Here is a 144,179-nt window from a genome sequence, read left to right on the forward strand (position 1 = left end):
ACTTTTGGACTAAAACGAAAGCTAAAAGGCGCTTTCCTGAGTGCGGTCGCATAGATGTTTCTACTTAAGCTTTTGCTTGTCCTCAAGAAAATAAGGTAATTCTCACCTCGACAAGATAAGAGCTATTCCAGCTAATCTAAGGTGAATCAAACACACATCAATTGGGATCAACAATTACCCACAACACTTATGAATTATCAACAATGCAATGATTTGAAGTTTTAAGCACAAATAGTTCTAATGTAACACTAGAGCATCAAGAGTTGATTTTACTCATCAAGGAAGTTCGCTCTTTCATATAGGTCATTGTGGATCAGAAACTACTCCTCCTCTACTCTCCGTTAGCATATCTCACTTAAGAATGTAGCACTCACTTCAAGGAATTGTAAAAAGTTCGCTCATCTCTCTCAAAAGAATGTCACAAGTACGGCTCGAATAAGTACCATATGCTTGCCCCTCATGTAAATTACCACTAAAGTAAGTTCACTCGGCTAGAAATCACATAGGGCTTTTTCGAAATGTAATCAAGGCCATTGGACTAAGGTAGGAAATGTTGAAATTGAACGAGTTCATCTTTCCTTAAGCACTCCATTTTCTCTTTTTGGCTCATGCTTTGCCGACTCTTTGAGTCATTTTCTTTTTCCTTACGGGAACTAGAGAGATTTAACATCAATCTTTCTTGGTCATGATATTCATTTTCTCCTTCTTTGTTTTCTCTATACTTTGCAATTTTGCTTTTCTTTGAATCCCTTCAACTTTTCAACTTATTCACTTTCTTTTTGCATTTTTTTTTCTTTCTTTATTTTTCTTTGCCTTTCCTTTTATTTATTTCTTTTCTCTTTTTGTACCTTGATACCACTTTCAAATTTCTCGTCTCTCCCCCAAACTTATGTTGTAGCCAATTGTTTCTCAAGAGTGTTAAGAAAAGCTCAGGTGCCAAGAGAGTATCACTATAAAACAGGTAAAGGCTTGTAACATAGTTATCAAATAAGAAAGGTTTTAGGCTTAAAAGGGTTGACTAGGGATAACAAAATTGGTGGGTCGTGGAAAAATTGAAAACGGGTTGAGAGCCTACAATCACTTCTCAAGCCAAGCAAAACATAGAATATCGCCTAGAAACACATTCGGGACAAGTTCTAGACCATTCGCACGGGTACTTGAACTTACAACAAAATATCTCACCTCTCACACAACTGGATTGTTCAAGAGGATAGAGACGAGGGCCCACAACAACCATATTCAATATTGAAAATTACTAATGGTTCAACTAAACCACTCGATGATTGCTTAAGTCAACACAAGAGTCAAAATGTCACTAACTACAGCTATTTCTTTCCAAGAACTTGTTTTTAATCATAAGCATGTAGTTAAGTATGTTGGTACCAAGTGAAGCATGCTTGACTCTTCTAGTTCGACTCAATTAGGTCCTCTTATTCATTATTATTATTGTTCTTACCTAAACATCAAAAGCGGACTCAATCCCTTAAGAAGGTTGTCACGACATCCATTGTTGGAAAGAGTCACCCAGTTCACACAAAAACCACCTTTGGAAAGAATCGTGGCATTAAGAAAACCAAAGGCTTATTGATCACTTAAACATGAAAAGAAAGTACGAAATTAAAAAGAAGCTATTAAAGTAAATAAGAAGCTATTAGACTAAATATTGACTACTAAGAAAACAAAATAAAGAAGCTATGAAGTAAACTGCTGAAAGCATAAATGAATATAAAAACTGAGAAAGGGAAAGAGAATATATACATCAATAGTGAGAGAAGAATATGTACATAATGAAAGTAAAAATAAAAAGAGAATGTTATCAGTTATTACAGGCTAATGTCAAATGCCAAATCAAAATAGACTCCACCCCCTAAATAAAAATAAGCATTGTCCTCAATGCTTAACAAAATAAAAACAAGGAAGGGAAAGAGTAGAGAGGACTCCCTATGTGGTCTCAGTGTCCATAACAACATCACCTCCCTCAGGCTCCTCCAACTGGATCTCATCATCCCGTGCTCGGGGAATAGCTGGGTTGGTGAACATCTCTAGCACCGCCTTAGCAGTGTGGGCAGCAAGGTCTGGCTCCTCAGACTGGCCAGTTGGTGCCACTGGTGCTGTTGGGTCTGTTGGTACTGATGAATCTGTCTCCATCAGTAAGTTAAATGGAAGTTCTCCAGCGGCTACAATCATGGTCACCTCTCATCTCAATTTGTCAACTGATTTCTTCGAACCCTGAGATTTCCTCATCTTCTTCACCTGCTTCCCAAGCTCCTCAATTGCTCCCACGTGTGCCACCAAGGTGTCCATGATGGTCTTCTGATTCTCCAATATTTTCTTCAAAGTTTCCTCCACTAACGGAGGAATCTGGGGTGCTGGGGTAGAAATCTGAGATGCAACAACACTAGATAGGTCAGTTAGATTTGTAGTAGTTGTCTGCATCTAATTGTTGAGACTCGCCAGTATCTGGGAGACTCGCAGCGCAAAGAGTAAATAAGTAGAGGAGGAAGGCATTGATACTGATGGCCCTAAAGATAGAGGTGGAGGTATGGCAGTTGTATCGGTGGAAGGCCCGGCTGTTGTGGAAGGCATGGCTATTGTAGAAGGCATGGCAGCTGAATCTGCAACTACCACCGATGGCTCATCAGACTGGCCTACGGTAGTAGTCGACTTACCCTTATTCTTCGGGTTCCTTGGGTCCTTCAAAGAGTACCAGGAAAAGAGCTTCTTAGCCCTAACCTTCGTATCGAAGGTCTTGGGCTCCACCCCCGCATCTGTAAGATACTTCGTGATAGTGTTGGGATACGGATAGGAGCTTTTACCCTGCTTTACAACCAGAGACATGTTGGCCGATATGATGGCACCCATATTGATTGGGTACCCGGCCATGATGGAAGCAACTAGGACTGCCCGAGGGATTGGGAGATTGTTTTCATTCCGACTTGGGTCTATGCGACTGCACACAAATGTTTGCCACCCTTTTGCTTCAAAGTTGAGGGTGTTCCGCTGAATGGGAACCCCTGCTGTGATCCATGGTGCTGGTGGTCCCGGAGCTACCTGAAGCTCAGCTAGCCATGGGCGAGCTGCATCGCCCATAGCCAGCTTTTCCAAGTATTGCACCTGCTCCACATCCTTGAGCCCCAAATAAGTGTTCAGGGTGCTTTGATCAAATCGTACTTTCAAGTTCCTCAACTTAGTCACCTTAGTCACCTTCTTAATGTGCATCACATTGGCGTAGAACTCTCGGGCTAGGTGCTCTTTGGCATCCAATACGCTTTTCGTGAACCATTTCCACAATTTTCTTTCCCGAAATTATCTTAACACATTTGGGTTATATCTATTCAGATCTTTCAACACAAGCTGCCGCTCAAGAGTGAGCGATCTCTGTGGCCACCACTCTCAGAACCTGTTAAATGCAGTCAGGCTCACAAACCTATCTTCCCAAACTTCCTTCTTCTTTGACCTCTTCTGGCCTGCAACTCTGGTATCACCCCCCGACCATCATACAGAATATCATCATCATCATCAACTATGATTGATGTGGCGGGGGCATGAGTAGATGAGGGTTCTGAAGCCCGACTGTTCCATTCCGACCCCTCAAAAGTACTCTCAGAAGAGGTAGGCTCATCTCTCAGTCGGTATCTATCTTGGGGCAGCTGTGGCTGTGATATCACAGCAGGCTGCCTTTGCACTGAGTCGCCCTCCGATGCTTCCCTAGACGGGGGATATGAACTTGATTCGGAGGGCTCCGGCTGTTTACCTCGGCCTATTGTTGCCTTCTTACTGATCACTTTTTGGAGGGCGAGGGGTAAGGTGATTTTGCCTCTGCCTCTGGAAGGTTCACCCATCCCTTTTAATGTATCACCACGACCACGTGATCTAATAATATTCTGCATAAAATAGCAGTAAGAGTCAGTTCTAGTTAAGTGCAGGTAAGCATAAAATTTGCAGAACAAAACATGTTGCAATTTGGGGAAGTGCGAACCGCACATTTTTGAGTGCGGCCGCAGATGGGGTTGTACGGATCGCACTATTTGAAAGCGAGGCCGCGGTGATGATTCTACGGTCCGCACAATTTTGGATGCGGCCGCACATTGAAACTTCAAAAATGACAACTCTCTGAAGATAGAGAATTGCTTGATCTACGGCCGCACACACTTTTCTGCGGTCACGGTTGAATTTTTGCGGACCGCACAATCATTCTACACCAAATACCCTAGCCTACTGATCTACGAACCGCACAATTCCTTGTGCGGCCGCACAATTCAAATATTTATCGGGCAGATTCTTAGGGTTTCTAATTCACGCACAATTTAGATATGGTAGTAGCAATTTAGACATGATACCCAGTTTACCCATCCCCCAAATAGCAAATAGGAAGTTACACATACAAAGTTAAGCTCACATGATGATGAATTTGATGTTAGGCTTAAAAGTAACTAAACTAATTATGAAAAATTAGTTTAGTGATACTAAGGAAGAATCAAAGATGATTAAATGAGTGTTAGATGCGTGAATCAGTTGAGTGCATTGTGTTTGCCTTTGTGTTAATTGTTTAGAGTTCGTAAAGTCTTAACAGTAGTGAGAAGGCTACTATTTATACTTGTCCGGTTAGGGCAAGAACTCAAGAGCTGAGTGCGGCCGCACAATTTTGTGTGTGGTCCGCACTCCTTTACCTATTACACATTACGCTTTTGATGATCAGCGGTCTGTACATTTTTGAGTGCAGCCGCAGATTTTTGTGCGGCCGCACTTTGGCCATTTCTCTAACATGCACAACTTCAGAGAGTTTGCAATTTCTGATCTCCAGTTGTGCGACTACAACAAGAATTGTGCGGGCGTAGATCCCTTTTTGATGTGGCCTTCAAAATTGTGCGGTCCGCACTTTTTTCACACTTAGCCACTTTTCCTGAGCACAGTTCCTGCAAAGCAAAATCATTCCTACAACACACTTCAAAACCAGTTAGCACAAAATAAGACCTATCTAAAGAAGAAGAAAAAGGAAAAGAAAAAGAAACATGGGTTGCCTCCCAAGAAGCGCCTGATTTAAAGTCGCGGCACGACGCAGATTACCATCAATCATTTGAAATGAATCACTGCCACTATGTGGCCATCACCAACTTTTTACTAAATAGTGCTTCACCCGGTGACCATTGACTCTAAACACCCCATCATTTTTATTCTTCAAGTCCAATGCACCAAAAGGTGTCACACTCACAACTTCAAACGGGCCACTCCATTTAGACTTCAACTTTCCCGAAAACATCCGTAACCGAGAATTGAATAATAACTCAAGATCACCTTCTTTAAACTCCTTGTTCCGAATATACTTGTCATGGAGGTGCTTCATCTTCTCCTTGTATAAGGATGAACCTATATATGCATGGTACCGAAATTCATCTAGCTCATTCAATTGTGCCACCCTTAAGTTGGAGGCGACATCCCACTCAAGATTTAGCTTCTTCAAAGCCCACACGGCCTTATGCTCAAGTTCCACCGGAAGGTGACAAGTTTTCCCAAACACTAACCAGTATGGAGACATCCCAATCGGTGTTTTGTAAGATCCTATAAGCCCATAAAACATCATCAAGTTTCTTTGACCAATCCGTCCGGTTGGCATTCACTGTTTTTGACAAAATACTCTTGATCTTCCGGTTGGAGACTTCCACTTGTCCGCTTGCTTGAGGGTTATAGGGGGGTCGTGACTTTGTGAGTGACACCATACTTGCTAAGCAAGGTATCAAAAGCTTTATTGCAAAAATGCAATCCCCCCCCCCGCTTATAATGGCCCGCGGAGTACCAAACCTTGTGAAGATGTTCTTTTTCAAAAATGCCACCACACTTCTAGCTTCGTTGTTGGGTAGAGCAACGACCTCAACCCATTTGACACATAATCCACAGCTACCAAAATGTAGGTGTTCCCACAAGATCTTACAAACGGTCCCATGAAATCAATACCCCACACATCAAAAATATCAATTTTCAAAATGGTGGTGAGGGGCATCTCATTTTTCTTTGAAATCTCACCGGCCCTTTGAAAATTAATCACAATGCTTGACTAGATCACTTGCGTCCTTGTATAGAGTAGGCCAATAGAATCCACAACTCAACACTTTAGCCGCCGTTCTTGCTCCCCCATGGTGACCACCATAGGGTGAAGAATGACAAGCTCCAAGAATTTCAACTTGTTCCTGTGCCCGGCACACATCTTCTAATCACGCCATCGGTACAAATCCGGAAGAGGTACGGTTCATCCAAATAATAGTCTAGGAAATCCCGATTGAGCTTCTTCCTTTGGTTTGAAGAGAACTCATCCAGTACAATACCACTCACAAGATAATTTGCTAAATCAGCAAACCATGGCATCTCGGTAATTGAAATAGCTAGAAGTTTCTCGTCGGGGAAGGAGTCATTGATTTCAAGGCCGTCATGTGGCCTCCCCTCCTCCTCCAAGCGAGATAAGTGGTCCGCCACTTGGTTTTCACTGCCTTTGCGGTCTTGGATGTCTAGATTGAACTCTTGCAATAGAAGCACCCATCTCATTAACCGAGACTTTGAATCTTTATTGCTCATAAGGTACCGAAGTGCCGCATGATCCGTATGGACAATCACCTTTGTACTCATCAAGTACGGGCGAAAATTCTCCATAGCAAACACAATAGCAAGGAGCTCTTTTTTGGTCATAGTGTAATTGATTTGGGAATCACTCATGGTCTTACTAGCATAGTAGACCGGAAGAAAGATCTTGTTGACACGTTTCCCCAAAACTGCTCTTACCGCTACATCAATAGCGTCACACATGAGCTCAAAAGGCAAGCTCCAATTTAGGGCGGTGATAATAGGAGTAGTTGTCAATTTGAACTTGAGCAATTCAAATGCCTTCATGCGATCCTCATTGAAATGGAATTTGGCATCTTTCTCCAAAAGCTTACACAAGGGGTTCACCACTTTGTAAAAATCCTTGATGAAACGCCGGTAGAACCCCGCATGACCCAAGAAACTCCTCACTCCCTTCACGGATATTGGAGGTGGAAGTTTAGAAATCACCTCTATTTTCGCCTTGTCGACCTCAATGTCATTCTTTGAAATTTTTTGGCCAAGGACAATGCCTTCCTCAACCATGAAATGACATTTCTCCTAATTCAACACCAAGTTCGTCTCTTCACATCTTGCCAAGACCTTATCCAACTTTTTCAAGCAATCATCAAAAGAATTCCCGACCACCGAAAAGTCATCCATGAAGACTTCAAGGAAATCCTCCACCATGTCCGTGAAGATAGCCATCATATACCTTTGAAAAGTCGCTAGTGCATTGCATAACCCAAATGGCATCCGCGAGAATGCGAAAGTACCATAAGGACATGTGAAAGTAGTCTTCTCTTGATCCTACTAAGCAATAAGAATTTGATTGTAGCTGGAATACCCATCAAGGAAACAATAGAAAGCACGGCCGGCCAACCTATCAAGCATTTGATCTAGGAAGTGAAGTAGGAAATGATCCTTCCTTGTGACTTTATTATGCTTGCAATAGTCCATACACACTCTCCACTCGGTCACCGTTCTTGTAGGAATCAACTCGTTCTTGTCATTGGTAACCACCGTCATTCCCCCTTTCTTTGGGACACATTGCACCGGAGAGGTCCACGAACTATCGAAAATGGGGTAAACAACCCCTGCATCTAACCACTTGATGATCTCCTTTTTGACCACCTCTTGCATTGCTTTAATTAGCCTCCTTTGATGTTCAATGGGGGGTTTGGAATCTTCCTCCAAATTAATCTTATGCATGCAAAATGAGGGGCTTATTCCCCGAATATCCGCCAATGTCCATCCAATAGCTTTCTTCCTCTTTTGTAGCACCGCCAATGTGGAGTCTACCTGCTCGTTAGTCAAACAAGAGGAAAGAATAACTGGTAAAGTGGAACAAGGGCCAAGAAATTTATACCTGAGATGTGGAGGCAACCTCTTCAACTCCAAGATAGGAGGCTCTTCAATTGAAGGCTTAGTAGGAGGAGTTTTCCTATTTTCGAGATCCAAGGAAAGTTTCCGAGGTGCATAATTGTATGACCCCATCCCTTGAAAAGAATTTACACATTCCATGAAGCCATACATTTCCTCATCATCAAAATTTAGCAAAACGGCCTTCAACATGTCACCCACATTAATCGTGGCACTTGTATCGTGAATAATAACATTGATCACCAAGTCCACGAATGAACATACTTCATTGCTATTCGGTTGCCTCATAGATTTACACACGTGGAACACCGTCTTTTCATCACCTACCCGGAAAGTGAGTTCACCAGCTTCCACATCAATAAGAGCCTTCCCCGTAGCAAGGAAAGGTCTACCCAGAATAATCGGCACCTCATAGTCCACTTCACAATCAAGAATCACAAAATCCGCCGGGAGAATAAATTTATCAACACGAACCAACACATCATCAATGATACCCAATGGTCTCTTCATGATATGATCCGCCATTTGTAATCTCATAGATGTGGGTCTTGGTTTCCCAATTCCCAAAGTCTTAAAAACTAAATAGGCCATCAAATTGATACTTGCCCCAAGATCACAAAGAGCTTTAGCAAAGTCGGCACTTCCAATGGTACAAGGGATTGTGAAAGCGCCGGAATCTTCCAATTTAGGATCCATTGAGTGCACAATTGCACTCACTTGATAAGTCATCTTTATAGTTTCACAATTCATCGACCGCTTCTTTGTCACCAAGTCCTTCATGAATTATGCATAACCGGGCATTTGCTCCAAAGCCTCAATCAATGGCACATTAATAGATAGACTTTTCATCATGTCAATGAACGTTTTGAATTGATTCTCGCCATTTTGCTTGGACAGCCTTTGAGGATATGGAGGAGGAGGCCTTGGCATTGGTGCCTTAGCCTTTGGCACTACTAGTTCCGGTATGTCAACAATGTGCTCCCTAGACGGGTTTACTTCCTCTTAAGTCTCCTCCACATTGTCATCAATATCAATTCTTACTTCATCATTTGCTTGTACCACATTGTTCAGGATCTCATCTTCTTGTACCACTTGCTCATCATCCATAATTTTCCTTTGACTTGAGAGCATCCCCGCCTTTTCCACTCCTTGTAGTAACAACCATATCATGTCCCGTGTTGTTCCCACCCTTTGGGTTCACCACTGTGTCACTTGGTAGTGCCCCCTTAGGACGAGTGTTTAAAGCTTGCGAGATTTGCCCCAATTAAACTTTCAAATTGCGAATTGAAGTGTTGTGAAGGGCTAGTTGGGCATTAGAGTTGGCATTTTTCTCCATCATTTGTTTGAACATGATCTCAATTCGTCTCATCTCACTCTTGGAAGAGCTTGGACTATTGGAAGGATAAGGAGACGGGTTGTTCGGTTGTTGATACATCGAGAGCCTTTGAAAGCCCGACCCTCGATTTCCTTGGTTATTGTTCCATCCCCCTTAGTTGTTGCCTTCCCAATATCTTTGACTATTGCCACTCTAATTGCCTTGGTTATTTTGACCATTCCAATTTCCTTGATTGTTTTGATTATTCCAATTCCCTTGGTTATTTTGATTGTTCCAATTCCCTTGATTTCCATGAGGTCTCCATTGTTGTTGATTCGGGCCTTGAGAGTTGTTTCTTTGCCCTTGGAAGTTGTTCACATATTGTACTTCCTCCTCTTGGTCATTATAAGATTCATCTTGATCAAACCCATTATCTTCTTGCATATAATGCTCCGCACGGTTTTGCACTTGAGAGCATTTTGCCTTCTCTTGTTTACCATCATATTAACTCCCTCCATTGCATTGACTTGCTTAGGACCTTGCACTTGTTGAAGTTGAGCCTTGGCTAATTGATTTATTGTGGTGGCTATCTCGACAATTGCTTGCCCATGATCATGCAATTCTTTATGTAGGTAAATCACATTTGGATCACCTTGAGGAACATTTGCTCTACTTTGCCATGCCGATGAAGTATCCGCCATTTCATCTAAGATCTCACAAGCTTCCCCATATGGCGTTGTCATGAAATTTCCACCAGCAAGTTGGTTGACCACGCATTGATTGGTAGTATTGATCCCCCTGTAGAAAGTTTGTTGAATCATAGCATCCGTCATGTCATTGTTTGGGCACTCTTTCACCATAGTTCGGTCCTCTCCCATATTTCATGCAACGGCTCATTGGGTTCTTATTTGAATGCTAGAAGCTCGTCTCTAAGAGTAGCCATATGCCTTGGAGAAAAGAACTTGGAAATAAATTTCTCCGCCAATTCATCCCATGTATGGATGGAATGGTTTGGCAACCTTTCTAACCAATCCAAGGCTTTCCCCCGTAGAGAGAAAGGAAATAGCCTCAACCTTAAAGTATCATTGGAGACGTTTGTCTGTTTACTCCCCCAACAAATGTACACAAATCCTTTCAAGTATTTGTACGCATTTTGATTCGGAGCCCCGGTGAAGAATCCTCGTTGCTCTAGAAATGTGAGCATAACATTTGTGATTTGAAAGTTGCCTGCCCTAATGCGGGGCGGGACTATGGCACTTGCATACCCTTCATTCGGAAACACCAGGTGTTGAGCCGCTCTTGGTGGAGGTGGGGGTGGAACGGGAACGTTGTCTTGAGGCGTCAGGCCTCGTCTATTTGCTTGAGGTTCAGGAGGAACATCTTCAACTTGGTCATCTTCCACGTCCACATCCCCCAAAGGCATGTTTCCGAGAGGATCATTGTTGTTGAGAGCCATTGTTTCACCTTCAATTGTTTCACCAAAAAGATTAGTTACACGAAAAGAAAAGAAGACAATTCACACAAAAAACCAAATATATAGCTAAATCCGTTTTTATGCTCCCCGACAATGACGCCAATAATTGATCTCGTCCAAGTCACACCTCTATTCGGGGTTGTGAAACAATCGATTGCAATAATAATACCCAACAAGGAGTCGGGATCGAATCCACAAGGAACTGAGATGAGATTTGTGGTATATATTTGGATAGAGCACGTGAAATATCTTGGTTGCACTTCCACAAATATGGTTTTGTTTTTACTTATAAAATTACGTTAAGGATTACAATTATAAAGATATAAAACTAAAGAATATTATTTTTGGATGGTTTTCAAATATATAAAAAGTCCTAGGGGTATGACCTTCACCTAGGTATTTGCCTAACGGGTTGTAAACTTTAAAGCTTGTTTTGTTTGTCGGGGTGTATTATAGCAATCAATACTCATTCAATACCTCTCGGTAAAAGAGTGATTTTTCCCAATTTGGCTTTCTTAAGCCCAAATGGGTATTGAACAAAACAGTTGATAAAATGCTCAAGTCGGGTTTTAATATCTCTAGGTTCAACACTTTAATTGGGACTATCAATCTCTTGATTTTATCCCAAATGCCTGTTAGCCAAGTTTTCCTAGACTAAGTCTCCCTTTCTCAAGTAGAGACCAAGTCATATAGGCATAAACTAATGTTTGCAACCATTAATTCTATAATTAAAGGCAAGAACAAGGATAAAATAGTAAACACTCAACCATAAATAAGCCATAAATCAAACACCCATTAGGTTCACACATTAGGGTTGAGTCACAACCCTAGCTAAAATCAAGCTACTCATAATGGTCATAGAGGGGAAAAAAAAAAGAAAAGATGATAAAACTCATGATGCAAGATTAAAAGATAAAAATCCAATGTTAAATCACCAAAGGAAGCTAAAGTTGCCAAAAGGGGTAAAGAAACTTGACCTAATTTCGTGAAAGTAGTCTATTTATGCAAAGCTGGAACTTTTGGACAAAATTGCCCTTTCGGAGGTTGTGCGGCCGCATAATTATATGTGCGGTCCGCACTTCTCTTCAGATCATGACATGAGTTGACTATGCGGCTGCACAATTCAGGATTGCGGCCGCATCTCTCATTTCTATGGTTCGCACAATTTTGGGGTGCGACCGCACTGGGCTCTTTTGCGGACCGCACATTTCCTAAGTGCGGTCGCATAGCTTTTTCTGCGGCCGCACAATTATTGTGCGGTCCGCATTTCTTCTTGATCCTGAAATGAAACTCTCTGAACTTTGGCTCTTACGTAGCTTATGCGACTACACAATAATTATGCGGTTCGCACTTTGCAATTTTGCGACCTCAGATAGAAATCTGCGGTCCGCACTTGAGCTTCTGTGCCTGATTTTTGTCCTTGTTCAGATCACTCTTCCTTGAGTTGGATTTCATCGTAGTGGCTCATTCTCCAATACTCATGCAGGTAAGCATATTGCATGAGTTTTCGGGAAAATAATTAGACACTTTTGGGCTAAAACGAAAGCTAAAAGGCATTAATAAGTAGTCAAAATTCCCACTTATCAGCTATACGTGGGATTTGGGAGTATAAATTGCAGTGTGTGAGTATGAACTATCTCAAATTACGCCTCCACAAATTGATGCTTGTTCTATGTCTATTCCAATTTAAGATTGCAAGATTAAGTAATGAAACTAAGAAATTATTTTGTTGTTTTTCAAATGATAAAAAGACATAGGGCTATGACCTTCACCTAGGTGTTTGCCTAACGGGTTATAAACTTTAAAGCTTGTTTTATTAGTTGGGGTGTATTATAGCCATCAACACTTGAGTACCCACTCAATAACTCTCAGTTAGAGAGTGACTTTGCCCAATTTGGTTTTCTCAAGTCCAAATAGGTGTAGAATAAAATGGTTGATAACAAGCTCAAGTCGGGTTTTACTATCTCTAGATTCAACCCTTTAATTGGGACTATCAATCTCTTGATTTTATCCCAAATTCCTGTTAGCTAAGTTTTTCTAGACTAAGTCTCTCGTTCTCAAGTAGAGACCAAGTCAAATAGGCATGAACTAATATTTACAACCATTAATTCTACAATTAAAAGCAAGAACAAGGCTAAATAATAAATACCCAACCATAAACAAGCCATAATTCAAACATCCATTAAGTTTACACTCTAGGGTTGGATCACAACCCTAGTAAAAATCTAGCTACTCATGCTTAAGACAGAAGAAATAGAAGAAGAAATGATAATTAAAATCATATTGATAATTAGAATAAAGAAATTTATGTTCAAAAAGCTCAAAATGGCAAAAACTACTAAAGAGAGTAAAGAAAAACGGCTATTGTATCTGCTGATGTCAAAACTTGACCTAAAAAAGTGAAACTCTTCTATTTATATAGAGCTGGAATTTTCAGACAAAAATGCACTTTCGGAGGTTTTGCGGCCGCACAATTCCATGTGTGGTCCACACCTTTGCTTCAACCTGAGAGGATTGGAATCTTGCAACCGCACAATTCTGAACCACGACCGCATCTCTTTATTTCTGCAGTCCGCACATTACTGAGTGCGGCCGCACACGGCTCTTTTGCGGACCGCACAAATGTAATTGCGGCCGCGTAGCTGATCTTCTGCGGCCGCACAATAATTGTGCGGTCCGCACTTCCATTGATAGGTTCTCTAAACTTTTGCTCTTGCCTAGCTTCTGCGGCCGCACTTCTCACAGATCTCTGATGAGTTCTTCTGCACAATCTGCGACCGCAGGTGATATTCTGCGGTCCGCACTTTAAGCTTCTGTGTCTGTTTTTGTCCTTGAATTCAGATCACTCCTTCTTGAGAAGGATTTCATATTGGAGGCTTATTTTTCAATATTCTTGCAATTAAGCATATTTCATCAGTTTTTGGGAACACAATTAAACACTTTTGGACTAAAACGAAAGCTAAAAGGTGCTAATAAGTAGTCAAAATCTCCACTTATCAACCAACAACCACTACATCATCTCCACCGACTGCAGTTGTCTGAGAGGAGGATATTCCTTCTTCCCATTCCCCAGTTCATGGAAATTTGGGGCATAATTATTCTGCCCCCTCTGAAGATCCCCAAAGGAGGAGGAGAGTCACCCTCTCGATTTCTACAGGATGCCATCTATTATCCTGGCCGGTGGAACTTGCTAACTATCTAAAACCTTTGGCCTGAGAAAAAAATAGGAACAAAATACAAACTCTCTCAGGAGAGTGTTTGTTAAACAATGCCATGCACAACGCAGCAACGGTATAGTCTTTGTTTCCTCCGTTGTTTCTTTTATCTTTGTTATGACAGGGTTTTGAGTTTGCATTTTTATTTTGCATACCAACTTCCTTGCTTCTGAGGGCCTTCAAAGGCTAATTCTTGATAAGGAACTTGCCTCCGAGCATGATCAACTTTTGGCCGAGCGAGACCAGACTGTTGCTCGCCTCTTATAACTGGAAGCACGAGCTGTTGAGGCCGTGAAATTGGAGGCACAGTATCATCAAAGTAAGCAAGAAGTAGTGACCCTTAGCCAGGAGACTTCCTAGTTAAGGGCGTATTTTGAAGAAGCTAGGGCCAAATGGGTTGAAGTCCATAATGTCATTCTTGCTGCATCCGGTCGTGAGGCTGCCTCTGCAAAAAGATTGAATAATTAGGGGGCAGCCTTAAACTCCAAAACTAAATAAGTTACTGCTGCCGAGAAGAAGTATGCATGGTTGGAGGAGAGCCATAAAATGACCATAGAGCACAATAGAGTTTTCAGTTCCACTGTCTGTGACCTTGATGTCAGCCTCCGGGTGTAACGACCCGGCCGGTCGTTTTAAGTATTATAACCATGTTCTCCCATTTACTGCTCAATTTATGTTTTATAGTTATTTTATGACTTACCGGGTTAGTTGGTTCGGCTCAGGAAGGAATTCGGAATGAAATGAGACACTTAGTCTCATAATTAAAAATTTAAGTTAGAAAAGTTGACCGGATGTGGACCTATGTGTAAACGACCTCGGATCTGAATTCTGATAATACCAACAGCTCTGTATGGTGATTTTGGACTTAGGAGCGTGTCCGAAAAATTATTTGGAGTTCCATAGTGGAATTAGGCTTGAAATGCCGAAAGTTTAATTTTTGGGAAGTTTGACCGTGGGTTGACTTTTTGATAACAGGGTCGGAATCCGATTCTGAAAAATTGAATACCTCTATTATGTCATTTATAATTTGTGTGCAATATTTGAGGTCAATCGAACGTGATTTAATAGGTTCCGGAGTCATTTGTAGAAATTAGAAATTTCAAAATTCATTAAGCTTGAATTGGGGTGTAATTCATGGTTTTAGCATTGTTTGAGGTGATTTGAGGGTTCTACTAAGTACGTATAATATTTTAGGACTTGGTGGTATATTTGGTTGAGGTCCCAAGGGGCTCGGGTGAGGTTTGGAGGGTTAACAGATCAAAAATTTAGACTTGAACAACTGCTGGAATTTTCTGATATCTGATGTTATTTTCCTTCTACGCAATCGCGTGAATGTGTCTGCGATCGCGTAGGCTTAGTTGGTCAGTAGAGGTTTTTGTTCTACGTGATCGTGTGGGGATATCTGCGACCGCGTAGGGTTAATTTAAGGCAGTAATATTTTGTGCTTCGCGATCGCGTGAAGCGGGACGCGATCACGTAACGATGTGAGTTTGTTATTCGCGAACGCGCGAAGAAGGTCGCGTTTGCGTAGAGGGAATGGGGCAGAAATGGAAATCACGCATTTGTGCTTCGCGATCGCATGGTTAGGTCCGCGATCGCGTAGGTCTGTGATGTTGTGCATCTCGATCGCGGGGGAAAGTCCGCGATCGCGTAGAATTAAATCTGGGCGATGGAAAATTGTTCTTCGCGATCGCGTGGGAATGTTTGCGATCGCGTAGAGCAAATGTCTGGGCAGAAAGTTTAAGTTCTGAAAATGGAACTTCATCCCATTTTTAGTTTTTGACGGATTGGAGCTCGGGAAGAGGCGATGTTCGGGAGTTTTTCAAGAAAAACAATGGGGTAAGTGTTCTTTACTCAATATAGGTTAAATTACCCGAATCCATGGTTGTTTTTATCATTTAATTGGTGAATTAAGTTGGAAAAGTTTGAAAACCCTCTTGGTTTAAATTGAAGATTTGAGGGTCGAGTTGGGGTCGGATTTTGGTAAAATTAGTATGGTTAGACTCGTGGTTGAATGGGCTTCCGGATTTTGTAACTTTTGTCGAGTTCCGAAACGTGGGTCCCACGGGCGATTTTTGAGTTAAATTTCTAATTTTTATGGAAAATTAGCATTTTCTTATGGAATTAATTCCAATGAATTTTATTGACTGAAACGAATTATTTATGGCTAGATTCGAGGCGTTTGGAGGCCAATTCATGAGGAAAGGACATTGCAGAATAAGAATTTCACGGCTTGAGGTAAGTAACAGTTTTAAATCTGGTCCTGAGGGTATGAAACCCCAAAATTTTTGTCATGTGATTATTTTGGAGGTGACGCACATGCTAGGTGACGGGCGTGTGGGCGTGCACCGAGGAGATTGTGACTTGGTCCATCCCGTGGAAACTGTATAGTTGAATAATTTATTGTTAGCTATATGCTCTCTATGTGTTGAAGAAATTTGACTGTAAATCATGTTAGAAATCATACTTAGGCTATGTTATAGTACTTTTGGGACCCGCATAGGTCGCGTACTTGTTGAATTATTTGCTAATTGTTGTCTTGTACTCAGTCATGATTTTCTTGCGTATTATACCTCAGTCTTTCTGGATATTTATTGATACACTATGTTATCTTTGTTTGGGTTGATCTTTGTGATTTCTGAGAGCCCGAGAGACTAGAGAGGTTGAGGACTGAGTAAGGTCGAGGGCATGTCGGTGAGGTAAGGATATTATGGCACGTGAGTTGTCCGCGCAGGATATTATAGCACGTGAGTTATCCGTGCAGATTATGGCGCTTGGACTGTAGGAGCCCCTCCGGAGTCTGTACACCCCCAGTGAGCACGGGTACCCATTGAGTGCGAGTGCTGAGGGCTGAGAGCCGAGTGGTTGAGCTGTTGTGATGAGTTGAGTGACTGTTGCCTAGGAGGCTGTACTTGCTTTTAATTTGTTGTTGCACTTAGTTGCTATTTGTCATTGTTGTGAAATTCTCTGAAAGATTTTACATCCGGATTACATGAACTTGAATTGTATAAATTGATTTGACTTAAACTGCTAGATTTGAAAGCTTGTCTATTCTCTGTTGGAATTACTGAAAATGAACTACAACTGTGTAGCTCGTCACTATCTTCAATTCCTTATTTATTATTATTACTTGCTGAGTTAGTTGTACTAATACTACACCATGTACTTCGTTTGCAGATCCAGGTGCTTCTGGACATAGCGAGTGTTGATTTTCTGGCACAGTTGATTTTTCGGAGATTCAGAGGTAGATGTCGTGTTTCGCAGACCTTGTCTCTCCTTCCCTATCTACTTGTTTACTGTATTTGCTCTTAGACTATTATAAATCATTTTCTTTTGATTTGTATCCATATTAGATGCTCATGTACTGAGTGACACCAGGTTTTGGGGAGTGTTCGTATCAGTATTTGTGGGATTTTGTATTGTATTTAAATATTATATTTTCAAACTTAAGAGAAATTATGGTTTATTGAGATTATCGTCTTGCCTAGTATCGAGATAGGCGCCATCACGACAGGTTGGGATTTTGAGTCGTAACACCAAGCCACTAGATCTGTGCGGGATAACCTTTCTGCCGAGGTTGACCGACTTAAAGAAGAACTCCAGCACTGAGCGGCTTCCCTCATTGTCGAAAAAACATATTCTATATATATCATGAGGAGAAAAACCTTGGAAGAGGCCAAAACGGGTGTCATTGACTTTGATGCCAAAATTGCTAAGGCCCGTGAGCTGGAGTCAACTGCCCAAAGAAGTCTTCCGGTTCGGCTTGATGCTACAGACTCTTCTGGTTTCGATTCCGAGTTCTCGAGAACTGAAGAAGAACCGAGGTGATGATGCTAAAGGACAAAATGGTGAAGGCCAAGATATTGAGATGGCGAAGGATCCACCCACTTCTCCTGGGGGCGCAAATGCTTCTCTTCCTCCTGGTTCTGGCGATGCAGTAGCTTAGTTTTTACTTTCTTTTCTTTTCTGTACTTTTGTATTTTTGCTACTTGGCACATTTGCTGTGAATAGAAGTACTTTTTTGTTTAAGTATTGTGCAAGTTTTTATCTCTGTGTACTTTTCGTTTAAGTATTTGCGCAAATTTTACTCTTTGCATCCTTTTCGTTTAAGTATTTGCGCAAGTTTTACTGTTTGCGTCAAATTGTGAAAGGCTTCAGCTGTATTTTTCTTCGAGAGAATTTGGATTCAAGGCATACGTTCTTTCTGAATCAACCCTTTACCATGAGGGTTTCATAAGAGAGGGACCTCTTATGTTTACGGTGCTCTTGAAGAGGACGTCTCCTGTTCATTACGTCACTAGCATTTGAAGTACTTATTTAACTTTCAAATGATAAAATTAATTCATTGATAGGACAAGAAACAAGATATAAATAAAAGAACTTTACTTTATTCCTTCCATTTTCAAAAGTACATAAGCATTCGTTGTGCAAAAAGAAACTGACCATTACTTGTGGCTAACTTGTACAATTTGTTTCTACGGGGCTGGCCGCACATTCCCCGGTCCCATTGATACAACTTTGTTTCTTGGTTTCATATTCCGGTCAATGTGGTAGTCATTGTTGTTGTATCCTCATATCATTCCCCCAAGTGTTCGAATGTGAAAAATGCGAATTGGAATACTAGAAGTCATGATCCTTTGGAGATTCCACTAGTGGATGGTTAGATAATCTTTTGTTCGGTAACAAGCTTCACTTCCCCTTAGGAACTTTGTTATTGAGCCAAAGACTATCTAACAACCCCCAGTAGCTTGCACTCGTGAACGGTCGGGTAATCCTTGACTGATAGCAAAGTTTACTTCCTGGTAGCAATTTTTGCTACCGAGCCAAAGATTATCTAACCTCTACATAGTGATCCGTTGTTTGCGTGCCTTGTCGTTTTAAGGTCTTATTTCTGCTGACGAAGCTTCCTTCGTAGTATGCTTTCCATTGCTACCTCATTAAAAACATTACCAGAAAAACTCAATTGGGACAAAAACTACACTAAGGGAAAAAAGTGCAGCATATACTTTCAGTGTAGGCAAGGCTCATCGCAATAATATCTTTTGAGATGTGTCATGTTTCAGTTGCCTGACAACTTTACTCTGTCTTGATTTTCCAATTCGTATGACCCTTTTCCGGTGACAGTCGGAACCCGGTAGTGTCCTTCCTACGTAGGACCCATCTTCCCTACGTTGAGCTCCCGGGTGTTCTGAGTTACTTTCCTTAAAATCAAGTCTCATACTTTGAAATAATGGAGGTTGGCTCTTCGATTGTAATATCTTTCCATTCTCTGCTTTTAGGCTGCCATCCTTATATGCGCCAAGTCATTGCCCTCGTTGAGCAACTCCAATTTGACCAACATTGCTTCATTGTTTGTTTTTTCGTCCGTCCAGAAATATCTCAAGGTAAGTTCCCCTACTTCTACCGGGATCAGGGCTTCTGCTCCGTACATAAGAGAGAAAGGAGTTTCTCCTGTGCTTGATTTGGTTGTTGTCCGCTACGCCCATAGTACTCCTGGCAGCTCTTCGGGCCATTTGCCTTTGGCTGCTTCCAATCTCTTTTTGAGATTGTGGATAATCATCTTGTTTATTGATTCTGCTTGACCGTTTGCGCTCAGATGATAGGGTGACGATGTGATCCTTTTGATTTTCAAGTCTTCAAGGAATTTTATGACCTTTGCACCTATAAATTGCGGCCCGTTATTGTAGGCTATCTCTTTTGGTATCCCAAATCTCCAAATTATATTCTTCCACAAGAAATCTACCACTTCGCATTCACCGATCTTCTGATAAGGACCTTTTTCAACCCACTTAGAAAAATAGTTAGTTAAAATCAAACGAAACCTTACCTTACCAAGGGCCACCGGCGGCGGACCAACTATGTCCATCCCCCACTTCATGAACGACCATGGCGATAAATTCGAGTCTAGTGGCTCTACTGGTTGATGCACTTGCAGTGCGTAGCATTGACATTTATCATATTTTTGAACATAAGCCTTGGCATATTGTTCCAACCGGTGCCAGTAGTAACCTGCCCTAATTAATTTTAACACCAAGGAATCCACTGCCTGAGTGATTTTCGCAGATCCCTTCGTGGACTTCTCGCATAACATAATTAGCTTCGGAAGCTCCCAAGCATTGGGCCAACGGGCCTTGGAAAGATCTTCTGTATAATTGACCTCCCTTGAAACTATATCGCACTACTTTAGTGTGTAGCGCCCGAGATGCCTTGGGATCTTCAGGCAATTTTCCATGGTCGAGATAGTCAATGATCTCATTTCTCCAATACCAGACCAAATTGGTCGCGTTTACCTCGTAATAGCTATCCGTATCTAATACCGAATGCATAAGTTGTATGACCATGCCGGAGTCCGATCCCTTCATTTGCGTGGACGATCCAAGATTGGCTAGTGTATTTTCTTTCGAAGACCGAGAAATGGCATTTCTTCAAAGATCGAGAAATGAACCTGCTCAAAGTGTCCAATCTCCCTGTCAACCTTTGAGCATCTTTCACACTTGATAGTTGGTCTGGGATGTCTTCGATGGCTTTAATTTTATCGGGGTTAACCTCGATCCCCCTTTGTGACACCAGGAATCCCAGGAACTTACTGGAGCTGACCCTGAACGCATACTTCTCGGGGTTAAGCTTCATGTTATGCTTCCCTCGATCCCCCTTCATGTTATGTTCGCGAGCCTCTGATAAGTGGTTCCGGCATTCTTAAGCCTGAAGGGCATCACATTGTAGCGATATATGCCAAAGTTTATTATGAACGAAGTTTTTTCCTGATCATCCAGGTTCATCTTGATTTGGCTGTACCCGGAGTAAGGATCGAGGAAACTCATTAACTCGTGCCCGGTCGTCACATCAATCATTTGATCGATATTTGGCAGTGGGAACGAGTCTTTTAGACACGATTTATTAAAATCCTAATAGTCCACGCACATGCGAAATTTATTATTCTTCTTTGGAACTACTACTACGTTAGCTAACAGGTCAGGATACTTTACCTTTCTGATTGAACCGATATCAAGCGAACGAGTTACCTCTTCTTTGACAAATTTATTTCTAACCTCGGCAATATGACGTTTTTTCTTTCTTACCGGAGGGATATTGGGATCCAGGCTGGGTTTATGCACGATCACTTATGGTGGAATACCTTTCATATCTGCATGCGACCACCCAAAACAGTCAACATTAATTTTAAGAAATTTGATAAATCCAGACCCGAGCTCGGGGTTTAGTCATGTCCCCAAGTGGAACTTCCTCTGCAAGAACTTCTCGAACAATGCGACTTGTTCAAGTTCCTCCACCGTGGATTTTGTTGCGTCCGTTTCTTCTGGTACCTTGAATTATCTTGGTACCTGATAGGATTCCGACTTCTCCTCCTCCTGGTTGACTTCACTCGGCTCGGGAGCAGGCGCCGACTCCTGTAATTGCTATGTTGCATGCTCCTTCCATTTACTGCTGGAAACTAAGATTGTATCCATCTCCCTTGCCGCCGGTTGGTCTCCTCTTATTTGTTTGATTCCCTTGGGAGTTGGGAATTTCAGCAACTGATGATATGTTGATGGTACTGCCTTCATCTCGTGCAACCATGGTTTCCCCACGATAATATTGTAACTCATATCACGTCCACTACCTCGAAAAAGGTCGTCTTCATTACCCCCATCGGCATTTGTGGACAGCAGGATATCTTCTCGGGTTGTAACGCTTGCCAGATTGAATCTAACAAGGAGTTTTGTGGTCGGAATGATGCTTTCGGTCAGCTTGTCTTGTTCCGGCACTCTCCATTGGATAATATTGGCCGAACTTCTTGGGTCCACCAAAAGCATTTAATTTTAAGATCTAAGACATTTAGAGAGATTAGCAGCAATCCATATGCATCTTCCTCCGTGAAAGTAATGTCGTCCTCAACGACTTCCCGGAGTCTATTACTGTGGGTCACCGACACCTTTGTCTTTTTTGCCGTCGAAAATGTCACACCATTAATCTCGTCCCCTCCCCCCTCCCCCCGAAAATTATGTTGATCATCAAACGTGGAGGATCATCTCCTTCTTTTGAAGGCTCCGCGTTATCATGATTACGACCGTAATTGTTTTTAGCCCAATCACTCAAGAATTCTCTAAGATGACCATTTTTGAGCAATGTCGCCATCTCTTCGTGGAGATGTCAGTAGTCCCCAGTCTGGTGATCGTTGGTCCCATGGTATTCGCACCACAAATTAGGATCCCATTTGGATGGGATCAGATCTCATCGACTTCGGGAACCGTACTTCTTTTATCTTCCTCATAGCCGACATCAGCTCCGTTATGCTGGGCGTTGAAGTTGTATTAGGAAAGCATGGGATAGGAAGAATATCGAGAACCCGATGTCTTCTTGTCCTGCAATGACCTGTGATTCTGGGCGCCATCATCTCTCCTATCAGTGGCGAATCTATCCACCGATCGGAAACCTCTGCCGCATTGTTCGACCCGCTCATAGGGCAAAAACTTACCACTTGAAGATCGCCGATCTGTGTCGAAATCATCTTTTGATTTATCTTTATTCTCCTTCCGGTCCCGACCCTTGACCGACATCGGGAAACTTCTCGGATTCAGACCTTTAGCGAATGCTTCAGCTGCCCATTCATCTGGTATAGCCAGTAGCAGCATCCTTTATTCCTGGAATCTGATCACGAACTCCTACAACAATTCAGACTCTCCTTGTGCAATCTTGAATATGTCGTCCTTTCAGGCATGTACCTTCATGGCCCCGGCATGGGCCTTGATGAAAGAGTTCGCGAGCATCTCAAAGGAGTCTACAAAGTGATCGGGCAAAAGCGAATACCATGTCATGGCTCCATTCGTAAGGGTCTCCCCAAATTTCTTCAGTAAGACAGACTCAATCTCGTGGGGAGCTAAATCGCTCCATTCACCGCTGTTGTATATGTGGTGATGTGCTCTTGAGGCTCTGAAGTCCCATCATACTTTGTCATGCCTGGCATTTTGAACCGCTTCGGGATCAATTCTGGTGCCGCGCTTGATTTGAACGACAACTGAGTATACTTATTTGAGTCCGGTCTTTTCAGCATTGGTGGTGCGCTCGTAATTTGATCCATTCGAGCGTTTATTTCCCTCATAAACCGTAGGAGTCCGATTTTAAAGGGTTCACTCTCGTTGTTGTGACCGGATCCGCTATCGTTCCCCCACCCCATCGAAGTCGACCTCGCCCCTCAGGGTGTGGTTGTCGACCCTCTGCGTTGTTTAATTTGCGGGAGCACTGGGAGGAACTGGACCTCGTCTATTTGCGTTATTGGAAGCACTGACAACGCCTGCTTCAACTCCGTCATGACCTGATCCTATCGTGTGAGATGGCATATAATGGCCTTTTGTTGATCTCTCAAAATCCTTTATGTTTCAATGACGTGCTAGTCTTTAACATCACCAGGAGTCGCCTCTCGAACATGTCGCGGGTATCACTGATTGAATCTTTGTCCTGAGGCTGATTTCCTTGGGCCTTAATGTTATGTGCGATGTTGACACTGTTATCTGTCATTTTCTATGATTCTAAGGACAAATAATCAAACGAGTTAGTAATAGATGCAATGATCAACTCAATTACACAATTGTCTAAGCCCCACGGTGGACAACTATTTAACCGTAAAATGGTATAATTGAATTTATACGTGGTTTATAGACAAGTGAATTGATTTGATCCCAAAATGATAAATAAATTAGATAAAAACGAAAGACTTAGCCTTGAAGTTGAGATAAACAATAGAAATCTTGATTCCGGGAGCAGAGCTTCCGGAGACAGTAATAACAATATAAATAAACAAGAAGGTAAAATTGTAATGAGCTTTGAACAGAGTATAGTATATGTTTTTCAGAAAATTCGTCTCCTCCACAATGACTGTAGCACTCACTATTTATAGTTTCACCTTGGGAACAAAGTACTAACATCAAACCCCTCTTAAATGACAATTATGAAGGCTATTGAAGAATGTGTAACTGTGAGCAGTGAATGTCATATTCTCTGTAACGGACCATGCACTTAATGCTACAGAATATTCCCCATTAAATCGTACTGGGTGACATGGATTTAATTCGCCTTTATGAATACCATTCTCTTCGAGATCGTTGCCTTCGGACCAGACTGTCTTCTGTCTTCGGCAACCCGTGTCGCTTCCTCATGTAATCATTTAATATGAACATACTTTACCCTATACAAATCTAAATAATCTCAAGATTGCTTATACAATAATAACAAATTTAATAAAATACAGAATAAAATAATTTCGTATTTAATTTTAAAATTATTATCCTCTCATCGATTATTTTGACGAAATTATTTATCAATAAAATTACAATACAGTCCACGAGAAAAAGCTAGGGTTACAGAAACAGCACGACCCTCGGACACAAAAGTCTCAGGCCACGAATCTCAATCTCTTACTTGCGCCTTATCACGGCACACGGATAAATCAGACATGAATTTTCCTCTTTGCATAGCAATAGCGTTATTTACACGACACCTATTCCATATATGCTGTTCATTTCATGATTACAAGAAGCGCGTGGAAGCTAGCTACTCTCGTCCTTAAGAATTCGTCCTTAGATTATCAAAAACTCGATAATGAGAGGCTATTTTGGAAAACAAAAAAGGACAAATCGTCCCCTATTGAAATTTTATTTTACTTAAGAAGCGAAAATAAGGAGGAGAAATATAAAAACATTAAAACTGATAGGACTCTCACTAACGTGACTTGAGCATGACACGTATTAAAAGAAGGCCACGGTTGTTTAGGGAACTCGCACAAAATTTATTACATTCCTACCATTTTATATAGGATAATATCTTAGTTTTAGGGTGTTAATGGTTCGGTTCGAACCATTATTTTATAAAAGTATATAAAAGGAAAGATATCAAATACTTTATAATTTATCATTTAAAATCACTTAAATAATTTGTAACTTACTGCTCAAGATTTAGAAATAATTTAGACTCAATAGAAGTAACAAAATAGATTTTGAGAGTAAGACTTTTGACTTTAATTAAGGCTTGTACCCATTTTCATCACCTCAATACCCGAGATGATAAATTTAATACTTTATTATCTTTAAACTCAATGTATAAAATACATTTCTCATAAATAAATATATTCGGTACGGTTTGATACTTTTTTGCTTTATTTTTATTAAATTAAAAATGTACCTTAACTATTCGGTGCAACTAAAAATTTAAATAAACACTTAGACTTTGTTAAATAAAAACCTAATAATCGATTCGGTACGATATAATTCGATAAATTCAGTCGGTTTATGAAGATCCGTTGACATTCCTACTTAGTTTGACTAACACAAAATTTAAAAATATAAAAAAGAATTTTTAAGTCTCATATTCTTAAATTAAAACTGTATATATTATGCTAAAAATATTTATTCTAAACATGTCATGTTACTTTTATATTTGAGCATCGTTGAAGGTAGGATGCAAATTTTAAAGTTAATACTTAATTTTATATTGCGACACTTTAACAAACTAAAAAGATAAGACAAGTAAAAAAGTTTTGTTGCACGCAGGAGTGTAATAGACTGATCAATGAAGTGTTGGAGAACTATGAAGTCTCGTGTTCAAATTCTAGCGTATACATCTATCCAAATTTTGACTGATAAAATTACATGGTACTTATGATAGTGAGAGTCGAGAGATAACAAGTACTAATGAATTAGCCTAAGTTGTGTGCAAGATGTTACATATACTACCATCATAAAAATATTTTCTAGGTTTAAAAAAAGAGAGATATCGCACCCAATGATATAACTTAATGGTCAATAAGAATAATATTTCGGTAGCAATTGGGGTTATAAGGTCTCACGTTGCGCAAGTTGAACATGACACCATCATTATCTATACTATATTAAAAGCATGAAGGCCTTTAACGAAATGTCGTTCGCCTTTTTTACCCTTTAAACATAAAGTACATACTATATAAAATTGTCATTTTAAATATTTTTCTAATATTTAAGAGATAAATATTTGTTGAGATTTGGTTATTAAATATTTCCTTCTTTAAACTAAATACCTAAAATTTAGGACTTTAAAATTGATTAAAATTTTACCTTGAATAATATTTAAAAAGTCAATTAATATTTACCTTAAATAAATGTTACTACAAAATTTATAAATTTGAAGTAGTTCTATATGGAATTGAAAAGTGACAGCGTAATGGTACTCCGTTTATTCATGATGAACAAAATAAATTTTATCAATGATGGGTAATATTTTTGAAGAATAATTTTACTTTACTTGGTATTTGCTATAAATTACGTTAATTTATTCTAATTACGTGGTAAATAATGTGAGACTATAAAAAAAAAAATAGTGTTTCACTTTTCTTTAAATTATGTCTTCTTCAATCAATATAGACTATAATAAAAGCCCGAAACTTCAACGAGAAATTGATCAACCTTTTTATCATTTAAATAAATTTCATATTGGAAAAAATCATTGTTTAATTATTATTTTTTAATATTTAGGGCATTAAGTTTACTAAAACGTTGACTCTTAAATTTTTTTTTATTTGAACCATATAGAAAATCATAATATTTAGGAATGTAATCCCAGTAAGATTATTTATATAAGTCGAGTAAGTTAATTTTCACAAGAATCATAATTTTAGGAATTGTTATCTCACCCGGAATCTATGTGACATTAAAAGTGTTCCATTTCAAGATACCAAGAGATAAAAACTTAAAGTAAATTGTACAAAAACCATACTCATGAGCTAACAACTATTTTCAGATCGCTAAAATTTTATAGATTTAAGGTTGGTAATGTATAAATATTAGCTATTTCACGCTATTCTTTTTTAAGAAAAAATTTAATAAAACACTTTCCAAAAGTGTTGTCATAGGGTTTCGTATCTTCTTGTAGTGTCGATAAATCTATATAGCGGGTAGATATTGCATATAATCCAAATATCAAATTAGGAATGTGATTAACTGACCACATTCATCATTTCTTTTTAGGAATTTGAATTTTTAAAATTTTGCAACACTTTTGAGAATAATATCTATGTAATTTTCTTAAAATTTATATTCATTGATTTGAAATACACATGCAATGCGTATTATTATGTTGGATTTGGATATTTGTTTGTTTTATGCATTTTCTTTGCTCAATTTTGTTGTTGTCGTTATGTTTTATTATTTGGTGGTGTATACATACGTTTGAATGTATGTAGCATATTAAGTTTATAAGGAATTTACTACAATTACATAAGGATAGAGGTCTAAAGCATATGCTGGAGTATTTATGCGCGTTTGTATCATAATAAGATATAGCCGAGATAATTAACTGAATTTTTTTACCTTTAAAAGTATATTTAATACTACTCAAATTACCGTAGGATATGTACGTCAATAAACATTCTTATCCTAAATTTAGGCTATCATGTATTTTGCAGTCAACTGCTTAAATGTTACCACTTGGCTTCAATTAATTCTTATTTTCTTTAAAAATAGGCAATAATTTAAAATTTTGATGGAAAAAAAAAGTATTATATCGAATATGCTTGCAATATAAACTTTGTTTATTATTGGATAAAAAGAATAGGTAGGATAACAATAGATAAGTGATTTATAACTCAAAAAAGGAGCTTAGAAAATGGGATCACCTAAAAATTTATATCTTTCTATACAAATTTCATATTAACTAGCATGGACAAATACAGACGTTAATACTAAATTGTTTATCTCACAAGTTCAAAAGATATTTAATTATTTTTTATTTAACTATTACGTAAACATAATAAATGAGTGTTGCATCTTCTTTAACGTACCATACTATTTCATATTAATCGTTTTCTTGTACATATTTTTTAATTAAGTGACACGGAATACACGTGCAACGCACGAATACCCTTAGCGAAATGTTGTTTGCCTTTTTTACCCTTTTAAAATGGATGATACACTGGATAATATAGTCATTTAATTATTTTCCTAATATTTAACACTTTTAAGTCAACTAAAATTTTGCTTATTAAAGTTTTCCTTATTTAAACTACTACATAGGAAATCATAATATTTAGGGAATTAAAATAAATCAATTGAACAAAATGTTTATAGATTTTTCTTTTTCTTATACGTGCATACAAACTAATTAGAAACGTACATATCAAATTTCATTAAGCATTTTATGGTTCCATTAAATGCGTACTTTTATCCCAAATTAAATGATAAAACTATCGTATATACATCAAAATCTATATAATTATTTTCTTGAAAAATATACTTATGCCATTAAAATGTAGTATATATTTTGACTACCCATAATCTTTAACCCATTCTGACCATCTAAAATTATGAATACTATGAAAAACTTAAAAACCAAATTTTAAAATAATGCGAACGAAATATATGAAAAAGTAATTAAAAAAACATAAATATATAGCTCACTATAGTCTGGAAACAACATAAACATAATCATAGTCACTGGAAACAATTACTGTTATTTTAAAATATGTAGAATTTTAAATCAGTTAAAATTTTGATTATTAAATTTTTTATTTGAATTATGTAGAAAAATCTAATAATTAAAAGTTTAAATCAATAAAGATTTTACCTTAAATAAATTCTTTCCTTATTTGGACTATGCAACATAACAATAACACATTGCATGTTAATCTTAATATTCAGAACTTCAAAATTAACATAAATTTTATTTATTGAATTTTTGTATAATATTTAAAAATTACGGTCAATAATTATTTCAACATGCAAAATCATAAAGAAAAATATATTCTAAATGAGTAGAATTTACTCAATAATGGCAGGATATCGTACGCGCAATAATTATTTTTCTATTAATATTGCAGACTTGAAGCAATAAGAATGAAATGGTAAAAGATAAAAATATATTCTAAATGAGATGTCATTAATTATTTCTTTTTTTCTCATAAATGTTCCAACAAATGACATCTCCATATATTATTATATATTATGTTATTGTTTTTTATAAATTATTGATTAAATATTAGTCATCTTTAAAGTTTATAATTCCACTTATCAATTTGTATTATTTGAAAATTTATCATAATAAAAGTATTCTTTTACTTGTTTGTTTATATATTAGGGAAAAAATTAACAATAATTTTTATAAGTTATCCTTATTATTCTTTGAAGACTTCCATTTACATGATTTCTCTACTAAATGGGATCAATATTTCTAATTTTATAAAATTATCCAATTTATTTTTATTTTATAATTCAATTATATTATTTAATAATATTTAATTTATATAATTTTTTAAAAAAACTTATTCATTGACATGAAAAACAGACTAGTTAAAAAAAAAAATATCGAAAAATGAAAATAATAGGGGGATATCGCTAAACTGCGCCGAAGGGTGACACGTCATTAAACGTAACCCAGTTTTTCGATTACCCTCTCACTACCCTTGCCCTATATTCACCCGCCTAAGCTTCTTCTTCCTATCTCTCGAGCAGTCAGTCAATCACAGCAGCAGAAAATTAGGGTTTTTTTGAGCGCTTCTTCTCTTTTTCTCCTTCCGATCAATCAGTCATGGGTGACAAAACTGAATTCGATTCTCCCCATAACCAGATCTCCAAAGGTAAAATTAAATTCTAATTTACTAATTGGCACTTCATCAGCTTCAAATTAAACTTTCATAGATAGCATTCATTTTCATTTCTCCCTGTGTAACGCTATGAATGTGTCGAAAGATTGTACCTTTATGTGTGTTCTACTGTTTCCCCACTGTGGGTTTAGGGTTTTTCTTATATTGCTTGAGTTTCGAGAACAGAGAATGCAGTTTTTTTGATTTTTTTTGCTATAGAAGATACAACAACAACAATTTTTTGCTATAGAAGATATCACTTGATTATAAAGTGATGATTTTTATTTGTTTGATAATACGAAAATTCTGTCTCTGTTTGTTTTGATAGTTTATGACTATCAAGTTTGATAAATTCCTTTTTCCCCTACACATTTGTTCCTTCCATTAATTTTATCCTCAAAGAAATTGACTTTATGTTGGTAGCTGTTAATGCTGCTTAGCAATCGGCAGACTGGTCTCATGTTTTGGTTGGTAGCTGTTAATGCTTCTTTGATGATGTTGTATGTTTTGGTTAGTTGCTTTGTAGTGTCCAGACTCATTACTTTTATGCTCCTGATACTTCTTTTAAACGTTCAGTAGATTTGTTAGGTGTCTCACCCGCTCCAGAGAAAGAAAGAAAGAGATGTGAGATTGGTTGTTGAGGTTCTTTTTTTTGGTTGGTTGTTGAGGTTGACCTTTTGGTATTTACACTCGTTAAACTAAATCTATCAATTACGCTTCAATACCGAATTCGTTGGGTAATCAATATGAATTAGTTGTTTCAATTCAACTCTATTCAGGTCTAATTAACTTCTGTAGTAAAAATACTTTTTAGATAACCTAGGGGTTCTCTAAAGCTAAAAGTCCTCTAAATCTCACACATAACACGGATATATGAGTCTCTACTAGAAATAAAAAGACTTTGGCAAATGCCGGATATAAAGCAAGAAGAACAAGGAAGCCTTAAACCCAACTAGCTAGATATCACGTATATGGGTCCGTTGCTTCAATTTAGTTTTGTTTTTAGTTAGGTCCTTCGTCAAATTCCTCTTTATGTTTTTTGGTCTGCCTCTTTCTCTTTTATCAACTTTAATCCTCATATTGCCGCATCTAAGAACAATGCACGTGAAGATCTACATAGAACTTTGTCAAACCATGTGAGACTACTTTCTCTAATCTTATTCTCTATGTGATACTTTCAACTTTTGTTGGACGTGATGACTCTAATCTTGTCCAATCTTGTGTCACCATATATCCATCTTAACATAAATTTTTTTACAATTATCTATCTTGTGGATATATTGGGCCTTAGACACCCAATAGTCACTTCCAACATTCCTGGTCTGCAACTGTTTGCAAACTAATGTTGTTGAAGGCTTGCGTAAAGCACGCTTAGAGCTTGAAGTTAAATGAAACCCAAGTTGTGTGCTTTGCATTTGCGTCGCTTAGTTGGCACTTTAGTGTAGCCTGTGTAGGCATCAAGGTGCCAAGTCATGCACATCTTCACCAATGGGTTCAATCTTTAAGAGCTCAATACTAGTCAATCTCTCTCTCTCTCTCTCTTTTTTTATATATGTGTGTGTGTGTGTGTGTATTGACAAAATGATACATCATATGTTAAGAAAATTTCATGATTGAATTAGTGATTAATGCTAAGAAATTTAAAGTTTAGTATAAGAAAGCTAGCCATTGAAAACCTAAAAATACATTTTTTCATCTAAAGCAGAAATTTTTGATGGTCTTTCAATTGATTGACATGTTTTAACTACATCTATATTGCTTAGTTATAGTTCGTTCATTCTCTTGTCCAAATAATGATTGTTTGTCTGTATAGTTATATTTCTTATATTACCTTTCCATTTTCTGGCGTTTCTTTATTGATACTTTTCTTTGCTAAGCCCATGCTTTAACTTGCGCTTTGTGCTTGAAGCCTCAATATACTTTGGCTCGTTTCACTTTTGACTACTCTGCTTGCCTGTCACGACCATTTGTCTGCACTTGTTTATTGACTAATTTATGTGGGTCAAAATTTCAATTTTTTATTCTCAGAGGAAGCTTAATGAAGTATTTGAAAAACTAACCTCTTAATTATGACAGACATTGGCCGTGGTTACAACCATGTTAGACATAGCTTCATGCCTTAGTGTCTTTTGCTAGCCAAGTGATGATAGTTTGAGTTGGAGATGAAAACTGGGGAATATCATTAGTGCAATGAGGGGAAAAATGAAGATAACTTATATGGCTAACAAGGAGGGTGGGTGGGTGGGGGGATTTAATTTTCTTATGGCACATGATGTGGCTTAATAAAGATAGCCAATTTATACTGGTACTACGTGTTTCTCAATTAAGTTGGACATTTGGATTTCATCTGGTTTCAATGTTGTTTCCATCATGACCACTGTTATCTTGATTCCAAGTGTACAGGTATATTGATGGTAATAATATGAAATAGTGTTGGATTACATTCTAATTGAAATGAAGAACAAATTTTGGGAAATGAATTTAGGCATGATTAAAGTGGCCTTACCAAAAAGGAGAACCAGAGCATGTGATTTGTAGTATCTTTTTATAGTTGTGAGAGATAAGAAGTGACTACTTCTGCGTGTAAGTTAGGTATCCTATGTTGCTGTTTGATTTAAATAAATCTACTGCATTTTTTGGTAAAGCTTCGAATTTTCGTTGAGCACTACGAAGTTGAAGGTGGGATGTTATCTCTTGAAGGTATCATTCTGTTTCTCTATTTTACACGCCTTTGATCAGTTACAAGACTTGCAAATTCGCTGCTCCTGTAAATAGTTTTTAATGTGGACCCTTGGAATTTCCATGAATGGTAGAGGTTTCATATAATTACTTCAAGGGTTTATGTGTAGCATCTTATATTTTCCTTATTAACATTAGTACAGAAATAATGAAAAGGGTGTTTTGATTCCAATTTGTATTTGTCGTCGTGCAAGATTCTATCTTTATTGCTAAGTTATTTTTGTTTTGATACATGTAGATGTGCAAGGACCCAACAATTCCATCCCACTTTCACCGCAGTGGCTCCTGCCAAAGCCAGGGGAGAGTAAGGCTGGGATAGTTACCGGGGTGTGTTCATTATTGCTTTGGATTTTCCTTGTTTAAACCCTGTACCATTTCCCCCTTTTTGAGAAATATTTTAGAGCTATGATATAAGCAGTTGAGGATTTCTGCTTAAATTGTGTAGCGGTTTATTGAATTATTAATTCATAAATGAGGCAAATCACAAATGTTTTGGTCATCTCTTGGTGTTTAAATGCAGGACAACCATCTCGGTACGCATCCCGGTTATGCTATTCATTCAGAGTTAGCGAAATTTCCAGGGATGGGTGACGATGCACATGATAATCAAAAGAAGAAAGATGTTTTTAGGCCATCTGTGCTCGATATGGAACCCGGTCGACGGGACCGCTGGCGTGATGAAGAAAGGGACACCAATTCTGCTGTTCGAAGGGACCGCTGGAGGGAGGGAGATAAGGAGCTTGGTGAGGGCCGCAAGGTGGAACGCTGGTCTGACTCTTCTGGCAGAAATCATGGAGAAGGACGACGTGTTCCAGGTGAAAGATGGACTGATTCTGGAAATAGGGAAAGCAATCACGATCAGCGTCGAGAGAGCAAGTGGAACACGCGCTGGGGGCCTGATGAGAAGGAAGGTGATGCTGTGCGTGAGAAATGGAGCAACCCTAGCAAAGATGCTGAGATGCATCTTGAAAAGGGGTCTCAAGGTCTTGCCTTTTCTGGAAAGGATGAGAGAGAGGATGACCACTATCGGCCATGGAGATCTACGTCTCACGGCCGAGGAAGGGCAGAATCTCTTCATCAGGGTTCAACGCCAAACAAACAGGTTCCTACATTTTCTCATGGCCGTGGACGTGAAGATGGGGCCACCACTACTTTTTCTCTTGGTAGAGGTCGTGCTCTCTCTGGAGTGAGCCCCGTGAATAAAGGCTCTCCTCATTTGCAGTCATTTGGATCATTCTCAGAGAAAGCTGAAAGTGTGTCCTCTCCTTTACAATATAGCCGGATAAAAATGCTTGATGTGTATAGAGTGATAGACATGCGGTCCTGTAGCAAGTTTTCAGATGGGATTGTGCAAGTTCCTTCACTTACACAAGACGAACCTCTGGAACCTCTCGCATTATGTGCACCCAGTCCTGAGGAATTGGTAACATGCAGAGAGATTTGAATATATTTACTTAGTATAAACGGATTTTAATCTGATGTCCAGTTTGTTTGGATGAAGTCTAACTGCTCAAATTTATTTATAGGGTATCTTGAAGGGAATTGATAAGGGGGATGTTCTGAGTAGTGGAGCTCCGCAGGTTACGAAAGATGGAACATTAGGTAGAAACTCAACTGATTATACGCAAGCAAGGCGTAACAAACTAGGTACTTATTATTGTTAGATCAGCTTTTGGGGATTTCTGAATCTAGATTAAGCTCTCAAATGAGTTGGTTTGTGCTACGGTTTTGATTGTCTTCATTGTTTTCTTCAAATGCTCAGGTAGCAGAGAAGATTTATCACTTGATGATTCAAGAGAAGAAAGTATTGATAATGCCAAAGGTGCTTATTTGAACCATCCGGAAGGCTTTTCCTTTGAAAAACTTCATTCATATGGGTCCAGAGATGTTGCTCGGACTCTCCAAAAGTGTTGCCGCACCCGTGTTGGATCCTTCAAAAATGCACTAAATTTGGAGGATCCGACACGCACTCACCAACATTTTTGAAGAGTCCGAGTAACATAGGGTCCAGTTCTAAATCTGAGAATAAGCAGAATTTTGAGAGATTTTCTGATCCCAAATTAGGTGTTGAAGGTATATTTGTGAATTTTTGTCCCTTGATGTACTATGCAGTTCATCGGGATGTAGTCAATTACAAATCTTAAATGTCACTAAGGTTTGGATGTCCTGTTGTTGAAATCTCGAGATACAAATACATAAGCTAGTCTGTTAGTTGTATATATCTTTCAGTAAACAGAGTTGTCTTCTGAGAGAGTTGCTTCTGAATTACGGTGTTACTTGCTAAAAAGATCTGTCTATAATGCTTGTTTATCTATAATTGGGTTTCAGTAGATTGTTTGAACTTATTATTTATGTTCATTTTCAGTAGAAGACAATATTCTTCATAGAGAAAGCGAGTCTGTCAATAGAGATCCAAGCACACCCGGACACACACCTGGTCTCCATGGTGGCATATGGCGGTCTCCTTCAATTGGTGCACGTTCACATATGGTGGCTAATGATGCTAGGGAAAGGCCATCTGATGTCAGGCCAAAAACATCTGACATTGGTTGGCTACAGAGCCAGAAGGATAAGAATACAGAATGGGAAAGAGATTTCACAGATCCCTCTTATGCCAAAGATGAAGGATCTAAATGGCAGTTTGGAGATCCTGTTCTCAAAAGGCAATTGTCTGCAGTCATGGACAAAGAGTTGGAAACGAGGAAACTTTCACAGTCATCTCCGGAGGACCTAGTTCTATTATACAAAGATCCACAAGGTGCAATTCAAGGTCCTTTCTCAGGTAGTGATATTATTGGATGGTTTGAGGCTGGATATTTTGGCATAGATTTGCAAGTTCGATTAGCTGCTGCACTGCCTGATTCACCATTTTCTCTGCTGGGGGATGTTATGCCCCACTTACGTGCTAAGGCTCGGCCACCACCTGGATTTGGAGCACCAAAGCCAAATGCAGATGCTCCAGGGGGGTTGAACCTGAGCAGCTTCACAAAACTTCATGCAGGTTCAACTGAGATTGATAAGTTAAAGACTGAACTGAATTGCAAGCATTCAGCAACGGAGGCTGAGAATAGATTCTTGGAATCGCTGATGTCTGGCAAAGTGAGCCATGCACCGCTTGACAAGTTTGCTCAGTCTGAAGGTTAGTTTGGATGTTATTTTTCAGTAGCATTCCTCTACAATTTTGCATGATTGTTGTCTATGCTCATATTTTGTTTCAATAATTGAAGCTTCAAAAATTGGAAAGATGTTCATTAATATGCTTTGTGATTGCTTTTCTTGCTCGGCAGGTATTCCGGCTTATGCTGCAAATAGTACTGGTGCCGTTCCTCCTATTGTAGCTGAAGGTGGAGATAATCTGTATCTCTTGGCTAAAAATATGTCTCTTGAGAGGCAGAGATCTCTACCAAAGCCTTTTCCTCTTTGGCCTGGGAGAGATGCACCATCTGTTGTTCCAAATGTGGATAATGTTCAGGATCCTTTGCCTCATTCAAAACTGCCTTTTATGGCTGAACATGTTCGTCAGCATCCCCATAATCAGAATGTTGATTTATTGTCTCTACTTCAGGGTGTACCAGACAGATCAGCTGGCATTAGTGGCGGTGTTAGTGGATGGTCTAATTTCCCCGTCCAAGGGGGATTAGAATCGCTTCAGGAAAGGATGGATATGCATCAAGGTCAGAGTATGCCCCCTCAATCTGCGTTTGGAATGCAACAACAAAGGCTACACCCGCAGAGTCCACCTATGACCAACTTACTAGGCCAAGCCATGGATAATACTTCCAACATTTTGGCTACTGAGAAGCTACTTTCATCTGGAGTTCAAGATCCACAGTTGCTAAATCTATTGCAACAACAGTACTTGATGCAGCTACAGTCTCAGGCAGCACTAGGAGGACCACAGCAATTGTCATTGTTAGACAAGTTGTTGATGCTCAAGCAGCAGCAGCAGCAGCAGCAGCAGCAGAAACAGGAGGAACAGCAACTAATGTTGCGCCAGCAGCAGCAGTTGCTCTCGCAGGTGCTGTCTGATCCGCATCCTCATCAGCGATTTGGCGAACAACCTTATGGCAAGTTGCCAACTCCTGGCATATCTGTGGGAATTGCTACTGTGGATCCTACTCGTTTCCAGCCTTCACCTAATTTGTTTTCAATGAATACACAAGTACAACATCCAGTCATGGAAGAAGCTCATGCATCAAACTTTGTCTTGCCCCCAAGCATTTCTCAGGATGTCACCCAAATAGGTAGTTCTGAGACCTCATCGTTGCACTTGCCACATCAAATGTTTGGAGATGCTTCCAGTCAGAGGAGTTGGGGTTTTGTGGAACAAAGTGATGATATTCAACAAAAGGTCCCAAGGATGGCAACAGCCATGATTGACCCATCATCACATGCCAGCAAACATCCCCTAGGCGCAGAAAACAACGAGCCTCTAGCCGTCACCACTTCTGAAATTGCCTCTCATTTTCCACTTGTTGAGCAAGTAGAAAAGTCTGTTATACCACCACCACCACCAGCTGTTGATAATGACTTGCATCAGAAAAACAAACTTGAATCACCGCCAGCTGCAATTCCCTCGGAGCCGCAGGTTGAAAGAGATCCAAACAATGGGCTGTCTGTCACAAAGGAACTGAAAAGTGTTGAAACACGGGAAGTAAAAAAATCATCTGAAAAGAAGTCGAAGAAGCAAAAGTCCACTAAGGGGCAAGCTTCTGACTTAACGAAGGGAGCTTCTAAGTCGCAGCCATCAAAGCCCTTGCAATCTGATGCCGTGATTGCTTCTGATGCCAAATCTGATGCACAATCTGTTTCAGGCAAAAAAACTACAGCTGTAGGCCCAGAAAAAAGAGATAGCAAAACTGAAGTAGCTTTTGCTGATGTTGTGGACGAATATCCAGGGCAAAAACCATTGTCTGCTCACGCAACTGTGGAGACAAAAGGTGAAACAGGGCAAATTCCACCAGTTTCACAGTTCAACACCCAAGTACAGTCTGGACAGCGAGCTTGGAAACCTGCTCCTGGTTTCAAGCCAAAGTCTTTGTTGGAAATTCAAGAGGAAGAGCAGAGGAGAGCACAAGCAGAAATAGCTATTACGGAGGTTGCCACATCCCTCAGTTCCTTGAGTGTGTCTACTGCATGGGCTGGGGTTGTTACTAATTCAGATCATAAATTAGTTAGAGATACTCAGCAAGATGCTGCCGACAATGATTTGAGTATGAACAATTCAGATGTTTCTCTCAACCAAAAGAGTAAGAACAATTCAGATGTTTCTCTCAACCAAAAGAGTAAGAACAATTCAGATGTTTCTCTCAACCAAAAGAGTAAGAAAAGTCATTTGCATGAAGTACTGGCTGACAACACTTCGGCCAAGTCAGGCGAAAGAGAGAGAGATTTTCCTGATATGACATTTGTTCCACCTTCTGTACCTGTAAACGACGATGACAACTTCATTGAAGCTAAAGACACTAAAAAGAGCCGCAAAAAATCTGCAAAATCTAAGGGTGCAGGAGCAAAGGTCTCAGTGCCCATTGCTGCTTCGGAAGTCTCTGTTGGATCAAGTCCTATTGACAAAGTCAAGAGCTCGCGCCAGGTACAACCAGACAAGGAAGTACTACCTGCTATACCATCTGGTCCTTCGCTAGGAGATTTTGTTGTTTGGAAAGGTGAGGCTACAAGTCCTGCTCCTATTCCTGCTCCAGCATGGTTTACTGACTCTGGGAAACTCTCAAAACCCACATCTTTAAGGGACATCCTAAAGGAACAAGAAAAAAAGGTCTCTTCTGGACAGCAGCATATACCAGTGCCAACTCAGAAATCTGTGCCAAATGCACCTGCCAGAGTGGGTGGTCCATCATGGTCTGCCACTGGTTCGTCGCCTGCCAAAACTGCAGCTCCTATTCAGATTCACTCACAAGCTGGCGCTAATTCAAAGAATAAAGTGGATGACGATCTGTTCTGGGGCCCAGTAGATCATCCTAAGCAAGAGACAAAACAGTATGGCCCCCCTCTTTCTCTCATTTCCCATCCCTTCTTTCTCCCTTCTCTTTGTTGGTAGGACTTTATATATTGTAATGCCTGCAGGTCTGAATTTCCTCAGCTTGGAAATCAAGGCAGTTGGGGAAGCAAGACCACACCAGTGAAAGGAAATCCTGGTGGTTCATTGAGCAGGCAAAAGTCTGTTAGCAGTAAGCCCGCAGAGCGTTTACTATCATCGTCTCCTGCATCAGCTCACTCGTCCCTGAAAGGGAAGAAGGATGCTCTAACAAAGCATTCAGGTAACCATATGGTGTTTTTTGGTGAAGACCTAATGAAAATCTGAAGTAATGCATTGATTCTCATTAGAAAAAAAATTGAAGAAAAAGGTTTTAATACACTTTGCTTCACTGTTTCAGAAGCAATGGATTTCAGAGAATGGTGTGAGAATGAATGTGATAGGCTCATTGGTACAAGAGGTATTTAATGGAGCTGCAGTTCTCTCACTTGATTTAGATATCTCTAGTTCTGGAATAAATTATCATCCCTTATATTTGAAGGGGAGCCTTGGTGTAACTGGTTAAGTTGTTGTCATGTGATCAAGAGGTCACGGGTTTGAGCCGTGGAAACAGTCTCTTGCAGAAATGCAGGGTAAAATTGCGTACGGTAGACCCTTGTGGTCCGGCCCTTCCTAGGATCCCGTGCATAGCGGGAGCTTTGTGCACCGGGCTGCCCATATTTTTAACTCGACGTCGTAGTACTGAAATTTCTTGAATCTTTCAGTTTATTCTTTCCTTGATATGGCTCCTAAATCTTACTCGTAGAACAACCTAAGATTATAACAGTACTTAGAACTATACTGACAGTCCTTTCTCAAAAAAGAACTATACTGACAGTTTGTTTGATGTGATACTGATACCAAATTCTTGTTCCTTCAGATACCAGCTTTCTGGAGTTCTGTTTCAAGCAATCCAAATCAGAGGCTGAAGTGCTTCTAATTGAGAATCTTGGCTCTTATGATCCTGATCATGAGTTCATTGACAAGTTCCTCAACTATAAAGACTTTTTGCCTGGGGATGTTTTTGAGATGGCCTTCCAGGGTCGGAATGTTCGGAAGGTCACTGGTGTAAATGCCAGAGATGTGACTTCTGACAGCGTTGGATTTGACCAGGGTAATTCAAGTGTGCAGGATGGGGCCACAAAAGGAGGAAAGAAGAAGGGTAAGAAGGGGAAGAAGGTTAACCTTTCAGAGTTGGGCTTCAATGTGGTTAGTAACCGGATAATGATGGGAGAGATTCAGACTGTGGAAGATTAGGTAGAATGAGGAACAGTACATACTTTGTGTTGAGAATGTAAATGCTTTAGGATTATGGAGCCACAGAAGCAGTACTATTTAATCTGCTCAAAAGCAATTTTTGTGATACAATTTCTGACTTTAGATCTTCTAAATCAGGAGTAAACCTAGAGATTTTTTTCGTGTTTGTCCTCCACCAGAAGTGTTTTGTAATATTGAACATTGTAATGCATCCTGAGAGTGATGCTTTAGCTGATGTGGGTTCATTAATCTCCCTGCATTATCATTTCCTTTTTATATTTCTGTTCTTGTTGAAAGTCATTGATTGTATTGCTCTCGAGTTTTTACATCCTTGTACGTATGAGCGATTTGAACTCCAGTTATTTTGCAGGACCTCTTGAAGGTTTATGCAAGAAAACTTATCTGCTTTTTTGTTTTCATTCTCTTGGTTCAAAAAACAAAGGTTGTCGAATCTGGAATTGTGTTATTGAAATAACTGAAAAGAGATTTGGCAAAGACGGAAGACTCAATACCTTTCCTTTGCTGGTATTGGTGAATAGTGTCTTGGACTCTGCCTACATATGTAATGTCTCTAATCCTTTGACTTGCAAAACTGAAACACTTGATTCTGTGAGACAGGAATCTTTTAATGAAGTGGTTACGGGGATTACAATAATAAAGAACAAGCATTTTGGAGGGAAGTGATCAACCACAAATATGGACAGCAGGGGCGATGGTGCGCTAATCCAGTAAGATCTGCTTTTGGGGTGGTCGTGGAGATCCATTGGAGCTCACTGGTTCATTTCTGCTACAAGTATTGGATATAAAGTGGGAGATGGTAGAAATTTTGGAATGATAGCCGGTTGGGACATGGGCCTCTTAAAGATCTCTTCTCAGATTTGTTTGGTTTGACTCTATCACCAGAAGCTACAGTTGAGGATGCAGGGAAACAACAGGGTTGTAAATCAACTACTAGAAGGCTATTCAATGATGAAGCTGCAAAGTTCTTTGAGGAATTTGAAGTGTTTCATGGCACAAGCACTGAAAACTCTTTAATATGGAGTGGCAACAACAGGGAAGTTTCCACTATTAAATCTGCTTCAAGTTGAACTAGCTCTAGGTTTGTTGAAACCTCTTTGCCTTCGACCGAGTACATGCTTTATAACTCATTCTCCAATAATGGACAACAGGGCGCAGGCAGGGGTGTATCTAGGGAGGGTTCCATGGGGCACGTAAACCCATGCTCCCCTCCCTAAATCATGTATAGTAATGTTATATTTTTTCAAAAATATTAAATATATGTGTGTCCACCCAAGCTCAAAGTATCATATGATGCGATAATTATTGGATGCACTAAACTGAGTGGATTATGAGTTCAAATCTCATGTCATTCTTTTTTTCAGAACTAGGCGCCCACGAGAGATGGATATGTCAGGTGTCACTTTTAGTATATTAATTAAGTGCTTTTTCTTTCTTTCTCTGTCTGATTTATTCTTTTAAAATTTTACGCATTGAAATTCTTATTATTCTTTTGTTACCATAAAATTTTATATGATTAAACGAAATGTGCATATTAAAACTAGTAGCAGTGAATGATGTAGCATATAGTCAATAGATTCAACTGATCCTAACATTTTCGATAAAGAGTAAAGAATACAGATATAGATGTAAGAAAGTTACTATATAAATATTAAATTTGAACTTATAATTCCAAAAGTATAATGGATGCAATAGTAGAACTAAAGGTGAATCCCTAAAATTTATGTTTTGGATCAACCGCTTCGTAATAGTGCACCCATCCTCCCAAATTCCTGGATTTGCCTCCGGCCTTGGATACATATCTGGAAAGTAAAAGCATCATTCAAAGTGATTTGTCTTTCCTAGTTAGTGTCCAAAAGGCATGTTTGGCTCGTGAGAATCTGCAGAGAAAGGGAATCCAATTTAACTCTTTTGTCCTGCAAGTAAAGAGAACAGTCATCTATTTCTACACTGGAGTTAACTCCAATTGTGACAGTTTTTTTTCTAACAATGATTGGTCCCAAATGGGCCAGTCTATACTGTGGGAGATAATGTAAGGCAAAATAAGGTGGACAACTATCCCAGCACGCATATGGACTGTTTGGAAGGAAAGAAACGCAAGGTGTTTTGAAGACAGAAGTAGCTCAATCCAAAGAATCAAGATGCATTGTATTTTGTCTTCCATTTTTTGTGTAAGGAAAACTATGCAGATGAAGCTGAGAGCTTATTAGAACTTTTGGAGTCCTTGTATGTTTGAACTGTAAATATGGCTGCCAGCCCAGCTATTGTACTGATGAATATATTGGTACCTCTCCTTAAAAAAAGAAAGAAATCCTCTCTGGCCTGCACTCCCTAATGGTGAAGCGGTAGTTAGCTACGATTGCATTATAAGGTCTCAATGGAACAGATCGAGCAAGTTCGAATAGACATAACATGAAATCTGTGAGAGCAACAAAAGTCCACAGACCCCCACTTGACACCAATGATAAAAGTTGATGCTTCAGGACCCCACTGTAACAACAATGAATGTGCTAACCTGTTGGTAGGAGTATAAAGAAATTACAGGCTTCCAAATAAAACTGGATTGATAGGTTATGATTGGTAAACTCATTCTTTCTCCCTTGATGTAGTCATCGTATTTTGTACTAGAGGACTCTAGCAGCCTGTTTGGCCAAGCTTCTACTAGTTAAAAAAAGAAGTGTTTTTTCTTCTAAATTTGAAATGTTTGGCCAAGGTTTTTTTTAGGAGAAAAAAAATACTTTTGAGGAGAAACATAATCAGTTTTGGAGAAACAGAAAAAGTGGCTTATTCCTAGAAGCACTTTTGAGAAAAATACACTTAAAAGTACTTTTTAAAAGCTTGGTCAAGCACTAATTACTGTTTAGAAGTAATTTTTAAATTAATTAGCCAAACACAAACCGCTTGCACTTTTGGAAAAAATACTTTTGGAAAAAGCACTTCTCAAAATAAGCTGATTTTTCTGCTTGGCTAAACGGGCTATAGGTCAAGTCTTCCGTATTTCCTAGTGTTTATTAAGTTTTGATACATAAAAATGAAAATGCAGGTATACAATCAATTACAAAATTTGTGATACATTTAGCTAAATCATTTTACTACGTATGGGTTTTGTGGCACACTAGTGAGTGAATATAGCACGAGTTAGCCAGTTTTCGGACTGATAATTAAAAAATACCCACCGTTTACTAAGTCAATGAAAAATAGCCACTATTTTGCTGTAACACGGAAAGTTCCAGCATAATATACTGTAGATTGGTGCACCTGTGTATGAACTTTCAACATATTATGCTGGAACTCCAACACACGGAAAGTTCCAGCATAATATACTGGAGATTGGGGCACCTGTGTATGAACTTGCAGAATATTATGGGGTTTATTGGGGTGAAATTCAAAAATAGCCAGATTTATAAGTGGTAAATGGTAATTGAAAAATAGCTACAGTTTCAAAATTAATCGAAATTTAGCCACTTTTCATGTAAAGATAAATCTGAACAAAAACACTGTTCAAAATCCGAAAAATATTCCAGCATAATATACCGGAGTTCGAATTTTTTACATGTGAACTTCCAACATAATATACTGGAGTTCCAGCATAATATACTTTCCGTGTGCTGAAGTTCTAACATAATATGCTGGAAGTTTATACACATGTGCTCCAATCTCCAATATATTATGCTAGAACTTTCTGTGTGCTGGAGTTCCAACATAATATACTTGAAGTTCATACACATGTGCTCTAATCTCCAGTATATTATGCTGGAACTTTCCGTGTGCTGGAGTTCCAACATAATATGCTAGAAGTTCATACACATGTGCTCCAATCTCTAGTATATTATACTGGAACTTTCCGCGTGTTTGAGTTCTAGCATAATATTGTTGCGGCCGCTGACTATTTTTCAATTATTATTTCGAAAACTGGCTAGCTCGTGCTATTTTTATAATTTATTACGGTAGAAAACTTGTAGTTAGATTGAATATTTGGCGATAGAAATTATTATTCTCTTATTTTTCATCAAATGAGCTTAATTAGTCAAGTGCGCATACATTATCGTATGTTTTAATTAATTCACGAACCATAAACGATCATTACTTCGAATTTACTTCAACTTGGGAAGTAAAGTTAGCGCATGTTAGTACCTATTACCTAACACCGTTATTTCCCAAAATAGGCGGGGGTTTGTCTCCGTACAACTTTCCTCTCCTTTCTGCCTTAGATCCTTCCAAAACCCTCCAAAGTACCCAAAATGCGATTGTCTTCTGCTCCATAAGTATTAACTTACTTTACTTTTTTTTGAGTCCAAAATGCGAGGCAGAAAGAGGTCGAAAGATTCTGCTGTGGAACAAGAGAGTAATGGGAGCAAAAAGCATAAGGAGGATAAGGGAGAAGAGAAAGTGAAAGGATCAGAAGAATGTGGAAGATATTCTAAGCGGTCATCAATTTCCCTGAACAGAAAGAGGAAGGATGAGAATGTACTAGAATCTTCTTAACCTTGTCAAAATGCTTGCTTTATTTGAAAATATGCATCATTTAATTTTAAAAAAATTGGCAGGAGTATGGGATTGAATCCAATATGTGTCATCAGTGCCAAAGGAATGACAAAAGAAGAGTTGTTCGCTGCACCAAAGGAATAGAACTAAGCGATTCTGTGTTCCTTGCATCACCAAATGGTGCCAAAAACTTTTACTCGATTATATGTGAAGTAACTTTCTTTGAGCTTTTAGTTGGTAAGTTGGACTTACGAGTGATAAGATGATAAGCATGAAGAACATTTAACAACATGAAGCTTTATATATCCAATATATTTTTTCCTAGTATTGTTATGTTTCCTATGCTTTTTAGGAGTGGTTTAGCCTTTCAGAGATTATATGTTTAGAAAATATACAAACTTCTAATACTTTTTATTTGGATTTGCATAATATTGGCATGCGATGAGCTTAAATGGAGCGACATGATTGGTTTGGATTCATGTAGCTGATTCGACTTGTTTGGGACTGAGGCATTGTGGTAGTAGTTGTTGTTGTTATATTGTTAGCTTCAACACCAATTATCAATCTTGTAGTTTTCTTTTCGATTTTTCTCATGAGTGCCTTTTCCCTTTATGATGTTTAATAAGGTACCCTAGGATGCCTGAGGAGGCTTTTGTAGAGTCTTGTCCTGTTTGTCTTCAAAACTGTAATTGCAAAGCTTGCTTGCGGTTGGATGGGCCGATAAGGATTGGTTTCTTTGGCTGTTCCACTTTATTAAGTTACAGTCCTATTTTGCAGGTTAACAGTATAGGCTATGCTCTTATCCAAATATTTCTTGCAGGCTTTGAAGAACTTACAATTTGGGATTAGCAATGAAGAAAAAGTTGAATACTCTAAATTTATCTTGCAAAAACTTTTGCCTTTCTTGAGAAGATTCAATGCAGAGCAAGTGATGGAGATGGAGATTGAAGCTAAGATTCAAGGTTCTATTATCTTGCTTAAAGATTAAATGCCGTGGCAATGCTATATATTTTTCATTTGATATGCCATATTCTTTTCATTTAGACGACCCTAGTGTGCATTTTGGATTCTGTTAGGTGATATGTATTGGCACTGCTAGAAAAGATAAAGATAGCTATTTGGACAGATTTGAGTTTGAAAGGAGTTGAAATGTTAAACAGGGAATGTTTCAACATAATTGTTGTATTCTAGATAAGAAAAAATACTTTCGTGTTGTAGGTAGAGAGATACTAATTTCTGCAAGAAAAATGGAGTGCATAACACATCTTCAGCTGCTCCCAATTGTAACTAGAATCTTTCTTGTTCATTTGGGCAGGATTACCAGTGTCAGAGTTAAAGCTGCAGAGGGCGAAGTGTCAGAAGAATGCGCGAATGTACTGGTAAGCATGAAGAAACTCTTCTTTCCATGTCAATCTTTTGGATGGTGTTCACATAAATTGAACTGAGCCATGTTTTTGTGCAGCAACAACTGCAAAACATCCATTGCTGATTTCCACAGAATTTGTTCCATCTGTTCCTATGATCTTTGCCTTACTTGCTGTCGGGAGCTTAGAGATGGTCGCCTTAAGGGAGGTGATGTAGAAGTCATCATGGAGTTCACTGACAAAGGGGTTGCTCATTTGCATGGTGATATGGAACATGATTCTGTACCAGATAGCGGAACAAGAATATCAAAAAGGACTAGACTTTCCAAGAAGATGGTTGAAAATGGTGATATGGAACATGATTCTGTACCAGATACCAATACTAGAACTTCAAGAAGGACTAGACTTTCCGAGAAGGAGATGGTTGAAAATCGTGATACGGAACATGGTTCTGTACCAGATAACAAAACTAGAACTTCAAGGACTAGACTTTCCAAGAAAGAGATGGTTGAAAATGGTGATACAGAACATGAGTCTGTACCAGATACCAATACTAGAACTTCAAGGACTAGACTTTCCAAGAAGCAGATGGTTGAAAATGGTGATACGAAACATGATTCTGTGCCAGATACCAATACTGGAACTTCAAGAAGGACTAGACTTTCCAAGAAGGAAACGGTTGAAAATGGTGATATGGAACATGATTCTGTACCAGATACCGATACTAGAACTTCAAGAAGGACCAGACTTTCCAAGAAGGAGATTGTTGAAAATGATTCCGCTGGAGATGCCAAGTTTGCATCTGAAATGAAACCTAGGGATAATGGAGGGCTTCTGCCAAAGAATTCTGGTGGTCCTGCTGGTGAATGAAGGTCCAATGAAGATGGTAGCATCCCTTGTCCGCCAGAGAATTTTGGTGGCTGTGGTAAGGGAATTTTAGAGCTGAAGCGCCTGCGGTCAAAGTCAAAATATTCGGTCTGAGTTGTTGACAAAGGCTGAAGATATTGTCAAAAGATGTGAATTGGAATACATGCCTGAAATACCTGAGGGGTCATGCTTATGTATAAATTTAGTTGCTGAAAATGATATGCAGAAAAGTAAATTGCGTAAAGCATCATCTCGTGATGATTCTGATGACAACTATTTATACTGTCCAGCAGCTAAAGATCTTCAGCAGGAGGATCTGAAGCATTTCCAGTGTCATTGGCTGAAAGGTGAGCCTGTCATTGTCGGTAATGTGCTTGAGACTGCGTCAGGGTTAAGCTGGGAGCCTATGGTTATGTGGCGAGCGTGTCGCCAGTTGAAGAACTTAAACCATCCCCTTCTTTTGGATGTCAGTGCTACCAAATGCTTGGATTGGTCTGAGGTCAGTTTAATACTCGGCAATGATACATGAAGCAAAGTTCGTTGTGGGGGGGGGGGGGGGGTTAATTCTATGCATCTTGGTAATCCCTGTATCTATCTACTGTTTCAGTGTACTTCCCGTGTCATCAGTTTATGGTTTTCCTTGCTCTAAGCTTATCTAGACAACAAAATCTCTAATTGTTTTACTTCTAGTTGCGTAACAATATTGAAGAATCTCTCCATCCCTGTTGTTTCAGCTCTGGTTCTCTTGGTGACAATATAATTGGATTGCAAACATAAATACTAACCAATTTACAGTTGAGATTAAAATTTAGGCACTTAATGCGTGATACAAAGTTTATTCCTATGATTGTAACCTTAATGCTATAGTCTTTAGCTCAATCAGTGTGGGATTCTCAAGAATCCTTTTCAACCATGGTACTACATTAGTTAAAAAAAAAGCACAAAAAGCAAAACGATCTATTTATCATAGAAGGAAGCACATCTTAACACGGGCTCTGGTCAAGTGATAAGAGCACAGTATATAATGTATGGGTTAGGAGCACATATTAATTGGAGAAGGGTAGAGGGACGAGCCCATTATCTATTGAGTTTTGAACCGTGGACCAATGGCACTCAGGGATTTCTCGGTTATCCCAAAAAAAAAGCACCACTAACCACTGGGTCTTTACTGAAATGTGCTAAAAAGTTAATTAACATTGCTTGCGGTGAAATAATAAAGTTCGACTCTATGAATATTAACTAGGTCAACTTAAATGGGATTGAGGTAGTATGGAGGGAAACATCTATTTGCATTTAGTATATTTTGCTAATGATCATTCTCAAAAATGTTTTGCTAATGAAGTACGCAGCTAGCAGCTAGCTCATCAATTTCAGACCAAGTAGCAGTGTGTGCTTAAGCTTTAATTGAGCCTGTGAAGAGCAGTGTTTCCATTTTAGCCTTCTCAAGTATAGTTTATCTGCTATTAAGTGATACTCCTATTACTCCAAAGTAAAGTTATTTCTTCAATTACTGCAGGTAGAAGTTAACATCTACCACTTTTTTAAGGGATACATGGAAGGTCAATTTGATAGTGCTGGCTGGCCACAGCTTGCAAGGCTGGCCTAATTTATTTGAAGAGTGGTCACCCCGCCATTGTGCTGAGTTCATTAGAAGCTTGCCTTTTAAGGAGTACACAAATCCTCAAAGTGGCTTCCTAAATCTTGCTGTCAAACTGCCACCACGGTCATTGAGACCTGACATTGGAGCAAAGACATATATCGGTTATGGAGTTCCCCAGGAGCTGGGGCGTGGAGACTCTGTGACTAAGCTGCACTGTTATATGTCTGATGCGGTATACTTGGTTGCCTTTTCTTTTGGGCATATTTTTCTTCTCTCTGGACTCTGGATTCTGCCAGGTTAAGATTTTTCTTGAGCACGTGGACATACTCATGTAAGCTTAAGCAAGTCAAGTTGGATTTATGCTAGAGACTTGCAGAATACACGGTCATTATATTATGTTGCGCTCCCCCAGAACGATCTTTGATCTCTGTTTGAAGGGTGCCTTTAAATATGCAAATCTACACAGAGTGATGTTAAACAGTGAACAATGTGTGTTCTTATCTGCTTCTCATAAATCTGTCTTTGTTCAAATTATTTCCAGGTGAATGTGCTGACACATACTCAAGGAATAAAGCTGACACCTGCACAGCTTTCAACGATAGAAATATTGAAAAGAACATATGCTGCCCAGGATAAAAGGGAACTTCAAATGGCTGAGGAGGAGCAAAAATGTTAAAATGGAGCATCATTTGAGTTCAACGAGGGCCAGTCCTTGCTAGGTGAGATATCTGATCTAATTACAGTTCAAGACTTCGTGAACTACTAATCAAGAAAGAAAAAAGAAACATGAATAGTGAACTAAATAGTGGTAATCAATCAATTGATGCATCTGCTTCCTGTGTGGAATTAGAGAGAGATACTGCTGCTGAGGGGATAACAAATGGTGCAATCCATTTTACTGGCACTTCTGAAGCAAGTGGAGGGATTAAAAATGATTGTAATATTGACGCGTGCAAAGGTCACCCAGTGTTTGGGAAAAGTGAAATATCTGAGGATAGAGGAGGTGCGATGTGGGACATCTTTAGAAGGCAAGATGTTCCGAAGTTAGAGGAATATCTCAGGAAGCACTTCAAGGAATTCAGGCACATTAATTGCTGCCCTGTACCACAGGTATATAGCAAAATTTCCAAGCTCTTGTACTTCGGAATGTGCAGGGTAGTCCTCCCCTATTTGGGGGGGGGGGGGGATTTCAAAATTGATTGGTTTTAGAATATCCTGTTTCTTTCATTGATGAGGTTTTGATGGTGTTATCTATAGTGGAGTCTGAAATACGAAACATATAGGCTAGAATCAAGCCAAAGCTAGTTTGTAGCAGAAGCAGTCAAGTAGAAAAGAGAAACCCAGATTATCTGCAGTTTCAGCAAGAAGGCTTCAAATTAAGTTCCTGCAATTACAACAACAACAAACCCAGTTTGATCCCATAAATGGGGTCTGGGGAGGGTAGTGTGTACGCAGACCTTATCCCTACCTCATAAAGATAGAGAGGCTGTTTCGGATAGACCCTCGGCTCAAGAAACAATGAAAATAAAGCACCAAGTAGCAAAGAATGTTAGCAACAATGTAACATGGTAACGTGTGCGAATGCCACAACATGCGTAATAAAGAACCGTAAATAGGAAATTACAAAAATAGTCCTGGTACTATTGAATGGCCTAGGAGGAACACACTACTATTTGTCAACCTACAACCCTAATCCTCGACCTCTATACCTTCCTATCGTGGGTCATGTCCTCGGTAAGCTGAAGCAATGATATGTCCTGCCTCTCCCCCAATACTTCTTAGGCCTACCCCTTCCCTTCCTCGGACCCGTCATGGACAACCTCTCACACCTCCTCACCGGCGCATCCATGTCTCTCCTTCTCACATGCCCGAACCACCTCAGCCTTGATTCCCGCAACTTGTCCTCCATAGATGCCACACCTACCTTGTCCCTAATAACTTCATTCCTAATCATGTCTTTCCTAGTATTCCCGCACATCCATCTCAACATCCTCATTTCAGCTACTTTCATCTTTTGGACATGGGACTTCTTGACGAGCCAACACTCAGCTCCATACAACATAGTCGGTCTAACCACCACTCTATAGAACTTGCCCTTAAGTCCAGGTGGCACATTCTTATCACACAAAACCCCCGATGCGAGCCTCCATCTCATCCACCCCGCTCCAATACGATGAGTAACATCCGCGTCAATCTCCCCGTTGCCTTGAATAATAGACCCAAGATATTTGAAATTGTCTCTTCTAGGGATGATCTGAGTACCAATCCTCACTTCCACTTCTTCTTCATGCATCCCCTCACTGAACTTGCACTTCAAGTACTCAGTTTTCGACCTACTCAACTTGAAACCTTTAAACTCCAGCGTTTGTCTCAAAACTTCCAATTTAGCATTAACTCCGCCTCGCGTCTCGTCAATCAGGACTATGTCATCAGCAAATAGCATACACCATGGCACCTCCCCTTGTATGTTACGCGTCAGCATATCTAACGCTAACGCAAATAAAAACGGGCTAAGAGCCGATCCCTGGTGTAACCCCATCTCCACTGGAAAATAATCTGAGTCTCCTCCCGCAGTGCTCACCCGAGTCTTCGCTCCCTCGTACATATCCTTAATCGCCCTAATGTACGCCACCGGGACACCACTAGCCTCCAAACATCTCCATAGGACCTCTCGCGGGACTTTATCATAGGCCTTCTCTAGGTCGATGAATATCAAATGCAAGTCTTTCTTCCTCTCCCTGTACTGCTCCACCAATCTCCCTGCAATTGACGTGCTAAAAATATTCTCTCAATTCCAGGCTGAGACAAAGATGGGACAGGAATGCTACAGCCTAAAGAAGACCCACCAGTTTGACATACCTGCTTTCATTATGTTGTACACTCGTAGAAGACAATGAACTGCAATTGCTGTCATCTTTTTTGTCTACTCAGCGTAGTAGTAAACTTACTCACGTAGGAGACCAGGACCTATAATGTTACTCTTTGTGCCATTGTGTAGATCTTGACAAGGTTTTCCCAGTATGAGACATCAGTATTCAAGTACAGGGAGGAACCTGTAGATATCGAAAAAAGAAATTTAAGAAAATGTTGCTTGTGATCTTGAAATCCTTCAAAATGAGGAAGTTTGGTTCTAGTCTATTTTGATATTTATTGTGAAGATGTTTATGGTAGATTTGGGCTATGAAGAAAATAACATCACTCTATTTCTTCTAATGCTGAAAAGATTTTCCTTTGCCTTTTCAAGGTCTATATGATTCAATACAAAAATGATAACTGTGAAACATTTTCATGCTTGTATTTTTCTATCTTGTTATTTAAAATGCAAAGTTTTCTGCATGTACCGACTCCTATTTGTCTGGCATTGTAGGTTATTCACCCTATCCATGATCAAACGTTTTACTTGACTGAGGATCATAAAAGGAAGCTTAAGGAAGAATATGGTGAGTGTTTCATGTATGAATTTTAGCTGGGATGTCTATTTCCATGTGAAACTCTTTCTTTTATTCTTCTAATATTTTTATTATAATTATTTTCTATTTCACAGGAATTGAACCATGGACCTTTGTTCAAAAACTAGGGGATGCAGTTTTCATACCTGCAGGCTGCCCTTATCAAGTTAGAAATTTGAAGGTGTGTGAAGACATCATTCAATAATTAAAGTGTCATCTCTCTAGTTGTTTAATCTTTTAGACAGATGAAATATAGTTTATCCAAATTTCAAAAGATCGTGCTTAATTTTTTACACTTGTCTACCTTAGATCGCGAGTCATGTCAACTTGGAAAACATACTTGCATCACTTTTTGTTGTTGTCCTGATAGTCGAGTGGGATACCCTTCGGGGTGCTGGTTGAGTCAGTTCAACTTTCATTTTTAGTTATTTCCTGTGCTCCACTGATGATCATCCAAGATGTACTTGGAGCTTCTTTATGAAATATGCATATTGCACCAAACTATTTATTTTCTCTATTATAGAAGTTTACAAACTTAAGAGGTAATTTATCAAACATCTTGTCCTCCTACTTCTCAACAAAATAGGAGAGTTCAGAAGAAATATATGCATCTCATTACAATGGATATGCCTACATGATCAGACAAGATTAAATTACCTTAATTTCATTTACTTCATTGGTAATGTCAGCATCAAACCCTCGAAGAACTTGTAATGAAGTTTCAAAATCTTCTGTTAAACCCATTTTGGCCTATGTTTCACACAGAAATTCAAATGAGGCAAACAGCAACTAAAGCCTCAAAGGAATCATGCAAAATATATATATATAATGGAGCTCACCAACCACCGAGGAGATTCGGGGATGAAAAATAGTCCAGGTATCAGTGCTAGGCAAGGCAATGTTCCTATAAGAGAAATTAGTATTTAGTTCAAGCGTAATTGAACAATTCCATAGGTCTCTGTGGCTCTGCCCGGTCATATGCCAGCTCATTAAAAGATAATGTGACTTCATAACTGTACAACGTAGCATTAACAAGAGGTTTCAAGAGGAATGATCATTACCAAGAACAGCAAGCACCCTCCAATTAACAAAAAGTCCCAGTAAATAGGCCAACATGATCCCAATTGTAACAGAGAGCTACATCAAGATAGAAAAGACGCATGTGATTAATTTATCACGCGTAAGAACTTTTCTTTAAAGGAAAGTAAGTGACTAACTCAGCGAACCTGGTTAACAGACCCTAGACCCCCTCTTAAATTTTGAGGTGCTATCTCGGCAATATATACAGGAACCTAAAAAAAATCAAAAGGCAGGAAGCTAAAGCATTAAGTTTTGACAATGTCGGTATGTTAAATGTGAGTTCTTTTTTCCTTAGCTATAGATTAATTTTTGTATATGAGCAGACACCATCAAGCAACATTTTTTTTTTTGATAAGTAAAGCAGACACCATCAAGCAGTATTGCTACTTTTGTAACTTTTGTTCTGCATCTTCTTGATGCCTTTTTGTGATAATTCCCTTACTTCGTCGAAAAAGAAAAAAAAAAGGCCATAGGAGATGGTTTGGCCATGTTCTACCAAAACTCCAAATATCGGTCCTTAGTGTGATATTACAATGAGTGAAGTTGCTAAAACGGGACATGGTAGAACAAAATTCTCGTTGAAAAAAGTCCTACAATCTGTCATTTGGGTCGTAGAATTTATGGAGGTCCGACTTTATGCGGACTTAGGGAAAAATATTACACAATCGAAATAGTTGATACTAACTAGTTGGGATTAAAGCTGTCATATGATACTGTACGTTAAGTCTTAATCTGTCTAGAGATTTGTATGTAAGTAGAAAATTAGAGGACCGCTACTGTGCAGAAACCCAAATTATTGAGTATTGGAATGCAATGGGTTCAAATGGAGCGAAATCGACATTGATGAATCATAGAGTTTGCTCCAACTAGTTTATGATTGAGGTGTAGTTGTGGATCAGAAAAGGAATGATCGGTGTATAATTGTCACTATTGTTGAGTTGACTGCCCGCACCCTGCAATATATTTCATGGTTGTTGCGTTTTTAAGGAGCTGTGGTTTTCACATCCTGTTATTTGGTCGAGTGCATGCATTCCTCTATTACCCATAATCAGGTTCTATACTCTTTTATGTCCACTTGTCTTTTTGTTTCTTTTGGAGCACATGTTTGTTCATAACCTGGCCATTGGAAGAGATGAATTAACTTCTCATGCTCTTAAGGGTGTGGCTTTTGGTTATTTTTGAGTTTGAAAGGGATATCATTGCACTTAAATTCTAGTTTGCCTCTTCAATTGTTGCTTGGTTGATTTTTGGTTTCTTTTTATCCAGGTTTTCTCAATTACTGTGCACTGTGAAACATGTTGACATAATTTGATATGAATTTATATAATCTTTGCGTTTTCTAGACATAATTCTCGAGAAAATGGAAGTGTCTAAATGCTCTGCAATTTGCTGAGACTTTGTAGAAAGTTATTCGGATATATCCTTTTTTTAAAATAAAGAGTGTGAAATCTAAGATAACCATATTTGATGAAATTTTAGCTATAAATTAACAGTATTATCCCGTCAGCTGGTCTCTCTTGAAAACTGAATGTAAGATGCCTTTTCTCATACTAAAAGGTTCCTGAATATTGAAACGTGACCTGTTTGCCTATTAGAACAGAGTCTGTTTCTTTTGGACCATATTTTCCTCTCCAATGCTAGCAAAGTCAGATAGTAATTCGGGTAGAGGAATAACAGAAGATTGTGGCATGGTTTTTAGAATGAGGCCGTCAGATGTCTTTTAAACTCATTGTTCAATAAGCTTGAGACTAATGATATTGGTCCTTTTTTTTATCAGAAAAGTAATGATATTGGTCCTTTTGTATCAGAAAAGTAATGATATTGGTTTTGTTAGTTTAGTTATTCTAAATTGTTTCTTGCTCCCATAGTCCTGCATAAATGTTGCTCTTGGCTTCGTTTCACCTGAAAATGTTGGTGAATGCATTCGTTTGAATGAGGAAGTCCGCAAAGTTCCCCAAGATCATGTTGCTGCAGAAGACAAATTAGAGGTACTTCTCTTGTTTCACGTTTCTCAGAGCTGTTTGCATATTTCTGTTTGTATGACCATGTTTCTTCTCACAATTTCATTTTACTGCTCTTGAACTCTACGACATCTCATTCCTTATTAAGTTTATAGATTACTTCCTGTATCCCATATGACACCATTATTATTTTGGGTAGTCAAACAGTTTACGCTTCTAAATGCTTTTAGTTGTAATAAGGTTTTGAATTATACTACTTTTTATATAGTTTCAAATATGTAAATTTTATTTTGAAAGTTTTGAGGAAATATTGTCCGAGTTCGCACCAAGAATCAAAAGGTTTTGCTCTATTGCTCAGGACCTCACCATTGTTTTCAAACAGAGTGAGTATTATTTATATGCTCTTCAATTGTTCGAGATATATGTAGCTAAGTATGCATGCATCCATCTATGTGTAAGGCTATATTTGAAACTCAAAGGGAAGTTTAATTATTTACTGTTGAGGAACATCTTTCTTCTAATAAGTTTAAACTGTTTGGGGAAATCTTCGAAACTCATAACTGGAATGAGTGTACCGCAAGATCAGTCAGACAAGTTCCTCCCTTGCCTGGCAGTGGCAGCATCTGTCGTTTAAGTCTATAAATGAGCTTTCACTGCCCGCCCGACCTCTATCCTTAATTAAGAACTTAAGGTTAGCTATAGTTAAAGTTCTTCCAGAGTTGGAGACGCAGGCTGCTTTTCCTTCAATTAAGGTATTAGTGTTTGTTCTATTATACCACAAAAGGCGCATTTATCCACTTCGTTCAAATAAGTGTCATGGTCGTTTTCCTTATCTTAAGACAATCCCTTGCTTGGAACCAAAAGAAATGAAGAGGCCTTTAATGGTCAAGTAATGTTTAATGCTCTGCCATATGGGTATGAGCGCGAAATGAGTTGTCTTCGACTCCTAGTCTCAATTAATAAATTCTTGGATTTCTTCATATGCTCCTAAAAATTGCTTGTGGATAGAATACAACTTTCCATGAAATAATACTCTATGATCACATCAATACAACAGCTCATTTTGCCAACTTATCCGTATTAAGTGTTTGTGCAAATAGTTGACATAGTGTCATCACTGGAAGCCCTTATATATTATTCTACAGTTACCATTTTGTTGGTGGAAATTGCTTCAGTGATGCCTTTTAAATCATTCAAATACATTATTTAGGAGTGTGGAACCTTTTGCAGAAATCTTCTACTTCGATTGCTTGTATGTGATTTTGGTAAAGTTGATAACCTGCTCTCCCTACCACAGGTAAAAAAAATGATCCTTTATGCCACAAGGGAAGCTATTGAGGACCTGGCAATGCTAAGTCAGTGAACTACTTTCACCTGAAACTGTACTATTCTCCTCACCCCTCCTTGTTGCCATCCGTTTTCCCATATGTAGACATAAACAAATTTTGTTATTGATGGCAGTTTATTTATTAAAGTAGGTCCTGCTGATGTGTGCTGCACGTGTGAATATCTTCTTTATAAGATTGTCTTTTTAACTCTTAACTCAAAACAATATTGTTTCTTTAATATTTCTCTTACTTGAAGGGATCTTTGTGTCAACGGTAAAGTTGTCTCTGTGTGACCTACATGTCACGGGTTCGAGCCGTGGAATCAGCCACTGATGTTTGCATCAGGGTAGGTTAGGCTGCCTACATCACACCCCCTTGGGGTGCGGCCCTTCCCCAGACCCTGTGTGAGCGCGGGATGCTTCGTGCACCGGGCTGCACTTAATATTTCTCTTACTTGGAAGATGGATTAACATGTGAAGCTTGATCACTATGCTACTGAAGTATGGGCATCAACTGTAATGGTTATTTCTTTTCCAGTTTAGCAGCTTGTGACTTAAAGTTATTCGCTTTAACTTCTTCCCTAACAGAAAATTATACTCCTGTTTGTTTCCTGGATTTTCTATCAAAAAAATTAATTGAATTCTATAGATATTCAACTTAACGGAAATCCTATTGAGACGACGAATGATGAAGATTAGAAAGCATCTCGATATTATACCATCATTACTTGGAAAACTATAATATTGAACATATGACCCCGCGATTCCTTGGTTCTGAATTGTACTGCATAAATATTACTTACTCCAATAAGATTGAAACACATGATATAGCAAACCAAAAATTTAATGCTAATTTTTTTTTATTATTTGACATGACCGGTTGGACCATTATAATTTGAATATGATGCACAAAGTCATTGAGGATTCACATAACATCCTTTGAAGCGAGCTTTGGCCATTTTTTGTCACAGAAATAAAATCGATTTTAGAAAATGAACTGTTCCTTCAAAGACTATAGTCTTTAAAAGCATTATTATTGGGTATTTAACTTGCTCTAATCTTTGAATAGGAAGTAACACTGTAACATCATAATCCACCAACTGGCTTTGAAATGGTATTATTAACTGGGAAAAATCAAAAGGAAGACCTTTGCCTTCACTGGATTTTGATCTTTTGATATAAAATAAAAGCCTTGGTAGGTATAAATACAAGTAAATACTATGACTACCAAGAAGAATGAGTTCAACATCAACTCTGCATCTATCTTCATCTCAATAGACACTGCACTTCCATTATTGCTGTTGCTTTGCAATCGTCTTCGGCTCGCTTTTTGATCCTCTTTCCTTCTTTACTTCTCTGTTCACAACCAGATCAAACAATTGTTTGTTATAAGTAAATTCTAGTCTAGATTCAGTTTCAAATAGTTGGACTTTTAGGAAAACTTTCAACTACCCTTTTACATTTTTTAAGTTGCTCCTCAAGATAGTTGTTTTCTCAGTGAACCCCATAAAAAATCATCATCTCATATGATAAAAAGCAGTAAAGACTAGTTTGGTGTAAGTAAATGCTACTGAAGATTCAGTTTCAACCTTTGGAGTTTTAGGAAAAGTTTGAACTATTCTTTGACATTCTTAGGTTCCCCCTCAAGATAAGTTGCTTTCTAAGCTAATCCCATTTTCTAAAGATAAAAAACAGTAGACAGAAGAACTCAAATAAAAGAACCCCCTAATTTGCTATTAAAGCGGAACAGATATCAAGAATTCATATAGCCTGATTTCGACTAGTTTGGAACTGAGACGTAGTTGATTGATATGTATATATATATATACAACAAAACAAGTTTGATTAGAAAAATTTACTTTGGTTCGGATTGCTGGTTGGAAAGTGATTCATAAGTGGAAATGGAACGCAGGGACATCTTGGCAATCTCCGCCACAGCAGTGTCTCGGATAGCTGGTGAATCACTTGTCAAATCTAGGTATGCTGCTTGGAAAGCTTCTTGCCAGAATTTAGGCAACCTGATTCTGCTACTTTGTGTGTACACATCCCACATATGTTTCACCATTCTCTCCTTTTCCTCCAATTCCTACAGATCAGCAGATAACTTCAACATCTTAACACATAAAATGGTGTAAATTTCAAGAGATAAAGATCTCAAACAAGAAATCCCATCATCTAAAGTATATAAAGAAATAAGAATAGAAAGAGGAAAAGTAGTAAAGAAAAGGACTTTTTAAGGTGATTTGACCTGAAATGTACTCCTATTATTACCAATCAACCACATTTCAATACCAAACTAGTTGAATCAGCTGACTTTACTACTAATACATCTAGCAAAAATCAATTCATTTTTTCTTAGTTATTTATGATTTGCCTTATAGTAAGTGACTCCTCTTTGACAAGGTGGGTTGCTCTGATGGTAAGCACCCTCCACTTCCAACCAAGAGGTTGTGAGTTCGAGTCACCCCAAGAGCAAGGTGGGTAGTTCTTGGAGGGAAGGATGCCGAGGGTCATTTGGAAACAGCCTCTCTACCCCAGGGTAGGGGTAAAGTTTGCGTACACACTACCCTCCCCAAACTCCACTAGTGGAATTATACTGGGTTGTTGTTGTTTGTTTGTAAGTGACCCCTCAAGGTCAAGGAAAAATCAGTTCAAATTTAACATCTAAAGTAGAAAAAGAAGATTAGGAAAAGGGCAGCCAAAAAATTTTTTTTTAGGTAAATTTACCTGATATGTACTCCTAATCTAACCACTTAATCTTCATCTAAAGTAGAAAAAGAAGATGGTGAAAAGTACAGGACTTTTAGGAAGATTAGAAAAGAGGAAAAGCTAAAAAGTACAGGACTTTTAAGGTGACAACAAAAACAACTAGTCAACAACAAAACCAGTATAGGTAGAGAGGCTATTACCGAGAAACTCTCGGCACGTGGGGTCTGGGAAAGATGGTGTGTAAGCAGCCCTTACCCTACCTTATGCAGTTAGAGAGGCTATTTCCGAGAAACGCTCGGCATGTGGGGTATTGGAAGATGGTGTGTACGCAAACCTTACGCCTAACTTGTACAGGCTATTTCCGAGAGACCCTCGGCTCGAGCAGGACTTTTAAGGTGAATTGACTAGAAATATAGCCCTACTGCAACCAATCAACTATATTTCAATACCAAACTACTTGAATCTGTTAACTACACTACCACTGCATCTAGAAAAGATCAAATCTTTTTTCTTATTTACTTGAGATTTTTACCTTAAAGTAACTGACAAATCAAAGAAAAAGGAAAAAGGAAAGTAGAAAAAGTACCAGAATATCAAGATCATCATGGATCGAGAAATCAGAAGCATCAGATAGACGGCTGAGATTAGCAGCAGACCAATTGAGACTGAGAGTGAGTGAACCAGTGAACATAGACCAAAAAGCTAGCAATAAAATTGCAGCCAATACCCACAACTTATATTTACCTTTACCCAATAATCCATTACATCCTTCTTTTTTACCACTTGCTGCTGCTGGTGCTACTACAACGGAAACTGCAGCTGGTGTTACTGTATTTGTAGTTATACTTCTTGTTCGAGCTTCTTCATCTTTCATTTCTTGGTATATTCTCATGATTTTTTGCCAACCCAATTGAGAAAAAATAAGATCTTTGTTAATAAGAATCTTGAATATGTAGAGGAGAGAGCAGAGTTTTGGAGAATCAAGAAGATGGGTGTATTAAATAGTAGTGTGATGTTAGGATTTTTAGTTTAAGGAACAGTGTGTGGAAGTGAACATAAACATGAGATGAGGGGATTGAGATTCAAAAGGTAAACCACCGACAAGAATAGAGAGTGGGACAGTGCCATTAAAAATGTAGTGTTATCATTGTATATTTCAGTAGTTATTAGTAGTAGTACTAATTAGCTGCGAGGAATGTGGAGAACTAACATAGGTTTGTGGTGAAGCAGGGATGAAAAAATAGTTAAATGAAAATAGTTAACTATATTTAAAAGCAGATTAAATATGGATAAGAATAATATTATCCACGTAGAAAATGAATAACTAATGAGTTTAACTTTTGTATTTGTAAAGCCTCAAATTGGGGGTTACTCAAGTTTTGAAGACTATGAATTCTCTCAAAAGTGATTATATTCAAGAAGTCATGTCTATATTATCTGCCGGTTAATATATTTTTTATCCGTATTAAATATGGGTCGGTTCGGATAATTTATCCGTTTTGTATTACCCGTTTTCGACCCGAACTATATCTGACCCGACCCGATTGTTTGCCACCTCTATGGTGAAGTAACAAAGTATATGTTTTTACTTAACCAGAAATTTTGAGTTTGAGTTCTGAGGATTTTGTTAGGTAATATTTTATCTTAATGTGAGATATCTCGACACAAATTCAAATTTAATTAAAGTCTCAGAGGTATATACATGGCGAATCCACAAGGACTCTTATGGGTGCTTAAGCACCCATTGTCTTTGGCCAAACTTAATAGATTTACATAAGTAATTATCAAAACATTTAATTAAGTATTGAGCGAGCACCCATCACTAAATTCACTTTTCCTCTTCTTCTTATATTTTTATCGGTGAACACCCATGATCTTGAAATCTTGGATCCGTCATTGTGTATATATATCGTCATCAAATGGAAAACCAAAATAATATAAATATGAGGAATGTAGAAAATATTAGACAGGGCATGTGGGGTTTGTTAAATATATTGGACTAAATTGGCATGCCGTCAATGGCTTTCAAATTTGTATGGACACTCAAGACTTGGGTCACCTAACCTTTACATAAATAACCAGCATATTTCACTATTTTTTTTTTTATCGGTATACATAAATTATACATGGTTATTCACATATTATATATTCATCGTCTATTTTTAGTTTACGTAATTGAGTGGGTTGATATTTAGGTTAAATCTTCAACCTTTTATCTCTTCGTATCTTTAACTAGTAATCTACCTAACAAAGAGTATGGCGAAACCATTAAAATTCTTTAACCTCTCACATCTCGAGTTTGAGCTCTATAAACATATAATCTCTGCATAGGAAACATATTACCATTTTTTTTATAATCGTAATAATCAAGTCAGTTTGTATACACTTTGTCTAATTTTATAGAAACATATTAACTCTCATCAGTATAAGTATTGTATAACTTTGTTCATCAAAACTTAAAAAAGAATTAGTATTAGATTTCAGGGCTGGAGCTTGGATGTAACATTAAGTGGGCGTTTGGACATAAGAATTGTAAAATTCCGGAAAAAAGTGAATTTTTTTTTCAAGTAAAAATGGTATTTGAAAACTAGAGTTGTGTTTGGATATGAATATAATTTTGGGTTGTTTTTGAAGTTTTGTGAGTGATATGAGTGAGTTTTGAAAAACAGTTTTTTGGAATTTTTTAAATTTTCGAAAAATTTCAAAATCCATCTTCAAGTAAAAATTTAAAAATTTATGATCAAACACTGATTTCGAAAAAAGTAAAAAAATTTCGAAAAAAAAAGAAATTTTTCTTATGTCTAAACGGGCTCTAAGGTTATAAATTCATCTTGAACTCAATTATTTTGATTCATACCCTTAGGTGAACTCGGCAGTCGCTATTCGAATGCGTGTGAATATATGATATGGATATTGCACTTTTTTGTTGTTGTTAATTTTAAGTATATTCTTAAAGTATTTTTATACAAAATAGTACAATATTCATACGACGCTCTCAACACGGATATACTTATCCTTTGTAAATAGCCAGAAGTTCGCTAGCACTTGTATAGTGATGAAAGCAAATCCATTTTGGAAAATGCTACAAATACCAAACATGCCAAGTGTTGACAGCTTTCTGTTTTGACGAAGTTGCAACGAAATTGGCCTTTTCACATTTCGTTTGTCAAAGTCTTCAACTATTTTAAAATGGGAGAAGGTCAAAATATAACCCACTACTTTCGGATATTATTTATTTCTATTATACTATCCGGTCAAACTTACTCTTGCCGTTATATTATCCGATCAAGTTTACCCTTACCATCATCAAATTTTTAAAAATTATCCCTCAGTCTGTCAGGTGACCTAGAATCTTCTAAATCATTTTTAAAAAGTCACTTATTCTTCTTCTTGATCAACTATTTTCGAAATATTTGGCATTTACCTACTTTTTTAATTGAAAAATAAATAAGAGAAAGAAGTATTAAAATAATACAACAGTTAATAAACAAAGTATAGTAAATTGAAGAATCTAAATTAAGTAGCTTATCTAAATTTCAAAAGTATTTATAACATCTCAACTTTAATGAATTCGTTAAACCAAAGGTATGGTAACTTTGCAAGTATTAGTAATAGAAGTTGAAGTTACTTGGAGACTTTACATTGTCGAATTCAACTTTGTTTTAATAAAATACCTACGCATTTTGCACTCTTAAGTTAGTCGACTGAATTCTATACTAACCAGACAATAACAAATATATTTGAATATACATGTACATATACCATGATCAGCCGCATATAATATACAATAAATAGACCCATTGAACTCTACGGTGTGTATATGGTTAAAAAATAAATAAAATCTTAAACAAATTCCAAACCCATTATCACAAGAAGAGAAGTTGGTGCATTAGTAACTAAAAATATTCATAAATAATTTATATAGTCTAAGTACCTTTAGCATTCACATCAATTTTAATTTCAAAAAATAGTGGAGCAAGAAGAACAACAAGATATTTGAATAAAAAAAAATTGGGAGATTTTAGATTAGTTAACAGATCAATGAGTATTTTTAAAAGTTTGCTGATGATATTAGTAAATTTGACCGAATAGTATAATGGTAGAAGTAAATTTGGCCGGATGGTATAACAGAGGTTAAATATAGACAATATTCAAAAGTAGCTAGGTATATTTGGCCATTTTCCCATTTTAAGATACTAATGGTTTCTTTCTATAAAAAGAAGCCAAAAGATAGAGTTTTTCCTGGGATATTTCAGCCTAAAGCATATAAAATTTGCGCGTAAAACATACATAACTTTATGTTAATTCTGTTCGGGGACCTGGGTGGTGTTTTGTGAACGAGTATTTTAATATATTTTAATAGGAGGAGCCTCACTTTTTTTAATGACAAACTTGACTTTTTAAAAGATGTAATCCTTTTTTAAAATAGAAAAGGTGGTTTATAATCGCACCTTTTTCTAATAATTTCTCGATTAAGATGGTTTGTACTTCCTTTTAAGACAATTTTTGAAGTGTGTTGGTTTCGACGAACTGTTGCTGTTCAACTCATGCCAATAAACAAATTAGACAGAAATCCAAAACGAGTAGATGGTAAGTTACAATAAGAAAGTTTTCATAATCAATCAATCAAACAACCAATAGTGTTTCAATGTCAAGCTAGTTTTTTATTTTATCCATATCTAACCACGGCTCGAACTCGAAACTCTAGTTAAAGTTAAAGAACATATATTCATCCTACTACAACTCTTGTTTGTATCAAACTATTTAAATAAATTAAGAGTATTATCATTTTTAGTCAGTGCAAGAAACTATTTACATTCGGTAGCAAAAAAAATATATAAAATTTATATATAATATACATAATGTAAACATATAAAAAAAAAAAAATTCAGCTATTATTTTGAAAATGGTTATACAGTGATATTTTCCCAATAAAGTATCCAAACTTTTATGTTTTCTCAATTACATATCAACCTTAGGTGAATACATCACAACCAAAAATAACTATTTAAAGTTGTTTGTCAACCTACTAAATTCCTCCATGTTCAGAGTTATGAACTAGTTATACAAAAGATAAAAACAGAACTAAGCTTGAGAACTTGAAGAAAAATTATATTTTCACCAATGATGGTCTTTTTTTCGAAACTAAATATGTACCAAAATTAGCGGTTTATAAATACCTGTAGTTAATGTGTACTTTTTATCCATCCAATAGTCATATATTGGTCTAAAACTAAAATACTTAATCCATTAATTCTTTAAATCAATTATCTACATACAAGAGATTTAAGGTGAAATCCTCCTTCACTTGAGTTAAAGCAATTTAGTTAAAGATTCATGTTTACTCGAAAAACGGATAGAGTTCAATTTATACGTAGTTCTAAGGATATGTGATATAACTTGACACAATATCGAATATTGACTGAAAAGAGTAAAAAATAAGCAAAGTTGAAAAGAGGATGATTTAAGGATTGAGCAATATGAGTCAATCTATGAAGCTGAAAAAGGATAATTCTTTAATATGAGAGTATATAATATCTGAGTTATAGTGTATGCAAAAACTTAATGCTTTACAGAGATAATAACCAACCCCTTTATAGTGAAGAGATCCTACTTTAGATACAATTAAAAATACATAGTGGAGACCCATGATAAATCAGTTTTTCCATAATTTCTGCCAAGATTCTCTCTCCTAGTGCGGTTGCAACGACTTTTGTCTATGAGCTCGATATTGTCTCGAGTTCGATATCGACTCGAGCTCTCGATCTTGACTCGAGCTCGATTCTGATTCGGAGCCTTGTATTGATTTGGAAACAGTGTTGGTCAGTCTCTTCCTCGTAAGCTCGGTAATCTTCATCATAGTTCGATTCGGATTCGAGCTCGATAATGATATCGAGCTCGACATTGATCGGTCCCTAGGGCTCGAAGCTTGATAACCTGACTTCGGACCTCAACCTGATCTTCGATCCAATACATTACCATTTTGACCAGTTCGTATGAAGGACTAACCGATTTTACGTATACAGATAGTCCCCTCGTTTCTTGGGAAGTATGTAGCGAGAAACGACATGATTTTTCAACGGTACGATTAGATATATACTGACGTTTGCATCGAGTCCGATCATGACGTGCGTGATAGTTGTCCCGTTGGTTCAGTTTACCTAGGCATTTAATGCGTGTCAGACGATGGTCGGCCATTTATCGAAATTGAACCGCCATTGCTCTACCTATAAATAACACTTTTTCACTTTTAATCACTTTTACATATCCAAACTCTAAATTTTCTAACTTCTTTCTCACACCTTCTAAATTTATTCGCAAATCTGTGATTCTTCTCTACAAAATCCTTCTTCAAAACACCATATCTTAGTTATTTCCTTCTTTAAATCCAAAAATGGTGAAGACCCCTGTCTGGCGAGGAGGAAACTTCGGCCCCGGTTTCTAAACCGACGAAGGACAATAAGAGAAAAAGGGCCTCTACTTCCGAAAATCTAAAACCAAAGGCTCGTAAGTTGAGGAAGAATACCATCCCTTTAACCTTAGAATTAGTTCGTCGTCTAAGGGATGAAGACGAGGAAGAAGAAAAATACGATGGGTCCGTACTGGTAGCCCGAGTGAAGAAAACCGTTGATGCCCCACAGGCAGCTGGATCGATGGTGGTTTACAAGGCTCTACCTCGAACTGAGGGTATATCGGAGAAAGATTCGGGCAAAGTCCCCGAATCGTTGGAGATCGAGGATATCTCCTATCGAAGTCAACAGATGGTGGATATGTCTGAAGGGGCCGTCCCTGAATCTCTTCGAACTGAAGAGAACGCCTCAAGAAACTCACTTGGGGCAGTAGTAATCAAAGACTCGCCCACTTTCCCTGTTTTTTCCGAAGAGGTGATTCGGGAAGCCCAAGCTTTGGGGGCCCTCGAGGTAGATGGATCTCATGAGGGAGAGGACCCTTTTTGTGATTTTTTTACCGGTGTCAAGGACGTTGCCGCCACTAGTGATGCATCAGATCTTTTCCTCAGAGTGCAGCAGGCTTTGAATCGGGTAAGCCTTAACTTAGTTCGTTGGTATTGTCTTTATGCTTGTTTTTCTTTTCTAACTTCGTTTCTTTTTTCTTTGTAGGCCGCAGCAGTTCATCAAGAAGCATGTTCTCGGTCTCGAACCGATCTGCGTCGATATGAGGCCGACCTTCAACGGGTCACGGAAGAGAGGAATGCCCTTAAACTCCTCTTAGGGCAAATGGGAGAGGAAATCAAAGACCTCCGAGCTGAGTTGGCCAAGGCTCACCAAGATCAGACCGATATGTCCGAGAAGGTAATGATACTATTAAAAGCCTATGGGCTCGATACCTGAACGATGTCTAATTTTTCGGTCTCACAGCTGCAGCAGAAACTTGAGATGATCGGAAAACTCCGTGAGGAGATCGATGTGATAAAGGTGGAGTCCTTGAAGTGGAAAGAAAGTATGGACCGCTTTGCTGCAGAGAAAGAGGCTACTCGAGCCCAATTATCATCGGCTGAAAACCAACTTCAAAGTATGAAGGAGAAAATCTTGGTTCAGGAAAGAAGAATAAAGGAGCTCGAGGCTAGGTTGGCCTCCGAACTTGCCAAGGCCCAATCTGATGCCGAAAAGGAAAAGGCCGATGTGGATGCATTCGTGGCCGTCTATCGGGCCGATGCTGAAGCTGCTTAGGTACAAGCAAGAGAAGCAGCCGAGACTGCCAATATTCGAGCACATTGGGTTGCTGAACTTGCTAAGTGTCGATCTCGGAGGGAGACCCTCGAGGAGATTCATGCTCGAGGTTTCGATCTCACTGAAGAGATAAAAAGGGCTAAAGAGCTCGAAGCCGATGTTGAAGCCTTGGCTTCCGATGATGACGATGGTGATGATGATGATGGCGATGACGGGAGCAAGAGTGGGTCCGAGAGCGGGGAGGAGCCCGATGGAGAAGAGACTGCCCCCGTAGATAACCAAGAAACTTAGCCCTTAGTTTTCATTTTATTTTTTTGTGTAGGGTCATGTTCGGACATTGTAAACATTCTTGTATATATATATAAAAATCTTTTATTTTCCTGACTTTCCTCTGTTTTATTCTCTGCCTCGTGAAGATTTTGTTTCATTCATGCCTTATTAAAGATTTTTCATAAGGCTTTAGGCTATTTGATCGTATTTGGACCTTGTAGACTTTACAATTGAGTGAGTGCTTGCTCGAACTCGAAATAAGGTAGCCCGTAGGCTTTATTAATGGAGTGAATGATTCGAACTCGAAGTAATGTAGCCCGTAGGCTTAATAGTCGAGTGAGTATTTGCTCGAACTCAAAACGAGAGTAGCCTGTAGGCTTAGTAGTCGAATGAGTGTTTGCTCGAACTCTAAGTAATGTAGCTCGTAGGCTTAATGGTTGAGTGAGTGATTTCTCAAACTCAAAATAAGAGTAGTCCGTAGGCTTAGTAGTCGAGTGAGTGTTTGCTCGAACTCGAAGTAAGAGTAACCTGTAGGCTTAGTAGTCGAGTGAGTGACTGCTCGAACTCGATATAAGAGTAGCCCGTAGGCTTAGTAGTCGAGCGAGTGTTTGCTCGAACTCGAAGTAAGAGTAGCCCGTAGGCTTAGTAGTCGAGTGAGTGATGCTCGAACTCGAAGTAACGTAGCCCGTAGGCTTAATGGTTGAGTGAGTGATTTCTCAAACTCAAAATAATAGTAGCCCGTAGGCTTATGTCACACCCCGAACCTGGGGGTGAGACCGGCACCCGGTGCCTTACCTATCCTTGCGTACCAACTTGCGACTAAGGGAATCTGAACATATAATGTCATACTTTGGCCATGGGCCACATTGCAAGACAATTTGCGAAGCAAAATATAAAACTGAATGGATACCAAAGCTGACTAAACATCAATATAAAGTTGGGCCAGGAAGGCCGTCATAACTACTACAGCTGACAAACCAACAAAATATAAATACAAGGCCTACAAGTCCAACATACTACACTAACTGACAGGATATGTCTACAAGCCTCTACTGATGGATGTACCGTGATCGGAACAGGGCCCCGACCTGCTAATAAACTATATACATATACACACAAGATGTACATAAAACTCCTAGACCCGACAACACTGAAGGACGTGGAGCTTACCGATAAAGCTGAACTCGGGCAACACCTACTGAGGAGGTCTATCTGCATGTCTGTCTAAACCTGCATGCATGAAATGGAGCGTCCCCAGAGAAAAGGACGTTAGTACAAAATAATGTACCGTGTATGTAAGGCAACGGAATAACTGAAAGCTGAAACTGAATTGATAATATAATAACTGAAAGTAACTGGGAGTCAAAGATAATCTAAAGATATGCTTACCTGCTGATACTGACTGAACTCTCTCAATATAGTAAGTAAAATAATTGTCCGGCCCTATAAGGCTTGGTATATATACAACTGCTCTGCCGTAGTAGGCTCGCTCATAGGCGCTCGGCCATACTAGGCTCTGTATCTCGGTCAACTGGGCTCGCTCATAGGCGCTCGACCACAGTAGGCTCGGTATATAACTTACCATCTGATCAGAGATTGCCCAATAGGGGCCTGCCCATCGATTATAGCTCGATGGTAATGAAAATACTGTAATACTGTATATATAGGCTCTCTGCTCTCTTGACTGGAAGAAGATAATACTTAATTAAATATGAAGTCCCGATAAGGAGAATACTGTAATTTATGAGACTAGAATAATGTATATAAATTCGGGAGTATGAACTTTTCTTTATGCCTCGTTATCAAACACATGTAATTACGAGATCATGCCAAAATGAAGGAAGGGCTTAGCCTTGACATACCTGGAGTAGAAACAAATTCGTATGATATTCTTGAGAAGGATTGCACCGTACTCCCTTAAAATCACAAAATTTCGTTGCCATAACATTACGTAGTCTCGTATAAATTTCTTTTTTTGAAGAACTCACGTTACATGTATATACATGTTCTTATATGAACTTGCTGAAGCAAACTCATGTTAATCTATCTTACTTTGTAAAAGAGTCATATGAATCTTGTTTGAGATTTTCCATCCGTAAATGTCTCATTTAAAGATATACGAAAGTCATTTACAATTAAGATTTGTGGGGCCCATTTGCATAATGACTAAGCCACCCAAAATTCACCTAACTTTGCCATTTTACAACATAATTCATGAGTCACTAATTATAGTGATGGGCTGCCACATTGGGGAAGGATTTAATCTTATCCAATTTCTCTAATTAATCACCCAATAATTTCTTAATTAACTAGGTAATCCTCATTATCCAATAATTAACTAATTATCCATATAGTTAAGAATTATCTCAACTTACTTAAAATACTACTTACTTTTAACATACCTTATACACCATACTATCATGATCATGTAGTTTCTTGTATGGCACTAGTCCATAAATACTGGGTATTATAGCTCTGACTGTATTTTATCCCCAAATTGCCAAACTTCGACGAAACTCATTTTCTTCGATACGCTTACCCTCTCTCCTTCACGAATTTACTTATCACTGGTTTGAAATAGCGTAATACTTATAATCTCAAAATAATTTCATTCCCGAGCTTACGTCGATTAACTTACGACAAAACTTTAATGTACGAAAATGCGGGATGTAACATCATTCCCCCTTTGGAATATTCGTCCTCGAATGCTGACTGATGCACTTATCATTTTCATAACTTATGTCTTCTGAATACTTTAATATTCTCCTTGCCATTTAGGCAACTATTCTTTGAATAAATCCAAAGGCCAGGGCATTCCCCCCTTTAAGCCTCTTTCTCACACCATGACTTGTAGTCAGAATCCTTCTAATCTCGTAACTGTTGCTACCTTCTATCATGCAGCCTGTACGACTCTAACTTTGTATGTATGCCTATGAGACTCTTCTAGGTAGGCCTCGCCAATCTCTAGGCTTCACTTTGTGTTCATATATAAAATTATGTCAAGCTGTCCCTCTGGGCGTCATCAGCTTTACTTCATCTAAGTAGACCATACTATACCATAATTCTTACTTCGATTTATCGTTACTGAAGTCTGCTACCAAACTCCAGGTTACTCTCGTTGCTTATCCTATATGCATAAAGCTTAAGTTTTTTAATGCTTCTTCATTACTGTTCATCTTAAGACTGATGGCCTAATCGCATCTCGTACTTTGCAGCTTTTACCAATTCATTGTTGATTTACCTCAATGTTGATCTACAATCTTCCATTGATAACTTGAAACTTCTTACGTAATATATTGCCACTAGGGCTTACGCTGCATCGTGGAACATTTGAAGTGATCTTCCTGATCCACCTGGGGGCGATACTATACTTTCATAACCATATTTCATAGCATCCCAATGTGATTTTCCTCACGTGAGTATTTTAATCCTGTACAATTCATGAAATCATTACTTAATCAAAGGCCCAAACGCCATCCTTCATTTATCACAATTACACCCTCATTCTACTACCAGGGCAGCATTCCATCTCTTCTAAATGCTACTAGTCTTAGACTCTTTTGAGTTCACTTAGGCTATACTCAGTTTTCTATAACTTAGAGAGACTATTAGCTCCCTTGTTTTCATGGGCTTAATCCTGAAGACTTATCTATTCTCGTCACCTTCTCACTCGCCCTTTCTTATCCTTACTACTGCCTTCCTAAAACCTTGTTGTTTTACCATACTTTAGCTTGCGACCTACACATATCTATTTATACTACTCACAACCTTCCTTCAACTTGCTTGCACCATAGATTTTCTCGTGTTATTCTGGAACATAAAGCGAGACATCACATCGTCTCTAACTCTTCTTTACTCTTTTAACTAGACCTCTCGATACCTAAAAACCATAGGCCGGAAAATATGCCACAGACGATACCGTTATCATTCCTGGATACTGAGTCTCAGCGCTTCTGGCCTTCTATCTGAAGTATGGACTATTCACAACCTTCAGTATTTGAGTATCTCGTAAGTTATTCACCTTTACCTTACTTACCTTAAAATCTCGCCTCACATCTTCCGTGATCGAATTCATTAATCCGTGGTCGAACGCCTGCAAGGGTTTGTTTCGAAATATATAATTGAACAGGGGGGTCGTACCTTAGCAGTAGTATCATTTTAGCTGTTTATCACACCGAGCTTGTAGGATTTTTCATTATACGGTCGATATCGGTCTTTGATCGACCTCTGTTCTCGGTTGACAGCCCTTCTAATAACGGACCCAAAACCCAACTGGTCGTCTTCGACTCTTATTTTAGATTGATATCGATTATGCACATCGGCCCAAGTAATAGCTGGGTATTCGATCAGGTTATGCTTCAGCCGCCGTGAATCCATCGAGCTTTGTTCGTTTAGACCTTGAGTGAAAGCTTGAACAACACAATCGTCTGTGATTGGTGGTAGATCCATTCGTTCCATTTGAAAACGGGATACGAATTCTCTTAGCATCTAGTTATTCTTTTGTCTTACCTTGAATAAGTCCGACTTCCTGGTCTCGATCTTTATGGCCCCAGCACGTGCTTTTACGAAAGAATCTGCAAGCAAAGCAGAAGAATCGATAGAGTTAGACGGTAAATTATGGTACCATATCATTGCTCCATTTGTCAGGGTTTCACCGAATTTTTTCAATAATACAGATTCGATCTCATCTTCCTCTAGATCGATCCCTTTGATGGCGCATGTGTAAGAGGTGACATGCTCGTTGGGATCAGTCGTTCTATTATATTTAGGAATCTCGGGTATGCGGAATTTCTTTGGGATCGGTTTAGGAGCCGCGCTCGGGGGGAAAGGCTTTTGTGTAATTTTTTTGGAAGCTAAGCCCTTTAATATCGGTGGTACCCCCGGGATCTAATCAACCCTGGAGTTATATGTTTCAACCTTTTTGTCGTTTGCCTCGATCCTACTTTCTCCTAATTCAATTCGTTTGGTCAGTTCTTCGAACATCTTAGCAATTTCTGGATTAGTCCCCGACTCCTGCTCATTTGACCACTATAGCTGGTTCCGTTCTGTGGGTGACTTCTCGGGGTGGATCAGGCTCCGGCCTTCTCGGTACCTCGGTTTAACTCTATAGCTGAGCTATCGCTACCTGTTGAGTTTGCAACATTTCGAAAATCATACGCAAGCTGATTTCATTTTCCTCAACATTATGGGTTTCTCGAGCTGCAGATCAAGTACCACCATGAAAGCTATTTTCAGGTTCAGAACGTTTGTTTGTCTCAATGGTCATATGTGAATTGACGTCTAATGGTACTTCGGCTCGAGCCCCAACAGCGTCGATAAGCGGCCTTTCGGTCCTGGGGGTCAAGTTGTTGTTCTCACCTTGAAAGCCAGCTTCTTTGTCGATAGATAAGGCCATTTAATTTGAGAACTTGTCGTTATTAATCCAAAAATCAAAAATACTTCCAAAAACAAGCGCTAAACGGTATTTTTGAAGATTCGTATCAAATAATCACTATTATCTTTAGCCTCCACAGTGGACACCAAATTGTTTATCCGAAAAACGAATAAAGTTAAATTTATACATAGTTCTAAAAATATATGATATAACTTGACTTAAATTATAAAGGTGAATAGAAATATCGAATATTGACTACAAAGAGTAAAAAATAAGCAAAGTTGAAAAGAAGATGATTTAAAGATTAAGAAGATGAATCAATCTATGAAACTCGAATAATTCTTCAATATGAGAGTATATAATATCTGAGTTACAGTGTATGTAATATCTGAGAGTATGCTTTACAAAGATAATAACCAACCCCTTTATAGTAGAAAAATCCTACTTTAGATACAACTAAAAATAAATAATGAGAGACCCATAATAAATCAGTTTTTTCATAATTCCTGTTAAAATTCTCTCTCCTAGTGCGATTATAACAGCTCTCGATCTTGACTCAAGCTCGATTCTAATTCAGAACTTTGTATTGGTTTGGAGGTAGTGTTGGTCAGTCTTTGCCTCGTAAGACTGGTAATCTTCATCATAGTTCAATTCGAATACAAGCTTGATATTAATATCTAGCTCGACATTGATCGATCCCTAGGGTTTGAAGCTTGATAACCCGAACAATGCATTAAACTTTCCTCACATTTTCAGTCACTTTTGAGCTCAACAGTTCAACAAGACAACATGAATCACATATATAAGGTGTTTAACAAATATAAAAAATTTAAGCGATTTTAACAAATATAAGGAGTTTAACAAATAAACCAAACTTAGATTTGCATACAGATTATTCATTTTAATCCAAACATCAAATATAGCCAGGACTAAACAAGCCAAATAAGATGTCCATTAATAAAAGAACTGAAACAAATAAAAAATCTGCTCAGAATTTGCAATTAACTAATCACGGACAATTATCATAAGTCCAGACATAATTTTGAGCAAGTTCATCACTGCAATCAGCTGAAACCAAAAACTTTCAACAAACACCATATTCAGCATATAAAAAACACAAACACCAGAAATTCCAACCAAAACTGAAATCAAAAACACAAATTAAATTTATTTGTATAAAAATATTATCTATAGCTTTCAGAGAAATTCCATGAAAGGAAGTAGTGCAGACATTCAACACAGCATCAGGTTCTGACCGCCCGTCTGCTTGTTCCTCATCAATAAGCTAACAAAATAGATTTATTTAATAAATAATAGGAGTATTAGTAAATATTTTCAAATCTAAATAATAATTAAGAGGCATCAGAAAATTAATTGAGTTATTTGTCTTCATTCATTTTCAGTGTGTAGTATAAGTTTTTTGTTTATCATCATTTGCCTCCTACACTGCAACTTTAAGCAAACTTATCAAGCAGAAAATAAAACTAAATAGAGAAAAATTAAAAATTAAAAAAAATTACATTTTAGATATGGCATCAGATAATAAGCGGAGTAAATAATCAACAAAATTATTCAGTATTTACTGTGTTATATCATCATATGCCATAGGAAAATCATTAAAAATAACAAATTTAGAAGAAAAAATCGAAATTTTTTAATATCTGAAAAGGCAACGATTTCAGTTGAAGCATCAGCTATATCTCCTTGTTCACATCTTTCAGCACAAGAAGAGGGTAAATCTGATGCTATTTAAAAAAAAAAAAAAAAGATAAACAGATTATACATATATATAACTATTTTTTGTAAACTCAATGTACAAAGAAAAGCTAATGTTCTAAGAAATAACGGAGAAAATCTTGCTTAAATAGAGTTTGGACTGTGCTTAGGGTTTTGGAGTTGCGGCGTTTGGCCAGAAAACTGGCGAATATCCTTCTTTGCCCCTGTGGTTTTTCAAAAGTACATTGTGACTCCTACTTAATTTTTAATTACTAAAATACCGAATTTTTAGTAATATCCTTCTTTGCCCCTGTAGTTTTTAATCTCAATTGATGTGATGTTAAGGATTTTTTCTATTTAAAAGATTATTTTTACTATGAAAATATGTGGGATTATAGTACTATAATGTTATTTATGATTTTTTACTCTCTTTTTAGTTTTTTTTTTCCTCACCCGATGTCCGGTACCCACATTGAGACCCGACTAAATCCGGATTCGCGTCGGAAAGTCCCACATTGGGAGTAAAGCGCTCCCTAAGAAAGACGACTCCATACCCAAGGACTCGAACCCGAAACCTATGATTAAGGATGAATGAATATTTACTGATCCACCACAAACCCTTATTGGTTCTCTTTTTAGTTTCAAAGCTAGTAACAAAACAAGAAAGAAGCATACTTATTGAAGAGTGATTATTTCCATAAATACATTATCTAAGCGGAACATCAACAAGAATAGACAAACCACAAAATTGGCCGATTGGTCAAAATTAATTGTATTCGCCAAAAAGTGTGTGTTTCATACACCTATCCTGGTTAATTATGTTTATTTTCATATATTAATAATTATCAACGTTATTATTCTTATTTTGTTTATAGTTACTCATAAAAAGAAGATTATTTTTTTTAGTTAGGTAGTTTACCCGACCTACCTATTTATGTATTCGAGGAAGAGGCAAGAACCGAAAAAGACCAGGTTTCACACATATGAGACGGGTAGAATATATGAAACGAGTAGTTTATTGAAGAGAGAATTTAATTCTATAGCCATCTTCTTTGTTCGAAAAATGCACCTTAAAGAAAAGTTGGTTTGATGGCAAAAAAATAAGACACTATCAGGTAAATGAATTAAATATATTATTTAATACATCAATCTTGATCAGATTACATTAAGTCTTATATTTGTACTGTTATTACAGCAATCTTGATTAGATTACATTGAATCTTAATGTAATCTATATCATGTCTACATTAAAAGTCTATCACCATTGTTCTCCTCCATTTGCATAGCATCACAAACAACTTAAACATGGAGAAAAACATAACCCTTTTTCTTCTTGGCTTTCTATTTATTTCTCATTATGTGGTCATAATCCAATCCAAAATCCCATTCCCTCCTTGTGATCCATGCACTTGCACTGGTAATGAGTGCAAAAAAAATTTTGGAAGTGCGTATCAATATGAATGGCCGGAGTTGAAAGGAGTTGAGATCATGAAAGCGAAAGTCATTGTAGAACGTACAAATCCTTATGTTACTGGCGTCGTGCTAAAAGATATTTATTGTATTGTTACAATGGACATTTGTTGCAATCGTGTGTGGCTTTGCCCTGATGAGCATGGTCGTGTTAAAAACGTACCAAGGGTTGGATGGTAAAACTGTTATTCCCCGCAATATTGCTGTATTTGTAAATATTAATTCTGCAAAATATAAGTTAACGTAATGAAACAATAATAAATTCGAGCCCACTGAATTCACAGTGTTTCCTTAAGGAATTTAATCCCCTCCTAGTACCCAAGGTAATGGATTATTTCCTCCCAGGATAGAACGAATAACACACTGGTGTAGCGGTACTTCAAACCCCAGTGTTTCAGCGAACATAAAGTTCGGTAGCAAATCACACTTACAGTTGCTTTGTTTGAAGTTAAAAACAATGCAGAACGAAGGAGTATAAACTCAGAAAATCGTATGGAAATACTGAGAGGAAGGAGTGCAATGTATAGCCAATTTGTTGAGCGAATTGTATGTTGTGTGTTGAGTGTCTTTCTTCAACATCTGCTGCACATATATATAGCAGCAAAATGTTGAAGAAGACCAAACGTCCACCTTCCATGGTGGAGCAAGCATTACATGTTTGTGGAGCAAGCACTTTCATGGTGGGAAGACCATTATCCGGCTGCCAAATGATCAATACACGGATTGGAAAATATCCGTTACAAATACGGATAATCTTACGTTAATATTTACTATTAACAAATAAATTTGGTCCAAAAAATTAATCAATCAATCGATCATTTGACCAAATCCGAATCCGAATCCGAAGCCGAAGCCGAAGCCGAAGCCGAAGCCGAAGCCGAAGCCGTAGCCGTAGCCGTAGCCGAGCCGAGCCGAGCGAGCGACGACGACGACGGCGCGAGGCTTGCTTTCTTCTTAACTCTTTAAGAGCTACAAGAAGAGCAATTATATATATACCCACCAAAAATGTCTTCCTCTTCCAATATGGGACAATGTCTCATTGTTAAGAGGGGGAAACTTAAAATTTTACTCAAAATTTTATTTTTCCTCCATTTTTCATCTTAAAATAATTAAGAATATTCATCTTAAAATAAAACCTCAACAATCCCCCACATGAATGGGGAATGGCTATATCACGGAAGTATGCATGGAAAAACTGTGTGATTTACAAGCAAGGATTAATCGCATCTGGATAAGTAGGTTTCCCTTTGAACTTTCCGTAGTAAACTTATGTTGGATATACTCGGTCAATCGGTAGATTTGATATCTTTGAACCGTCGATCTTTGGTGTATACCTAGACAACCATAAGTCACACAATCAACCCTTAACCGTCTTTGGTTCTCATTGTTGTGTTCGTTTCAGCCATGAACACCGCCTGGTTTCATAAGTGCGTAGAGAACTGGCCTTACAAAGTTCTCCTTGAAGCGGCTCACACTTCACACTTACATAGGTGATTCCTAAACGTGTCATCCTATAGATACACTATTTGATATACCCCGTATCAAATTTAGAAATCATTAAAAAGCCTTAATGTTTTATCCTTGGTACTGAACATTGTCTCATCACGAGAACGGACTAAAATTTTATTTGACAATGTTGAACCGTCATTAATGACTTTGTTTGATCTCCTTGAACCTAGATCTTGGGATCTCCAGTCTTCTAGGTAGAGTTACCGCCACAATGACTTGTTCTCGGCCATAGCCCCATTCCCCTTGATAATTTCTCAACTACCTCTCTAGTTAGGCCTTTTGTAAGTGGATCCGACACATTATCACTTGACTTTACATAGTCAATCGTGATAATTCCTCTAGAGAGTAATTGCCTAACGGTTTTATGTCTCCGTCGTATATGACGAGATTTACCGTTATACATAATGCTCCCAGCCCTTCCAATTGCCGCTTGACTATCACAATGTATGCATATTGGTGCCAACGATTTGGGCCAAAATGGAATGTCTTCCAAGAAATTCCGGAGCCATTCAGCTTCTTCACCGGCTTTATCTAAGGCTATGAATTCAGCCTCCATTGTAGAGCGGGCAATACAGGTTTGTTTGGACGACTTCCAAGATACCGCTCCTCCACCAATAGTGAATACATATCCACTTGTGGACTTAGAATCAGTTGAACCGGTGATCCAATTTGCATCACAGTATCCCTCAATCACCGCAGGAAAATTACTATAGTGCAATTCAAAGTTCTGGGTATGTTCTAAATATCCCAAAACTCGTTTCATTGCCATCCAATGAGATTGGCCTGGATTGCTCGTATATCGACTCAGTTTACTTATAGCACAAGCTATATCTGGTTGTGTACAATTCATGATATACATTAAGCATCCCAATACACGAGCATAATCCAATTGTGATATGCTTTGGCCTTTGTTCTTTGCTAATGCAAGATTCACGTCAATTGGAGTCTTTGCAACTTTAAAGCCCAAGTGCTTGAATTTTTCAAGTGCTGTCTTAATATAATGAGATTGTGACAATGCCAGACCTCGAGGAGTCTTATGGATCTTAATTCCCAGAATTAAATCAGCAACTCCCAAGTCTTTCATATCAAACTTGCTATTGAGCATACGCTTAGTAGCATTTATGTTGGCAATGTCATTACTCATTATCAGCATATCATCCACATATAGGCAAACAATGACTATGTGATTTGGAACATTTTTAATGTACACACATTTATCACATTCATTTATCTTAAAACCATTTGACAACATTGTTTGGTCAAATTTTGCATGCCATTGTTTGGGTGCTTGTTTTAGTCCGTAAAGAGACTTAACAAGTCTACATACCTTCTTTTCTTTACCTGGAACCACAAACCCTTCAGGTTGTTCCATGTAAATTTCTTCCTCCAACTCTCCATTTAAGAAGGCAGTCTTAACATTCCATTTGATGAATTTCAAGACCATACACTGCAGCTAATGCTACTAACATTCGTATGGACGTAATTCTTGTAACTGGAGAGTATGTATCAAAGTAGTCTAGACCTTCTCGTTGTCTATACCCTTTGACTACGAGCCTTGCCTTGAATTTATCAATAGTGCCATCATCTTTGATTTTTCTCTTAAAAATCCATTTAGAACCCAAAGGTTTATTTCCAGGAGGAAGATCAACCAATTCCCATGTATGGTTGTTCAATATGGATTCTATTTTACTATTGACTGCCTCTTTCCAAAATAATGATTCCGAAGAAGTCATAGCTTCTTTAAATGTTTGAGGCTCATTCTCCAATAAGAAAGTCACAAAATCTGGTCCAAATGAATTAGACGTTCTTTGACGTTTACTACGTCTTGGATTCTCCTGATTACATGTACTTTCTTTTGTTTCTTCCCGAGGTCGTTTAGATCCTTCATCAAACGACTCACATTCCTTTTTATACAGATATATATTTTCAAAGAACTCAGCATTATCTGATTCTATAACCGTATTATTATGAATGTCGGGATTTTCTGATTTATGAACCAGAAATCGATATACTTTACTATTTGTCGCATATCCTATGAAAACACAATTAATGATTTTCGGTCCTATCTTTACCCTTTTGGGTTTAGGAACTTGCACTTTTGCCAAACACCCCCACACTTTAAAGTAATTCAAGTTGGGCTTCCTTCCTTTCCATTTTTCATATGGAATGGATTGTGTTTTGCTATGGGGCACTCGATTTAATATTCGATTAGCCGTAAGAATGGCTTCCCCCACAAGTTCTGTGGCAAACCAGAACTTATCAACAACGCATTCATCATCTCCTTTAATGTGCGATTCTTTCTTTCCGCAATCCCATTAGATTGGGGTGTGTAAGGGGCTGTTGTTTGATGAATAATTCCATATTCTAAACATATTTCTTCAAAAGGAGATTCATATTCACCACCCCTATCACTTCTTATCATTTTTACTTTCTTGTTAAGTTGCGTTTCAACTTCATTTTTGTATTGCCTGAATGCGTCTATTGCTTCATCTTTACTATTCAGTGAGTAAACATAGCAATATCGAGTACCATCGTCAATAAAAGTTATGAAATACTTCTTTTCACCGCGAGATGGTATTGACTTCATGTCACAAATATCTGTGTGAATTAAGTCTAAAGGATTTGAATTCCTTTCAACTGACTTATAAGGATGTTTAACATACTTAGATTCCACACATATTTGACATTTTGATTTTTCGCATTCAAACTTGGGCAGTACTTCCAAGTTAATCATTTTCCGCAAGGTTTTATAATTGACATGACCCAAACGTATATGCCATAAATCATTTGACTCAAGTAAGTAAGAAGAAGCTGAAATATTATTATTATTTTCAACAACCATTACATTTAGGTTGAAAAGGCCCTCGGTGAGGTAACCTTTTCCCACAAATATTTCATTCTTACTAATTACAACCTTGTTGGACACAAAAATGCACTTAAAACCGTGCTTAACAAGAAGTCCAGTAGAGACTAAATTCTTTCTCATTTCGGGAACATGAAGGACATTGTTCAAAGTCATGACCTTGCCAGAAGTCATTTTCAGAAATATCTTCCCATATCCTTCAACTTTTGCTGTTGAAGCATTTCCCATATAAACTGTCTCTCCGGGTTCAGCAAGAGCATAGGTAGCAAAAGCCTCTCTAACTGCACAAACATGGCGAGTGGCTCCTGAATCAAACCACCACAGTTTAGGATTTCCCACCAAGTTACATTCAGAAAGCATGGCACACAAGTTATCAACATCATCATGGTTTACTACCATGTTTGCTTGACCTCTTTTCTTGTCTTTCTTCGGAGCACGACACTCCGTAGACTTGTGTCCGGTTTTCCCACAGTTGTAGCAGTTTCCACTGAACCGCTTCTTGCTTGGGTTGTATTTCGGACCAGAAGCCTTCTTCCTCTTTTTGTTAGCTTCAATAATATTTGCTCCCATTATTGTTGAATTTCCACGGCCTCTCCTTTCAGCAGCTTTATTGTCCTCTTCGATTCTCAACTGAACAATGAGATCTTCAAGGGACATTTCTTTTCGTTTATGTTTCAAATAATTTTTGAAGTCCTTCCACAATGGAGGCAACTTCTCAATCATTGCTGCTACTTGGAATGCTTCGTTGATGACAAGACCTTCAGCAAGTAGATCATGAATAATCACTTGCAATTCCTGGACTTGGGTAATAACAGATTTGCTATCTACCATTTTGTAGTCCAAAAATTTTGCGGCAACGAATTTCTTCATCCCGGCATCTTCAGTTTTATATTTCTTTTCAAGCGCATTCCACAATTCTTTTGACGTCTCCACGCTACTGTATACATTATACAGATTATCATCCAGTCCGCTAAGAATATAATTCTTGCATAAAAAATCAGAATGCTTCCACGCTTCAATCACGAGAAAGCGTTCATTATCTGGAGTTTTATCTGGCAGATCAGGAACATCTTCCTTGATGAACTTCTGTAGACATAACGTAGTTAAGTAGAAGAACATCTTCTGCTGCCAGCGCTTGAAATCAATCCCGAAAAATTTTCCGGGTTTTTCTGCCGGTGCCAACGTCGGTGTTCGGCTTGTCGATGCGTTGGCAGTTACCATCGGCACAACTTGGTTTTCGCTTTCAGTCATCATTTTTTACTGTAAAAAAAAATGACACAAACAAACGTTTAATACACGTTTTCAAACTGGAGTAAAAATCACGTAGATTTTAATATCCAACATAACGCCACTAAGGCTTAACTCTCCAAAACGGGAGTACACAAAACCACAAAGGTTTTAGTTTGCAGAATAATAAGAATAACACAAATACAGAAATAAATATTAAATTCCTTAAGATTGTTATTCCTCACAATATTGCTGTATTTGTAAATATTAATTCTGCAAAATATAAGTTAACGTAATGAAACAATAATAAATTCGAGCCCACTGAATTCACAGTGTTTCCTTAAGGAATTTAATCCCCTCCTAGTACCCAAGGTAATAGATTATTTCCTCCCAGGATAGAACGAATAACACACTGGTGTAGCGGTACTTCAAACCCCAGTGTTTCAGCGAATACAAAGTTCGGTAGCAAATCACACTTACAGTTGCTTTGTTTGAAGTTAAAAACAATGCAGAACGAAGGAGTATAAACTCAGAAAATCGTATGGAAATGCTGAGAGGAAGGAGTGCAATGTATAGCCAATTTGTTGAGCGAATTGTATGTATCCGGCTGCCAAATGATCAATACACGGATTGGAAAATATCCATTACAAATACGGATAATCTTACGTTAATATTTACTATTAACAAATAAATTTAGTCCAAAAAATTAATCAATCAATCATTTGACCAAATCCGAAGCCGAAGCCGAAGCCGAAGCCGAAGCCGTAGCCGTAGCCGAGCGAGCGACGACGACGACGGCGCGAGGCTTGCTTTCTTCTTAACTCTTTAAGAGCTACAAGAAGAGCAATTATATATATACCCACCAAAAATGTCTTCCTCTTCCAATATGGGACAATGTCTCATTGTTAAGAGGGGAAACTTAAAATTTTACTCAAAATTTCATTTTCCCTCCATTCCCCATTCACCCTCATTTTAAGAATATTCATCTTAAAATAATTAAGAATATTCATCTTAAAATAAAACCTCAACAAAAACTGTATCGATAGAGGAGCTAGATCGGATTATGGATCCGAATTATCATTCTCAACTTTGAAATATATTATGAATTTTTTTTCTCTTTTCAAATAATATTATGTGGATGTACTACTTCGTTCTCTTTTACATTTTGATCTAAGCTCCATGAGCACCATCTCAAATAGTAATAGTAACAACAACGACTCTGTGTATTCTCACAAATGATGTTTGGGTCAAATAGTAATAGTAGTATTTCAAAAATATGGCTTCAAATTCTTTCACAAGATTAAAAAGAAAAATAATCAAAAAAAGAAAGTAACATTCTATCTATATTTACAAGAATATCTTCACATTAGCCAGTAGCCACTAATGCTTGCATTAGAGTAGGCTGTCTACATCACACCTGTTGACGTGTGGACCTTCCCCGGACCCTGTATGAATGTGGGATGTGAGATGTCTTGTGCATCCGGCTGTCTTTTTTAGGATACAGCTCTGTTGTCGGCTAAAGCGATCCTAGAATCCCATTCTTCATTTTCCTTGTTAACATCAGCAGGAGGCAAAAAGCAATCCATTGACAAACCACTTATATTAAAATCAATCTCTTCAATTCTCCAAGTTTCCTCAACTTTTGCTCTATAGTCTATGTTCTTTCCATATCTATAAATTGTTGCTGTAGTTTTCCCACTGTGTGCTATGTTTACACCTTCAATATACCGATAATCTTTCAACATAGATTCCATACTTGTTTCCCAAAAAACACTATCATCTTCTTTTGCTGATTTCAATCTTACTAGTTTTGTGTCCTCAAATTGGATAAGAAGTCCGGAACGTTGGCTGAAATAGCCCCATATAGTGTGATGAACAACTTCTGTGTTAGCTGTACTCTGTGCCTTTAACATGTCTTTGCTAGTCTCAAGCTTTAGTATAAAGCATTCTTCATCCTTAATTTTCTTTTCACCAATACAAACAGCATTCAAGAATAAATTGGCTGTTGATCTGGGGTCTAATCCCTGTTGATCAAGAAGAGTTTCATGAACAAGAGCAGTATTTATATAAGTAACCATTTAGTGGGCGTTTGGACATAGAATTATGAAGTTCCGGAAAAAAGTGAAAAAAAAAAATTCAAGTGAGAATGATATTTGAAAATTAGAGTTGTGTTCTGAATTTTTGTACGTGATTTGAAATGAAAATTTTGAAAAACAGATTTTTGGAGTTTTTTAAATTTTCGAAAAATTCTAAAATTCAACTTCACGTGAAATTTGAAATTTTCATGGCCAAACACTAAAAAGGGCAGCTCGGTGCACTAAGCTCTCGCTATCCGGGGAAGGCCCAGACCACAAGGGTCTATTCTATGCAGTCTTACCCTATATATTTGCAAGAGGTTGTTTTCACGGTTCGAACACGTGACCTCCTGGTCACATGGCCAAACACTGATTCCGCAAAAGTGAAAATTTTGTGAGAAAATTTGATTTTTTTTAATGGCCAAACGGGTCAATAGACTCCGCATGAGTAGAACTAGTTGTTGGATGATTGCATCAAGAACAAAAGGGTAAGAGTGTGACTTGCAAATCAAAGAAAAGAAGTATGTTACCTTAGCCATCTGAAAATGATAAAGAATGTGTAAAGAAAACTTTATACCACAAAAATTCGAGTTTAAGTCCTATGCACTAATAGTCTAAAAAGTATTTATACAATTAGCTCACTTATATAATAACTAACGAGCTTTGTTCGCTCGGATCCTCCAAAAATGCTTTTGGCAGATCAGACACAGATGTGGAGGCATTTTTGAAAGATCTCGAGCAATATAGATTATAGGTAAATCTCCGTGATATACATTAACTAATAACCTGCTAAAATGGCAATGAACGTGTTATCATATGTAAAACTACATGTCATCGTGTATAACTTAAATCCTACGATTTATGTCACTTGGGGTACCTGAAAGAACCTCCGGGGTGGTCTTGGAGGACCTTTTGAAGCATTAGAATTGTTGGAAGAGTGACTCCAAGCTACTATTCCATTACTACCTGCACTGACCTTGCAATGAGAAACAACCAATTCTAGAAACCATAAATCAGGGTTCTTTTGCCAAAGAACAAATCCTCCATCCTCACAAGTCCTTTTGGAATTCATATGGTTACCACTTTGATGAATATCTGATGTTGCCATCTGCAATTGTCCCACTGCATACATGCTATTTATTGAATTTAATGCAGCTTGCCCTCCACTAGCTGCTAGATATTGTTGTACTATGTATTTTGCAGTAGAAGCCTTCTGTTGATCACAATCAAAAGGATTTTAGCCTGATTTTTGTTTCCGAAATTTAAGCAAAATCTATCAGTAAAAGCCTTCTGTTGACCACAATATTAGAAGGCATATAATTGAAAAGCATAAAATTCGTGGATTTTGCAAGATTGTTACAGGCTAATGAGTTTTATTAGGGACATGCCAACCAACATAGTCGGAGCGAGAAATTCTGAAACAACAACAACAACAACAAACCCAGTGAGTTTCCACAAGTCAGGTCCGGGGAGGGTAATGTGTATATAGACCTTACCCCTTCCCTGAGAGTGCAGAGAGACTGTTTCCGATAGACCTTTGGCTAGAGAATAGATGAAAAGAAGCATTATCCACAAGTAATAATAACAATAAGATATTAAGAAAATCAAAGCAAACGATATCAGTCAAACGGTAGGTAGAGATAGCAATCTAAGAGTAAAAAGGATATCATACTAACAATAATGCTGCCGGTCTAAGAAAGAAAGAGCAAAATGCTCGACTACTAAGAAATTCTAATAAGAGAATAAAAAAGTGCAAGTCCTCAAATTTGAAACTGCAACCTGAAACAATTTTCGAACCACCTTTGCTGTTACACTAGAATCTTCCTTAACTCATTGAGATTTAGAAAATTATATATATGTGCAAGAAATTTTCTTTTACCCTATTTTATGATATATTTTTTCAGCAAAAGAGATTCAATTGAACCCTAGTCTCCACATAGGTCCGGACTTGTCCACCAAAGTAGGTGCTACATTCCGAATATAGCTAAATAAATATAGAAGATGCTTAGATTTGACCCTTATTTATTTGACAAATTGAGGCAGAGTTGATTGATTTTTGTCGATAGATTGAAATAAAAACCAATTTAACATTAGCATAAATGAAAAATATAGAGAGAGAACACTCACAATGGAACCATCCATAACAGGCAAGCTAATAGAATGATCCAATTGAACTTGAAAAGGGATAAGAGCAGAGCCAACAATTTTCAACAAGAATATAAATTGATCATTATTGCTTGAAACAACTTTTGATTGAGCAGATAATTTATCAGCTGTCATAAGATTACGCATATTTTTCCACCTTAGGGCTGCATTAGTACCCATTTTGCTAAACATTTCCTCTGGAATTGGCACCTCTAAAACTGTCTCTAAACCATCTTTTTTCTCCAAATTAGGACACAATTTCCTCATTGTGTAAAATGTGACACATTCTTTAATTGTCCTCCAATTTTTTATGAGAAAAAGAAATAAGAAAAATTTATACACGAGAAAAAGGAAGATTGTAGGAAAGATTCATTTTTGCACAAATTAAGAAAATGGGGTTTCCTTTTTTCCTCCTTTGGAAGTGTTTGAATGGAGTAGGTGATTTTGAGAGAAATTTGGGGAAGAGGAAAGGGAGAAATGTATATTTCTGTGCCTCCTTTCTCCAAAAGGTGGTTTTTTTTGGTAGTTGCTATCGTGTGGGTATGATTTTGGCGGGAATAATATTTATGTTTTTTTTTTTCTTCTTAAATATGGAGAGGGTGACAAATGGGCGGGTTGGATAAATATAGACGAATTAAAACATTTAATAACCTGGCCAAAGTTTTCTTGGGCTTATATGGTCGCGTTGATTAAGATGTACTAAAGAATAGATCATACACTTATTTTAATTGATTTTAGTTACTCTTAATCTCTTATCGTATCCATATTTTGTGTCGAAAATACTAGATTTAGTTGAAACCATAGCTAATAAGCGACATCCACCACTCCTTATCAAACTTATCTTTTATAGTGTTGATGAATAAAAGTTAGCTACAAAAACAAGGAAGCAATATGTCTACCATAAAATACTTACTGTGATATGTTGTTAATTGAAGACATAATTAAGTAAATAAAAGTAAGTTCTCCCTAATAGTGAAAGCCAAAGTCATTGTAGAACGCACAAATCCTAATATTACTGGCGTCGTGCTAACCCCTGAGTGTGGGGTAATATTTGACATTTGTTTCAATCGTGTGTGGCTTTGCCCCTGATAAACATGGTCTTAGTAGAAAGTTGCCCAGAGTTGGGTCATAAAACTTCATTAATGAAGGAATTAGATCTAATTATGAATAGGAGTTATCATTTGAAATAGTTAAGTACGTCAAAATCCTTTTTTTTTCAAACAATTTATGTGAATCTAATTTCGTTTTAAATATTTTTGGGGAGGCATAAAAATCAAATGGAGCGATAAATAATACTCCAAGATAGCAGCTCTAGCGTTAAACTACTACTCCGCTTTCTTTTGCTTTACGATTTAAATACTGTAGCAAAGTGCATATCCTCTTTCCCAAGTTATCAAATTGTATTTAGTGTAGATATATGTACTGTAGTTGATTTTAAACACTCTTATGGGGAACGTAATATTTGAAGCAGTTAATGAATAAACAATAAAGGGAAAATGGTCAAATTTGGCGCTGCACTTGGTCATCCTTTAGAACTAAGCTTAATCCCAACCATAGTTATTACCGGCCAGGATTTTAACTAAGGGGGTCAAAATATAAATAAGCAAACGAAAAAAAATCAAGAGAAGTTAACGTATAGTATAAACACATAAAATTAAGAATTTAACGTATTTACACGGTATAATTTTCCGACGAAGGGATGTCAATTGACTCCCTTGCCAATGTGTGGCTCCGCCATTGGTCATTACATTGCTGAATTTATTTTGGATCATTTGCTCGAAATATTTTGATACGTGAAGTCTACTTATTTTGCGCTTGAGCTTTATAATGGCAAAGACAAATATAAGAAGATTTACTAACATATGATGAAAATATAACAAAAATAAAATTGAGCAACTTCAAATAGTACATGAGCAATTTAAACATTTTTCCATGTTGGACAAAGAGCACATAATATTAATTAGAGAAAAATGCCGGACAAATAGTGCCACAGGAATAAGAATGGAATAAAGAAGACAATACGACCAAATCAAAACAACCTTAAGTCAATATCGATTGCAACTTTTATAATTATCGTTTTGCAAATTTTATCCTTCTTTCTCTCTCTCTCTCTCTTTTACGGTTGTTTAAAATTGACCCCTTTTGAAATTATACAAAAACCAATGTTAAAAGATTGTTAAATTAGATGATTCATACAAAAACTTTAGACGAGTAGATTCACATTTCTACAATTAACGTATTATCTTTAATATTCGGGGAAAAAAGAAAGTATTTACTCTCTTTAATAGGACTATCTTTATGGTATTCTGACAGCAAGGAATTCTTCAACTCACAGCTGGATACATTTTCAGCATTTGTTTAGCAAAAATAGTATTTATCCGTTCACTTTTAGTATTCTAAAAATACATTTTCACTTTTACTTGTTATTTTTAACATATTAAGAGAAGATAATTTCTTTTTTCTTGTTATACCCATAATATTAATTATTAATTACTCATTTCAAATCATTTTCTCAAATCCATTAAAAATATGCATCAATTAATATGGGTATCATGGTAAATTATGCACCTCATTTATTATTTCTTAAGGGGTATGCAAAGTCCATAGTAGATAAGTAAAAATGAACGGAGGGAGTAATATAATTTTTCTACGTAAACTCCTTTTGTGGATGACTAACTAACAACCTTTTACAAGAAAAATATACTGATAAAAATTCTGGAGCTTGCTGGCAATAGCTGACAAATTTTTTTATTTTATTTTTTTGCATTTGATATTAAGGAAAAATCTAATGTCATTAAATTAAGAGTGTATTTGATATGACGGAAGCCATTTCCATTTGCAAAGGTTTTTTGGTGTTTTATTTGTAGTGACAAAATATTTCTCAAAAAAAATACATACTTATTAAAAATAAAAATATTAGCATGGAGAATTGTCTCATTAAAAAATCCTAAAAATTAGTAATAATATCTCATTGTTAATTGATGCAAGTAATATGAGGTCAAAAATTAAGATAATACGAAGAAAAATATTTTTCGTGGTAGCCAAACACCAAAAAAATAACTTCATCATGAAAATCATTCTCCTAGAAAATGATCTTTATCGTACCAAAAAGAGGGTAAACATCTGAAATAATTAAAAGCATGAAAAAACAATTCTGGAAAGATAAATACAAGAGAAAGATAAAAATCTTTGATGTCACAGTCAAGAATAAACATTACATTAAAAAACTATTTGAGACCATTTCCTCTACTTCTAGGATGATCTCAAGGGAATTTATATGTACCTTTCACATCTGAATGTCATTACCTCACTCAGATTTAGTCAGTCAATAAACTCCTAATATAAGGGGGGGAAATTAATCTTATTAAAAGATTAGCCTATTATCATCCGACCAAAAGCCGGCCATTTCGCCTCCTCAATTTTCTCATATAAAACAACACCATATTCTTGAACTCCAAACTCATAGGACATAGCCTGTAATTGTACAGGCGCCCATAGGAATAACATATTTTGGTTCAGGCATTCACTCGCAATTTTTCAGAACTTTTTTATAATGACAAAGCGTTTCAAACTCAAGCTTTCTATGCCTTCTTTTAGCTTTTGTCGATCCAAAAAAAAATCTTATTTGCCTAAAAATCCAATGCCAACTTCACTATACAAAATTTCTCCTGCCTATAATCTTGATAATTCACCTATTCCAGTACCCCCCTCAACCCCATATCACTCTTCTTTTAAACAATTCAGAAAAGATCACAACTTGACACAAAAAACATATAATTCGCCGATTTCTGATTATTCTGATCATGACAATAACATGATCATGAAAAAGGAGAATAGTAGAAGAAATGAGTCAAGAATTAGTAGGTTGAATAATATGAGTTTTTCCTCAACTGATAGAGGCTGGTTTAGTTTCAGCAGTGAATGTAGTAATGAGAAGCCTAATGATGAAACTGAAAGCTTTATTTCTTCTCAAAGTTTTGAATCTTCATTCGACGTTGATTATCCTATTGACCCTTTAACCGAAACCAGAAGGAGGAAAAAGAATAACAACGCGAAAGTAAGGAGGATTAAACGTTACATTTCGAATAGTTTTAAAGATTCTGATTATCAGAAGATGACTACAACAAAAGCATCTGTTATAGAGAAACTGATGCCATGTATGGCTGATGGGAAAGTGAATGAGAGTTTTGCAATAGTGAAAAAATCAGCAGATCCTTATGAAGATTTCAAGAATTCAATGAAGGAAATGATAGTGGAAAAACAGATGTTTGAAGCAGAGGATTTGGAACAGCTTTTGCTTTGTTTTCTGAGTCTTAATTCAAGACAACATCATGCAATTATAGTGGAAGCTTTCACTGAGATTTGGGAGGAGTTGTTTGGTAAATCGTCCAAGTCTGGATTTAAAACTTAGAAGATTTCAATAAACAATAATATAGCATAATGTTGGTTTAAAGCTCAACTTCCTAAAACTACATAAGGAGAATCACATCACATGTTAATTTTTTCATTTGTTTAATCATAACTTTTCATATGCTCGTGTAATCTGGTTATTGTGCTTTGCTATTTTTGTAATAGTTGTATTATGATTCATGTTATATGCAATGATAATGTAAAGATCTTTTTATACTGTGAATAATATTACTCTAGCAAAAACGTTTCTCTGCCCTCCAAATTCTATGGAAAGCTAATTATGTTCCTTTTTATCTCTTTTGAACTGGTAAAAGTAATTGATTATTATCCAGTTTTAATTTGCCAAAGAACCTTTCCATCACCTGCGAGCTGTCTCTTATTTAGATAATAATGACGAGAATACCACTTGAACCGTGCATTTGGGGACTCAGGCTAACCGTCATTTGATCTAAAGTACAAAGCAGAATCATATATTAAAAGTCATTTGATTTGAAGCACGAAGCAGAATCAATATTAAAATGTATTAGGTTCTGCACAATGGACAATAATATTTCATGTTACATTATTGGACACAATCAACCAGCAAGATACACGATAATCCATTTGTAGAGCAGGAATATTGAAAAATCCTGCAAAAGCTGCACGTAGAGGCCTCTGATGTCGATCTAAGGGAATCATCGAGAAATATATCACTTTCCCTGATTTCACTTGAGCATCATATTAATCAGGGCAAAGCCTTATGGGCTGTTAAAGTAGGTCTGGGCTGAGGTCGTTCCACTGCTGCCACCTCTTTGGTAAAGTAGGCTGATGGGCTAGCAACCTTCTGTCGCAAAAATCTAAGCACACCGATATAAATGGTACAAAGTCTTCCAGATTTTCATACTTTTAGAGAACTTCCAGTAATCACAAAACGAAAAGCTATGTGAGGTAAGAGAATAGGTCGTTGATTGTTACTAAGAGCCTAACATAACTTCTCATAGAATCAGGTCTTCTTGTTTACCACTATCAGATTCCAAAGTTAGCTCGGGATCCTCAAAATAGTTGACATGACAGAGCATACCACCAGCTTCATCAGCGAAAGAAATTTTCCTTCCCTCCCTGTGGACTGTGTTCTTGGAAACAGCAGCACCATTTTGACTCAATTTCTATATCACAGAAAAACAATATGACTAAAATAATGAGTTATGAAGTCCATATTCAAACATTGGAAAAGTTTGAAGATGCTGCAACTATGAATAACAGAATATGAATGGTACCAACCATGATTTTACAGAATCTGGTGCAGTCCCTAGTCATCATTGACAACCACTTTCGTGTTGTCTCTTCAACTTTTGTTGCACTTTTTATGGCAATCTTCACCTGTCAAACATAAGATACTAGTGGTTGAGAATGATATACTTACATCACATGTAATTCATCTAAGCATGTCATTCTAACATAGCCTTTTCCCCGTGTGTCAATGCCTATTTCAAGTTATGACCATTCCTCATATAACTGAAATAAAGATCAAATTGATATGTTTTCAATTGTTAGATGAGGTCTTGGAAAATGAAACATCACTAGTACTTGAAAATCTAAAATGAAAAGTATCGTTTGCTATATCAGACATAACTATGATTACTTTGGTCGTTTAACTCAACAATGCACCTCAGATATGCCAGTATATCTGAAAGAACATACCTCATCAGCATCATTCTTCAAAGAACTGGTGCGATATGCTTCAAAGAGCAATTTTTCTTCTACCATATCCTTCATCGACTTCAATTCAGTCATAAGCTTCAATGCTAGAGATTCCATGTCATGCATCTGCCTCTGTGAAAATGCTATGGCACTCTCTGAACAACGTGTGATAGAGGTGCACCCAGTGTTAAGTTGAGGTAGAGAACGAGAGAGACGAGGACCTTCCAGATTGCCTTTTGGAGGGGAACTCTGTTTTAGTAGATTGCCTTTTGAAGGGGAACCTCGTTTTTCAGTCTTCCATCTCTTAGCGATCTGCTTGGGACCTATAAAAACTTTAACCTTCTTAAGCAGTGCAGATCCTTCAGTATCTTTAGTTGTGCTAGCATCAGCAAGGCATGATCCTTCAGAATTCTCATTCCCAAAAGTGAGTTTCTCTTTACATTCTGAAAGAATTTAGCCAAGAAAAAATAGGTCAGCTTCTGTGGCGCTCTCATGTTCTGAGGCAGTTCAGAACATTTAGGAAGAAAAATATTATCCTTATCACAAGCAATACAAAGGACACCATCATTAAGAGTAAGAGAACCAGGATTTTCAGTCCAAGCTTCTGTGGTCACTCTCATTGTATGGATTAATTGGGATTAAGTCCAGAATAAAATGTGTGGTGGATAACCTTAAGAAAGGAATTTAATACCTTTCAAAGTTGAAGTATGAAATCAAGAGTTTATCGTTCATTTGACTTTCACTTCAACTAGTAAATTAGAAACTTACTCATTTTTTCATGTTGCACGATACGAGCTAAAAGCAGAAGTTTTCCACCCATCAGTTAATATTTGATATGATACTAGAGTCAAAGCAAGAAGGCACTCGAAAACATAAGTCTGACAAGAAGTAAGCCATCTTTTTTTTTAATAATAGTCTGTTATCTTCATTTGTCAACACATATAAGCTGGATAATATATAATTTGCAAATTATTTAATTTGTCTGATTTACTGTAAATCAAAAGGCTTGTAACTGAAGACACGTCTGTGTCTAAAGTAAAACCTTGAGAACCAAAGATAAAATTCACAAATATCTGTATGATTTGGTCATTTGGTTATTGGTTCCTGGGCTAAACCAAAGAAGCAACCACCAGAATTCTTAAGATGAAACAGCTAAAATGAACTTTGAATTAAGTTGAAGCACTGTTCAGTTGTTTCTCTGATCTCAACTGGCATAGATTTATCCGTCAAGAAATTTGAAGCAACACATCAACTGTGCTTGGAGTTGCTATGCATATACATCAGTTGGATTATATAGAAAAGGGATAAAAATATAAAGTCTGTCCACCTTATGATGAAAAACCTAATTTCATATATGACTTACTATAGTTCTCCAGGTCATCGATTAATTCTATGGAGTTCATAGCCAGACAAAGTCGCTCTTGAGAGCACGGAGAAATAGCCTGCATAAGAATATATAGTTTAAAATACTTCAAGAAATACAAATAAAGCAAATTATCTTCAGCAAACACCCTAACCTTTCGTGTTGAAAGAAGTCTCTCAGGAGGCTGTGACAGCTCGGACGCTGAGATCTGATCCGAAGCATCCTGAGATGGACTGGTTAACCTCAAATCTTTTTCCTCACAAATACTTGAAGATTTCAGAGGCTGATTTTCATCATCCAAGCAATTTCCTGAAATCAAGCAACTAGCTGCTGCATCAGTAAGGCAGCACTCTGTTAGCTGCTCCTTGTCATTTATGTCATCTACGAATGGCAAACTATTGTCACTGCCCGAGCAAGTTTGCAAATTACACGATAAGATACACTTATCAACAGGGTCATCTACTGAACAAACTTCCTGATTTGAGAGCAAAACTTCATTATCTCCATCTCCAGACATGCAATCTGCATAATGAAGACCAGCACTGTCGGTGCGATTAGGTATCGTTGCCTCAGGAATGTGAATCCCAACATTGTTGGTACTCTGACCAGAACTCTTATCCATATCAGAACAATCCCTGAGGCAGTCATGCATGCCTAAACTATGATCGTTTGCAGTTGCTACTATCTCTGTAGATCTTGATGGAGCAAACAACTCTTTTTGACTGTTTTCTGTATAACATCTGTCCTCCTGATTATTTACCTCTGCTAGAGCTTCACTAGCTGAGTAAATATATTTAGGATCCACATGTTCGAACTGATCATTGGAAATCTGATTAAGAGTACAGAGTTGCTGCTCTTCTGCAAATGAAACATGTATCTTTTCCTCAGAGTCAACTACGTCTGATAATTCACTACACGTAGTTGTATCAGAATTAGGTTTGCTATCCATCCAGATATTAGAGGGGCAATTGGAAGAATCTGAGTTTCGGGACATTGAAAACTCAGATTCTGAAGTCTCAGCTATGGGCTCTGGCACTTCAGGCAAATCAGTTCTGAGCTGTGGAGAAACTTCAGGCTCCAGAACCACTTCAACTTTAATTGATACAGGTTTGTTTGGTGATGCAAAGAGATTTCTGTTGGTGCACCTTCTTTTACGATTTGCTTTCTTGGAAATCCCCAACTTCAAATGACTAAGGGGTACTTTTAGATCGCCATCTTCCTCTAGCTGATAACATCCGTTAGCCTGCTTTGGACTTGTAGAAGTAGGACTTGGAGTAGCAAATTTCCTTTTCTTGGATTTGCATCTCTCCTTTAGTTGTTTCAGTGTTATTTCTCCAGAATTATAATCAGCTGACTGACTGTTCACCTCATCATCAGCAAGGCAACCAAATTTGTTATTTTCAGGTTCTATTGCCTTTAATGTTCTGGCTACTACTGGAAAACATTCACTTTCACACTTAACATGTGACCCCCCGAGTCTAGCATTTTCAGTATCATAGATGTCTTTTAACTTCTTGATCGTCAGATCAGGCTTTCCATGAGAATCTACATTACGGACCTTTACTATCAAACCTCTTCTCACAACCTGGATATAGTGCAAGTAGTTGCCACTCCTTCGCTCCATTGTCTAACAGGTTTGACTCAAGTTCATGAACTATTGGTGGAAATGCAAATGCCTATGAAGGTGTAAGTAACTCTACCCTGACTATATCTCCAAGATGCCACCAGTCTTCCAGAATACTGCAGAAGAAAGAAACCTTATAATTTTACTCAGATAACATCCTTTGGGCAAAAAACCTATTTTGGGATGTCTAAAAAGACAAACACTTAATAATTATCTCATATTGATGTTCTTATAAACATGAAAAAACAGTTCAAGCAAAAAAAGGTATGTTGAAATACATGGAGAAAAATGAACACAAACCTATACAATAATGCAGAGTAGTTCAACAAATGATTGAACTGTAGTAGGAAACAACAGTGTCACGTCTTCCACTAAGTAAAGATCAAGATGTCGACCAACCCCAAGAACTGAAAAGGAAATGTCACTCTTACCAAGAGCTTTAACCAATTTCACATTGACTTTCTGATTAGTAATGTCTAATAAGGTGAGGTCCAAAAATCATAAAACTAAGTCTTCACATTAAGAAAGATTTTCTTTGCTCGGTATTTCAATTCACATGGAGCTGAATCAGAAAGACAAATAAAAAGGAAAGCAAAATTTCACAGCTAGTAAATTACAGAAAAGTTAAGTAACGTCACACAAATAAGACAATGGCATTTGCAAAAAAAACAAAGTGGGAGCAGGAAGTGACAGAAGAAACCACTGGGAAAAGTGGGACAATGAGATGACAAATTTATGCCACGTTGATTACAGGTTCCGCCAAACCAAGTAGCTTTTGCTCAAACAATATATTTGTGTAAAAAAATACATTAAATATGTACAAATATTAAATCTACAATCAAGTTAGCTCCGCCTCTGCATATACAAAGTCTCTGAAAATTGTTTCTACCTCACAGCCCTATATGTTTTCTCTTTGACAAGACTAAAAGATAAACGTCATGCCTTAGCTCAAGCACAAATAGTCAATTAGTACTTTTTAACCTATAACACTTGTAATTATCAAAACTATATCTCAATTGAACTAAAAAAAATCTGAAAGATAGTACATTATCAAATGCCCAATAAACTAAGCTAGGAATATCTCAAATTAATCACTTAAAACACATTTTTTAACCAAATAAATTAATTACGTCACATGTTTCCAAGTAAAAATAAATGGGTACATATAAACACGATTCATTTAACATGTTGCCCCAACACATTTTTTCAATCAAAACGGTAAACTGGATCTATCAGTGCATACAAGTCGAAGATCCAAAAAAATAGAATCTTGATCAGAAGTAGTAGTAAATGAAAATGGGGGTCTATAAAATCCCTAAACAGCTAATATATTGAAATAAATCTCATGTGTTTAATTAATTGTACAATAAACAGAGAATGCTTTAACAGAGAGACAAATCAACAGATCTGGGAATAAAAAGATAGCAAATTGAGCTCACCTGATTATGAATCGCTGGTTCGAGAGTGACAGAAGAAAGTTGAGGAGAAGGATGAGAGGCTGAACTTTCCCGGGTAAATTAGTGAAATATAAGGATATTGCTGAATGTGAAATCGCGCCAACATTATTGGCGGGAACTGGACTAGGGCTTTGTACTTTTATATTGGGCCTTAAGATTCCGCTGACTTGGTACCTGCCTATTTTCCTTTTTGTCTTTTGTTTTCTTCTTTTTTATGATATTTACACTTTTGGTCCCTCAACTGCTGATAAATTTCGACTTTAGTCCTTGTAATAATGGCTAAGCATATTTAAACTTTAGTTTATTAAAATGTGCATTTTCGATCCGTTCATATAGGAAATATGTGATATTTGGATTATTTCTTAAACAACAAAACGTTCAACAATGAAGCAACATTGCATACTTAACATAATACATTAGTAACTACGAGATGCTAATTCAGAATTTTCATCAAGGGGTGTCAAAATATAAATAATTAGATATATCGAAAAGTCAAGGGGAGTCAACGTATAGTAAATCTACATAAAATAAAAAAATCTATCTAGCGATATAATGTAATTTTCCGGCGAAGGGGTGTCGACACCCCTTGGTTCAATGTGGCTCCGCCACTAGTAACTAAATGGTTTTTTCATTGAATTTATGAATATTTACCTGAGGCGTCAATATGCACATATTGATTAATTGAAGATTAGATGTACCTAACTAGAAATTATAAGGACCGCCCGGTGCATTAAGGTATCACTATGCGCGGGGTCCGGAGAAGAGCTGGACCAGTCTATTATACGCAACCTTATTCTGCATTTTCGCAAGAGGCTATTTCTACGGCTTAAACCTGTGACTTTCTGGTGACATGACAACAATCTTACCAGTTACGCCAAAGCTGCCCTTCTAACTAAAAATTATAAGGATTAAGTTAAAAATTAATTCATATCTGAGGCTAAAATCGCAATTTTCCTTTTATTTTTTTATCTTTTTATTGGTATTGGTTGCACTTAATCCCCTTCATTTCTTTATAACTGGCATGCGAATATTTTTAATTTCTAAATGTAGCTGTGAAATTTGAAAAAAATATTAAAATATTTATACTGTAAGGCCAACAAATGTAATACCTTCAATAAAAAACAAACACAATAATTCACATGAAATTCTATTTCTTCTACATGATATATCAAACCAACTCTTCATTGCATTTGATGCTTATTATTATATTATAATAATAATAATAATCACAAAATATTTATGTACATTAAATATTTTAATTATATTTTTTATAATAATTTTCGGCACGTTTTCTTATCGGAAAAAGAAAGAGATTTTTATATAAATAGTTGGTCATATTAATTGTTTATTTTTTTAGTTATAAATATAAATTATATATTGATTATATATAATTATATATATTAATACATAAATAGAGACAAATTAGAACGCCGGCCAAGATTAAACCCGGAGTGCTAGAACTATCCTAAACCTCAAGGCCTCAATCTCTCCAATCTTATCCCGCTCGCAAGGGAATCAAAACAAAAAACAAGGTTCCATTTTCATTCGGAAATGACGAAGGCATCATTCAAAGCTCGATATGAGACGGACAAAGCCGCCGCCGCCACTACGGTCGCCTTCAACGCCGGCGACTTTAAGCTCCGAGCGTCCATGACCGATGCTACTGTTGTCAACGGTCCCAGTTTAAACGGCTTAGCTCTTGCCGTTGAGAAACCTGGCTCATTCATCATCGACTACAACGTCCCCAAAAAGGTGTCGTGCATCATTCCTTCTCTTTTTTTTTGAATTTTTTGTGTTTAATTTTGACTCAGCCTATGTCAGTTTCGCAAATCATAGTCCGTCAGTGAAAAAATGAAGCTTACTGTAATTAAATAGAACGACGGAATAGATATAATTATACAAATGATTTATATAACTGATCCTAACTATAATTAGGAATCCAGATGTAGTAGATTGATTGACTGTGCTCTTAAATTCGTATTAGCTCTTAATTATTACTAAAAGTTCTGTGATTTCAGGATATTCGGTTTAAATTTAGTCCGTTAGTGAAAAATACTCGAGTTAAATATAATAGAATTGATACAAATGATTTGCATAATGGATCTTATCTAGTTAGGACTTAAGATGCAGTTGACTGATTGATTGATTGTGTTTTTAAATTCGCTTTAGCTCTTATTGTTGCTACTCTTGAAAGTTTATGCTACTATTGAAAGTTTATCGTTCAGGACATTCGGTTTCAATTTAGTCCATCAGTGAAAAATACTCGAGTTAAATAGAATGGACTGATACAAATAATTTATATAACAGATCCTAACTAGTTCGAATTTGAGATGTAGTTGAATGGTTCATTGATTCATTGTGTTTATAAATTTGCTTTAGTTCTTAATTATTACTGAAAACTTTGTGGTTTCAGGACATTCGGTTTCAATTTATGAACTCAATCAGGGTTATGGAGAAGCCGTTGAATTTGAATTACATTCATTTTCATGGAGACAATCGAACAATATTGGATGGGACTTTGGTGTTTGATTCAGCCAACAAGGTGTCGGCTAATCACGTGATGGGGTCGGGGAGTTGTAAATTGAAGTACACTTATGTGCATGGAGGACTCGCTACTTTTGAGCCAAGCTATGATACATCAAAGAACGCATGGGATTTTGTGGTTTCACGTAAAGTTTACGGGGACGACGTGTTTAGGGCTACTTATCAGACGACGAGCAGGAATTTGGGGCTCGAATGGTCCAGGAGTTCAAAGTTAAATGGATCTTTTAAGGTATAATTTCTAAGCTTTTCATCCATATCAATTACCATTGCAACTGAATTACGAAGCTAAGCTATGCAATTTCAATTGGCATGCTTATATTTGTTATTCATTTTTGTTAATTAAATATTTTCTGAATTTGGTATCTTTCTAGCTTGCTTATCTCATTTGCCAACAAAAGTCTTAGTTGGTGGACAATGCTTTTAAAGTTACTCGATGCTTACTAGAAAACTGTCTTATGGTGAAATATTAAAGAATTTACTAGAGGTGTACATTCTACTCCACTTGTATTTGCACTAGCAATGGTGTATACTATTTGCAGATGACATAGTATTGCACTAGCAATGGTGTATACTATTTGCAGATGACATAGTATTGATTAACGAGATACGTGGCGGGTTTAACGCTAGACTGGAGATTTGGAGACATACCCTTGAGTCAAAAGGTTTCAGGTTGAGTAGGACTATATAATACTTGGAGTGCGAATTTAGTGACGCAACACATGTGGCGGATGTTGAAGTGAGGATTGATACACAAGTCATCCCCAAAAGAGCAAGCATCAAGTATCTTGGGTCAGTAATCCAAGAAAATAGATAGATTGATGATGATGTCACACTTCGTATTGGAGCGGGGTGAATGAAATGGAGGCTCGTATCCGGTGTCCTATGTGATAAGAAGGTGCCACCAAGACTTAAATGTAAGTTCTATATCGTGGTTGTTAGACTAACTATGTTGTATAGGGTAAAGTGTTGGCCAGTCAAGAGCTTACACGTTCAGAAGATGAAAGTAGCAGAAATGTAGATGCTTAGATGGATGTGTGGACATACTAGGAGAGATAAGATTAGTAACGAAGATATTCAGGGCAAGGTGGGAGCGGCCTCCGTGGTGGACAAGATGAGGAAAACGAGGTTGAGGTGGTTCGGGCATGTGAAGAGGAAGAGCACATATGCCCTAGTGATGTGGTGCGAGAGATTGGCAGTGATAGGTCTATATAAATGTAGAGGTAGACTGAAGAAGAATTGAGGAGAGATGATTAGAGAGGACATGGCACATCTTCAGCTCACTGAGGACATGACCCTAGATAGGAGAGCATGGAGGTCGAGGATTAGGGTAGAAGTTTAGTAGAAGTTTATATAGGAGGACGTGGTTCTAGTTTAGAGCACCTAATCTGCTTCCTATTGTCATTATTAGTATTGCTATTATACTATTATTATCTTATTCTTAATTTTATTACTACTATTATTTCCTTTGGTTTGGTTATCTTATTATTTTTGTTACAAATATTGTTATTTTCTTCCATATTTTCATCATAGCGTCTTTACTCTTGTATTTTTCAAACCTCTTCTGAAAATGCTTTTCTTGAGCCGAGGGTATATCGGAAACAGCCTCTCTACCTCACAAGGTAGGGGATAAGGTCTGTGTACGCTCTATCCTCCCCAGACCCTACTTATGGGATCACACTGGGTATGTTGTTGTTGTTGTATTTGCACTAGCAGACATTTTTTGTAATCTATGGAATGTGGGATAATCTATAATCACATGACATGATTTTGGAGCATTTAAATCGAGGGAATGTAATTGTTACCTTGGTGTTTAATAGGTTGTACACTGGGATAATGTTTTTGTTTAATGGGGTTGTATCCTTTAGGTTTTGTATACAGCTTTAGGATATGGATTGGATCCCAGGGGTGCCTTCTCTGTGTGTGTGTGTAGGGGGGGGGGGGGTACGTGTGTGTGCATACCCGACTATGTATATACACATAGGAAAGAAAGTATCTTTGCTTGTTTGTTTATCATTTTGGCTCAGTGATAAAACACAATTGGATATTATTTTTAATTGTTCATAATTGTGAGTCAGCAGCCAATGTCTCGCCTGAGAAGGGCCTAAACCTCCTAGATGTCACAAGTTTAGTAATTGATCAAATTCTTGTTTGCGGTGAAGGCTGCATGTCAAATTGGAAGTTCATTTTATGGATTTAGTAATATAAATGTTCCTATGTCGTATTGGTTCATGGATTCATTTGTTGGGCTTTTCTGATTTTGTTGTGCATCAAACAAAAGGATTTTTTTCCTGTTAAGTGTAAGCGACCATGAAAGTCATTCTGCATTGGTTCCCCGATAGCCATTTGAAGGGCCATTGCCTTGTTGGAGTTGATGGACGATGAAGCAGGACACAATCTCTGTGATTTTTGGAGTTATGCTTTAGCATTGCTGAAGAACCAGCTTAGATCCATCATGTTGCTATAAGTGTGTTTTCTATCTGGTTGTTTAGGACAGATGAACAAGTTAAAAATGGCCTTCAATTGTTAATAGTAAAACAGAATGTTCTTATTTGTGTACACCTATATGTGATGATGTGCTATCAGAGTGTGCAAAGAAATGCCCAAATTATAACATTTACTATTGTCATCATTCATCATATATTATCATCATCGCTATTGTTATGCATTCTTCTGTGTGAAAATATTTGGATTATTTAATAGTTGAACTATAATTTATTTGCTTTTTCAGCTTCTTCTTCTTCTTTTTTTGTTGAACTATAATAGTTGAACTATAATGTTGTGCATTCTTCTTCTTTTTTTGTTGTTGCTGGTGCTTCTTGATAATGTGTTCAAGGTTTGGTCTATTCATATCTAGTGAGCTAAGTGAAGCATGTAGGAGAAGTGCTACCTTTTTTGTTTTGTTTCCCCAAGACCATTCTGACTCAAGTTCTTCTTCCTATCTCCAGATTTGTGCATCTCTCTGTTTGCTTGAAGAACGCAAAATGCCTAAGTTAAGTGCTGAGACTTCGTGGGACTTCGAGATGTGATTTCGTTTTTTTTTTACAATTATTCAGATACAATTACTTTTGGCTATCCATCATCATTGGGCTCAATCTAATGTTTTCTAGCTGAATTTGTAGATTCACAAGTGGGATGATCGTTTTGATATGGTTAACTATTAAAGGTTTATGGTTAAATGACATGAGTATTGACCCACAGCTGCTTTTCTTCCGCTTCAAGACATATCCTTGTTTTTATGCCTTGACTTTACCCAAATTGATAATTTGCATGTACTCTCCCCCTTTAACGCTCCACCAAAATGGTGGATCCATTATCTTGTTCCTAGCTTTATTTGGTCATTTGGAGATACTTTGAGATATTGATTGAAATCATTTGAAGCTCCTGCCATTTGTAGTTGTCTCATTACATTCTTCACAAAAGGCTGGCAAATTATTCTACTAGATTGGTACTATAGCATTAATCCTTTACACGTTTTCGAGAGGTTTTGTAAATATTTGATCACTCAGTTTTTCCATCCTTTGGCTTGTAGATTTAGTAGGCATTCACTGTTTCAGATCTCAATAGAAAACCGTCCAATCAGGACATAAAGTTTGTGTATAAATGTTCGAGTTAAAACTCTAAAACTTAGATATTTGTACTCTAGTCCATGTCATTCTTGAAAAGAGTATGAGTTTTGTACTGAAAAAAATTCCGGTAGGAAGCGATTTCCTCTTTAACGGGGGCTTATGTGGCTTGGATCCAAATTAATCGGGACTCAAATAGTCAAATGCAAGTATCTGACATCGGATAATAAATTTTAAAAATGTAGAGTACATTTTTATTCTTTTTTCTGGGAAAGAATGTAGTAGCCAATAGGTAATAAGATGAGAAAAAGCAGCGGGCATAAATAAAAGAAACATTGTTTCTGTAGTTTTAGCAGTAACATTTTACTAATCATTTTAGTGGACAAGAGTGGGTTGCTCTAGTGGTGAGCACTCTCCACTTCCAACCAAGAGGTTGTGAGTTCGAGTCGCCCCAAGAGCAAGGTTGGGGAGTTCTTGGAGGGAGGGAGTCGAGGGTCTATCGGAAACAGCATCTCTACCCCATGGTAGGGGTAAGGTCTGCGTATACACAACCCTCCCCAGACCCCACTAGTGGGATTATACTGTGTTGTTGTTGTTGTTGTTGTTGTATTTTAGTGGGCATAGTGTTTGAACAAAAAACTTGGTTTTGGCTCGACCAATAGAATAATATCCAAAAGACAAAGTTATGAGTGTCAACACCTAATAACTAGTATATTCTCTCCGGATGATAGTGAATATGAGCAATGATAGTAATATTCAATGATCCAAAAAGATAGAATATGACATTAAATAGTAATAAATAGCAATAAATGACATTTGGGTAAATAAAACGGTTGAGTCACCCGAAAAGGGATGAGATTAGTGGTTATTCTTTCTGACAATGTTGAATGATTTATAAGCCTTTGAACAATTGGGTTGTTCTTGGATCCGGTGGAAAATACTAGACAAGAATCTTGGTAAACTGGTTGTTTTTGTATATATGCGATAAACCCATCATCTCTCTTGTTTTCATGAGCTTAATCCCGAGGACTTATCGATTCTCGTCACCTTCTCACTTCGCCCTTTCTTATCCTTATTCATGTCTCCCTAAAACCTTGTCGCTTACCATACTTTAGCTTGCGACCTACACACATCTATCTATACTACTCACAACCTTCCTTCAACTTGCTTGCACCATAGATTTCCTTATGTTATTCTGGGACATCAAGCGAGACATCGCATCATCTCTAACTCTTCTTTACTCTCTTGACTAGGCCTCTCGATACCTAGAAACCATAGGCTGGAAGATATGCCACTGACGACGCCGCTATTATTCCTGGATATTGAATCCCCGCGCTTCTAGCCTTCTATCCGAAGTATGGCTTTGCTAACCACCAGTTAAAGAGAGTTTGTCTCAAAATAGTGGTGGCTTTCACGCCACAATAGCCACCAAATAACTTCCAAGCATTTGATGCCCCATCGCTGTTAATGAACACATGTTCAATGGTTTTAGTTTTGGGAGCTTTACATCAAGAGCATATAGACGGTCCAACAAAGCCAAACTTCCTAGAGATTTCATCAATAGGTAGTCTATTATGTATCAATCTCATCATAAAGTATGAAATTTTAAAAGGGATCCCTTTATGCCAAATATTGGAAGCAGAGTTAGTAAAATTTCAAGCTTGCTTGAAAGTATGCCAAGCCGATTTACAATAAAATGAACCATCATTAGTAATGGTCCAAATTGGCTGATCAATTCTAGAATTGAAAGGCACATTAATCATGGAGATATTCCTTGCAATGGGACTAGGCAGGACAGTCTCAAGAGCTGCAAGGTTCCAGTTACCTTCATGAGTGAAGTCCATAATTGTCTCCTTTCCTCTACTTGGACCATTAATAAGCTTGGCTATAGAGCCAAAATCGGACCAGTTATCCCACCAGAAAGAGGCACTTCCATTAAAAAGTCTCTATTTGATATGATTCTTAGCAACAGTTTTAATGTCCATCATTTTTTTTCAAATCTATGAGTGACCAGGTTTCCATGAAGCAGCAACATGGTGACTAGTATTACAATATTTAGCTTCAATGAAATCCTTCCAAAGGGAGTTTTTGGTTCTAAAGATCCACCATGACTTAGCTGCAAAAGCTTTGTCTATATCATGAATGGATCTAAAACCAGCCCCTCCTTATCAAAACAAAAAGATGACTAAGAGAACCAATGATGCTTTTTATTCTCTTCTGAGTTAACCCATAAGAAGTTGCAATATTATTTTTCAATGGTCTGAAGCGTAGTTTTGGGAGTTTTAGTAGCTGCAAAGATGTGCGTAGGAATAGAGTAAAGAACTGCCTTAATAAGGATAGCTTTACCTCCATAGGACACAAGTTTTCCATTCCAGCCTTGGATTCTCCTACCAACCTTGTCAGAAAGATAATTAAAATATTCAATTTTTTTCCTTCCTCGGTAAATATGAGCACCAAGATAAGTGAACGGAAAATTCTTATGAGAAAACATAAGTAAGATTCATAATATGGTGAGCTAGATTATCCTCAGCATTAAGATGTAAGAAAAATGTGATTTACTGAGGTTTATCAGTTGTCCAGAAGTGTTGGAATAATCATCTAAGCATTGCTTGATGATCTCAATAGAAGTGGTGTCAATAGAGATGAATAATATAGTATCATCAGAATAAGTAAGGTGTGTGATGCAAGGCCCTTGTTTCCTCATTTTGTAAGGAATAAAGTCTTCGCACTGAATGATATTATTCAACATCTTGGATAAGAGTTCAGAGGATAAGACAAATAAAGAGGGAGAGATGGGATCTCCCTACCTTAAACCCCTGAAGGAATTAAAAACCCCAGTTTTATTTCCATTTATGGCAATGGAATACCAGATATTAGAAATAAGTCTGAAAACAAGATTAATTCAAAATTCATAGAAGCCTTTTCTTCTCATAACTTGACATAAAAAGGCCCATGATACTCTATCTGTCACGACCCAAACTGATGGGCCGCGACGGGCACCCGATACCTTACTCAACCGAGTACTAACTTTACATATCCTTCTTATCGTACTATCATTGGCAAATGGGCCAAACGGGCCGTCATGGGCTAATCAGAATAAACATAAGGGAATACTCAATATAAGATGACCCAATCTGATATAAAAACTTATGCATATGACATACGAGCCTATAAGGCCAAAATGATTACTCGTACACTGAACATAGGCCGATAAGGCCATACAATTTTTCATATATATGACATCTGTCTACAAGCCTCTAAGAGTACATAAATATCATAAAAGTCGGGATAGAGCCCCGCAATACCAATCAACACATGTCCTAATCATACTGACCAAATAGCAACTCCGGAGCAAATGGAGCGCACCAACACCTTCCGCGGAGCTAGTAGCCTACTTGGAGGACTCTCAATCTGTCTAACGGGACCTGCGGGCATGAAATGCAGCATCCCCAGGCAAAGGGACGTCAGTAAAAATAATGTACCGAGTATGTAAGGAATGAAAATCAGTAAGTAATAGACATGAGAGAAACATGGAGTAAAAGACTCAACATATAAGTCTGAATAACTCTGTGAATCATTTCATATTTATAATGTCATGCATATGCGTATAAATGTCGTCATACCATGCATAGGTATATGCGTTCATAACATCATCAAGCCTCTGAGGGCATCCCATCATATCATCTCGGCCATTGTGGGCAAATCATCAACGTATACCAGCTGATCAGGTGGTGGTGCGTATATAACGCCGTAACCTTTTCCCATATCCCATATACATATTATATACATATATACGCGTATATAACGCCATCTGGTCATGGGTCAATGTACATGTATAAATGCATGAAATGCATAAGAATTACGTTAATAAGATTTCTCGGAATGTCATAAAATCAATATGCCTTTCGGATAAACTTTATCAACTACGTATTTTTCTGAGACTCATGAACAGAAGATATAATAATAATTCACATGGGGAATGAAGAATATAGACACCCCTAGTATTTCTATGAATAGAGTTATTTATGAAAGTTGCACATTTACTCGTTTCGTTTGTATCGTATTGATCATGCCAAAAGAAAGGAGGGATAGCCTTAACATACCTGAGTCGATTCTCTTGGCAATCCCTCTAACGCACGTCAATTGCAGCAAAACACGTGATGGCAAGATCAGAGTAGGAAAATATCCGTATAATATTCTTGAGAAAGATTACATCGTACTCCCTTAAATTTGCAAAATCTCACGTTGCTTAAGATGCTATGAAATCTTTGTTTGAATTATTGAAGATCCGTACCTTAGAGTCATTAATTGTTGAAGATCGCGTTGCTTAAAATTGCACCGTACACATAATTGGATCTTATATGACTTTCGTTGAAGCAATTTCACGTTGCCATCACTTGTAGGAGTTTGCTGGAGCACTTCACTTTGCTATGAAGATTGAAATATGTCTCTCTTTGAATCTTTAAGATGTCTTTTACCTTAGTGGGTGTGGTCCCCACTAAGGTGATGAGTTAGCCACAAAAGATCCTCTAATTGCCACCTATTTTAATGACTATGAGTCATTACTTGGGCTTTAAAATCAAGACCCCTTGGCTGCCACATTAGGAGATTAATCAACCTTATCCAAATATGCTTAATTAATTAGTTAATCTCTCACTAAAATTAATAATTACCCAATTATTCACATAATCAAGAATTATCTCAACTAACTTAAAATACTACTCACTTTTAACACACTTTATGTACCCTACTATCATGGTCATGTGGTACCTTGTATGGCACTAGTCCATAAATACAGTGTATTATAACTTGGACCGTATTTTATCCCAAAATGTCAAACTTCGACGACACTCATTTTCTTCGATTCGCTTACCCTCTCACCTTCACGAATTTACTTATCACTTGTTTGAAATAACGTAATACTTATAATCTCAAATAATCTCATTCTCGAGCTTACGTCGATTAGCTTACGACGAAACTTTAACATACGAAAATGCGGGATTTAACATTATTCCCCCATTTGAAATATTCGTCCTCGAATGTTTACTGATGCACTTATCATTATCATAACATATAGTTCTTGCGAATACTTTAGTACTCTTCTTGCCATCTAGGCAACTGTTCTGTGAATAAATTCAAAGGCCAGGGCATTCCCCCCTTTAGACTTCTTTCTCACACCACGACTTGTGGTCGGAATCCTTTCAATCTCGTAACTGTTGTTACCTTTTATCATGCAGCCTATACGATTCTAACCTTGTAAATATGCCTATGCGTCTCTTCTCTCTTTTTTCCTCCAGCTTTTAGCCAATCTCTAGGCCTCACTTTGTAAACATATACAGAGCTTGATAAGATATCCCTCTGAGAATCTATAGGTATACTGAAGTTCTTCTCTCGGTACTTTGTCGAACTTACGAATATTGTTATACCTTATTTTATAGACCCGGTTATCCATTCGTATGACTTTACTGCATCAAGGTAGGTCATACTATACCATAACTCTTACTTCAATTTATCGTTACTGAGGTCTGCTACCAAACTCCAGGTTACTTTCGTTGCTTATCCTATATGTATAAATCTAAGTCATTTAATGTTTCTTCATTACTGTTCATCTTAAGAATGATGGCCTAATCTCATCTCATACTTTGTAACTTTTATCCATCCATTGTTGATTCACCTCAATATTGATATATAATCTACCATTGATAACTTGACCTTTTATGTAATTACTAGGGCTCACGTCTCATCGGGGAACGTCTGAAGTGATTTTCCTGATCCACCTGGGGGTGATACGATACTATGTTTCCATAACCGGATTTCATAGCATCCCGATTTGATTTACCTTACGTGGGTATTTTTAATCATGTACAATTTATGAAATCATTACTCAATCGAAGGCCCAAACGTCATCCTCCATCTATCACAATTACACCCTCATTCTGCTACCAGAGCAGCATTCCATTTCTTCTAAATGCTACTAGTCTTAGACTCCTTTGAGTTCATTCAGGTTATACTGAGCTTTCTATAACTTATCTTATAAAGTATCATCTCTAAGACCTTGAACAATAGGCTAGCTAAGATTTGACCAGAACTGATTTCTCCAAATCAGTCTGGCTTTATTAAGGGCAGATCAATCATAAAGAATATTATGCTTACTCAAGAAATCGCTCATAATATGAGCATGGATAATAAAGGTGACAATGTGATCATTAAATTGGACATGTCAAAGGCCTATGATAGTGTTACATCCCGCATTTTCGTATGTTAAAATTTCGTCGTAAGCTCGAGAATGAGATTATTTGAGATTATAAGTATTACGCTATTTCAAACAAGTGATACGTAAATTCGTGAAGGTGAGAGGGTAAGCGAATCGAAGAAAATGAGTTTCGTTGAAGTTTGACATTTTGGAATAAAATACGGTCCAAGCTATAATACACCGTATTTATGGATTAGTGCCATACAAGGTACCACATGACCATGATAGTAGGGTACATAAAGTATGTTAAAAATGAGTAGTATTTTAAATAAGTTGAGATAATTCTTGATTATGTGAATAATTGGGTAATTATTAATTTTAGTAGGAGATTAACTAATTAATTAAGCATATTTGGATAAGGTTGATTAATCTCCTAATGTGGCAGCCAAGGGGTCTTGATTTTAAAGCCCAAGTAATGACTCATAGTCATTAAAATATGTGTCAATTGGAGGATCTTTTGTGGCTAACTCATCACCTTAGTGGGGCCCACACCCACTAAGGTAAAAGACATCTTAAAGATTCAAAGAGAGACACATTTCAATCTTCATAGCAAAGTGAAGTGCTCCAGCAAACTCCTACAAGTAATGGCAACGTGAAATTGCTTCAACGAAAGTCATACAAGATCCAATTATGCGTACGGTGCAATTTTAAGCAACGCGATCTTCAACAATTAATGACTCTAAGGTACGGATCTTCAATAATTCAAACAAAGATTTCATAGCATCTTAAGCAACGTGAGATTTTATAATTTTAAGGGAATACGGTGCAATCTTTCTTAAGAATATTATACGGATTTTTTCCTACTCCGATCTTGCCATCACGTGTTTTGCCGCAATTGACGTGTGTTAGAGGGATTGTCAAGAGAATCGACTCAGGTATGTTAAGGCTATCCCTCCTTTCTTTTGGCATGATCAATACGATACAAACGAAACTATTAAACGTGTAACTTTCATAAATAACTCTATTCATAGAAATACTAGGGTGTCTATATTCTTCATTCCCCATGTGAATTATTATTATATCTTCTGTTCATGGGTCTCAGAAAAATACGTAGTTGATAAAGCTTATCCGAAAGGCATATTAATCTTATAACATTCCGAGAAATCTTATTAACGTAATTCTTATGCATTTCATGCATGTATACATGTACATTGACCCATGACCAGATGACGTTATATACGCGTATATATGTATATAATATGTATATGGGATATGGGAAAAGGTTACGGCGTTATATACGCACCACCATCTGATCAGCTGGTATACGTTAATGATTTGCCCACAATGGCCGAGATGATATGATGGAATACCCTCAGAGGCTTGATGATGTTATGAACGCATATACCTATGCATGATATGACATTTATACGCATATGCATGACATTATAAATATGAAATAATTCACATAGTTATTCAGACTTACATGTTGAGTCTTTTACTCCATGTTTCTCTCATGTCTATTACTTACTGATTTTTATTCCTTACATACTCTGTACATTATTTGTACTGACGTCCCTTTTGCATGGGAATGCTGCGATTCATGCCCACATGTCTCGTTAGACAGGTTGAGAGTCCTTCAAGTAGGCTATCAGCTCCGCGGAAGGTGTTGGTGCGCTCAATTTGCTCCGGAGTTGCTATTTGGTCAGTATGATTAGGACATGTGTTGATTGATATGGCGGGGCTCTGTCCCGACATTTATGATATTTATGTACTCTTAGAGGCTTGTAGACAGATGTCATGTATATAAAAAAAATTGTATGGCCTTATCGGCCTATGTTCAGTGTACGAGTAATCATTTTGTCCTTATAGGCCCGTATGTCACATGTATAAGTTTTTATATCATATTGGGTCGTCTTATATTGAGTATTCTCTTATGTTTATTCTGATTAGACCATGACGTCCCGTTTGGCCCATTTGCCAATGATAGTACGATAACAAGGATATGTAACGTTGGTACTCGGTTGAGTAAGGCACAGGGTGCCCGTCGCGGCCCATCGGTTTGGGTCGTGACAAAAGTGGTATCAAAGCAGTTCTATCCCAGAAAGTCTACAAGCCGTGTCTAGTAGAGTCTTATTTATGGGTGTGTTATGCACCACACTTATAAGCACGAGGCTACAAGGCACTTAGGACTGTCACCCTTTCTTCTTACTCTAGATCATGTGGTAGAGCTCAGTCGTAGGAATTCAAACTCCTAAATTCTATTTTATTCATAATACGACGATGTCTACATCTAGAAAGATGGTTGCTAAGGGATTGAATGCGGCTGTGGAAGAGTTGAGTTAGAGGAACTCGATTTTTCATGATGCTTATGATGAGTAAATGTAAGGTCTTCAGTAGATCATGTGTGTACTAAGACATGTAAGCCTCTAGATAAGGAGCCTTAGGGCAAGAATATCTATCCACCCTTATGGTGAAAGGCAATGAGAGATTCAGAAGATAGATACAAGTTTCAACAAGTAAAAGAAGCAAGATGAAGAAGGGTACGAGGCGCCCAGTTAATAAAGATTATTAGTATTTACAATTCAAGCAGAGGAATATAAGCCTTTTGAGTTATATTCAACAATAACAGAGGTATGTACAATTGGCCACACCCATCTCATTTGTGCTCTATGGAAGATAACAGAAGTAGTATAAGAGATGGACGGATATTAGGATCCGGCTGGGGTTAGAGTTACCCAACATGGTGGATGGCTTGTTTGCGTTGGTTGACATGTCCGAAGGATATTTCAAATGTATACTAATAAATCTCTTTGTGAGACACCTAGATGGTGCACTCTAAAATAGTACAGCTAGATATGAGTACTACAAAGATAGGCACCAGAAGCCTTGAAGGGATAAATATTACCTTAGTGTGGCTTTCGTTCCTAGCAGAGAAATAATGTTAGGCAACCCGAAGAGCCAGTAGATGGAGCAAGGGGAGCTAAAAGCAAAATAATGTCTTGTTCGAGTTTTCAGAATAAAGTGATAAACATAAATGTTAGCGGGAAATAAGAAGAGAGTTAATGAAACATTATGAGTAAGATGTGATACATGGATGACAGCGGTAGATCAAAAAGATGACAGTATTACAAAGTCTATAGTTAAGTGAAGGAAAAGACGAGAGGTGGTAGGCCTTGAGACAACAAAAGAGTATAGGCCTTAAATTCATATCCTCATTTCGAGAAATAAGTTCGTGACTCCAATGCGACTACCGGAAGGAAAAGTTAGACCCCAGAATAATAGAAATCAGTATGGACTGGTGAGCAAGATAAACTAAACATGAATTAGGGAATGAGTGACTTGATAATGGTCGGCATCATGAGAATTTCAGATTGCGTTCTGCCGATAATAGAATGGACAGCAGAAGAAGATTCATGAGAAATTCATAGAATGGTCATTCAGGAAGACACTTCCCTAAAGCAAGCAATAGGAGCAACGTTAAGCTTAAAGGACTGTATGTGCCAGTTACACTAAGTGTCACCCTCGCGAGTAAAGAAATATGTTATCCTTGGTACAGAAGGATTAGTGCAAGGCGAGTGAGGGTCATCGATGATGTGAAAAGACACCAAAGATGAAGAGGTAAAACATCTATAGGTAGATCGTCGTAGCTCCAACTCTTAGTACTCCCCTAAAGGGGCGAATATGTAGTGATGTGGTATAAAGTCAGAATTAAATGGTTCTAGTAATTATGGAATGGTAAAGGAAGAATGCGATAAAAATAAAAAAGGAATGAGCTTGCACTTACCCAAATCCTACAGATATGCTATGATTCCAGAACATTACACAAGCACGATATTAAGGAGAGGAAGTGAGGGTTTCTGCCCGAGATGTTATTGATAAATAAGGAGCCAGTGCGAGACGTAAGTAAAAACAAAGGAAATAACCCAAGAAAGATTACGCGGAATGTTGATATGAGAATGGGCCAACGAATAGTTAGCAGTTGATTCAGGAAGAGCCTAGTTATGGCTAGACAAGAGGATACAGACAAATCAACAGAGCGTGCAAGATAAACATAGTGAACCCCAACATGGGGAATTCAGTCTCGCATGTATAACATTGTGATCCTTGAGAAATATTCAGATAAGAGTTGGGATAGTAGAGGTACTGTATGAGTGTTACAGAAATAAAAGAGAGTCCCACTGGGAAGACAGTCAAAATATCAGTTCAGAAGCAACCCTACAAGCACAAGGACGTGGAGGTAAGTAACTACGGATAATTATAGGCGAGGAAGGACATCAAACATTCCGTCGAGTATTCGATGTAATAAGCTCGCAGCTTTACAAGAGTCAGAGGGTCCTTAAGTACTACAATGAAAGACTAGCTGAGGAAATAAGGAAGAAGGCTTCAACCTAATCACAGTAACCTAAAGAGGAAATGGTCTTGTAACAACAGTCTCACTACAATATTGTATGCACTCCATAAGAAAGTGGCACCTACCATGGCTAATGAACGAGAAGTAAAGTCAAAAGTAATATTCGAGATCATATGAGTTGCACAAAAATTCCGGCATGCGTGGGAACTAAGATAAGCTAAGTATGCATGCAACAAGGGGCAGAACGACCAGGAAAAGTAATTGCTACATTTAAAGAAAGTTGAGAAGGAACACAAGGAATTATTCGATTAATGATCCAGAGTTAGTTACGTTATGAACGCTCTTAAGGTTTCAGAGTATTATCCATGCATCATATATATTGACAATCATACAGCCGTAGAAGACTATGGCATAAGTTAAAAGAAATAATTGAGTCCAGGTCATAGACAAAGGATTGAATTGTTAAAAGATTGTATCATGGATATTCCATAGCGCCCCTGAAAGGCTAAAGTAATAGCTAATACCAGAAGCTGTAGATCGGAAGATAGCTTAAGCCTACATAAAGGTTGATTAGAAGGAAGAGGAAACTAAAGAGTTACATCAACAAAGTAAATCAGGAGTCTGATTATTGGACCCGGAAAAATACAGGAATCGTGCTTGAGAACATAGCAGAATCACTCTTAATATCAGAGGTACAAAAGAGATAGTACAATAGCCATATTCTATAATAGCTCTACGATAAAGCCAGTTGAGAGAGTACCAGCCTTATAAGAAGTCAATATGAAGCTCTCACCGGATTGTGTATGAACCAGAGGTGCAAGTATTATAATAGAGCTTTAAGTTGTGAGTGTGAATCATACTTATGCGGAAGGGAGTTATGAAAAGAATAGAAGATGTGATGCGAGATTTTAAGGTAAGTAAGGTAATGGTGAACAACGTACGAGATACTCAAGTGCAGAAGGTTGTGAATAGTCCTGGTTGGTACCATATATTACCGAAAGAAGTGTAACCAAGGGTTGGTACCTTATATTACCGAAAGGAATGTTACCAGGGGTTGGTACCTTGTATTACCAAAAGGAGCGAACCAGGGGTTGGTACCCTATATTACAGAGAAGAGTGTAACCAGGGATTGGCATCCTGTATTACTGAAAGGAGTGTAACCAGAGGTTGGTACACTGTATTACAGAAAGGAGTGTAACCAGGGGTTGTCACCCTGTATTACTGAAATGAGCATAACCAGGGGTTAGTACCATGTATTTACTGAAATGAGTGTACCCAGGGGTTGGCACCCTATATTACCGAAAGATGTGTAACCAAGGGTTGGTACCCTGTATTACTGAGAAGGAATGTAACCAGGGGTTGGTACCCTGTATTACCGAAATGAGTGTAACCAGGGATTGGTACCCTGTATTAATGAAATGAGTGTAACTAGGAGTTGACACCCTGTATTACTGAAAGGAGTGTAACCAGGGGTTGGTACCCTGTATTACAGAAAGGAGTGTAACCAGGGGCTGACGTCCTGCATTACTGGAAAGATGCTGAATCCCCTGGGCGAAAACGTTCTACCTGGGTTAAGCTACTGTAAAACAACCTGAGCGAAAAGTACTTTTACCCGGAACTATGAGTTGGATCCCCCTAGGCGAAAAGGGTTCTACCTGGGTTAAGCTATGATAAACAAGCTTGTGTGAAGAGTACTTTCACCCGGAACTATGAGCTGAATCCCCTAGGCGAAAAGGTTTTACCTGGGTTAAGATACGTATAACAACCTGAGCGAAGAGTACTTCTACCCGGAAACATGAGCTAGATCCCCCTAGTTGAAAGGGTTCTACCTGAGTTAAGCTATGTAAAACATCCTGAGCGAAGAGTACTTCTACCCAAAAATATGAGCTGGATCCCCCTAGGCGAAAAGGTTCTACCTGAGTTAAGCTACGTAAAATATCATGAGCGAAGAATACTTCTACCCGGAACTATGAGTTGGAACCCCCTAGGCGAAAAGGTTCTACCTAGTTTAAGCTATGAAAATGGGAGGTATGAACAGTCGTGATGTATGCTGCAAATAAAGGAAGGTGGAGATTTTGAGGAAACTTACCTTTGGTGACATTCGTCCTTTGAGAATCTCCATTCTACAGTGCTTTATTCCTGCTTCAAACAAAGAAAAATTTGTGAGTTTTTAAAGTGGCGGTCGGTTTGTGGCCTTGATTCCCTGAGTAGTTTGAATTCACCGCTCCGCTGTCGAAGAACGGATTTTGTCAGTGTGGTACCGAGGTCTGTATCTCTTTCTAGAGACATTATCTTCCTGACGTTGCCCCGGTTGTTTCATACCCAGATGTCCATGGAACGGCTAATTCTTATCCCAAAGGCAAGGCAATTTTTCTTTAAAATCAAACTTAGTTGTCTTGCACCCATAACTAATTTGTGTTTGTTGTGCTTATCAACTTTTCCCATTAAGCAAGTCTTGCTTAGGCGACCTTTTCAGTTTTTTTGAGACACATAGTCCACCTTATCAAAAGAGATCACAGATGAATTCCTGCCTTCGTCAATGCCGTATATGCTCCAAATTGTGCTCGGTATTACGGGGAAACTGTAGCTAGTTTTGCAGCCATTTTGCTTTGCTTTTAATGCAAGATTAGACCGAAAGGGAATCAAAGAAAAATTATGGAAAAGAATAGAAGAGAAATTGGAAGTGAAAAAGGAATTGTGTCTAAAAAGGTGTCCCTTTCGGGGAGAGAAATAAGGAGACTTATCTGGAGATATGTGCCGACTTCAATGAGTCATGACATGCATTTTGAACTGGACGTTTGATCCGTCTGAGCTGTCTAATTCTCAAAATACATCGCAAATGTTCATCTTGAAACTGTCTTGGTTGTGCTCATGCCGGAGCATCGAAGACCCTTATTCGGCTAGTAGCGCCCTTTGCGATTTTTTGCTAACTGACCTCTCTCATTTCTCTAATCATCGTCACCTTATGGTGCCCATCTGGTTTTCACCAATAAGACTCTCTCATTTCTTTGCTCACTGTCGCATTACAGTGCCCATACGAGTTTTCACCGATAACATTCTCTCATTTCTTCAAATCTTTTTTTTTTTGCTAAGATACGACATGCGGAAGGTTGCCTTATTGCCCCCGGCATGGGGACTTCAAGTATTCTCAAAGATCGATTAGAATTTCTTAACAGGAAAAGGCGAAAAGAACCTTGGACTGAATTACAACTTTTGGAATCGTTTTTACAGAAAAAAACATAAGATAAAACAAACTTCTGCCCTAGTTTTGGAATATTGGAAATATGGATTTTTTGTTGTGATGAGACCGAATCCAGGGTAAGTCTGCCTACGTATCCTTTCGGAATCAGGTCGGACGTAGTTCAATGACTCAAAAAATTTGTTGTTTGACTCTTTTTTTTTGTAAGTACACAGGTTCCAAAAAGTGGAAAACTAGGAAGACAAATACAACTTAAAAGGGGTAACAAAAGGGTGACACTTATTTGGAAAGCGAGCAATGATAGCCTTCGTCGTCTCGATCTAAGAAAATCATGCGTGAAAGTTTCACAGTGGGTATATATCAGACATAATATCTTTTGATTGCATCTGCATTAATAGTCATGTCTGGTACCCGTCCTTCTTCATTTACCAAGTGCAAGGCCCCTTTTGGTAACACTTTCTTGATGATGTAGGGTCCTTTCCAGCTTGGGACAAACTTTCCTTTAGCTTCTACTTGGTGTGGAAGAACGCATTTTAGAATAAGTTAGCCTACCTCGAAGTTCCTTGGACGCACTTTCTTCTTGTAAGCGCGTGCCATTCTTTGCTGGTATAACTGTCCAAAGCACACTGGTGCTAGTCGTTTTTCATCAATCAGCATTAGTTGTTCTAATCGGGTCTTTACCTATTCTGTAACTTCAATCTCCGACTCCACAATGATTCAAAGAGAGGGAATTTCGACTTCAACCGGTATTACAGCTTCCATTCCATATACCAACAGATAAGGAGTTGCACTAACAGATGTGCGAGCAGTCATGCGGTATCCCAAAAGAGCAAAAGGCAACTTTTCATGCCATTGTTTGGAACCTTGGATCATTTTTCTAAGAATCTTCTTGATGTTCTTGTTCGCCGCTTCAACGGCTCCATTGGCTTTTGGCCGGTAAGGGGTAGAATGGCGATGCATAATTTTAAATTGCTCGTATACCTCCTTCATCAAATGACTATTGAGATTGGCTGCATTGTCAGTGATAATGGTCTTTGGGATAGCAAATCGGCAGATGATGTTGGAATGAACAAAGTCTACCACTGCTTTCTTGGTGACTGCTTTGAAAGTGACGGCCTACACCCACTTGGTGATGTAATCAATTGCAACCAAAATGAATCTATGACCATTTGAAGCCTTTGGCTCGATTGGCCCAATAACATCCATTCCCCAAGCAACGAAAGGCCAAAGAGATGACATGAGATGCAAATACGAAGGTGGTGAGTGAATCAGGTCACTGTGAATCTGGCATTGGTGACACTTGTGAACAAAACTGAAGCAATCTCGCTCCATTGTAAGCCAATAATACCCTACCCGCAGAATCTTCTTCGCCAAAACATATCTATTCATGTGAGGTCTACTTACCCCCGAATGCACTTCATTCATGATCCGCTCAGCTTCTGTGGTATCTACGCATATCAACAAATTCAAAGCTGGGGTCCTTTAGTACAAAATTTCCCCATTCAGGAAGAAACCGTTGGCAAGCCGCCTTATAGTTCTTGTTTGAACTCCCTTGGCATGCTCTAGGTATTCTCTTATTTTCAGGAATCGTTTTATATCATGATACCATGGTTCACCATCTAGTTCTGTCTCAATTGTATTGCAGTAATCGTGTTGATTTCGAACTTGGATTTCTAGTGGATCGATATGAGTGTTTCCCGGATAAAGGAGCATCGAGGCTAAAGTAGCCAAAGCATCGACTAGCCCGTTGTGAAACCTGAGAATATACTTGAACTCAATGGATTTGAATCTTTTGCTCAAATCTTGTACACATTGTCTGTATGGAATAAGCTTGATGTCTTGAGTCTCCCATTCGCCTTGGGCTTGCCAGATAAGCAAGTCAGAAACTCCCACAACCAATAGTTCATGCACATCCAGATCGATGGCCATTTTCAAACCCATGATACATGCTTCGTATTCTGCTGTATTATTGGTATAGAAGAACCGAAGTCGGGCCGTTGCAGGGTAATACTGTCCAATATGTGAGATGAGGATTTTCCCGATCCCAACTCCTTTGATATTGATAGCCCCATCAAAATATATTTTCCATACATGGTTGTCGTCTGGAACTACTTCCTCTATTGAGATGACTTCTTCATCTGGGAAGTATGTGGTAAGTGGCATGTACTCATCATCAACTGGATTCTCTGCCAAATGATCGGCCAAAGCCTGTGCTTTCATCGCAGTGCGAGTGACATAGACGATGTCGAACTCTGTGAGCAGGATTTGCCATTTTGCAAGCCTGCCAGTGGGCATTGGCTTTTGGAAGATATACTTCAGAGGATCCATTCTGGATATGAGGTAAGTAGTATAGGCCAAAAGATAATGTCTCAACTTCTGAGCGACCCAAGTCAAGGCACGACATGTCCTTTCTAAAAGAGTGTACTTAACCTCATAATTGGTGAACTTCTTGCTCAAATAATATATTGCTTGTTCCTTTTTGCCCATTGCATCATGTTGCCCCAGAACGCATCCAAAGGAATTATCCATCACCGAAAGATATAAAAAAACAAAGGCCTACCAGGTTCAGGTGGGACCAGTACAAGGGGTTTTGACAGATAATCTTTGATTCTGTCAAAAGCATTTTGGCAATCGTCCGTCCACTTGATAGCAACATCCTTTTTTAGCAACTTAAAGATGGGCTCGCACGTGGTTGTGAGCTGAGCAATGAACCTACTGATGTAGTTCAACCTCCCGAGAAAACTCATGACTTCATTTTTGTTCTTCGGGGGCGGCAGATGTCGAATGGACTTTATCTTAGATGGATCCAATTCAATGCCTCTCCGGCTGACTATAAAACCGAGGAGTTTCCCAGATGGAACCCCAAATGCATACTTGGCTGGATTAAGCTTAAGGTCATACCTTCGAAGCCGTTCAAAGAACTTTTTCAAATCGCGCACGTGATCAACCTGTGTCTTTAATTTTATGATGACATCATCGAAATATACTTCAAGCTCTTTGTGCATCATGTCGTGGAAAATGGTAGGCATGGCTCTCATGTAAGTTGCCCCTGCATTCTTCAAACTGAATGGCATGACCCTGTAACAATAAGTACCCCATGGAGTGGTGAAAACGGTCTTTTATGCATCATCTTCATCCATTAGAATCTGGTGGTACCCATCATAGCAATCCACAGACGACTGTATCTCATGCTTTGCGCAATTATCTACAAGAATGTGGATGTTTGGCAAAGGAAAATTATCCTTCGGACTTGCTTTGTTCAGGTCTCTGTAGTCAACACAGATTCTAGTTTTTCCATCTTTCTTTGGCACATGCATAACATTTTCCACCCAGGTGGTGTATCGTACGAATCTGACAATGGTGGCGCTCAATTGTTTCATTATTTCCTCTTTGATTTTATCACTCATGTCCGTTTTAAATTTTTGTTGCTTCGGTTAGACTGGTGGAAAATCAGGATACGTGGGAAGCTTAAGAACCACTAAATCAGCGCTTAAACACGGCATATCATCATAAGACCAAGCAAACACATCTCTATACTCAAATAAAAATTGAATCAAGGCATCTCTGGTTTTTTGTTCTGTGTGAATACTTATCTTTGTTTCTCTCACTTCTTCATGACCTCCGATATTAACTGGCTCAGTTTCATTGAGGTTGGGCCTAGGTTTGTTTTCAAATTGTTCCAACTCTCTTTTATTTCATCAAAAACCTTATTTTCATCGTATTTGACCTCTTGATACATTATTTCGAAATTAGACAGCTTTTTGAGACCTGGGCGTGAATTCCGCATGCATGCCATGTTATTAAAGCCGGCATTAACAAAATTGAAATGGAAATAAAATGGCAGGGATTAGAAAAAGGAAAAGATACAAAATTTACTACGAAATTGATATGCATTTCATTGAATTTGAAATGATAAAAGGGTTAACATCAAAATAGCACAATCATACTAAGATGTTTGGATTACAACCCTAAAAGTAACCCAAAGTACAAAAGAAAGAAGCTGCAAAAGTCAACTACCAAGACTCCTTCCATGTGGGGAGAGGAGTTGCTTCCCAGTTATTAAGCATGGTGTCTGGGCCAATTAGTTGTATATCGACATGACTAGTACCTTCACCAGCCTAGATCATATTCACTTCAGAAAATATCTGGTTGAGGCCATGACAAATTTCATCAATGTTTGCATGCGCCAAGGAATTTTGACCCTCTTTGGATCGTGTCTTGACAAAAATGTAGAAAATGTGAGGGATAGGATGCTGTAAGACCCACCCATGCTTTTGGCGGTACTTGACTTTGTCTTCGTCTGCTTGTGTTGGCCTGAAGCCTAAACCAAAAGTACCCATGTTACTGACCGGAGAAATGGGTTCTGAAATTCCTTGCATTGATGTCCCCAAGCCTTTTCCTGGCTCATAACCTTGTCTCATCATAAGTGCAACCACCATTACAGATGTGGCGGAGAGACGAGGTTGCATGACGTTCTTTCCTTCCTCAACATGGTCCACAACAACCACTTCGAAAGCATGATAGACAATAGAATCACATCCTTCCTTGGCCTCAATACATGGGATTAACGGGTCTTTATAAATGGATGACTCGTCTTCTCGGTGAACAATAATTTCTTGCCTGTCGTGCTCGAATTTGAGCATTTGATGCAAGGTGGATGGCACAACTCGGTCCGTATGGATCCATGGTCTTCCAAGAAGAAAGTTATAAGAAGTTTCCATGTCCACTACTTGGAAGATAATTTCAAAATCAATAGGCCTAATCGCCATGGTGAGGTTGATCTCCCCGATGGTATCTCTCGCTGAGCCATCAAAAGCCTGGATGCGAACATTGCTGGGTCGGATTCTGTCAGTTTTGATCTTCATGCTTTGCAAGGTAGAGAGAGGGCATACATATACACTAGAGCCTCCATCAACCATGACTCGCTTTACATATTGCCCCTCACATTTGACAACCAGGTGCAAAGCCCTATTGTGCCCGGCTCCCTCATCGGGAAGTTCATCATCATCAAAGGAAATTCTGTTCACCTCAAAAAATATGTTGGTCATCTTCTCTAACTGATTCACGGTGGTCTTCTCTAAGACATGTGCCTCGTTAAGGATTTTGATTAGTACACGGGCATGTTCTTATGAGTGTATGAGTAAAGATAACATAGAGATTTGGGCAAGAGTCTTTCTCAACTGGTCAATGATTGAGTAATCCTGAACTTTCAGCTTTTTCCAAAACTCCTCCGCCTGTTCTACCATGACCGGTTTCTTTATTGGCATTTGGCCTTCTCTGATTTGCTTGGCCTTCCTCAACTCTTCTGGAGAGTAACACCTCCCTGATCGAGTCAAACCTCCAGTTTCCCATACTTCTTCTATGATTTCCTTGCCTTTGTGGTTACTACAGTTTTGTTGTAGTTCCAAGGAATAGTTTTCGTGTTTGTCAAACGGGGTTGTACGACAGGTTTAATTATGATCGGCTCTGTTATACCCTTTGTACCGCCCTGATTATGCTTTATGATGGGGTGACCTCCAAGGACATACAACTTTGGGCTTGGAACATTGGAGCAAACTTCCAACTTCAAGATTTTTGGAACAAATAAAGTTGCTTTCCCTGAGCTCTGGACTCCTTTCACAATCAATGGTACATCTCGGCTTGGACTTACTTCCAGTCATGTTCCTTCTTAAATCGTTCCCACTGTCATTACTGCTCAACCAACCGGCTTGTATTCACGATCTCGGCTAATTATTCCCACAAAATGAACATCATTGTGTACTGGCAACGGGTTATTGGTCACATTAGGAGGGTCCTCGCCATTCGTGACTACAATCAACTTTTCAACAATGAGTCTTTCTATGGCTCTTTTCAGGGTCCAACAGTCATCAGTGCTATGCCCCAGAGCACCTGAATGATATTCACATCAAGCATTCGAGGATGAATGTTCTTAAGTGGGGGAAAATGTAACACCCCAGAAAATTTTGAAGTACTTAAGCGCTATTAAGAAAGTTGATGTGCGCTAATTATATTATTTTGTATGCAGATGAGGACTATTAATATGATGGATATCAATTGGATATGATAATAAGTGTACGAGGCATATTATAAGTGATGTGGGGTCTAAGGAGAGCCATAAGTCTAAGTCAAGTTGGAAATTACATGATAGACTAAAATTCCAAATGAGTACGCACAAGACCAAACTTTGGACGAACATATATATATATATATATATATATATATATATATATATATATATATATATATAGTTATGCAAAAATATGACCTATACAATTAAAGGTCTTTGAGTATAGTTTCTAACGTTTCAAACCGTTCCTTATTTGGACATTCCTACAAGAAGTTATGACCAAATTACCAAAGGCTGGCGGAGGAGCCTACGGATGCGAAGCATCCGAGGCCGCGTCCAAAAGAGAGGCTAGCAGTGAAGTGCTGCCATAGCATCCAGGTCCGCATCTGAGCTTCAAAGAGGAGTGAAGTGGGGATGCGAAGCATCCAGGGCCGCATCCGAAATCCAGAAATCTGGGCCTATAAATACAAGGTCGGGGAAGAGGGATATTTTGAGTATTTGGGGGTTAGGGTTCTTGAGGTGAAGGGACGATTTTGAGCTCAAATCAAGTCCAATAGTTCAAGGTAAGTTGTTAATGATGTTTTGGGTTGATTATTACTCAATATACATGAGTTCTAATATCATTCTTACATCCAAATACAAGATTTCATCATCAAATCCTCAAGAACACAAAAATCACCAAAGTTGTGATTTTTCAAGATTGATCTACTAAAGGTAATTCCAATGCTTCAAACTCGTTTAATATGAGTAGTTAGAAGTATTTGAAGCATTTGTTACAAGTTTTAATGGTTGAAATATTGGATTATAAAAATCTAGTTCATGGCATGAATAGTACTTTTGAGAAAATAAGAGAGAAGGTGAATGGTAAGCTTGGCGATGAAATTTATTAATACATTGAACCTATGGGATTTGTTACTAATATTGGTCTCATTGGATGTTGTTATTGAAGATTGAAGTTGATTAGTGTAGTGCATCATTGTAGTATCATTAAGGGAAGAATTTGAGGTATGTTGGCTAAACTTTCTCTCTTGGAATTGAATTCCATAATGTTTCCATGAGTTTCAAAGTATGGGCTGTGTATTAAAATGTTGTGCCTTGAATCGTATTTCAAAAGAAAGCTAGTATGCCAAATTGTGTGAGAAAATCTCAATATTCTTAAGACTCTTAATTGCTCATATGTACACCTAAAGTCTTGATTGGGAATGTCTTGTTGTTGATAACCTATAAAGATGGTTGGAAGTGAAATCAGTAAATTGGGAATACAAAGTGTGGCCAACGTGCCAATAGTAAAAGTTATACTTGTGACTTGCCAATGAAATGAAAGAATGTGAGAAAGATTATGAGATGAGCTTTGACTCAACTATTCCAAAATTGACTTCGACAATATAATCGGCTAAAAGTTTATGAACTCAAGTGATGCCCATATGTGGCTGTTTTAGCTAATGCTATACTTTGTAAGTAATTTTCAATGTGCTTTGCATTCTTACATATTAATGAGTGGAAATTGTATATGATTTTAATTTGTGCTTTGATTGCCAATCATTTTACTCCATTTATTGGAAAGGAATCGATTATGTTTAAAACCTTCATTACTAATGAACTTAAAGTTATGATTTCCGGAATATTCTACTTGTTGTTAAGTATGATGATGATCTATGAAAGGGAAGATATGAAAGTGTGGAATATAAATTACGGCCATTGCACCATGAATAAAGAATCATATATTTGGCCAAGAGAGCCAATGAAATAATGATGTTGTAAGTGGTTGAAAGTACGAATTAGGTGCTATGTGATGTGAAAGGTTATGAGACGTACGTATTTGTACTTTTGTTTCCAATGTGTTATGAAATCCTATGGACGGTCTATGAAACGCATAGGTATATCGTGTTATGAAACGTATAGGTATATCGTGTTATGAAACGCATAGGTATATCGTGTTATGAAACCCTATGGACGGTCTATGAAACACATAGGTATATTGTGTTATGAAATTATGTGGACGGTCTATGAACGCATATGTATATTGTGTTATGAAATCCTGTGGACGATCTATGAAACGCATAGGTACATTGTGCTATGAAATCCATTGTGATATGAAATCCTGTGGACGGTCTGTGAAACGCATAGGTGCATTGTGTATAAGAGGTATCGATGTACGGTATGAATAAACACTATGGACGGTCTATGAAACGCATAAGTGTATAATATGATATGTGAACACTATGGACGGCCTATGAAACACATAAGTGTATAATATGATATGCGAACACTATGGACTGTCTATGAAACGCATAAGTGTATAATATGATATGTGAACACTAAGGACGGTCTAATGAGACACATTATTAATGCAGACAATAGGTGCCCCCTTTTGTTGTCCTTGTTTGTACATGTTGTTTCAATTACATTATATTATGTGTTCCACATATAGATTATATGGGCATTCTATTTTGAAAGAGGATTTCTAGCTATACATACTAGTGCTATTCGACAGTACTAACGTCCCTTTTGCCGGGGGCGCTGCATCTTTAATGGATGCAGGTGGTTCTACAGGAGGTGGCATTGATCAGTGATAGCAGTACACTCTTTTCAGTCGATTTGGTGAGCCCCACTTCATTTCGGGGTCATGTATCTTTTGTTTCTCATGTACTTTGTGTTTAAGGTATGGCCGGGGCCTTGTTGCCGGTATTTCTATATTACTCTTCAGTTGTACTTAGAGGCTCCGTAGACAGGTTGTGGGTGATATTTGATGTTGGGAATTGGATTAGAACTGCTGGTATTTGGCAACATGTTTTTCATTAAATCTATAAACTCGTACTATTTCGAAAATATTGAATGATATTGTTAATGGGAATGAATTGGAAGCGGTTGATGAAATCTCTTCAATATTTGATTAACGGAGTACATCTCCTCTTTATTCATGAATGAATCTGGGTAGAATAAAATATAACAGGCTTGCTCAGTCGGGTTCACTCGGTTGAGTGCCGGTCGCGCTCCTTGGTTTTGGGGCATGACACATATGGTGGGGAGCGATGGGTCCAATCACGCCCATCTGCTTCAACTTCTGGAACAGACTAGAGTATGATTCAACTAATGGAGTAAATTTTTCCACCGTCCTCTGCTCTCGACCATAATCCTGCCTAGGACGAGCATTGTAGGATGCCCGAAAATTTTGTTGCTGAGGTCGGGGGAATCTTGGAGCTAGTGCCCGTACCTGTTGATTCGGAGGACGAGCATAGGATTGAGCATTAAACACTATATACTGTGGCGGTCCCACAGAGTAATGAGGAATAGGCGGGGGGATAGTAATGTTGAGGGTAGCTGGATTGCCCCTGCTGAATTTGCACACAAGGGTGCAATGCCCCTCTTTGAACTTCCTTGGATCCCGAAGTCATCATGGATCCTTCATATCTCTTCTTTCTATTTGCCAGACTTCCCGACCCATTTTGGATAGCTTGGGTGGTGGCTTTGAGAGCAACTTGACTTACAATTCTGCCAGTCTTAAGGCCATTTTCGACCATTTCTCCTATTTTGATCGCTTCCGCAAAAGGTCTACCCATTGTGGACATCATGTTCTGAAAGTAATCAGGCTCTTGGGCCTCCAGAAAAATAGTGATCAACTCGTGGTTATCCATGGATGGCTTAACTCTAGCCGTTTTCTTCCTCCACTAGATTGCATACTCCCTAAAGCTTTCAGTCGCCTTTTTCTTCATATTGGACAGGGAATTGCGATCCAGTGCAATATCAATGTTGTATTGAAATTATTTGACGAAGGCCTAGGCCATGTCGTCCCATACATGCGAGTGAGAGATATCTTGGTCAATGAACCATTCAGCCCCCACGAGACTTTCCCCAAAATAAGCCATCAACAATTCTTCTTTTCCCCTTGCACCCCTCAGCTGGTTGCAGTACCTTTTCAAATGGGCGATAGGGTCGCCGTGTCCATCATACTTCTCAAATTTTGGGGTCTTGAACCCTGTTGGCAAATGGATGTGAGGGAACATGCATAAATCACTGAACTAAACACTTTTGTGACCACCTAGTCCCCGTATATTCTTTATGTTCTGTTCAAGACTTTTCATTTTCCTTGCCATCTCATTCGGCTCAACCGTCTTGGTAAGCTTTTCATTTTCCATTGGTGACTCATACTGAGGAGTCTGATTGTATGAAACCGAGACCCCGAAATCCATATTTGGAGAGGAGTATTGGCCATCATAAGCATGAGATGGTGGATCATTGATTGGTCTCATCACAAGAGGTGGTGGCGGGATTGTGTATACCGATGCGCCAGACACGACTTGAGGAGTGTTCCTGACCGGTGCGACTGGAGGTCGCATATTAGAGGTACCAGGAGCAGCATGGAGGCTGTAGTTTGGCACATACCCTGGTGGTGGAATGTGGTCACTCGTTGCATGGAGCGGTGGTTGAGTAGCCAGGGGTATGGTGGAAGTTCCCTATGAGGGACCGCGGGGTGGAGGCTGACCAGACACCCAAGCTTGATATACATCGGACAATTGCTGTCTCAATTTTCTTATTTCCTCCGACTCTTGTTAAACTGACTGACCCTGGGGGTCGTCACTGATCAGCTCGATCTCATCATCGTTGGCCATTACTACTATTCCCTTAGATCTGGTGAAGTAATAGTGTGTTGCCAGTTTCACCACAAACCAACCACATTAAGCTTACTATATAAGAGACAACAAACATGTTAGGGTTAAACATTTTATAGATATGAATCACACGTAATATGCCATGCTCCTATCATTGTCACTATTTCTAACATGTTTTTGGAGGCGTCATGTTTCATTCCGGCTTATGAGGTTGCTTCTCATTGACGCTCTTATCTTCTTCTCTCCTTTTTTTTCTTTTCACTCACGCCTCATTTGATCCCTCATCTTAGAATCATTGAAAAAAATATTTTGATCGAACCTTTTGTGGGTTGTATACGTATCATGTCGTTGCATGAATCAGATCATTACATAGTTCAGGAGGAAATAATAACAATTTTGATTTTTTTTTTATTATTATTCAAATTGACTCTAAAGACATAAGTATGACTGAAAATGCGAAAAATATAAAATTAAAAATGCGACAAATGAAAAATGAAACTAAAAACTAATTGACTGCACTAAAACTTTAATCTTCAATGGCATTCTTGCTTGAACTGATATCATCAATGGTCTGCATCCCTTGGCCTCCACTCTCCCCCCAAAATCTCGTACAAATTCTGAAACACTGCCGGCAACTGTGGAACGAGGGTACGTGCCTGTTGACCAACTTTCTCATTGTTTAGATGACGATGATCGTCATGAATATATGTTGCTTTCTCTGCTAATTGAAGTACTTGCTCTCTGGCTTACCCCATATTCACATGACAATTCTGCAACCATATCTGGGTAGTGTTGAGGGTGTTCCCCATATGAGTCTTGCGTCCCTCGTATTCTTCAATACGGTGGTTTAGCACAGCTCTCATCAATCACCCACTGACGCCGCTCTGCCTCAAAATCTTAATGTTGATGACCTCTCTTATGTCTTTTTATTTCTTCCAATTGTGCATGAAACTGACCCTTTGAGCGTATCCAATGGGCCCTTTCTCTTTCAATCTGCTCTCTCTGCTGATCAAACTCCAATTGTTGTTGGTGCGCATCCTCTTCAATGATACTCAAGACTTCTTGCAGCTTATGCATTTCAGCATTTTTATTTGCCTCAACTCTTCTGACTAAACCAATAGTGCTTGCTAGTTCTTCTTCTAAGCGGGCCGCCTCATTTTTAGCATGCTTTAAATCTTTATCCATGACCCGTAAGGCAGATTGATAATCTTTCTGAATATTTAAATGAATCTGAATGACTACGGCTTGCAGTTGGACTTGTTATTTGGATATGGTCATCCGGGCATGCTCCAATTCCTCTTTTAGCCTTTCTATAGCTCTTTGATCATTTCTCCTCCTGTTGGACCCTTTGGGGCTATCACTAAGCGACGAAGGGTCATGAAACCAGGTAATATATTCAGGGATCACCTCTCCACGATCTCGGTCTTCTACCATATCATTCAACTTCGAGACTTTACCTGCATACCAAATTTTCATAATTTCTTCTTCGTCATGAGGTTGATCTTTACCAAAATCATAACAGAACTTGCTCATATCTCGTGTTGGTGGCACCTCTTGTACTCGTGCAAATTGGCGCATTACCCGAATTGTAGAATAGGCCCGAACACCATCCAATCCTATTAGTTCCAAATAAGAATGGTATGCAGACTCACAAATGACCTCTTTAGAGGAGAACCAATCGTAGTTCCAAGTGATCCGTTTGGCAGACAGAGTAAGAAGTAGTTCTTTCCAGGCGGCAATCCCCTCTGGTAAGTCACGTTCGTCAATTCTTTTCTGGTGATCATAAGTATGATTGGGCCATAGCTCACTAAAATCAGTGATCGTATGATGACGATAGAAATGCTCCAAAAACAATATATGTAACAAAATGTTGCAACTATCACAAGTTTCGCGCGCCTATTTTACATCTAGTTAAAGCACGAAAAATGCAAGAACGAATCATAGGGACCAAAGTATAATCATCCCCTTCTGAGGTTAGAGCCTCAACTACACCTGCCAAGCGGATGTTAATGCGTCCCTCCGCTTCCTTATCTTCCTTTGATTTCAATTTTCCCACATTTCTTTCGAAATTGCATTCTAGTCCATACAACTGAAACAAAAAGCCCAACTTAACCCACTCGCCTCCTAAACCTTCATATTGTCCGTAATTTATGTTCAAGAGCTTCAGAAACCTACCCTCATTCATATTTTTTGGTACTATGGGCCTTTGCCTGCGAAGATTGCGGCCCACCCCTGGAAATGGGCGATTTTCTCCAAGGTCGGAGTCATTTCACAATCGGTAAAACGGAGCATATTATTTTCAGGATCCAAGTGCGGAATCAAAGCTTCGATCACATCCCTCCTGGGCTTGATGGTAATCATGGGAACCAAATGTCCCAAGTATTTCTTTATCTGGTTTCACTCATATTTCTTAAAGTCTCTCCACAAATCCCACAACAACTGTGGTATCTGATCGACAATTAGAAAATCTGGTATCCCTTCTAATCTGAGCCTCTTTCCCCACTCATGGTATACCTGTCTACCCAGACACGGGGTTAGGCTTTGATCAAACATATTATTGACATACAAAAATTTTAATTTCTCGGGTTTTGACTCTATAAAATAATAAAAATAAATAAATAAATAAAAGCTAAACTGTGAGACTAAGGAAAGAATTGTAAAGAGTGAATTAAGGAAAAGAAAAATATTTTTGATTTTTTTTTGAAAATTGGGGCTGAAATCGATGAGGTTTGCGTACGTATCTCGCATCCGGTGAGAATCAGACCCGCGTAGTTCGGTTAAAATCGACTATGTTCTTCTTTTTTTTAATGAAAATTAATCATTAAAAACCATATGCACTATCATTTTTTCTCTGTTCGTTCAACTAATTTATGCTAAAGTCGGTCGACATGCAAGCCTCCCAAATAATGCAACAAGTAGCACATAACATGATATAATGGTCTTAACAAGGCCTGTCCTAAATCATAACTTGGCCCCTGTGTCGAGCGCTGCTAAGTCAAATGCACATGATGCAAATAAAGCGTAGCCTACTAGGGATATTCATTGCTTGTGGCTTGTTCTTCTAAGTTTGTAAATCCTAAAGGAGATGGTACCTAGACCTGTCTTACCCAGGCGGACAACCCGAACCGAGGAGCGTCAAGCGTGACCAGTAGTAGAACAACACTGGCTAGCTAACGGCTCTCCCGCCTAAACATGTGTGACTAAATCCTTCACCAGAAGCTGGTAGGCTAACTAGCTTTATCTCAAGACAAAAATTTTGTGATGCTTGTAGGCCAACACAATATAACTAATTATCAGAAGACTTATAGGGATGCGAGAGAGGATACAATTTATATGTATAGTTCAACAATATTAAAATGGTAAAAACTGGACAAGTAACACATTAGGCCTAGATAAATCACAATATATACAAAAATTAATAAAGCCAAATAAAGTCAATGTACAAGCTCGAATTCTTGAAGATCCCCAGCAGAGTCGCCAGAGCTGTCACACCGCCTTTCTACCCCAAAAAGATAATGTGTGTTGATTGTGGGTTAAAGAGTTTTTTCAATTAAAGTAACAAACTTGAGTAGGGATTATTTTATTGTTCAGAGTCGCCACTTGGAATTGATTTTTTTTTGGGTGTTCCAAGTCACCTTTTATTTGAATCCCTAGTCAAAGGAAGGTTTGACTCTATTATTATTGATCTGCGAAAATAAAGTTTAGATAAGGAATTCTGTTGACCGGAGAGAAGATGTAAGGCATTCCCCGAGTCCCGTGGTTCTAGCACGGTCGCTTTATTTACTTAAAACTTGGCTTGAATTAATTTGGACAAACTATGATTTATATGATTTTTATGTTTTACCTATCCGCTTTTAATACTTGCATTATTAGAATTGATAAAGAATAACAAGATATCGTAACCACACTGCGCAAGCGAATGCGTAGTCATGACAAGGATTATTAGCACACTGTGACTTTTGGAAAAATTACTACATTTGAGAAAATTATTTTTTTTTTAATTTTTTTAAAAGTTAACTATCGCGCTACGCAAGCGAATCCGCGATTTTAGCAAAGAATTAACTAAAACTAATGGTTATGGTGTGAGGTTATTGAATTAATTTATTAAATGTTAAACTTCACGCTACACAAGCGATTCCGTGAAGTTAAAAACGCGCCTACTAATTGCCTAGCATTTAAATTAATTCATTTGTTAAAACTATTTATTTAATAAAGAAACCTAGTGTTTAAAAGATTGAGTCAAAACTTGTTTACTATTTTAAACTTGACAAATTCAAATTTTCCAGTAGCCTTGATGGTAAAAAAAAAATGGCCAGCAAATTTAAACCAAAGGTGATAGTGGCCTAAAATATTCTTAAAATTAATGTAAACCCAACTAGGACATGTAGCTAAAAATAATGCATTAATGAATATGGACTTCTAGACATATAATTGAGAAAAAAATATATATATCAAACTCAACCAAACAGAAGTTCAAAATAGCAATAACACATTTAAGAAATTTTTTCACTGGTTCTCTCCTCTCTCCCGCACACTCATCACATACTATTCCCCAACTTCATTTCAACTTAACCAAGAAGAGAAATATTATTATCATTTATTTTTAGCACTAAGAGAAAAATTAAAATGACAAAACCACAAATACATAAAACCAAGGCAAAAGGAAACTAAACTCTACATAATAATTCTAAAAGATATTTCTTTTTCTTAACTAGATACACCTAACATAATGTTATTTGAGCTACATATGTAAAGAAAAATGGAAGATCAACCAAATATTACATACGTACATGCTCAAATATGACTATATGAATAACATGCTAAACATTCATTTATTCCAATAAAGCACATCAAGTATATCCATAGAGCTGAAAAAGAGTCATATCCTCATCCATTGAATATAAAAATATGCATTGCAAAGTTTAAGAAAATACATGGATTGCAGAAAATAAATATAGCAGTGAAGAAATAAAGCTCAGCAGGAAAAAAAAACAACATCAACCACAACAGAAAACAACAGCAGTTTCGTATTTAAACAGCCCGAAAACCTTAGAAGAAACCCAGAACCAGCTCTAAAGAAGACTTATACTTTTTTAAAAGTTTGCACTCTAAAATTTACTCACAAAGCTCACCATTTTAGCTTACTAAAGGGTGCTTTAGTTGCTGATTTTTTACTCTAAAAGTTATATTTTTAGGGTATAAAGACTGTCCAATAAATGTGTGATCTGGTGTCCTCGAGTGAGCAAATAGTAGCCCCCTTAAATAGGCAAATAAAGTCACTTTTTGGGACAGATTTTGGTTCTCCAAAAATATGTCCAAAAGCCTAATTTTGTGTGCTAAATACTGTTCAAAATCTGTCCAAAATGTGAATGGACAACCTGCAAATCTACTATGTCAGAAGCAAGGAGAAAAAATATCATTTCAGCCACCCTACTAGTAAAAGGTAGGCTACTATTTTTCTATTTGGTGCTAAAAAACTTAAACTTCAAATTTTAACCATCAACACCAAACTACTTGCTCAACATAAATTAAATTTAAACAACTATGGACGGACAAAGTATGAACAAAACTAAAAATATAATCGAACTAAGTATTCAAACCAATTTGATTGGAATGAATTCGATTTTTGCAAACTAATTACTAAACAAACAACAAAATTCACAAACTAAATGCTAAAACCAGAACGAGCATCGTTAACAATCGGACAACGACTAACAACAACTAAATAATCGACAAACTAAGTGAACGATTTAACTAATACACTAAAGATCATGTTTAAATCAATAACAATCTAACAAATTGCTAAACTAAATAGAGATAACTAGTTAAATAAACCTAACTTAAAATACTAATTAACAAGAAGCAACCAAAACAGAAAAATCAAAAATCAGAAACTAATCTACTAATATAAAAAATCAGAAATGAATTAAAGAGATGACAATTATACCTAACGAGTATGCTTGAAACTGGCCGAGCCATGAGAAAATTCCAGGAATGCCAAGAGGTGGTTGTCCGACTTCGAAACGCACGTTTCTTTTGGATAGATGCTAAGAACGAAATGAGTTTCAGCATCTCGCCAAAAGAAAGAAGTGTTTTTGAGTCGAACAATAGCTAAAATAGGGGCTCGGGGCATTTTGGTGGTGGTGAGGCAATGTGAGCGGCGGCGGGCAGTGGGCAACGGGCCGGCGACGACAGGGATTTTGGGGGTAAAATAGGTAGAAAAAAGATAGGTCTCGTGGAGGTCTATCCATCCATGTATGTGTTGTAGGGTGGTGTTGGTCGGAGCTTCAAGAATTTGGGCCAAAAAGTTGTGGCTAAAGTTTCCTAGATCTAAAATTTAAGGAGTTTGAGGGGGGTTTGAAGGAATTGGTTTGGAGATATGGGAATAGGAGGTTGTGGAGATTACATGGTGTTAATTTGGAGGTGTTTGGAGGTGGTCCGCCGCCGGTGGGTGATTTCCGGCGGTGGCAGTGGAGAGAAGAGAGAAAGAGTTATGGGGGAAATGAAAGAATTTTTTAGATTTTTGAGGCTTTAAATACCTCTTTAGAGATCAAATATGGACCATTTGATTAAGGGGTGATCAATAGGTGAGATTTGATCTTGGGTCACTTAATGAAACGACGTAGTTTTGAGGCAAAACTACGTCGTTTCAGACCCTTTCAAGGGCAGCCCTTTATCTTGCACTTTTGGCCAATTTCTCTTTCAAATTTGGCCCAATTTCTTTCTTAATCCTACTTATTAAACTAAATTTACACAAACAAATAAATTAATTAAGTAACTTATTCAAATGATCAATTAACTAGATTAATTCACCAATTGAATAGTTAGTTAATTCCTAAAATGCACAAATAAAGAAAGAACTATTTTTTGGTATTTTTATAATAGGAAATATGCAATTAAAGACACAAAAATTGGAAAAAATAATTAAAGTAACAAAACACTAATGACTTTAGGAGGTGTTAAAACAGTACAAAAAATAGGTATTCACATGGCCAATTATTCTAAAAAGTACTTTTGAGTATCAAACTACAAAAAGGACCGTAAAAGTTTAATTTGCAATTAGTATTATTTGAAAGAGATAAATAAATTTAAATATTTATTATATTAAAAATATATCAAAAAATTTAATCAATATAAAATATAGTTATTCCAAAGCGATAATATTGCGTATCTAGTATTACTTATTGTTTACACGATGATTTAAATATATCAAAATACATCACTCAATATAAAATTTACTCTTATAAATTACTATGTAAAAGAAGAGATCTTTTTATCGTAGAGAGAATATTCTAAAGAGAAATAGGAGAAACAAAATAACAATATGATAGAATAAAATATAGAAGAAATGTATAGTAAAAAGAGAAAAATAAAATAAAATATTAAATTAATAAAGAATAATTTAAAAAATATAAATTTAATGTAAGGATATTTTTGTCTTGAATAAATTAATTTTTTGCTTCTGCTTCTGCTTCTTGAAAGAAGTTAGAATTTATAGTTTTTTTCCAAAAGCAGAAAAACTACTTCTGCTGCTACTCCAAAGCACTTTTCCATTTCGGCCAAACATCTCAAATTTTTCAAAAAGTATTTTTTTGACGAAAAAAAGTACTTTTTGCTTCTTAGAAACTTGGCCAAACCGGCTCTTTGTCGCTGCTTATAACCCTACTGGTGTGTGTGTGTGTGTATATATATATATATATATATATATATATATATATATTATAAATTAATGTATATTTTATATATAATCAGTATATATATTTGACTAGCAAATGTAATTATTTTTTATTGAGCGGTCAATATGTAACTTGCCCTAAAAATTTTTTTTTTTTGGGGGTGGGGGGTTATTTGCACAACACGAGCATAACTATTTTAAAAAAAATTATTGCATCCATAGCCACCTAGCTTATTAATTCCCCAAGCTAAGGAAGAAATTAGAAAATATATCATGTAGCTCCTATTAATATTGGTATGTTAAATGAGTTTTATCTATTCTTGCTTAGGGAAAGTCTTGGCAGCTAACTATACAAGAAATTGTGCTACTGCACCAAATAAGAAAGAACCAATAGATTATCCCATAAGTTCGTAAATATACAATAATACTTCTTTGTACAAGAAGGGTGTACGCAGGATAAAATGAGATAAGATGTGGAATTAAATTTATATTATTTTTGGTTGACGATATAAATTTACAATTTATCCTAGGATAAATTTATACCGTCAATCAAGCATAATATATATTTAATCACACACTTAATCCTAAATATACTTCTTATCTCATCTTATCTCATCAAACGTGGAATTATTTTATCTCACTTTTCAGGTGGAATAAATTAATCCAGATATTATAATTCTACTACTGTATTTCCGGATATTTTAGTCCATGTCGTTTTTGTACCAAACGACCCCTAAAAGCCCTAATATGTGAAATCCCATAAATTTCTATATTTACTTTTGTTGAAGTTTGCTTGCTTCAAAATTGTTTGAAGTTTCACGTATATCTAAAGTGGCTAAACTTGTAAAAGTATAGAAACTTTGGCTATGCGTTAAATGGAGGTCCTGAAATCGGCTATATGTGCACTTCTTCCTTCCCTAAGGTGACTAGGTAAGCTCGCTCAGATCCCACAGGTGGCCATGAGGAGCCGGGAACTATGGCAGCATAAAACGATAATTTTCAAAGGGACGATGGAATTTTACCGATTTTACAGTTCGAAACCAAAAGTAGATTTGAAGAAGTTGAGGCCAATGATTCTGAAGAGGATTGAGAATCGGGCTAAAGATTATCCAGTAAAATCTATGGTTCCTGTTGCTGAGGAAGTCCTTAAGGCTCGAACTATCCTTTACCATGGCGTTTCTGCCTTAATTCAACGTTTCCCTACTTGGGCATGCAAGTAACTCCAATCCCCTTTTTGCTCTGTTATTTGATTTAACCCTATTTTTGTGTTAAAGTTGTCATCTTTATTGGGTCCTATTGGTGATTTTAGATTGAGGGTATTTTTTGATACGTTATTTTGCAAGCTTATAGGGTTTTTGAAGGCTTCTGGAAATGCCTTGGACCTCATGTGGAACTAATAGTTAACAATGATACTCCCTCCGTCCCAATTTATATAGTACTCTTTACTTTTAGTCTATACTCTATACAAAAAAAAGTCACCTTTCTATATTTAAAAAAAAATTAACTTAAAAGTTTGCATTGTACTTTAATGAGATGATTTATAGCTGTACAAATATCCAATACTTATTTCAGATCACAAGTTTCAAAAGTTTTCTTTTCTTTCTTAAACTCCGTTCCAAGTCAGTTGGTGCCACATAGTTTGGGACAGAGGGAGTCATATGGTATAGCCGGGTATTGTTTGGGATGGATTAAAGATTATGAAGCTTTTTTGGGGGATAAGGGAAGATTATGAAGCTTTTTGAATGTGGAAATTGAGCGAAGTAGTTTAAGAAAACAACTATTAGGACGGGCTTAGTCATGTTAGGTTTTGGAGAAGTTTTGTGTAGCTGCAGAAAACAAAATAGTGAAAGAACTTTGGGAACTTAGCCCATAGAAGGCCAAGATTTTGCGATGCAAGTTAAATGTAATCTTCTGAGTTTAATGTAGCTCAAATTTTCTGCTAGTTGAAACATTCTTTCTGAAGAGTTAAATTTACAGATGAGATATCTTAAGTTTGTACGGTGAACCTATGTATAGGGACATATGGGGCATGAATTGGATATATTGATGTTGGAGCAAAGAGGTGCTTCAAATATTTTCAGGTTTCTGGCTTTGATATATAAAGCAGGGGTGTTTCATTATTTAAATAGGTATAAGATTAAGTGCAAGACAGCAAGAAGATAGCGAAGATAAATGCAAGACAAAATGATAGCAAGAATTATAAAAGAAACAACGGATTTTGTCGAAACAACAAGAAGATAGTGAATGCACTTAGAGTCTTAGAGAAGTGTTGAGATATCTAGCACTGTAGATTTGGTTCAATCTGAGGCACGCCCATGTTTATCACATCCTCTTTTCGGTGGAAGCTAGGGCAAAATTATGGTGTCTAACTTGTTTCGTTCATAATATTTATCTAAATATATTAGCTTTGTATTGATGCATAGTTGAATATTGCTCTAACAAGGTCAAGAATTAGAATTTATTTGGACAATCATCTGTTGTATTTGATGCTTTTATTAGACTTGGCTTGTTTTTGGCATGTTTATGCGCGACTTCTAGTTGTAAGAAGCCATACCATCAAATACAATTAATGAAAGAAAGGTACTTGGATGAGTCTTCTTCTAACCTCCAAAAGGGTTTTATTTTGTTGTAGATACTGTCCAGAAGTATATATTGGTGAGAATGGTCATCTAATTCGAACTTGTCATGGTTACCGACAGCGTGCTAAGAACCAGGCTCATGAGTGGATTAGAGGAAGCTTGAATGATATTCTAGTCCCTGTAGAGGCGTTTCATTTACGAACTATGTTTCAGAATGTTATCAATCACCAAGAACGGTTTGATTACGATCGCATTCCAGCAGTTGTGGAGCTGTGCTTGCAGGCAGGGGCTGTTCCAAGTGAAGAAATTGTATGTGGAAGTAGTTTGCCCTCAAGTGATCCTTTTCAAGCTGACTCTTTGTCGGATGATGATTTGTTGTTGTTGGGAAGAGAAACTCTGAAGGCATGGGAAGCACTTAGATCTGGAGTTCAGAGGCTATTGTTGGTTTATCCAGCAAAAGTCTGTGAACATTGCTCGGAAGTTCATATAGGACCTTCTGGACATAAGGCTCGTCTTTGTGGCGTATTTAAGTTTGAAAGTTGGCGAGGCAGTCACTTCTGGAAGAAGGCAGAAGTGGATCATTTGGTTCCTCCAAAAATAGTATGGTACCGCCGACCCCAGGACCCTCCCTTACTCCTCGATGATGGGCGGAACTATTATGGGCATGCTCCCGCTGTTGTGGATCTGTGTACTAAGGCTGGAGTAATTGCTCCTTCCAAGTACTATTGCATGATGAAAGTTGAAGGACTATCGGCACCATCTCTTTAACAGGATAATGCAATCTTTTCCTGCTCTTATTGGTGAAGTTTATCCGACGACCTGAATGTGTGCTTGAATTCGGTGATTCTTCTGCAGTTGGGACTTCTTTTTGCTCGTTTAGGAAACCCTAAAACTTCATTGGATAGACTGAAAATCATGGTTGTGCTGAATCAGCAGTCTTTAGCGCAGCGCCAGAATATTTCATGAAGACAGGAGTGTCTTGTAAATATTCACGGGAGGTTTATTCTTATTATACCTAAGCCATTCTCATCGATGGAGTATTACAGTTTTTTGTTGACTGACCTCCGCCACTGGGTACTTCAAGATCCAAATAGGGAAAACCGAAAATAAGTACAACGATGCACAAGGAAGAGAAAAAGCAGCTGAAAGTGTGATGTTTTACCCTTCATGGTCAGGAACGCTTTTGCTCAGACCATAGTTCCCATTGCATAGATTCTGCATCATCAGCATTTCTAGTTATTTATATAATCTTTTCAAGAGTGGAAGCAGCTTTACCATCTCAGAACAACTGTTATTCAAGATCACTGTTCTGTCTGCTTTAGTCTATGGTGTTCTCGGCGATTAATCTTCTGTCTTCTTTAGTGGAATGAAGTTGTAAGCTAACTAGGAGTGGAAAAGCATAGTAAAGCGTGCAAGACTTACTACTGGTGCATATGCAACATGATATTGGATAGCAGGTGATTTGTAGCGAAATGGAAGTTGATGTCCATCTCAATTTAGAAGAAATTTCTTTAGAGGTAGAATATGTCATCTAACAATTGTACTACAGGCTGCGGGGTTTACATACTTTATTTCTCTAGAGTTATTATTCATTTTCTATTATATACTATCAACCCATTTTTGTGGCCATACATATAGTAACTTCTGTGATTCTTTTGAATGTGCATATGGAGAAAGCTCTGTCACTGTAGTTACCTAGTAGTGTAATTTTGGTTGATTAGCTGAACCTGGATTTAATTATGGCTGTTTTTCTATTATCTAAACTCTTTAAAGACTATATGTAAATTTGAGGCTTTTAATTGAAGGAGCAGAAAACTTTTACAGGGTTGCATTCGATTCGCAATCATTAGTTTTATTAACCACCATTCATTTAAGGGGAGAGGTGGTGGAATTTTGGTGTCAATTGACAACCCTTGAGTACACAAAGGTAGCTAGACAAGACTGGAAATAACAAGATTTAATAAACCCAAATAACTTGGAATAATTTATGATTTTTCGTTATAATGACAACTGTTAGACGTAAATCATGCTCGAGAACTTAAATCAGCTTAAGAGCAGTGTTATTAAAAGCCATGCTAAGTAAGGGGTTTCATGAGCGATGCCCTCCGCTTCAGATTAGAGAAAATGAAAAACAATTATTTCTTTGAATCTCAAATTTGAGGAGTTAGAATTAATTTCGGCATTATTATATATTTTGAATGTTGAGAGTAGTTATTTTAACTTAAACTTGACGAATAAAGTACGACATTCATATATCTATGGTATTTCTCAACTTTTCGAATGGGGTGTTGTGTGTGTGTGTGTGTGTGTGTTTTTTCTTGGCGCGAAGTAATCGTTGCAAGTGATTTTCATGTTTTTTTGTCTCCCACTTAAGAAAAGAGAACGGCAAGCAAAGTTAAAATGCATAAACCATTCACAATTGTCTGGTGCAGTTCATTTGATATTTGTGATATGAATTCTGGCCAAAAACATGCAAAGTTTAAAACGTAGACTATCTAGTGGCCAATTCAACAGAGTAGCATGAAGAAGAAGAATAAGAAGATGAAGTGCTCCAGCTTTTGATTTACATGACTTCGGGTTTCTCGCACAAGTCACAATTATCCCATTTTCCAGGCAATGCAAATTGTAAGAAAATCCAAGAATGCAGTTCCTGTGATAACATTCTTTATAATCCATGGATCTCTCATCACAGAACAAGCACTCAGCAAAAACAAAACAAAAATGCAGGTGGTGGTCGAGATTATGACAGGGACAATCTTTCACGTCCAATTAGGCGACAATGCAACAGTGCTAGAGTTGAAGATAGCAATACAAAATCAAGAAAACCTTCCCGGTGATCGCCTCATCCTCTTACTGGACAAGGATGGAGATCATATAATGATGAATGAAGATCAAAAACCCCTCAGTGAATACGGGGTCCAAGATGGCTCTCGCCTCTACGGGTTTTTTAAGCTCCCTGAAACTCAGGAAGAAAATGATGATGATGCTGATACCGGTGATGACAAGGTCATGGATAAAGATAGGACTGAGAGTGAAAGTGAGGAAATGAAAAATGACAATGATGGTAATAACAGTGACAGTTCCACTCCTAAAACTCCATATGAAGAGGATTCTGTTCAATCACCCGAGTATGTTTCAGGCTCAGGCTCAGATTAGCTTGAATTAGCTATATGAATGAATCACTGTAGTATCCATTCTGCTTTATCCAGTCTTATTTCTATTAGCTATATTCTAAAGTGTTGTATTGCAGTCACAATGATTTCCTTTGAAGTATCATCCTTCTTACATCTAACTTCTTTTTTCTTATGTTAATCTAGAAATATGTATTACGTATTCGGGGAGAAAGAACTCGTAGTGACATCTTCATGTTTCCAGTAGGCAACATGTACCATGTTTCTGTTTCCAACTTTAGCCTCGACTTTGAATCACTTGACATAGTAAGGGAACTTAAAAGTCGTCAATACAGAATGCAAAACAGAGTAAGAAATGTCACTATACAATAAGATATCTAATAGTCTCTACAAAGTTCTCGAATCAGAGTACCAAACCATCACTAAAGACAGTGCTTCTAATGGTAATACATTCCTATCTAAGTGCTAAATTGAAGTATCTAATAATGCAACAACCTTTATGAAGAGCTGATAAATAATTTGTAAATTTTGCTTGAACAAATCCATGAACAGCAACGGACATTCCTATTTGTCCAAGGATACCACAGCTCAGGGTTGAAGCTCCATCGACAAACTCTAGTGCCTAAACTAAATCAAGTTATAATATTTCTACATGCATCATAAAAGATGAGACAAAGTTATAATATCAAGTCATCTAATATTAATAACTATATGAGTTTAAATGAGGAAGGTAACTAATCCACCTAATGGTCGTTTGATCTATTAGATCCCTTATTGTAGTGCCACTGCAACTAGAATCCTGTTGTGCTTCAGTAGCTACTCAGGAGAAAAGATGAGACAAAGCATAAAATACAGAAGCAGCAGATTAGGAAACCCACAAATAAGAAAGAACAATCCTGCAAAATCTTTGAATAGAACTACTACTATGGTGAAAGAGAGACAAGTTTTGAACATAGAAGCAAAAGTTGGTTGGTATTACACATTGATCCTAAAGGGGGAATCAACCGAGTCTACCTGTATGTAAAGACAAAATAGTACGACAGAGAATATAGCTGGGCTAGCTCTCAATGTAAGGTCCAATTTCAGCAGCTGCTACTATTATACTGAACCATCTGGGAATGCATCCAGTGCATCCTGCTTGCCGTTGACATAGTACTCAACAACTGCTTTCATTCTAGGAAACTTGTCCGGGTGATAGTTTACATGAACTATAACTGGTTTCAACTTCTTCAGATTAGCATCTTTTCTTACTGTCTTGAATAAGACTTTGCTATTCATGAACAGATAGATATCCATTGTTCTCCTGGAAGCATAAAGGCCAACATACCCGGGATGTGACGGAAAGGCCAGCTCTTCATTGAAAACTGCTTGGTCCCAGGAATTTGGCTGCTTGGTAAGCCGATCAGCAACCCGATCTAAGAGCTCGATTGAAGGAATCGTTGGCCGGATATAAAAGAAGCCAGAATTATAAACCCATATCCTCATTGTATGTGCATATCGAGCCCAACCCATTGAAGGTTCATCGAAAACGTCATTATAACCATAAGCTGTCATATTATTGTGACCGTCAGACATTGATTCGACATCTGAATCCCGATATAAATGATCAAAAGGATTTTGCAGATACACAATATCGACGTCAGAAAGGAGGACACTGTAACCAAGCTGCAAAAACTCCCTCAAAATTCGAAACTTCAATCCTGAGACAGCATGGTTGCCTCCATTTTTTCCAATAAAATCGACATTATCATCAGGATCTCTTTTATAAACGGGGACATCATTTTCCTTGCAGAAATCCACTATAGCATCATCCAACGCCACAACCAGATAATTGGGAATACCCACCTTTTTAATACTGTTGAACCAAACCTCCAGCATGGATCTAACATTTGAATTGGCAAGTGCAACTATGACCTCTTTGCTAACTGCAATCTCTGCCAAGATCTTTGCTAATCTTGGGTTCACCGACTCATCGGGCACAACAGGAGGGTTAGTTCTCAAACTTTTGACAGTTCCAAAAGGCCCAGCTTTCTGAGGTTGACTCGACACCACAAGTTGCTCCTGAGCGCGACCGTTTCCCTGCGCAGCCACCTGAAGCTTTTGATTTAGCTCCCTCACCTGCCTTTGCAACTCTGCATTCTTCTCAGACAACTTCCTATTCTCGGAATTCAACATGTTTACCCGCTCCGTGGATTCACAATTGGATGAGCCAACCTAGGAATCGAATTGAATCTCTAAAATAAGGAGCTATAAAATAATTCAACGTTGATCAAGCAACGTTCAAGCATTTTATATCAAGTCCAACGTAACAACGAGACTTCATAATCAAGGTTAGTCCTATTATATAGCAATCAGGTATACACACCCATGCATCTAAGTTCAAACATAAATCAAACAAAACGATAAGAGCTGGACTGAATTCCTAACAGCACCCTGATCACTTCATATACATTACAACCACTTGCATGCAATTTAAAGACATAATCATTTAGGATTTAAGTTATGTACACTAACAATGTAATAAATATTTACATGATCAATGTAATTTAATCCGTTATAGCATGTCACTTACTATTTATTCTAGGTTACTAATCGCAACTTTTAAATAGAGTTACTGCAATTACCTTTTACACGACTAGATAATGTAAATATTTTTTACACTGTAAGCGCATGGAACTTAAAGCTCTATCTAAAACAAGTAACAAAATTCAATCATAAACCCATTTCCTATATAAAAAGAAGATATACAGAAAACACATAAAAGCAAACAAATTTGCAAAAATGGCTAAGTTTCAAGACTGACCTGAAGATTGGATTTAGAAAGAGGGTGAGGTGGATCGGGAGAGAAGAATCCATTAGGATACAAGAAAGCAAAAACACAGCCCAAAAGAACACCGATCGCAATTGCTGCAGCAATTCGAGATCCTCTTATTGATTGCCCATACTTCTCCCTACGACCCGCCATTTTTCCGTCACACCCACGACACAATTTTTTTTTTTTTGAATTACACAAAGTCCTTATTTTCTATAGCATGAAGTAAAGATTACTCAAAACATTTTAACAATTAAAAAAGAAGAACAAACACTGCTTGGTAAAATAAATGAAATGCAGAAAATTGGGTACAAGATTAAGCTGAGATGGGTTTTGAAAACTTCAAAAAAGCTTGGATCTTTGATTATGGAAATGAATCAAAGTCTACGAAGTCTTCTTTGTATGTAAGAGGAAAGAGTGTAATCGGAAGGGGCTCAATGGGTAGTGGCACCGCTGTGGTTAGAATATTTTATTCAATGTGGGTTTTTATTTGGTGTTTCGCGGACCAGGTTGTCTGTAATGAAGAGTTGACTATTCTGTTTGTTAATCTGGATTCATACCGCGCATGATTTATTACGGAGAAAGAGCTCCTTATAAGGATATTTTTTTAATTCTCAGGAATTGAATGTGAGATATGCGATTAAGGATGAATAAGTGGGCATTTGGACATAAGAATATAAAATTCCGAAAAAGTAATTTTTTTTTAAGTAAAAAAGGTATTTTGAGTTGTTTTTGAATATTTGTGAGTGATCTGAAGTGAAAATTTTGAACTTTTTTTTTGGGAATTTTTCAAATTTTTGAAAAATAGTGAAATTCATCTTCAAGTGAAAATTAAAAATTTTATGGACAAACACTAATTAAAAAAAAGTGAATTTTTTTATATGACCAAACTAGTCCTAGATCTTATTCATCCCACCACAACTTTCGGTGACTATTGTGATGTTTATTTTGGAGTTTTTGCAAAATTTCTCTACCTAATTCTGTTGACTCTCTTAACATGCAATTGTAATGGAAAACTATTAAATATATTTCAGGATTTAGTGAGTGATTTTGAAGGTTAGTTAGCTTTCTTTATTTCAATAGCAAGTGTATGCTTATGGGAGTGTTTCCTTTTAGGTCTGTCTCTAATTTGGCAACAAAATCTAAGATTGTAAATAGGTTACTGAATTATTTTATTACATATAATCTTATCTAAATGAGATTTGTAAATTGCCATTTTGAACTAGAAAGAGACATGGTGTATATTTTGAAAAATATTTTTATGCACAAGGTATAAAGTTTATATTTGATTCACTTCTTAGGTCTAACTGAGGGGAAATATTTGCATTTAAAAAAGACATCACACATGAAAAATTAAATGACATTTGAAATAGACCCAAAAAAGGGGTGAAACCAGCTAGTATAGTTTTTAGTATACATATGCACAACTCTTTAAGCGAAACCGAAAAAAGAAGTTTATGAAAGTTAAATTATGTCTCAAAAAAAGTTATACAAAAGTTGAAATACACAAATTTTTTTCATCTTGAAAGAATATTTTAATTGTAGTTCAAATTATAATTCTAAAATATTTTGGCCAAACTTCAACATGGTAAATTTCATCGATTCGTACTAAATAATAAGCAAATGAAATTCTGATCTATCCCTCTATCCAAACACAAAGGGAAAATAATTAACTGCGCTTTTACTTGGGATACTCAATTTTTTTTTTTTTTGGTTACTTTTGCTATAGTAATTGTTAAATTTTGGAACTATAATTTGCTATAATAGAAGCTATTGATAGCTGTCCTCTCTAGAATTAGGCAGAGCTATAATTTAATCATGTTGGTTAAGTCTATCTTTAGAATCAATTAGTACCTGTTTAGCTTATTCGTCAAATCTTTTAGCAAGATTAAATTAACATTAACGAAAAGTGCTGCTCTCACCAGACTACTTAACAGAGATCCTTAACCAATTGAGGGTTTAACGTGACTTAGGTTCTATTTCTAATATAGTGCAATAAACAAATTTATAGTCGTCTCACCCCTAAATTTGTCTTATTATTTATACCTCCTACCTAATTTTTATCACATGCCGAGTTATTTGACACTGCTTTAGTAATTATATTGTTCTATTAAAAATTTGAACGCCCAAAGAATGCAAATT

General features: G+C 37.5%; 8 protein-coding genes, 1 long non-coding RNA gene, 2 other non-coding genes and 1 pseudogene across 14 annotated transcripts; 5 read left to right on the forward strand and 7 right to left on the reverse strand.

The window, feature by feature from the left end:
• The first annotated feature begins 29,341 nt into the window (after positions 1–29,341).
• LOC107809155 (protein ESSENTIAL FOR POTEXVIRUS ACCUMULATION 1) lies at positions 29,342–39,841 on the forward strand. Of its 4 annotated transcripts, none has more exons than XM_075226150.1 (10): positions 29,342–29,549; positions 32,533–32,621; positions 32,815–33,717; positions 33,821–33,941; positions 34,057–34,116; positions 34,660–35,433; positions 35,582–38,288; positions 38,376–38,569; positions 38,687–38,746; positions 39,206–39,841. In XM_075226150.1, exons 1-10 carry the CDS (start codon positions 29,501–29,503, stop codon positions 39,580–39,582), a joined length of 5,334 nt encoding a protein of 1,777 aa, XP_075082251.1. In that variant the 5' UTR covers positions 29,342–29,500; the 3' UTR covers positions 39,583–39,841. The 4 variants fall into 4 exon arrangements, with proteins under 4 accessions (XP_075082251.1, XP_075082252.1, XP_075082253.1 ...); XM_075226151.1 differs by having other exon boundaries at positions 34,663–35,433; XM_075226152.1 differs by lacking the exon at positions 38,687–38,746.
• Positions 39,842–43,687: 3,846 nt separating this feature from the next.
• LOC107809154 (lysine-specific demethylase JMJ25-like) lies at positions 43,688–55,955 on the forward strand (annotated as a pseudogene).
• LOC142166797 (uncharacterized) lies at positions 51,553–52,674 on the reverse strand. The gene is made up of 4 exons (XR_012697196.1): positions 52,592–52,674; positions 52,427–52,502; positions 52,205–52,269; positions 51,553–52,115 (listed from the first exon to the last, which is right to left on the reverse strand). It is a non-coding gene; the product is annotated as an uncharacterized LOC142166797 (long non-coding RNA).
• An 867-nt stretch (positions 55,956–56,822) lies between the features above and the next one.
• On the reverse strand, positions 56,823–59,579 carry LOC107809156 (uncharacterized). The gene is made up of 3 exons (XM_016633749.2): positions 59,029–59,579; positions 57,593–57,819; positions 56,823–57,089 (listed from the first exon to the last, which is right to left on the reverse strand). The coding sequence occupies exons 1-3, from the start codon at positions 59,332–59,334 to the stop codon at positions 57,026–57,028; spliced, it is 597 nt and encodes a 198-aa protein (XP_016489235.1). The 5' UTR covers positions 59,335–59,579; the 3' UTR covers positions 56,823–57,025.
• Positions 59,580–73,129: 13,550 nt separating this feature from the next.
• On the reverse strand, positions 73,130–73,216 carry LOC142167735 (small nucleolar RNA R16). Its single transcript, XR_012697821.1, has one exon. It is a non-coding gene; the product is annotated as a small nucleolar RNA R16 (small nucleolar RNA).
• An 86-nt stretch (positions 73,217–73,302) lies between these two features.
• LOC142167734 (small nucleolar RNA R16) lies at positions 73,303–73,381 on the reverse strand. Its single transcript, XR_012697820.1, has one exon. It is a non-coding gene; the product is annotated as a small nucleolar RNA R16 (small nucleolar RNA).
• Positions 73,382–81,800: 8,419 nt separating this feature from the next.
• Positions 81,801–85,286, reverse strand: LOC107771417 (uncharacterized). The gene is made up of 3 exons (XM_016590775.2): positions 84,762–85,286; positions 83,512–83,847; positions 81,801–82,583 (listed from the first exon to the last, which is right to left on the reverse strand). The coding sequence occupies exons 1-3, from the start codon at positions 85,044–85,046 to the stop codon at positions 82,053–82,055; spliced, it is 1,152 nt and encodes a 383-aa protein (XP_016446261.1). The 5' UTR covers positions 85,047–85,286; the 3' UTR covers positions 81,801–82,052.
• A 3,046-nt stretch (positions 85,287–88,332) lies between these two features.
• Positions 88,333–89,190, forward strand: LOC107771416 (uncharacterized). The gene has a single exon (XM_016590774.2). It carries the CDS (start codon positions 88,333–88,335, stop codon positions 89,188–89,190), a length of 858 nt encoding a protein of 285 aa, XP_016446260.2.
• Positions 89,191–89,677: 487 nt separating this feature from the next.
• Positions 89,678–95,427, reverse strand: LOC107771414 (uncharacterized). Its single transcript, XM_016590771.2, has 6 exons — positions 95,296–95,427; positions 92,387–93,972; positions 92,233–92,311; positions 90,870–91,312; positions 90,450–90,548; positions 89,678–90,334 (listed from the first exon to the last, which is right to left on the reverse strand). Exons 2-6 carry the CDS (start codon positions 93,854–93,856, stop codon positions 90,164–90,166), a joined length of 2,262 nt encoding a protein of 753 aa, XP_016446257.2. The 5' UTR covers positions 93,857–93,972; positions 95,296–95,427; the 3' UTR covers positions 89,678–90,163.
• Positions 95,428–96,732: 1,305 nt separating this feature from the next.
• On the forward strand, positions 96,733–101,054 carry LOC107771415 (outer envelope pore protein 24B, chloroplastic-like). The gene is made up of 3 exons (XM_016590773.2): positions 96,733–97,065; positions 97,727–98,086; positions 100,803–101,054. The coding sequence occupies exons 1-3, from the start codon at positions 96,865–96,867 to the stop codon at positions 100,881–100,883; spliced, it is 642 nt and encodes a 213-aa protein (XP_016446259.1). The 5' UTR covers positions 96,733–96,864; the 3' UTR covers positions 100,884–101,054.
• A 33,266-nt stretch (positions 101,055–134,320) lies between these two features.
• On the forward strand, positions 134,321–137,894 carry LOC107826734 (APO protein 4, mitochondrial-like). Its single transcript, XM_016653759.2, has 2 exons — positions 134,321–134,731; positions 136,148–137,894. The coding sequence occupies exons 1-2, from the start codon at positions 134,475–134,477 to the stop codon at positions 136,860–136,862; spliced, it is 972 nt and encodes a 323-aa protein (XP_016509245.1). The 5' UTR covers positions 134,321–134,474; the 3' UTR covers positions 136,863–137,894.
• Positions 137,895–140,109: 2,215 nt separating this feature from the next.
• LOC142166798 (arabinosyltransferase RRA3-like) lies at positions 140,110–142,566 on the reverse strand. Its single transcript, XM_075226155.1, has 2 exons — positions 142,029–142,566; positions 140,110–141,439 (listed from the first exon to the last, which is right to left on the reverse strand). Exons 1-2 carry the CDS (start codon positions 142,188–142,190, stop codon positions 140,324–140,326), a joined length of 1,278 nt encoding a protein of 425 aa, XP_075082256.1. The 5' UTR covers positions 142,191–142,566; the 3' UTR covers positions 140,110–140,323.
• Positions 142,567–144,179: the final 1,613 nt, after the last annotated feature.

The sequence above is a fragment of the Nicotiana tabacum genome, chromosome 12 (assembly GCF_000715075.1).
Source record: "Nicotiana tabacum cultivar K326 chromosome 12, ASM71507v2, whole genome shotgun sequence".
Classification (NCBI taxonomy): Eukaryota; Viridiplantae; Streptophyta; class Magnoliopsida; order Solanales; family Solanaceae; genus Nicotiana; species Nicotiana tabacum.

What these genes read in the sequence shown, in the direction of transcription:
- LOC107809155 (XM_075226150.1), top strand. Translation starts at nt 29,501, where the DNA reads ATGGGTGACAAAACTGAATTCGATTCTCCCCATAACCAGATCTCCAAA. An exon ending in CACCCAGTCCTGAGGAATTG is followed by an intron (nt 33,718 to 33,820) that starts GTAACATGCAGA and finishes ATTTATTTATAG; the next exon opens with GGTATCTTGAAGGGAATTGA. An exon ending in TAGGCTCATTGGTACAAGAG is followed by an intron (nt 38,747 to 39,205) that starts GTATTTAATGGA and finishes TTGTTCCTTCAG; the next exon opens with ATACCAGCTTTCTGGAGTTC.
- LOC107809156 (XM_016633749.2), bottom strand. Translation starts at nt 59,334, where the DNA reads ATGAGAATATACCAAGAAATGAAAGATGAAGAAGCTCGAACAAGAAGT. An exon ending in ATGATGATCTTGATATTCTG is followed by an intron (nt 57,820 to 59,028) that starts GTACTTTTTCTA and finishes GCTGATCTGTAG; the next exon opens with GAATTGGAGGAAAAGGAGAG. An exon ending in AACCAGCAATCCGAACCAAA is followed by an intron (nt 57,090 to 57,592) that starts GTAAATTTTTCT and finishes GGTTGTGAACAG; the next exon opens with AGAAGTAAAGAAGGAAAGAG.
- LOC107771417 (XM_016590775.2), bottom strand. Translation starts at nt 85,046, where the DNA reads ATGAGGAAATTGTGTCCTAATTTGGAGAAAAAAGATGGTTTAGAGACA. An exon ending in CTGTTATGGATGGTTCCATT is followed by an intron (nt 83,848 to 84,761) that starts GTGAGTGTTCTC and finishes TGTGATCAACAG; the next exon opens with AAGGCTTCTACTGCAAAATA. An exon ending in CACCCCGGAGGTTCTTTCAG is followed by an intron (nt 82,584 to 83,511) that starts GTACCCCAAGTG and finishes CTTGATCAACAG; the next exon opens with GGATTAGACCCCAGATCAAC.
- LOC107771416 (XM_016590774.2), top strand. Translation starts at nt 88,333, where the DNA reads ATGACAAAGCGTTTCAAACTCAAGCTTTCTATGCCTTCTTTTAGCTTT.
- LOC107771414 (XM_016590771.2), bottom strand. Translation starts at nt 93,856, where the DNA reads ATGGAGCGAAGGAGTGGCAACTACTTGCACTATATCCAGGTTGTGAGA. An exon ending in GACTTCTTTCAACACGAAAG is followed by an intron (nt 92,312 to 92,386) that starts GTTAGGGTGTTT and finishes ATTCTTATGCAG; the next exon opens with GCTATTTCTCCGTGCTCTCA. An exon ending in CCAGATTCTGTAAAATCATG is followed by an intron (nt 90,335 to 90,449) that starts GTTGGTACCATT and finishes TCTGTGATATAG; the next exon opens with AAATTGAGTCAAAATGGTGC.
- LOC107771415 (XM_016590773.2), top strand. Translation starts at nt 96,865, where the DNA reads ATGACGAAGGCATCATTCAAAGCTCGATATGAGACGGACAAAGCCGCC. An exon ending in ACTACAACGTCCCCAAAAAG is followed by an intron (nt 97,066 to 97,726) that starts GTGTCGTGCATC and finishes TTGTGGTTTCAG; the next exon opens with GACATTCGGTTTCAATTTAT. An exon ending in AGTTAAATGGATCTTTTAAG is followed by an intron (nt 98,087 to 100,802) that starts GTATAATTTCTA and finishes TCCTATCTCCAG; the next exon opens with ATTTGTGCATCTCTCTGTTT.
- LOC107826734 (XM_016653759.2), top strand. Translation starts at nt 134,475, where the DNA reads ATGAGGAGCCGGGAACTATGGCAGCATAAAACGATAATTTTCAAAGGG. An exon ending in TTCCCTACTTGGGCATGCAA is followed by an intron (nt 134,732 to 136,147) that starts GTAACTCCAATC and finishes ATTTTGTTGTAG; the next exon opens with ATACTGTCCAGAAGTATATA.
- LOC142166798 (XM_075226155.1), bottom strand. Translation starts at nt 142,190, where the DNA reads ATGGCGGGTCGTAGGGAGAAGTATGGGCAATCAATAAGAGGATCTCGA. An exon ending in TTTCTAAATCCAATCTTCAG is followed by an intron (nt 141,440 to 142,028) that starts GTCAGTCTTGAA and finishes TTCGATTCCTAG; the next exon opens with GTTGGCTCATCCAATTGTGA.